The sequence below is a fragment of the Arvicanthis niloticus genome, chromosome 1 (assembly GCF_011762505.2).
Source record: "Arvicanthis niloticus isolate mArvNil1 chromosome 1, mArvNil1.pat.X, whole genome shotgun sequence".
NCBI lineage: Eukaryota > Metazoa > Chordata > Mammalia > Rodentia > Muridae > Arvicanthis > Arvicanthis niloticus.
Genome location: NC_047658.1, coordinates 146543938 through 146661333, shown reverse-complemented (window position 1 = coordinate 146661333; position 117396 = coordinate 146543938). Strand labels below are relative to the sequence as shown.

Genomic DNA, 117396 nt, shown 5'->3' with positions numbered 1-117396 from the left:
AGGGGGAGTAACATGAGTTAAAACTTGAGTTTCCCAGTTTTCAAGGATCCCTTGCCCTTATCTTCCTCAAAAGCTAATTCTCCACACTCTACGAATGATTTCATATAACCTCATATACATAAACTGAAAATGTGCACATGTGGGTTTAAAGTTAACTATGATTTGGAAGTGCTAATTATATTGTAACATATCATAGATTTAAAGAAAAACAACGCAACCATGACTCATAGTATCTTACTGACTGGCTACTCCATAACTTCAGATTAAGGCCATCCTCTGCTACATTTGCAGCTGGAGCCATGGGTCACTCCATGCATACTCTTTGGCTGATGTTTTAGTCCCTGGAAGCTCTGGAGGATCTGGTTGGTTGATATTGTTGTGTTTCCTGTGGGTCTCTTGTTCTGGAGGGTGTCCCACGACGATCTCCCGACTGGGGACAGGGTGAGAGCAGGGAGGGCTCACTACTGTCTCCTTGCTGCCTCTGGCCTGCGTCTCCACTGTCTGCAGGTCTCCAGCCCAGCCTGATGCAGGAGGTCAAGGCCAAAGGACACAGAGTGTGAGCAGGAGGGGAGATTGCCTGCCCCTGATGCTGCCTTTGCCCACTCACCGCTGACCCATCTCTCCCAGGTGCTGCACCTGTCTCTCCACACTGAGCTGGTCCAGGCCCAGGCTGGGCCAATAAGGTGCTGGTCCAGGCCCAGGCTGGGCCAATAAGGAGCCGGCTAGCCGGCTAGCCGGCAAGGAGGCAGCTTGGTGTCCCAGGCAGGTTCCCGGAGAGCAGACCTCTCCCCAAGTGTTACAGCTCTTGTGACAGAAACTCTCGGACACCAGGATGATTCTTGAACACGCTCTACTTCCCCTAAATAGAGCCCTTATATACAGTTTTGTTGTGACCCGTACTCTGCCTCAACGCTTTGGTTGAGCTAAGTGCTCTGGTCAAGAGAGAGTGTGTGGGGCAAGCGACGCGAAAAATCTAGACAAGACAGGGTGTGATTCAGTCTCTCTTCTATTTTCTCAAGTCTCCCCTATATTGTAGGGAATTCTGAGGTATTTATATACACAAGCAGGAGAACACAGGTGAAAACACTTTACCACGTGCACCATATAGCTGAGGTCACTAAACAGCAAAACAAGCTATGTGGGATAAACAATATATTTATCAGAGTGTGCTTCAGCTGTTATAGGCTTTTGACAACCAAGTCTTTCATCAGGGTATATGGTTCCAGATGGCTACAAAGTTGATCTAGCCGCTTTCTACTAAAGTCGGCCCCCAACAGGTCCCCCTTTTTAAATTTGTTCAAAAGGGAAGGCTGGGAAAACTTACAGAAACCATGCCTGTCCTAGGTTGGAACAAAGGACCCCAGCCTCACTTAAGATGGTGAGGCCTCCCTTATTTTAGGGGCAAGGGTCTTGAAGTGTTCCTTTACCCGTCATTGGCTATCCGGCTTAGCGCGTAAGTTAGGGGTTAATCCTCGACAGTCTTGATGACAGAGGTTTCAGAGTCCCCCACTTCCAGCCTGTAATATTGGACCTGTATGGGTTTCATTTGAATAGCATCTATCTGTTGTCGTATAAAAGCCATCAGTCAGTTGAACCACATCAACCCAAGAGATAAGAGACTTAATCTCTAAACCGTTGATATAAAAGCAACACTCTTTAAGGCAACACACAACTTCCCCTGTTGGAGAAGTGAAAGGTCTAAGCCTTGTACCCACAAATTTATACCAATGAAATCCTTGAATTTTGCATCAGCTTAGTAACAATTATACAGATTAAGACAGCCTAATATTAACCACCTCAGTCCCCAAGTCCAGGGAATTGGGGCACCGACTCCTCATTAACTTCTTCAAGCTGAACATGGGCGTTGACTTTTGGAAGAGGAATGAGGGGAAGGGTAAATTGATAAGCATCTGAAGTCTGTCTTAACTGCATCCAGCTGGAAGTCCAGGGCATCAGTGAACATGCAGGTGATAAGAAGATTCATTCACCAAGGCTGTGTATTCTGTAATATACAAATCTCAAAACAAATTTTAGTATCTAGATAATTATTTTGATTCTCTGAAATCTAGTGTTCTGGAGGCCTACCTCTGTCATGTCTGATCCATATAATTCTGGAAGACATAACTACTACCTTAATGACCTCATCAGAAAACTCATAGAAAAACCTTTTTTTCCAAATTAGCCTTTCCTTAAGCCAGTAACCAGAAAAACCTTTACATTGAGTTTTTATCCAGAAAAATATAACTATATAACTCAGAATCACACCCATTTTGAAAGTTAAATCAATTAACATTATCATTCTGCTTAGCTCTCTGTCTAGAGCAGCCTTCTATTTATTCCTCGCGTCTTTAAAACCTTTTTCATCTGTTTTTACTCACTTATTTCTTGCCCCATTCTTGTTACTATAACCTTTATCTGTTTGGCTCTCTTGACTCAGAGCAGCCTGTAATTTACTCCTTGCATCTTTAAAACCTTTTTCATCTGTTTCTGCTTACTTATTTCTTGCCCCGTTTTTGTTACTATAACCTTTATCTATCTGTTTGGCTTGACTCAGAGCAGCCTGCAATTTACTCCTTGCATCTTTAAAACTTTTTTCATCTGTTTCTGCTTACTTATTTCTTGCCCTGTTTTTGTTATTATGCAATCACCTTTGTTTCACTTCCGAATTCAGCCAGCTCAGTCAGTCAACTGGTTCTCCAGCGCAGGGTGTCTTCCACTGTATCCTGCTTACTGGAGCCCGACGTTGGACGCCACAAATGTTGTGGCCTTTACTCTGCCTCAACACTTCTGCCTCAACACTTCTGCCTCAACGCTTTGGGGCTAAGTGCTCTGGTCAAGAGAGAGTGAGAGAGTGGGGCTCTTGGGGCAAGAGACGCAAAGAATGAAGACAAGACAGGGTGTGATCAAGTCTCTCCTCTATTTTCTCAAGTTTCCCCCATATTGAAGGGAATTCTGAAGTATTTATATACACAAGCAGGAGAACACAGGTGAAAACACTTTACCACGTGCACCATACAGCTGAGGTCACTAAACAGCAAAACAAGCTATGTGGGATAAACAATATACTTATCAGAGTGTGCTTCAGCTGTTATAGGCTTTTGACAACCAAGTCTTTCATCAGGGTATATGGTTCCAGATGGCTACAAAGTTGATCTAGCCGCTTTCTACTAAAGTCGGCCCCCAACACAGTTTTGGGGTAGGTTAGGGTCTGGCAGCAGATAATGTCTATTGACTTGACCTGAGATCTTGGAGATACCTCATCTGCATGTGGGAGAACCTGAGGGACTGTTCCTCATGACTGATAGTCAAAAACCTCTCTGTGGGAGGGGTTGTTGCAGGGCTGAAGCTAAGTGAAAAGAACTAGGGCTTGGGAGCAGAGGGAACTCCTGTCGTCCAATAATGGTCTGGGGTTCCAAGCTCGTTCTTGACCAAGCACCCAGCTGCTTCTCACAGCCCACCACCCTACAACTCTTCCTTTTTCTTTTATAAAGGAGAGGTGTCATCAGAATAAGGGTCTCCTATGTTGGGAACAGTTTGATACTGAACCAAGACCTGATTGTTAGTTATCTTTGCAATGCTACTTATCTGCTGCTTTAGAAACTAAATGAGGCAGGGTGCCATGAGAAGCAAGGCTCCAATGGCTAGTACGGGGCCAAGGAAGGGAAGAATCCAAGCCATCAAGGGGTTAGAGTACCACCTAAAGAGCACAGGTAGAGGGCATGACTACAGGCCTCAGGCCTTAGAGAGATTTACATACTAATGAGATGCCTGAAGGCCAGAGGGTGGAGCCAAATAAGCATTCTTCCCCAGCCCCTCCCCTTCTCTCCCTCCTTATTTAACTCAGGTTTGCCCTGACTTTCAGGGGGTGCACATCCAGATTCAACCATCATCCATCATGCCAATAAAGCCATTTGAAAACCCAAGGACTTTCTTGTGTCATTGGTGTTGCGCCGTGAGGAACCGTGGAGAAGGCCTTTAATGAGCCGCTGTAGCCACAGCAGCCATGCCTAAGTTCTGCCTGAAGGAACCCCCTGCGTTTCCAGCCACCCTACCCACAGCCGGCACAACCAATGTGAGGCACAGCTACACAACTACAGAAACCGATACCGTAGGTAAGCGTGGAAAAGGTCTCAACTATCATGCTGCCTTTATAGAGGACCTCTCTGCGTTCCAGTCATGGGAATCACCTCTTCAAGCAAGCTAGCTGGTCCACTGAGTCTGCTAAGTGAGTACAGTAATCAAGTCTCTCCTGTAGGGTGCTGCTGGGGCCTCTTTCTTCTTCCCTCCTCATTTCTCTCAGCTGTGGGCCAGCCAGTCGAGCACCCACATGCCCCCAGTCTTGGTCCTTCCACAGCCTCTCAGCAGTCTGAGAGACCAAGGCCTTGAGACCTGTCAGTGTCAGTCCCTGGCTGCCTCTGGGCCTAAGGATCCCTAATCCAAGAGCTCTGCACCCCTGAGGAACCAGACTGAGTAAAAATTCTCCATGCTCGCCCGGTGCTGCGAGGAATAAACTCAGCCAAGATCCTGCATGTTCCTGCCATGCTGAGCTGCAATCCCAGCTGACCGTGTCAGATACACAGACCCACAATGCAACAGAGACTCATGCTTGTGCATGTGCAGACATGGGCCTACATAGTTCCCTATAGGTGGTAGAGAACATGGGCAGAACCAGCTTCAAGAGTGCCCCCGCTAGTACCCACATAAAAGCCTTTCCACGAAACTCTAGGACAGTGAGTAACCCCCAGCCTAGTTCACAAGATTAGGCAGGCTTCTTTCTGTCTCCCCTCTCTCTTTCTCTCTCCACATGTTCCTTGCTAGGGTCTTCTCTCTAATTCTTAGCTACCACTAGCTCCTTAGTTCAAAAGAACTAGGTCCCTCTCTTTCTCTCTTGTGGGGAGCCAATAGAAGGTGACTATCATCCTTGCAGCCATCTTGAGCCATATACCCTGATAAGAGACTTGATTACATCAGCCAACAACGGCGGAGCACACTCTGATAACATCTTGGTTTAGATAACCAGGATCTTCCCTTGGGTGTGTGAGACTTAAAGCTGTGATTTAGAGCTGAGACTTAAGGGCGTGACTTAGAGATCAGATTTAGAGATAAGACCTAAGGGTGTGACTTAAGGGTGTGGCTTATAAATGAGACATATAAAAGGCAAGAGGCAGACAGAAGAGTTGAGTACAACTTGGAGTAGGAATTAGGCTTTGAGGAAGAAAACACTTGGACTAGAGAACTCGGAAGAAGAGATTATTAGGCATTAGGTATTAGGCACTTGGAGAAGGAACTTGGAACTTGGAGGCACTAGGGACTAGGAACTCAAGACTTGGGACTTGGAGAGAAGAAGGGAGACTGGAGAATAAACGGGATTGAATCACACTCTGTCTGGTCTCCATCCTTCGAGTCTGTCCTCATTCTCTTGCTGGACCCTGTGGACTGGAGCAGCTTGGGGCAGTGCAGGCTCTAACAGTTTAGCCCCCAAGGCTTTTGGCAGTGCAGGTTCAAACATTAATAGAGTGGTCCGAGACATTTTGACCCCCAACGTGGGAGAGCTCAGGCCGCAACATTCTCTTCATGTGTTACTGGTCAGCTTCTCTGTTTTAACTCCTTGCTCTCTTTCTCTGTCTCTCCCTCTCCTCCATGTGCTCTCCAGCCCAAGGGCAAAATGGTGGCAACTCCCTAGCCTCCACTTTGCCCATCCCCCCAGCTCCACAGAGAGAGAGCTCCTTCACAGCTAACAGCTGTCTTTCAGGCCACAGCACCTGCTGCAACCCTTGTTCTAAGGCTCTTTCCCTTGGGTGAGAGATTCCCCTTTCATTTTGAGCTCCCAGGAGCACTGACTTCAGTCTTTGTGCACTGCTTGCTAGCATAAGTTTCTTTTCCTCTTTCTTTCTCCCCACATGTTCTCCAACTGGACATGATGGTGGTGACTCCCTAATCTCCACTATCTGCCCCTCCCCAAGGGGTCAGTCACTGACTCTGAACTCTAGTTTTCAGTGTTTTCTCCAGGGGGTCAGTCTTTCACCTCAGTTTCTTTTTCTCTACTAAAAACACCAGGTTAGGCCTGGTTGCCACCTGCCAGCTTCTCCCAGGAACTACAGGCTCCAATCCAGCTCCCACCTGTCTCTTATGGTTTAGTAATCTCACTGCTTCTGACCCTCTTAACAAGCCCCTATATTTCTTGCTTTGAGCTTTTTTCAGTTGGCCTTTTTTCTCCTTCTCTACATTTAAGATTTCTAAGAAAAACAAAGGGGGAATACAGGACCTCTCTGCCAGAACACCCAGACGCCACATGGCAGAGCAAGCCCCTCCCCCACTGCTTCTAAACCCTCCGTTACTGCTTCTTCTCCCCAACAGGAAGACCTGCAACAATGTTCCTGTTTTTCAACCAAAAAATTTTAAAGGTTTCCTTTTCTCCCTAACAGGAACCCCTAAAGCAACAATGTTTGTGATTTTCAACAGAAAATTTTCTTGTTTATGTTTAAATGTTTCCTTTTCTTTCTAACACTTGTGATATATGTCCAACATTTTTTCAAGTTTTAAATTTTCTTCAAGGTTCAAAAGTCCTCTAATCTACTTCCACAGGCCAAGTCAACTATGCTGATCACCATTTTTCACCTTTTAATTAACAACTAGTTCCCTTTTACAGACAAACTGTTGCTGCCTACCCCAGATACACAATTAACATGTTTTCTTCTTCAGCCATCCAAAACAAACTCAAAGGTGCCTTCTAAGACTAATTTCCTCAAACACCTTTGCTTTTCTAGGATCTCAATGACAGACTATGATGTGCTTGCTCCCAAGTAGCCTAATGCTTCCTACACACCCTTTACAGACATCCCCCTGCCAGAGTGCTGCTTCCCTGTTGTGATTATTTTATAGGTGCTCCCACAAGTCCAGCAGAGACAACACCATCTCCTGGAACCTGCCTGGGACACCAAGTTGCCTTCTTCCAGCCACCTCATCTGACTGAAGACCCCAGACATGCACACTGAGATCCAGAGACACACACTAAAGACTCCAAGACACCCTGAGATCCAGCAGAGACAAAGTCACTTCCTGGAACCTGCCTGTGACACCAAGCTACCTTCTTCCAGCCACCACGTTTGACTGAACACTCCAGAAACACACACTAAAACCCAGAGACATCTGCTGAGTCCTACAGAAGACAGATCCAGACCTTCCAGCTACAGATAAACTCTTTAGCCAAAGTCAAATAGCTAAAACTTACATGTTAGTAAGGAAAACATAATGTCTATCTAGATTAATCAGATGTTATTACCCTCAAACTGTACTGCCTGTATTTAATTGTTTCAATGATCCCTTGCCTTTCTAACCCCCACCCCAGCTCCCCTTACCCTATGGCTTAATTGTGCCACACTCTATGGCCTTCATAGTGTTTTCTTTTGACTTCCTCATCCAAAATTTTTACTACAGGTGACAGTGACCCCCCTTCCTTTAAAAAAAAAAAACAGGGGGAGATGTAAGGCCATGAAAGGGGTCTTGTTTTTGGTTGAAGTGCTGGCTGGAAAGCCCAGAGACCCAACAAGTGTCTATTGCCTGTAAGGTATGGGCATCTGTTCCATTGAATAGCTGATCTGTTCTGCTCCCAGAATCCAAGCTCCTAACACATGGTGTGGAACTCCATTGACCTGCCACCCTACCCACAAGAGATTGATTTGTTTTCTTTAGTTGCAGATCACATTTATTTTTTGTCATGTTTAGTAAGCTTTTATTCTGTGCTAAGAATTTTGAATAGTGTCATGAGGAGAATCTTTTATGCACCATTCATTTGAGGGTGTTAAATTTTATATTGTCAGGGAATAATAATACTGCCATATTTTCCTCTGTTAGGCTCAGACACATGCTTTGGAACTGTGTTGTAACTTCAAATTTTGATTCAGCCTTTTATATAGACCTGAACTTTGATGTGGCTCCTTCATCATTCCTTTAGAATTTGAAGCCTTATCACATAACTGATGTTTCAAGAACATTTTCTCTGTGTCCTTTCTTCATGCCTGGAGTATCTGGGGGTGAGCTGTTGTACTGTGCTGTTTCCTGGCATTTATTCTGTCATGAGTGCCTGTCCACCCATATCCAAAGACTTACAGAGGACATGCTTCTGTACTGTTCTCCTTATAATAAAAATAGATATTTTCTTATATAATACATGTTGATTATAGATTCTTCTCTTGATACTCCTCCAAGTTCCTCAATCCTCCTATTTCCCTCTGTATCCACTCCCTTTCTGTGTCTGATTAGAAAAGAACAGGTAAATGTGGGGTTTTTCACCTGTGCCCTAGTTCTCAAATAATGATGTGGAGGCTTTCTATTTATTAAAAGATACCTAGGCCATAATCTAGGCATGTACCCACTGGCTCATAACTTATTTAACCCATTTATACTTTACCTGTCTTCAGTTTCACATGTCTGACTTCCTCTGAGTCCAGGTGGTGACACCTGGCTCTTTTTCAGAGTTCATCTTTCTGCCAGATGTCCCACCTTCTAATCCTATCTCTGATGGCTTATTGGCCATCAGATTTTAACTTATATGTGATGCTTTCTCATAGTACACAAGAGATTATTCCTATATCTCCCCATAGTCCAGTAAAAGCTCTTCCTCTAGCATCAATAAATTTATACAATAAGAGCAATTATGAAAACTATCAGGTAAGAGTTACACTCACAATGTCCAGTCCATATGTATTTGGCATCTATGGAGAAAGTATTCTACTGTCTATACTATTTTGATTAGTTCAAAGTTCTGTCCTTCAATTATTTTCTATTATAATCAACTTGTACATATCTTTTTAGACCTTAAACCCTTTTCTTAAATCCTAACCAACTTAAGCTTAGTTGTGAGACTATGAGTATCTAGTCTTCAACTCCATCAGAGACCTTAGAAGGATAAATATTACCTGAGTAAACATGAAGTGCAGAGTAAGCAGCTTCCAATACTATAAAAAATGACAGAGGTTGATAGCTACCTGTATAGTTACCCACATTTTTGTCTGAGTCATTGGAGTATCATCTTTGGCCTTCTAGCTCAGAAAAGCTACAGAAAAGTCATAATGTAGACTTTTCTGTAAAACAGGAATTATGAAGCACTGTTTTTCTTGTTTTATCAAAGCTCAGTAGTCAGCTTTCCTATGTCTGGAGTTTGGATGGCAGGTTGTCTGCAGTTGAGGCAAGGACAATCTTTTGGGGCGGGGGGGGGGAGCTGGTTGCAGTCTTGCCACATTTGAAGCAAACTCCATAAGGAAGTTTTTTGATGTTCATTATTTTCTTTGGAGTAGAATAAGGGTACTGGCAGAAGCATACGTCTTTCTGTCATGAAAAATCTTTGTTAACAAAATATCTTTAAATGGCATATTCTGTAGATCCTTGATGGTTTAAGAACCATATATTTATAGTCTATCTGAGTAAACAAACATAACTTGTTTCTAGCTATTCACTATCTTTTCAACTTTGAAAACACCACAGGAAGCTAAATAAAGCTTATTTATGTAATTAACTGAACTAGTATCCATTATGACCCTAAGTTTGATTGACTAACTACTAGCTTGCATTCCTTATTTATCCTGAATATTGTAATAGCAGCTTTTAAAACAAGTAGAATGTCACATTGCATTTAAAAATTAGTTGTATATATACAGTCCCTTAAATAAGAGTTGGAACATATACGTAGCATGTTGTAGCAAAGTATAATTTGTATCAATATACAAAGTCTATACCAAAAGAAGAATATTTTGGCTTGTTGATAATTTTTAGTTTAAAAGTAGATTCAATAATATATACCTCTATTAGGTCATTCCTATAATTCCTTTATTCTTTTTATTCTTTTCCCCCTTCTTCACCTAACATTTGAGAGAGAAGAATGAGGGAGAGAAAAAAAGGAGAAAAAAAAAATCCCTGAATCTACCCCTGGTGAGAGGCGTGTAGAAAAGGCTATGGCAACCTAGTGAGTTACCTGGAGATGGCCCATCCTTTTGTATGGCTGTGGGTTTACTCTGGGAAGTTTGGACCCCAGAGACTTCATTCCACTGTTGCTTCCACTGTTGATATTCCTTTTGTTGTACTCCTCATTTTTCTGACAAAGTATGATTGGACAAAGAAAGACTCTTTATGACTATAGTCTTTTATGATTGATTCTGGGCATTAGTCCACCCTAATGAACAAATTTCCTGCTGTTCAATATGAATATGTACTTTGTATATTAGTACTATTTAGATGAACTGATGACTTCTCAATTCTTGATAATGATATTTATAGAATTCTTGAACTGATTCAAGTAATTAAAAACTCTCTGTAGAATAAAAAGCAGCAAATAGAATTCTGTGTCAATTAATTTATCTATACAAAAGATCAAAATAATAAGACACAAGGCAGATAATTTGTCTTTTGAAAAAAATTTTGCTAAGTTGTGACATAAAAACTTTTGGTTTAAACTTAAAATGAATTTATGGAGCTAAAAATAGATATGGGACATTTAGTTATGTACTAGTCTTACTGAACATGTATTCATACAATTCTGCTGTAACTCCTTAAATATTCTTGACCAATGCCATGAACTATTGCTTTAAACTTACTATGAACTAATAGAATACAAAAGTGTTCAAAGAGCCTTCCAGTTTCTGTCTGCACCCGTAGCTGACCCTGTGCCACAGCTCTCTATAACCAAATACCACCATGAGATAGCTGGTCTTCCAGGAGTGCAGGCACACCTGTGAGCACAGGTAAGACCACTACTTCTGCTCAAACTCCTGGCCCAAGAGGGACCCTCCCCAAACCATCAGGATACAGGAAGCAAGGAACATCCTGGGAGAGTATCAATTCAGTTTCTGTCTGCTCCCTGTAGGTGATCCTGTGACACAGCTCTACATACCCAAATTCTTCCTGAAGAGAACTGGTCTCCCAGAAGTGCTGACCCATAGACTGGCAGGAGGGACAAGCCACAGTTAGAGACAGCAAGATCAGCTAACAACAAAGATAACCAGATGAAAGAACATAAACAAGAAAAACCAAGGCTACTTAGCATCATCAGAATTTAATTCTCCCACCACAACAAGTCCTGGATACTGCAACACACTGGAAAAGCAAGACTCTGATTTAAAATCACATCTCATGATGATGATAAAGGACTTTAAGAAGGACATAAATAACTCCCCCAAAGAAATACAGGGAAACACAAGCAGACAAGTAGAAGCCCTTCAAAAGGAAAAACAAAAATTTCCTAAAAAATTATAGAAAAACACAACCAAACAGGTGAAGGAATTAAACAAAACCATCCAGGATCTAAAAATGGAGATAGAAATAATAAAGAAATCACAAAGGGAGACAATGCAGGATATAGAAAGCCTAGAAAAAAATCAGGAGTCATAGATGTAAGCATTACAAACAGAATACAAGAGATAGAAGAGAGAATCTCAGGTTCGGTAAACACCATAGAAAATATTGACACAACTGTCAAAAAAAAAATACAAAATGCATAAAACTCCTAACTCTAAACATCCAGAAAATTTAGGATACAATGAGAAGACCAAACCTAAGAAAATTAGGTATAGAAGAAAGTGAAGATTACCAACTTAAAGGACCAGTAAATATCTTCAACAAAATTATAAAAGAAAACTTCTTTAACCTAAAGAAAGAGATGCCTATGAACATACAAGAAACCTACAGAACTCCAAATAGACTAGATCACAAAAGAAATTTGCCCTGTCACATAATAAGCAAAACGCCAAATGCACAAAACAAAGAAAGAATATTAAAAGCAGTAAGAGAAAAAGGTCAAGTAACTTAAAAAGGCAGACCTACCAGAACTATACCAGACTTCTCACTGGAGACTATAAAAGCCGGAAGATCCTGAACAGATGTCATACAGACCCTAAGAGAACACAAATGCCAGCTGAGGTTACTACATCCAGCAAAACTCTGAATTACCATAAATGGAGAATCCAAGACATTCCATGACAAAATCAAGTCTATACAATAGCTTTTCACAAATCGAGCCCTATAAAGGAAAATAGAGGGAAACCACCAACACAAGGATGGAAATTATACCCTAGAAAAAGCAAGAAAGTAATCTTCTTCCAAAAAACCTAAAAGAAGAAAGCCACACAAACATAGCTTCACCTCTAAAAACAAAAATAACAGAAAGCAACAATCACTTCTCCTTAAGATCTCTTAACATCAATGGACTCAATTCCACAATAAAAAGACATAGACTAACAGACTGGATAAGTAAACAGGACCCAACATTTTACTGCATACAAGAAACATACCTTAGTGACGAAGGCAGACACTACCTCAGAATATTTGGCTGAAAAACAATTATCCAAGCAAATTGTCTCAAGAAACAAGCTGAAGTAGCCATTCTAATATTTAATAAAATTGACTTTCAACCAGAAGTCATCAAGAATAAATAAGAATGGACACTTCATACTCATCAAAGAAAAAATCAATCAGGATGAAATTTCAATTATTAATATCTATGCAACAAATTCAAGGGCACTCACATTCATAAAAGAAACTTTACTAAAACTCAAAGTGCATATTGCACTTTGTATAGTAATATTGGGAGACTTCAGTACCACACTTTATCATCAATGGACAGATCATGGAAACAGAAAATAAACAGAGCCACAGTAAAACTAAGAGAAGTTATAAACCAAATGGGTTTAGCAGACATTTATAGAACATTTCATCCAATAATAAAAGCATATATGTTCTTCTCACCTAATGGTGAGAAAGCACCTAATGGTACTTTCTCCAAAATTGACCATACAATTCGTCACAAAACAGGCCTCAACAAATATAAGAACAGTGAAATAATTTTATGCATCCTATCAGATTACCTCAGACTAAGGCTGGTCTTCAATAATGATAAAATCAATGGAAAGCACACATACATGTGGGAACTGAACAATGCTCTACTCAATGATAACTTGGTCAAGGAGGAAATAAAGAAATTAAAGACTTGACTTCACCCCTGTGGAAAACCACTCCCCTTCCACCCCTCTCCTGGATCCCAGTGACTGGAACAGTCACCCAGCTGATCTGCTCCCCTGTGGAAACTGTCCAGAGGCATCCTAGAGAGGTCATGGTGTGCAGAGCTGCAAGTAGGAGCATCCGCACACCACCCTAGGCCTAAGAAGCGCAACTGGCAGTAGGGAGCCCCCAGAGCGCACCTGGCATCCAGACCCCGCCTCTGCAGAAAACCACTCCACTTCTGCCCCTTGCCCAGATCCTGGTGGCTGGAGCAGTCACCCAGCTGATCTGCTCCCTTGTGGAAACTGTGTCCAGAGGCATCCTAGAGAGGTCACAGTCCACAGAGCTGCAGAGCAGGGGACACCATATCAGGAGGCATCCTAGAGGAGCAGCAAACACCTAGCTGGTCTACTACTGTGGAGACACCATATCCTGAGATATCCTAGAAGAGCCACTGCACCCAGAACAGCTGAAGCTCAGGATCACAGAGATATCCGGACCCCAAGGAGTTCTGACACAACCAAGATAACTGGAAAGGCAGACTCCAGTCAGAACCAGTGAGTGCAGGTAGCACTAGAGCTAACCAAATGGCTAAAGGCAAACGTAAGGATGTAAACAACAGAACACAAAGTTATGTGGCATCACCAGAACCCAGTTCTCTCACTGTAGGAAATCCTGAACACCACATCACACCAGAAAAGCAGGACTCAGAATTAAAATCACTTCTCATGATGATGATAGAGGACTTTAAAAAGGACACAAACAACACTCTCAAAGATTTTGAGAAGAACACAGGTAAACAGGTAGAAGCCTTTAAAGAAATGCAAGAAAACACAACCAAACAGGTGAAGGAATTACACAAAACCATCCAGGATCTAAAAATGGAAGTAGAAACAATAAAGAAATCTCAAAGGGAGACGACCCTGGAGGTAGAAAACCTAAGAAAAAGATCAGGAGTCATAGATGCAAGCATCACCAACAGAATACAAGAGATAGAAGAGAGAATCTCATGCACAGAAGATACCATGGAAAACAGAGACACAACTGTCAAAGAAAATGTGAAATACAAAAAGCATCTAACACAAAACATCCAGGAAATCCAGGACACAACGATAAGACCAAACCTAAGGATAATAGGTATAGATGAGGGTGAAGACTCCCAACTTAAAGGGCTAGTAAATATCTTCAACAAAATTATAGAGGAAAACTTCTCTAACCTAAAGAAAGAGATGTCCTTAAATATACAAGAAGCCTACAGAATCCCAAATAGACCAGACCAAAAAGAAATACCTCCCATCACATAATAATCAAAACATCAAATATACAAAACAAAGAGAAGATACTAAAAGCAGTAAAGGAAAAAGGCAAAGGAACATATAAAGGCAGACCTATAAGAATTACACCAGACTTCTCACCAGAGACTATAAAAGCCAGAAGATCCTGGACTGATATTATACTGATCTTAAGAGATCACAAATGCCAGCCCAGACTACTATACCCAGGAAAACTCTCAATCACTATTGATGGAGAAACCAAGATATTCCATGACAAAACCAAATTTACACAATATCTTCCCACAAATCCAGCACTTCAAAGAATAATGGATGGAGAACTCCAACACAAGGAGGGAAACTACAACCAAGAAAGAGCAAGAAAGTAGTCTTCCAACAACCCCAAAAGAAGATAGTTACACAAACATAATTCCACCTGTAATAACAAAAATAACAAGAAGCAACAATCATTTTTCCTTAATATCTCTTAATATCAATCGACTCAATTCTTCAATAAAAAGACACAGACTATCTGACTGGATACATAAACAGGACCCAGAATTTTGCTGCATACAGGAAACACACCTCTGTGATAAAGACAGACACTACCTCAGAGTAAAAGGATGGAAAACAATCTTCCAAGCAAGTGGCCCCAAGAAACAAGCTGGAGTAGCCATTCTAATATTAAATAAAATTGATTTTCAACCAGAAGTAATCAAAAAAGATAAGAAAGGACACTACATAATCATCAAAGGAAAAATGTACCAAGAAGACCTCTCAATTCTGAACATCTATGCTCCAAATGCAAGGGCACAAACATACATAAAAGAAACTTTACTAAAGCTCAAATCATACATTGTATCTCAAACAATGATAGTGGTGGATTTCAACACCCCACTCTCAGCAATGGACAGATCATGCAAACAAACAAAAACTGAACCTAGACACAATGAAACTAACAAAATTTATGAACCAAATGGATTTAACTGATATCTACAGAACATTTCATCCTAAAACAAAAGAATATACCTTTTTCTCAGCACCTCATGGTACCTTCTCCAAAATAGACCATATAATTGGTTACAAAACAGGCTTCAACAGATACAAAAAGATTGAAATAATCCTGTGTACCTTATCAGACCACCATGGACTAAGGCTGGTCTTTAATAACAACAAAAACAACAGAAAGCCTACATACATGTGGAAACTGAACACTCTACTCAGTGATGACTTGGTCAAGGAAGAAGTAAAGAAAGAAATTAAAGACTTTTTAGAATTTAATAAAAAGAAGGACACATCATATGAAAACTTGTGGGACTCCATGAAAGCAGTACTAAGAGGAAAACTCATAGCTCTAAGTGCTTACAAAATAAGTGGAGAGAACACACACTAACAACTTGACAGCACACCTGAAAGCTTTAAAACAAAAAGAAGCTAATATTCCCCAGAGGAGTAGATGGCTGGAAATAATACAACTCAGAACTGAAATCAACCAATTAGAAACAGAAAGAACTATACAAAATATCAACCAAACCAAGAGCTGGTTCTTTGAGAAAATCAACAAGAAAGATAAACCCTTAGCCAGACTAATCAAAAGGCACAGAGACAGTATTCAAATTAATAAAATCAGAACTGAAAAGGGAGACATAACAACAGAAACTGAAGAAATTAAAAAAATCATCAGATCCTACTACAAAGGCCTATATTCAACAAAATTGGAAAATCTGGATGAAATGGACAATTTTTCTAGACAGATACCAGTACCAAAGTTAAACAAGGAGCAGATAAGCCATCTAAACAGTCGTATAACCCCTAACGAAATAGAAGCAGTCATTAAAAATCTCCCCACCAAAAAAAGTCCAGGACCAGATGGTTTTAGTGCAGAATTCTATCAGACCTTCAAGGAAGACCTAATACCAATTCTCTTCAAACTATTCCACAGAATAGAAAGAGAAGGAACAACTACCCAATTCGTTCTATGAAGCTACAATTTAGCTCATACCTAAACCTCACAATGACCCAACAAAGAAAGAGAACTACAGACCAATCTCTCTTATGAATACTGATGCAAAAATACTCAATGAAATTCTCTCAAACTGAATCCAAGAACATATCAAAACAATCATCCATCATGATGAAGTAGGCTTTATCCCAGGAATGCAGGGATGGTTCAATATTCGGAAATCCATCAACGTAATCCACTACATAAATAAACTCAAAATGAAATTTTGGGAAGCACTAAACATAGCTTCTAAAACATAGCCAATTAATACAGACCACTGAACACCTGAAAAGCCCCTATACTACCGAATGTTGAAGCATCAAATCTTCAGCCTTCTGGCCCAGAGTCATCTGACAGACCTTAGTGATGCAGGATTATTAAGGGCTGATTACTCTGTCTAGGCAGATATAATCAGTCGACTATTCTGCAAGTGTGTCCTTTTCTGGACAGTAATTTGTCTGTAGATGGAAAGAGGTAATTCTTGCCTAGTGGCTGTCACCACACAACTGGAGTAACTCCAAGGATGCTCAATTTCTTCTTAGAATCCATGACAGGAAGCTGTCAGGAGCAGACAGGTCTCTAATCAGAATGGACATTAATATATAAATATTTGTAGCGTCAATTCTATGGACTTCTGATGTTTTGAAAACCAACTATCCATGTAAGGTAACTTGGACTGTTGTCTGTTCACTCCTCTCAGCTATTTCTAAATAAAATATGGGAAACCTCCTAACAATAAACTCAAAGCCATGAAATTGCTATAGTCCCTTAACTCATAGGTTAATCGTCCCAAATCATTTAAAAAAGTTAAAGAAGGACTGTGTCTAGGCCTTGTATTCCTAAATGTGTTATACAGGCACAGTGCCCATGAGAGTATCAATATTCATCTCACTTTTATATTAATAAGAAGCTCATACCAATGAAAACCTTAAATTTGAAATCAAAGTAAATTTTGTACCATTTAAGAAATTATAACTTCATCTTGATAATAATTATACAGATTTCTACCAATAGGTTATGGCTATGCAATAAGTCCTAGCTAATCCTCCCTGTTCCAACAAAACCACTACTTTCCCCTAGAAAGACAGACCATTATTAACCACATTAGTCCCCAAGCCCAAGGAATAGGGGCGCTGACTCTTCTTTAACTTCTTCAAGCTGATTATGGGTGTTGAGATATTAGAAGAGGGGGGTCATTCTGGATTTCTGATGGGGTTGAAGACCTATAGTCTCATAGCCAATCCTGCCTATTTACTTTGAGAGAAAAGATCTGAGTAGATGGTTTTCAGCTGACATTCATTCTAAAGCCAAAAAAAAAAAAAAAAAAAAAAAAAAAAGCCAGGATCAAAAGGAAGTGTTTTAGTTAGAAGAGATGAAAGAGGTTCTGGTTAGTCAACAAAATGTTGGACTGGGTGTTAGGACTATCTTGTACCTCACTGGTACAATTAGGAATAAGTATGCTCTAATTTTATTTTGAGAGAAAAATTTTACTTTAACAGGAAGAGTGATATGTGGGAGGAGCTAAGTGGGAAGGAGTATTGAGAGGAAGAGATGGAGTAAGGAGAGAAGATGAAGGAGAGGAGAAGCTAGGTGATGAGAGAGAGAGAGAGGGGGCATTGAGGTAGATGTTCACAGGTCTCCACCAGTCAAAGATGGTTTTTATGTCTAGGTTGGTTATTGGGTTATGATTCTGATTGAGCATTACCAAACTTATAAATCCTTTGCTTAACATTAAAAAAAATTGTATAAAAGCAAAAAGGAAAGGGGGGGCATGGGACAGGGGTTTTCTAGGGAGGGGAAATGGGGAAAGGGGATGGCATCTGAAATGTAAATAAAATATTAAATAAAATAAAAAAATTTAAAAAGAAAATAAATAAATAAATAAACTCAAAAAACCCACATGATCATATCACGAGATGCTGAGAAAGCATTTGACAAAATTCAACATCCCTTCATGTTAAAAGTCTTGGAAAGATCAGGAATTCAAGGCACATACCTAAACATAGTAAAAGCAGTATACAGCAAGCCAGTAGCCAAATCAAACTAAATGGAGAGAACCTTGAAGCAATCCCACTAAGATCAGGGACTAAACAAGGCTGCCCACTCTCATCCTATCTATTCAATGTAGTACTGGAAGTCCTAGCTAGAGCATTTAGACAACAAAAGGAATTCAAAGGGATACAAATAGGAAAGAAAGAAGTCAAAATTTCACTACTTGCAGATGATATGATAGTATACTTAAGTGACCCTAAAACTTCTACCAGAGAACTCCTAAACCTGATAAACAACTTCAGTAAAGTGGCTGGATATAAAATCAACTCAAACAAATCAGTAGCCTTCCTCCATTCAAAAGATAAACAGGCTAAAAAAGAAATTAGGGAAATGACACCCTTCACAATAGTCACAAATAATATAAAATACCTTGGAGTGAATCTAACCAAGCAAGTCAAAGATCTGTATGACAAGAACTTCAAGTCTCTGAAGAAAGATATTGAAGAAGATCTCAGAAGATGAAAAGATCTCCCACACACCTGGATTTGCAGGATTAATTTAGTAAAAATTGTCATCTTGCCAAAAGCAATCTACAGATTCAATACAATCCTCATCAAAATTCCAAATCAATTCTTTATGAAGATAGAAAGAGCAATTTGCAAATTCATTTGGAATAACAAAAAACCCAGGATAGTGAGAACCATTCTCAACAATAAAAGAACTTCCAGGGGAATCACTATCCCTGACCTCAAACTGTACTACAGAGCAGTAGGGATAAAAACTACATGGTATTGGTACAGAGACAGGCAGGAAGATCAATAAAATAGAATTGAAGATCCAGAAATGATCCCACACACCTATGGTCACTTGATCTTTGACAAAGGAGCTAAAACCATCCAGTGGAAAAAAGACAGCATTTTCAACAAATGGTGCTGGATCAACTGGAGGTCAGCATGTAGAAGAATGCAAATTAATCCATTCTTAATCCCTTGTACAAAGCTCAAGTCCAAGTGGATAAAGGACCTTCACATAAAACCAGATACACTGAAAGTAATAGAAGAGAAGTTGGGGAAGACCCTTGAATATATAGGCACAGGGGAAAACTTCCTGAACAGTACACCAATGGCTTATGCTCTAAGATCAAGAATTGGCAAATGGGACCTCATAAAATTACAAAGGTTCTGTAAGGCAAAGGACAGTGTCAATAGGACAAAATGGCAACCAACAGATTGGTAAAAGATCTTTGCCAATCCTACATCTGATAGAGGGCTAATATCCAATATATAAAAAAACTCAAGAATTTAGACTCCAGACAACCAAATAACCCTATTAAAATGGGGTACAGAGCTAAACAAAGAATTCTCTGAGGAAACTTGAATGGCTGAGAAGCACCTTAAGAAATGTTCAACATCTTTATTCATCAGGAAATGCAAATAAAACAACCCTGAGATACCACCTCACACCAGTCAGAATGGCTAAGATAAAAAATTCAAGTGATGGTAGATCCTGGCAAGGATGTGGAGAAAGAGGAACACTCCTCCATTTTTGGTGTGAATGAAAGCTGGTACAACCACTCTGGAAATCAGTCTGGCGGTTCCTCAGAAAATTGGACATAGCACTACCTGAGCACCCAGCTATACCACTCCTGCGCATATACCCAGAAGATGCTCCAACATATAGCAAGGACATATGCTCCACTATGTTCATAGCAGCCTTATTTATAATAGCCAGAAGCTGGAAAGAATCCAGATGTCCTTCAACAGAGGAATGGATACAAAAAAATGTGGTACATTTACACAATGGAGTACTACTCAGCTATTAAAACTAATGAATTAGAGAAATTCTTAGGTAAATGGATGGAACTATAAAATATCATCCTGAGTGAGGTAACCCAATCACAAAAGAACACACATGGTATTTACTTACTGATAAGTGGATGTTAGCCCAAAATCTTGAAATAGCCAAGATTCAACTAACAGACCACATGAAGCTCATGAAGAAGGAAGACCAAATGTGGATGCCTTGGTCCTTCTTGGAAGGAGTGACAGAATGCTCAAGAGAGCAAATATGGTGACAAAATGTGGGACAGAAAGTCAAGGAGGGGCCATCGGGTGACCACTCTACCTTGATATCTGTCCCATGTGCAGTCACCAAAGATAGATGCCTATATGGATGTCAGGAAATGCATGCTGACAAGAGCCTGATGCAGCTGCCTCCTGGAAGGTCTGCCAGAGTCTGACATATCCAGAGGAGGATGCTCATAGCTACCCATTGATCTGATCAGGGGTTCCCAATGAAGAAGTTAGAGGACTTAAGGAGCTGAAAGGGTTGGTGGCCCCAAGAGGAGAGCAACAGAGCCAGGCAACCAGAGCTCCCCAGGGTCTAAACCACCAGCCCCGGAGCACAACGGGAGGCACCCATGACTTCAGCTGTATATTTAGGGGAGGATGGCCCTGTCCGGCCTGGGAAGAAGAGGAGATCCCTGGTCCCATGAAGGCTGAACACCGAGGGGGGGGGGGAGAATTGGAGGATGGGGAGGGGGAGTGTGGGGTAGTTTGGGGCACACTCTTGTAGAGGCAGGAGGGGGGACGGGATAGGGGGTTCCGGGGTGGTGGGGGGAATGGGGTGAGGGGATAAAATCTGAAATGTATTTTAAAGAAATAAAAAAAGAAAAAAAGAAATTAAAGATTTTTAGAACTTAATGAAAATGAGGACACATCATATGAAAACTTGTGGGATTCCATGAAAGCAGTCCTATGAGGAACTCATAGCTCTAAGTGCCTACAAAAAGAAACTGGAGAGTGCACACACTAACATCTTGACAGCATACCTGAAAACTCTAGAACAAAAAGAAGCAAATGCACCCTAGAGGAGTAGACAGCAGGAAATAATCCAGCTCAGGGCAGAAATCAACCAAGAGGAAACAAAAAGAACTATATAAAGAATCAACATAACCAGGAGCTGGTTCTTTGAGAAAAATCAACAAGATAGACAAAACCTTAGCCAGACTAATCAGAGTATACAGAGACAGTATCCAAATTAATAAAATCAAAACTGAAAAGGGAGACAAAACAACAGAAACTGAGGAAATTAAAAAAAAAATCATCAGATCCTACTACAACAGCCTATGCTCAACAAAATTTGAAAATCTGAATGAAATGGACAATTTCCTAGACTGACACCAGACACCAAAGTTAAACCAAGATCAGATAAGTCATCTAAATAGTCCTATATCCATTAAAAAATATCAGCAATCATTAAAAGATTCCCTATCAAACAAAAGTCCAGGACCAGATGGTTTTAGTGCAGAATTATATCAGACATTCGAAGAAGACCTAATAGCAATTTTCTATAAATTATTCTACAAAATAGAAACAGAAGGAACACTATCCAATTCACTCTATGAAGCCACAATTATGGTCATACCTAAACCACACATACTCCCAACAATGAAAGAGAACTTCAGACCAATCTTCGTTATGAATTTCAGTGCAAAAATATTCAATAAAATTCTTACAAACTGAATCCAAGAACACATAAAACCATCATGCACCATGATAAAGTAGGCTTTATTCCAGGAATGCAGGGATGGTTCAATATATGGAAATCCATCAATGTAATCCATTATATGAGCAAACTAAAAGAAAAAAAACCCACATGATCATCTCACTAGATGCTGAGAAAGCATTTGACAAAATTCCACACCCCTTCGTTGTAAAGGTCTTGGAAAGAACAGGAATCCAAGGCTCATATTAATCATAGTAAAAGCAATAGAGCAAGCCAGTAGCCAACATCATACTTAATCGAGAAAAAAGTTGCAGCAATCCTATTAAATCAGGGACTAGACAAAGCTGTCCACTCTCCCCCGCTAGCTATTCAATATAGTACTTGATGCCAGAGCAACTAGTCAACAAAAGGAGATCAAATGGACCTAAATTTTAAAGGAGGAAATCAAAATATCACTATTTGCAGATTGTATACTTAAGTGACCCCAAAATTTCCACCAATGAACTCCTAAACCTGATAAGCAACTTCAGCAAAGTGGCTGGATATAAAATTAACTTAAAGAAAGCAGTAGCCTTCCTCTACTTAAAGGATAAGCAGACTGAGAAAGAAATTAGGGAAATGACACCCTTCACAATAGTCACAAATAATATAACATACTGAAGGGTGAATCTAACCAAGCAAGTGACAGATCTGTATGATAAAAATTTCATGTCCCTGAAGGAAAAAAATTGAAGATCTCAGAAGATGGAAAGGTCTCCCACGCTCATAGATTGGCAGTATTAATATAATAAGAATGTCCATCTTTCCAAGAGAAGTTTATAAATTTAATGCAATTCCCATTAAAATTCCAACTCAATTATTCACAGAGATAAAAAGAGCAATCTTTTTTTCATTTTTATAATCCATTTATTCAACTCAAAAAGGTTCTAGAAGTACTTTAAACACAGAGGTGAAAAACAAAAGCAAGCTATAGTTAGTATCAGTATACTTGTATTTTTAATATTTGTTGATAATGTTAACTAATAATTTGAAAGCATGCAGTGTTTAACATTTCAACATATCAAACAGATATGTTTGAAATGATTTTAAGCATCATATCACTTTAAAAAATATTCTTAAGGTTATATGAAATAGAAAATGTTTGAAAGGGTAAAAGTTCTTTTTTTTTCTTTTTTTATTAGATATTTTATTTACACTTCAGATGGCATCCCCTTTCCCCATTCTCCCACCCCCCTTGGGAAACCCCTATCTCATGCCCCCTTTTCCTTTTTGCATTTATACATTTTTTAAAAATAATGTTAATCATAGGCTTTATAAGTTTGGAATTGTTCAATCAGAGGTGTAACCCACTGACCAACCTAGATATAACATCTATCTTTGACTGGTGGAGATACTTGAACCTCTGCCTCCCTGTCTCCCCCCTCTTTCTCTCTTTCTTCACCTAGCTTCTCCTCTCTTTCTTCTTCTCCTCTTCTTACTCCTTTTCTTCCTCTCAGTACTCCTCCTACCTTAGCTCCTCCTACACATCACCCTTCCTGTTAAAATAAAACTTTTCTCTCAAAATACAATTAGAACATAATTATGCCAATTTGTACCGGTGAGGTACAGGATAGTCCTAATACCCAGTCCATCCTTTTGTTGACTAACCAGCTCCTCTGTCATCTATTCTAACTAAAACATGTAGTTCTGAACCTGGCTTTAGGATGAATGTCAGCTGACGACCATCCACTCAAGTCTTTTCTCTTAAGGTCAATAGCTATATGTTTTCAACCCCATCAGAAATCCAGAATGACTGAGTTAACTATAATTGTGGGAAGCACAAATCATAGTTTCTAAAACTTAGCCAATTTATAGAGACCTCTGAACACCTGGACACTCGCTCTACTTCAAAACGTTGGAGCATCTGTTCTTCTGCCTTCTGGCCCAGGATCATCTGACAGACCTTAGTGCTGCAGAATTATTAAGGGCTGATTACTCTGTCTAGGCAGATATAATCAGTCGACTATTCTGCAAGTGTGTCCTTTTCTGGACAGTAATTTGTCTGTAGAACGAAAGTGGCAATTCTTGCCTAGTGGTTGTCTCACCACAACTGGAGTAACTCCAAGGATGCTCAATTTTTTCTTAGAATTCAATATAGGAAGCTGTCCGGAGCAGACAGGTCTCTAATGAAAATGAACATTAATACTGAAATGTTTGTCATGTCAATTCTAAGGATTTCTGATGTTTTGAAAACCAGCTATCCATGTAAGGTAATCTGGACTGTTGCCTGTTAACTCCACTCAGCTATTTCTAAATAAAACATAGAGAACACCCTTATAATAAACTCCAAGTCATGAATTTGCTATAGTCCCTTAACTCACAGGCTGACCATCTCAAATCAGTTAAAAAAGTTAAAGAAGGACTGGGTCTTAGCTTTGTATTCCTAAATGTGTTATACTGGTACAATGCCTATGGGAGTAACAATATTCATCTCACTCTTATATTACTAAGAAGCTCATGCCAATGAAAATCTTAAAATTTGTAAACAAAGTAAATTGGTGCCATTTAAGAATTTATATCTTTATCTTGATATTAATTATACAGATTTCTACTAATAGGTTATGGCTATGCAATAAACCCTAGCTAATCCTCTCTATTCCGACAAAACCACTACTTTTCCCTAGAGAGACAGCCCAACATTTACCACCTTAGTCCCCAAGCCCAGGGAATAGGGGTGCTGACTCATCATTAGCTTCTTCAAGCTGATTATGGGCGTTGAGATATTAGAAGAGGAGTGGGGGGTGGGGTGGGGAGAGCAAGTTGACAATCCTCTGATGCTGTGTCTTCGCTGCCTCCAGATGGAATTCCCGGACCTCAGAGGTTTGAGCAGGTCTGCCCAGCTTGCTTGTTGAGTAGATACACCAAGGCTGATCATTCTGCAATATACAATTCTCAAAACAACTTTTAGTATCAAGATAGTTTTTTTTTTTTTTTTTTTTTTTTTTTTTTTTTTAAAGAGGGCTGACATACTACCTGAGGACCCATCTATACCACTCCTGGGCATATACCCAGAAAATGCCCCAACAAATAACAAAGACATATGCTCCACTATGTTCATAGCAGCCTTATTTATAATAGCCAGAAGCTGGAAAGAACCCAGATGCCCTTCAACGGAGGAATGGATACAAAAAAATGTGGTACATTTACACAATGGAATATTACTCAGCTATTAAAAATAATGAATTTGGGAAATTCTTAGGCAAATGGATGGAACTAGAAAATATCATCCTGAGTGAGGTAACCCAATCACAAAAGAACACACATGGTATTTATTTACTCACTGATAAGTGGAGATTAGCCCAAAAAGCTGAAACAACAAAGATTCAACTACCAGACGACATAAAGCTCATGAAGAAGAAAGAGCAAGTAAGGATGCCTAGGTCTTTCTTAGAAGGAGTAACTAAATACCCAAGGGAGCAAATATAGAGACAAAGTGTGGGACAGAATCTGAAGGGGGGCTTGTAGGGAGACCATTCCATCTGGGTATTCATTCCATGGGCAGTCACCAAAAATAGACGCTGATAGGGATGTCAGGATGGGAAAGCTGACAGCAGCCAGATAAGGCTATCGCCTTAGAGGTCCCCTAGAGTCGGACATACCCAGAGACAGATACCCACAGCTATCCATTAATCTGATCAAAGGTTCCCAATGGAGGAGTTAGAGAGTAAATAGAAGGAACCTTAAGGGCTGGTGGCCCCGTGAGGAGAGCAACAATACCAACCAGCCAGAGCTCCCCAGGGTCTAAACCACCAGCCTAGGAGCACATATGGAGAGACACATGACTCCAGCTGTATATGTAGGGGAGGATGGCCTTGTTGGGCATAGGTGGGAGACAAGATCATTGGTACCCTGAAGGCTGAGCACAGAGGGGGGGGAATCTGAGGGTGGGGAGGGGGGCTGGGAGTAGGTGGGTAAACACCTTCATAGAGGCAGGAGGAGGGGGGATGGGATAAGGGGTTCCTGGGTGGTGGGGGAAATATGGTACGGGGATAAAATTTGAAATGTAAGTATTATATCCAATAAAAGAGGGGAAAAAATAGAAAAGCGGTTAGAACCAACATTCTTAATAAAATGTCAGCCCTCTTTAAAAAGGGTAAAAGTTCTATTTAGATCCTTTTTTTTTTTTAAACAAAATAAAAAACACTTTATTTATCAATATTTGTATAAACATATATACTTATACACTTATACATATATAAACAACAATTAAATAATAAGATGTATTTAAAAATATGGGCTGTTGGGAAAAGTGGGAGGAATGAGAGAAAGGGGAAAATTATGCAAATACAGTGTTCATATATGAAATTCTCAAAAAAGCATTCAGTTTTTTAAAATGTTCAACAGATCAACTAGCATATTATAATACGAAAATAAGTGTAACCTATAATTATGTTAAAGGACATTTTAACTCACTACAAACTTTGAAGTTTAAAATGAGATCAATAAAAATTATTTTACCCAGTGTACTAACAAAAACCACAATAACGTTTTATAATCAAAGTATTTCTTTTTTTTTTTTCTTTTTTCGAGACAGGGTTTCTCTGTGTAGTCCTGGTTATCCTGGAACTCACTCTGTAGACCAGGCTGGCCTCGAACTCAGAAATCCGCCTGTCTCTGCCTCCCAAGTGCTGGGATTAAAGGCATGCACCACCACCACCCGGCAATTCAAAGTATTTCTAAGAACAGGAAAATAGATTGTCAGGAGCTAAGTCAGCAGAACCAGGGGTACACTGTGTGTGTGTGTGTGTGTTTTAATCAAATCATAATTTTTACTTTTTAATGTGGGGGTTATAAACACAAAAATGCAAGATGTGGGGAAGGGGATAACACAGGAGCATAGGTGTTCGGGGGAGTACAGATATCTTTCAGAACAGGGTATCAGCTGGGTGAAGGTTCAGGGGTCAGGTCACTATGACACTGCCTATGATTCACTTGTTCTTATCTAATTTGGTACTATCTGCCAAAGGCTGCCTATTTACAAGGTCCATGACTACTCAGGCTGGTAGATTTCAACAAAAGCTGCCTGTTTACAATAGTTTATAGCCCTCTGTTTCAGTGTTTTTTCCATAGAGACCCAAGACTTTGTGTTAGCAGGCATGTAAGTCAGGCCTATTGCTGATTTTAGGCTTATGGCTGATTTTAGGCCTTCAGTGTATAAGCAGGGCTGCCCCTGACATCTCTCTTCTCCAAGTATAGAAGGGTTGTGGTGATTCTAATCTTGCCAAGGCAGGGATAGAGGCCTGACCTCCAGTAATTAAAGGGGACCTTGTAATGGCTCCAGTCCTCCTGTCGTTGTTCAGTGAGGCACGAGGGCCATACCTGTTCCAATGTCTTTTTCCTGGAGAGGAGATACTTTTGACATCAACCCCTATACAGTCAGGCTTATCCCTCAGGGAACCCAGAAACATATTTTTAACTTTTATTTATATTTTCTTGCAGTGCTTAGCCTCACAGCCTACACAAGAATTCAGATCGCCAGACAGAGGGGGTTCTGGGTGGCCCCTCTCTGCTTGGTCTAGGGGCAGAAGTCCCCTCTTTTAGGTTGGGTAGAGATGGGACTTGGCAACACCCTGGATAGAGTAACAACCTCACCTTGAGTCTCGTGGTCCTCCATAGTTAACATATGATAATGTATCTGAATAGATTTTGCTATCAGATTATCTATCTGTTGTTTCACAAAGTTAGCCTATATAAGGCCCAGGGACCAAAGGAAATAAGCAAAAATAACCCAATTAACGATCCCAAGATGGAAGGAAATAGGGTTAACAATCATGGAGATGTTGAAGACCAATTCTTGTACAAGCTCTCCTTTTTCTCTTTCTGTCTCTGTCTTTTCTCAAGATCTTCTCTGACCTTTTCATGCTCTCTTTAACCATCCCTGTTTTGTCTATGTAAAAGCAGCATTCTTCTTTAAGGGCTGTACACAGTCTAGAGCTGTACACAGTCTTTTCTATTGTAAAAGAGAAAAACAGGTCCAATAAAGTCCTTTACAATTTTGGGGGATCACATCAGACAGCGAAATGAGGGATTTCTTCAGATTAGTGATGTCAGTCTATAGCTGTTTGATATCCTTGTCAAATACCCATTGGATGTCTGAGTAGTATAAGTTCAGAGGCCAGCATCAGGATTAGAACTCCTAATAGCAGACATCATGGGTGATTAATTTTTACCTGGAAGAGAAAGCAATTCTTAAATTCATTTGGTATAACTAAAAACCCAGGAAAGCAAAAACTATTCTCAACAGTAAAAGTACATCTGGGCAAACCACCATCCCTAACCTCAAGCTGTATTATAGAGTAGTAGTGATAAAAAAAGTGCATAGTATTAGTACAGAGATAGTCAAAAAGATCAATGGATGCTTATAGCTAATCATCAAATTGATCACAGGGTCTCCAATGGAGGAGTTAGAGAGAAGACTGAAGGAGTTGAAAAGGCTTGTGTCCTCATGGGGAGAGTGACAATACCAACCAACTAGAGCTCTTAGGGTCTAAAAGCTAGCCTGGAAACATACATGGAGAGACCCATGTCTCTAGCTGTATATGGAGAGGAGGATGGACTTGTCTGGCATCAGTGGGAGAGGAGGGCCTTGATCCCTTGAATGCTGGATGCCCCAGAGAGGGGGAATTCGAGAGCAGGGTGGTGGGAGGAGGTGGATGGATGGGGGCACACCCTCATAGAAATAGGAGAAGAGAGGATTGCTTAAGGGTTTTTTGGGGGGGGAGATGGGGAAAGGGGATAACATCTGAAATGTAGATAAACAAAGTACCTAATAATTAAAAAACAAAACAAAAAGAAAACCAACCAACAACAACAACAACAACAACAACAACAACAACAACAAAAAAACAAGTAATGGAACTGGCTATTGCAGTTGAACATTTGAGACTTTTTGGCAGTAATTTTACACTACCCATATTACAGGGATTTTTTATAATTGTCAAAGACATGAGATTGTGGAATGGGCCCATGGAATTTTAAAACAATATCTTCATAAAATAAAAAAGGGGGACATGTATCCCAGTATGCCACAAATTTATTTAAATCATATTCTTTTTATTTTTTACATGTTTTAAAAAATTTTGGATGCCAAGGAACTTTCTGCTGAGTGTCTATGGCACTCTACAACTCGGCATACTTATGCATAGGTGGTGAAGACCTCAGAATATAAAAAGATCTTTTATTCTAGTGGATTGGCAGGGGTTCATATAGGAGAAGAAGGAAGCTACAGTTGATACTTTCTATACACACTGCATATATTTACATCTAAACCAAGTAACTTTTGGTGTTGGAAAATTGCAAAGCCTGTTTCAAATTCTTCCAGAATCCAGCTCCAGTGGGCTTTTGGAACCTGACGTCAGACATATGGTGTCTGTGAAAATGAAGACAGTGACCACTTGTTGACTTTCAGTCAAGTGGCCCCAAATAGCTTAAGTCATTTTTATTTATACAATCACAACTCTGCTCAACTGAGCAGTGACATCATTTGTTATTTTATTAAAAGAAATTATAGTATCAGCATTACAAAAGCTCTATCATTCATAAAAAAATCTCCCAGTAGTTTCTTTTCTTTCTTCCTTCCTCCTTCTGGGTCAATCACTTCCTAACCTTATTTTGCACTACAAAGCACAATTTTAGCAAGACAAAAATAAATGCCTAGCCAGGCATGTCCTGTAGACATAAGCATATATCCAATTGGTACCAAATGAAGTTATATAATTATGTAAGGTGAGCTACAGATTAAACATTTGTGGGTATAATTCCAGTATCAAATACTACCAGTCTCTCATATTGCTTTCATTAATTGCATGCAGAGATATGTTCATTGTACTAAGCAAGCTTTCCTGATATGTACCTATTAATTCCTGATACCATCTTTTTATAAACTATTTAAAATCTCTATTGATCAGACATAGCTTCCCCATTTTAAGTCTCTGTTGACCAGACATATCTTTCTCAGAATAGTTATGTAAGTGGGACACATTGCTCTCTCTTTACAAGTGCCACAAGATTACTCAATGTGACTGCAGCTGCTTCTCTGGGAACATGATTACATGTCCTAAAATACCAAGGATCAGTGGCCATGTCTGGAGGATCAATAAAGTCCGAGAGAGGAGAGGAGGGATTTACCCCTCAAAAGAATGTTGAGAAAAACATGGTAGCATCTATAGGGCTTTCAGTCTTCATGATTCCAGCTTTGCCTGTGACCTACAAAATAAAACTAAATATTACTATGGGTATGAACAGCATTGCAAAAAGCAAGGCGAGCTTGTAGCACATGTGATCTAGGTAATAAGCATAGAGACTACCAAGTTTACCACAGGTCTTTGCCAAGTGGGAAGGGATTTCCATGGGTCTTGTCACAGCAGAATTCCATCAGGAAAGAACTCATATGTTTTTCCCTGAAGATGTTGCACAGGCATTGACAAAATACTTAAAAGACTCATTTTTATATGTCTGCTGCTCTAGAACTACTTCTGGCATTAAAATCTATACTAGTCAGTCTTCTCTAGAGTAACAGAACTTATAGAATGAATCTATCTATCTATCTATCTATCTATCTATCTATCTATCTATCCATCTATCATCTATCATCTCTCTATCAATCATCTAAATAGGAGATTAATTAGAATAACTTACAGGCTGTGGTTCAGCTAATCCAACAGTGGCTGACTGTGAATGGAAAGTCCAACAATCCAGGAGTTGTCCAGTCTATGAGGCTGGATGTCTCAGCTGGTCTTCAGAATATGCTTGAAGAAGTAGGTTCTAATGCCAGTGAAGGAGAGATAGAACTTGTTAGCAAGGTGAGGACAGATAGGCAAAGAGCATAAGGTTCCTTCTTCTATGTCCTTATATAGGCTTTCAGCAGAAGGTATGGCCAAAATTGAAGGTGTATGTCTTTCTGACTCAGGATCTGGAATAGAAGTGGATCTTCCTACTTTAAATTAAGCAAAAATATCTCACTTGTGTGTCCTTATTTTTGGATTTTAGTTTATTCCAGATTTAGTCAAATTGACAACCAAAAAATAGTCATCATCTATAGTATTTAACTTTACTGGTAAAATATTGTCACTCATATTTTACAGTTGTGTTGAAATGGCAAAAACATGAAAACAATGTTAGGAAATGGGCAGTTTTGTTTATACAGATCAAAGTGTACTGAAGATAAAAAAGCTTTGCCCAAAGGCCACAAACTATTTCTTTGGAGTTGCATTCATAGACTCTTGGACTGTAAGCTTGTTAGTGCACTTGCTCAGTGTGCCAATGGCTAGTCTCATCATCCTGTGGATTTGCCTTTTTTGTTTGAGTCTTTTTTTCCTATGGAATCAGCACCATAACAAAGGGAAGCTTCCACCTGGTCCCAGTCCTTTACCAATTGTTGGAAATATCTTGCAAGTATTAAAAATATCATTAAAATTAAAAATATCAATTAAATTGCAATATTAAAAATATCATCAAGTCTCTGAACATGGTAAGTGTGATTAGCTTCCTTTCTGTGTTTTTTAGTGCATCAATGATAAATACTGAGTGGTATGGGGTTAGGGATTAGGGACACCTAGAAGAAGACCATAGACTCAATCCAATTATTATTAAAAATGTTGATTAACAGCTTAAAGCTGAATCCTGGGCATGCCATGAAGTAGGGGTATGGCCAAATGTTTATTAAAGTCAAAAGCCACAAAAGACTGCCAATATCTATGGAAACAAGCAAAACCTTGTCTGCCCTGCCAAGATGAGGGGCATGCTGACAGGAGCCTGATATATCTTTCTCCCGAGAGACTCTGCAAGAGCCTGACATATACAGAAGCAGATGCTCACAACTAACTATTGAACTGATCATGGGGTTCCCAGTGGCGGAGTTAGAGAGAAGACTGAAGGAGCTGAAGGTGTTTGTGGTCTCATGGGGAGAGCAACAATACCAACAAACTGCCAGTCTGGGAGCACACAGGGAGGGGCCCATGGCTCCAGCTGTATATGTAGGGGAAAATGGCCTTGTCAGGTATTAGTGGGAGAGGAGGTCCTTGGTCCTGTGAAGGCTGGATGGCCCAGTGTGGGGCAGGGAGGTGGGAGTGGGTGGGTGGGTGGGGGTAGAAGGAAAGAATGGGATAGGGGCTTTCTGGGGAGTTATGGAAAGGGGATAACATCTGAAATGCAATTAAATAAAATATCCAATAAAATTAATAATTACTATAGAAGCCATATACTTTTGTTTCATTTTTATATCTGTTTATAAATAAAAGAAGACTCAAAACAATCTTTGTGTATCTGTGAAAGAAATTTAGAGAAGTAAAAAAGCAGTTAATCATAACAAGTACCAGTTTGTAATCCTACCAACAATAGAGGAGTGTTCCTCTTTCTCCATATCCTCGCCAGCATCTACCATCTCCTGAGTTTTTCACCTTAGCCATTCTGACTGGTATGAAGTGGAATCTCAGGGTTGTTTTGATTTGCATTTCCCTGATGACTCAGGATGTTGAACATTTCTTAAGGTACTTCTCAGCCATTCAAGTTTCCTCAGAGAATTCTTTGTTTAGCTCTGTACCCCATTTTAATAGGGTTATTTGGTTGTCTGGAGTCTAATTTCTTGAGTTTTTTTGTATATCTTGGATATTAGTCCTCTATCAGATGTAGGATTGGTAAAGATCTTTTCCCAATCTATTGGTTGCCGTTTTGGCCTATTGACACTGTCCTTTGCCTTACAGAACCTTCGTAATTTTATGAGGTTCCATTTGTCAATTCTTGACCTTAGAGCATAAGCCATTGGTGTTCTGTTCAGAAACCTGTGCCTAGGTATTTGAGGGTCTTCCCCAATTTCTCTTCTATTAGTTTCAGTGTATCTGGTTTTATGTGAAGGTCCTTTATCCACTTGGACTTGAGCTTTGTACATAGAGATAAGAATGGATTTATTTGCATTCTTCTACATGCTGACCTCCAGTTGATCTAGCACCACTTGTTGAAAATGCTGTCCTTTTTCCACTGGACAGTTTAGCTCCTTTGTCAAAGATCAAGTGACTATAGGTGTGGACATATTCAGAGGTGGATGTTCACAGCTAACCATTGATCTGATCAAGGAGTTCCCAATGGAGGAGTTAGAAAGAAGACTGAAGGAGCTGAGAGGGTTTGTGGCCCCATGAGGAGAGCAACAATGCCAACCAACCAGAGTTCTCCAGGGGTAAACCACCAGCCTGGAAGCACATAGGGAGGGACCCATGAATCCGTCTGTATATGTAGGGGAGGATGGCCTTGTTGGGCATAGGTGGAAGAGGAGATCCTTGGTCCCATGAAGGCTGGACACCGAGTGTGGGGAAATTTGAGGGTGTGGAGGTAGAGTGGGGTGGGTATATGGGGGCACATTCTCATAGAAGCAGGAGGAGGGGAGATGGGATGGGGGTTTCTGGGCAGTTAGAGGAATGGGGTAAGGGGATAACATCTGAAATGTAAATATAATATCCAATAAAAAAAGAAAAACAGGAATACAAATTATAACAAGTAGAAATGACATAACAGTATATTTCTGAGTGGAGGTCACACAGGCAGGTACCTGTTTTCAGCAAGTATCTGAGTTCATTGATCCAAAGAATCACCTGAGATTGGTGTGTTTGGAGCAATTTAATAATCCTTACTTGACTGGAAATCTATTGGGACAGATGCAGACTAGGGCTATAGACTTTATCTTTGGTACAGATTTGAAAGTTCCAGTCTTGCAGTCCTTGTTGTTGGGGTTATGGAAGAAGTCACAAGACTAGCGGGGAGATAGGTTACCCTCAGGAATAAGCAATAGATAGGGGAGCGTTGGTTGCTTGGCTGATACAGACAGGAGTACTTATCTAGAATCTGTTTGACCTGGAACAGGTGGATCCAAGTTGTGATTCCTTGAGATTTACATGAGTATTTAATCTTACAAAAAGATGGAAATTTTAGACAAAACAGCATTGCCATTGTTTTTAATCCGCATTGAAATTCGCACTGTAAAAAATAACAATATAAAAGGAGTTAACAAGTACCTGTAAAAAGCTGGAGTAGACTCATGCTTGTGAGTCTTATTAAATGTTTGGGGACTCAAATATTTTTGGAGGTTAAAATGATGAACACCTGTTTCTCTGTACAGACTGTTGAATATATACAGACTGGAGAGAAATGTTTCCAAAATAATGAGAAATACTTTTGAGTCTATATTTAGTCTTTACCAAACAACCAAAGGGAATTTTAATTTTTGAGTTTGGACTATGATAATAGCAGTCAGTGCTTTACCAGGATTAGCTTAATAACATCAGAATCCCATTGATTAATGTTAAAATAATCATACTTACCTGGCAGGGGAGATACCATGATCACAAAGGTGATTTTCCCAGGGCGAGGCTCACCCATTGCACTCGGGGTGTGCTGACCCCTGCGATTTCCCCAAATGCTGAAGACGGAGACGGGGCAGCTTGGAGCCACCCAACTGTTGATAGACACAGGGTCTCCCTCCAGGCCAATGGGCCAAAATGTATTCATGGACTACCCGAAAATGGTGGACTAAGAGATGGGCTAGATATCCCATTCATTTATGGTCACCCTAGACTGCTCCTATCCCCTGTCGGTTGAGACTTACTCCCTAGGATGGATATCCAGATACAACACTTCCTACCCGGGCTACAACTAGCTGACAAGAATTCAACGGGTAGAGGACTGACTCCAGCCAGGAGCCGAGGTAACCTGCTTTACAGACAGGAGCAGTTTTCTCCATGCTGGTCAGAGACAAGCCAACGCTACTGTGGTGGACATATGTCATCTGGACTGACTCCGACCCCTGAGATTATTGGTGCAGAGAGCAACCTTGGAACCTGGGGTCGACAAGCAGGTATGCTTTTGCCACAGCCCATGCCCGCAAGGCTATATGCCAAGAGGCAAAAACCCTGATGAAACCGGAAGCTGTAAATATTTGTTTCCCAGGATACCAAAAAGGGAGGGGACTCCAGCCTGAGACAATAACCAGACAGATCAAGTGGCTTGATACAGGAGCCCTTCCCGGTTTGGGGCCTAAAAGAGACAAGAAGGGAGAACTATACGCCCCAGAAAGCAAAAGACTTACCAAGCTAAATGCACAGATGGACTCTTAAGATATGAGTGCAACCAAGCAGCCAAGAGATTTAAAGTGTATAAGGGACCTCAGGTTTTGAGCCAGAGAAATAATAAGACTTAGAGTAAATAAGAAATACCTAGGAGAAAACAGCCTAGAATAGGGACCTTCCCGAGGTTTCAAGTGTCCTAGGTAATTAGATCAGATAGCAGTTTTAAGGTAAGTCAGGAATTGTCAGAGATATTAGAAGCTCCACTGTTTATACTGTCTCCAAAGCTCAGGACAGGTAGAGAGAATATACAGAACCCTAAGATTAAACTACCCTTGGAAACTGGCGCTGGGTAGAGTGTCCCTTGTCCTTGTTCCACACCCAGAATGTCTCTTTTGTGTGAGAAATGATTTTTCAGGCTACTAAGAGACTTCCTGGTGCTGCTGACCATCCGACCTCCTTGAAATCCACCAACACGTGTGCCTGAACACCCAGATGTCAGAACAACCTCCTGCTGTTTAGCTCAAGGTCGCCTGCTATTCTACAAGGCTAAAGAACTGCAGGCCTTGACTCCTGAGACATCCCACCCTAGCTAGAGGCACGGGGGTAATGCTGCCTTAGAGGGTAGGGCTTAGGGTGTATACACCCAAGGTTAAATGACAGCTTGTGATTCCAAGATTGAAGTTGAAATGTAAATCTAGAGTTATACAGATTTGTTCCTTTTTACAATTTCTCTTTATATATGTGATTTTATGTGTATGTAGACAGCTATGTGCCACAAAATGTGTAAAAGTCAGAAGACAACTTTGAAAGTATGTTTCAAAGAAAAAGAAATGTTTTGAAACCCCTAGTCAATAGAATAGGGCCCAAGAAGCCCTGCTAACAGATACTTAGTTCCTAAGATTGATAAATGGTGAGCTTGCAGTCAAAGATTATTGTGTACTTGTCCAGCTAGATTCCGCAGGTACTCTTGAACTGAGTTTGAGATACACCTATACACTTCTGCAGAGAGCCTATTTTCCTTGACTCTAGCTGTTACATTGTGACTAGGAGTGGCCATAGGTATAGAGACAGGTGTGGCTACATTGATACAGACACCTAATTATTTTCATCAGCTGAGAGCTGCCACTGATATAGATTTGAGAGCCCTAGACCAGTCGGTAACAAAGTTAAGTTGTTACTAGACTTGTTGTTTCTTAAAAGAAAGAAGTCTGTGTGCTGCTCTAAGAGACTTTTATGTAGACCATTCAGGAGTGACTAGAGAGTAAATTCAGAGAAAGGTTAGACCAGAGACAAGATAGAGAGACACAACAAAGTTGGTTCAATAAGTCCCCTTGGTTGATGACCCTACTCTCTGCAGTGGCCGGTCCTGTGCTAATAATTTTTCTGCTGTTGGTCTTAGGCCCATGTGTGATAAATAAATTGCTAACTTTTGTTGAGACTACTCTAGATGTCGTTCATCTAATAATATTAAGACATGAATATGAAGATATTGATCCCTAATTCTAAGATTAGAATTATTTCAAACAAAAAGACTAGGGAATGTGAAAATAAAATTTGAAAGCAGCGTTGAAACAATAACAAAAAATTCATGGTCAGCAAAGACCACCAACAATTTTAAAATTAGTCATAATAAAATATTAAGTCCCTGCAGGGGCAGGGTGACCAAAAATAAAGGCATGCAAGGGTGTGCCCAGACAAGTCCAAACAAGCCCAAGTGAGTAATGGGCTATCTGGTGTTTACTTCTCTCTCCCTCCTTTTCTGGGAGGTCCGAGGTTCTGCAAGTTCTGCCAGTTCTGCAAGTTGCTGATGTTTGAAATATCCAATCATGTGTAACTGCTCCAAATTTTCCCGCTCTCCCCAACCCCTACCCATAAATATCCCAAGTTTCCTGGGTTTCATTAAACCTCCTCTGCAATTGCCAAAAAAAAAAAAAAAAGTTAAAATAATCAGTTTTTGAAGTCTTACCAAAAAAATAGCATAGTGAGAGGGAAAGAAATTTGAAAACTTTTAAAAACTTTTTAAAAATATATTATGCACTTGCAATAACATAGTTTAAATTATTTTTTAGACCCTTATAACTTATTTCAATTTTCATATCTTTAGATGTTTTGTAACGTTTATACTTTAAATAGCTCCACATAACTTATTTTTAGACCTTTACGACTTGCTTTCTAACTCATTTTCCTAGACCCTCATAGTTTTTATAAATTTTAATTTTTATTCAATCATTTGTTATTAGACATTGGTTGATTACTGAGAACAGTCATTAAAAGCAAGTATGTTTCTTCTCTGTGTGTTCATGTGCATGTTTAAATGAGGGAATGGTGAAAGTTACATTGAAACCTGCTTTATGAGCAGGTTTATCCTTTCTAGTATGAAGCCTGTTAGCAAAGTAAACAGTGAATCTGTTTTTTTCTTTTCTAAAAGCAGGAGACCTGCTAGTTTTAAAAAAGAAAGACTTGAATTTATGTATGCAGTAGCCTGACCAGGAAGCTGAAGCCATAGAAGCTGGGGAAGCTGGGTGCTTTTTGTTATTAAACTGATAAAGCTACAGTTAGCCATTAATATCATTACATATCTGAGAAGAACAAATATGAGCAGGAAGTATAATACAAATGACCTTTGTATCAAAATAACAGAGACTTATTTAGATGGTTATTCTAGGCTCCTTCATGGTGATTTTCAAGATAGATGTCATCAGTCCATGGCAGTTACACAGGACAGCATTAAGTTTTTCATTACCACATGGGGCAGCATTGGTTTTCAGTTGTCAGATCCAGAAGATCTTTTTTAAAAAAAATTGGATATTTTATTTATTTACATTTCATATGTCATCCCCTTTCCCCATTTTCCCTCCCTAGAAGCCCCCTATCTCATCCCCCCTCCTCCTTTTTGCTTTTATACCATTGTAATTACATGCTAGTATTAAGGTCAGTTCTAGGTTGAGGAACTAGCAATACAATAGATGCAAATAGTCAAGGAACAAGCAAGACAATAAACACAAATAGTCAAAGAACAAGCAAGGCAATAAACAAAGTTTTGTGAACACTCCTGTGATCACTGTTATTAAGTAATTATCAGGATGACCAAAATATCTGAGCCTACTTCCCTGTCCTAGCCTAAGATTTAGATTCCTGCCTGAAATTACTTCTTTGTTCTAGCCTAATGTCAGAATTCTGCCTGAAGCCCACTTCCTTGTCCTTGGACAATATCATATTCCTGTCAAGCAGCCTATCTCCTTGTCCTTGGCCCATGTCAGATTCTTGCCAAGCAGCCCCAAAAGCTCTCCACATTTCCCCCTTTTTAATTTCATAAACAAGACTTCGTCTGTCTTAGGTTGTTCCGATAGGAATGCCTTCCTTACCTGTCATGGAATATGCATTATCAAAGCAATACATTTATGTCTTAGGTTGGTAAGGCTCTGTGCAGAATCTTACCCATCCTTGGCTTGCCAGCCTGTTAATTTAATAACTGTCTGGCAGCCCATTTTCAGTTTCAAGCTATGTAGATCTAAGAGACTTTCTGTGGATGAGGTACTCTTGAGAATTTCCTACCTTGGCATGGCAAAGAAGGGGAATCAATTCTTAAGTGTGCTGCTTCTTCAGAGTTAGAGCAGGGTCCTGGTAGTGGGTGAGGCATGGCACAGTTCTTTGCCTAGTAGTTAGTGTTAAACCAATTTAGGTGGAATCATTTGTGTCCCATTGTCTTCTTTGGAGGAGACTTTAGGGCTACCATTAGGATCTGTCAGTTTTGTCTATCATAGGAAGAGTTTTTTTTTTAAAAAAAATTAATTACTTTTTTGAATTTGAGTTTTAAAATTATTTACATTTTATTAATTAATTCATTACATCTCAATCATTCTCCTCTGTTGGGCCTTGGACGAGGTAACTCCATTTAACCTGCCACCATCAATCACGTAGGACACAGGTAGAGGTCTCCACCTCCAGAGATTTAAATAGTTATCTCAAGGCCGCGGGGCATAGCTAATTAAGTTATTCCCTCCCCCTTTTCCCCTGCTCCCTATAAAAAGCATGCCCCCCTGACTTTTGGTGGGGAAACGCATGCACCATCTACATCCATTCACCACGCCACGAACAATAAAAAGTTTGGAAAACTGGACTCCACGTGTTGCCTTATCTGCCGCAGCCAGGTTCCCAGCCTTTGGAACCTTGAACCGCAGCCACCAGCCAGCCACGGTGGCTATGTGAATGTGGGACCCCTTTACCGGAGGTGTGGGAAGTCCGCCTGAGACCCTGCTGCTGGACCACTGTGGGACTCCACCACCAGACTCTCCCCCTCCCCCGCCCATTTATTTTTTTCCCACACTCTCCCTCATTCCCCACAGTTTCTCATCCCATCTCTCCTCTCTCTTGATTCCGAGTAGATGCTCCTCCCTACCAGACCCCCCATTGTCTGGGGCCTCAAGTCTCTCAAGGATTAAGCATATCTTCTTTCATTGAGGCCTGACCAGGCACACCTCTGGTATATTTTGGCCAAGGGCCTCTGACTGGCTATGTATGCTACTGGTTGGTAGCTCAGTCTCTGGGAACTCTCTGAGGTCTGGGTTAGTTGAAACTGCTGGTCTTTCTATGGTGTCTACTCCCCTTTAGCTTCTTCAATCCTTCCCCTAATTTAACCCTAGGGGTCCCCAACTTCAGTCTAATGGTTGGGTGTAAATATCTGCTTCTGTCTCAGTCAGTTGCTGGTAGGGTCTCTCAGAGGATAGCCATGCCAGGCTGCTGTCTGTAAGCACATTACAGCATCAGTAACAGTGTCAGGCTTTGGTGCTTCTCCATGAGCTGGATCCCAAATTGTGCCAGTCACTGAACCACCTATCCTTCATTCTCTTTTCTATTTTTGTCCCTGAAGTTCTTTTAGACAGGAACAATTCTGGGTCAGAGATTTTGACTCTGGGCTAGTAGCCTTGTTCCTCTGTTTGAGGCCCTGTCTATCTATTGGAGGTGGACTCTTCAAGTTCTCACTCGTTGGGCATTTCATCTAAGGTCACTTCATTGGAGCCTTGAAAATCTCTTACCTATCAGGTCTCTGGTACATTCTAGAGGGTTCCCCCCTCCCACCCCAAGGCTGCTTATTTCCATTTATTCTCTTAGCCCTTCTGTCCCCACCCCCATACCTGATCCTGTTCCCCTAGTCCCTTACCCCTTTGCTCTCCCACCTGGATCTCTCTCTGCCGCCCATGATTATTTCCTTTCCCCTTTCATGTGGGATTGAAGCATCCTCACTTGGACCTTTCTGCATGTTACACTTCTTATGGTCTGTGGGTTTTATCCAAGGTATTCAGTGCTTTTTGGCTAATATCCAATTATCAGTGAGTACATACCATGTATGTCCTTTTGGGACCAAGTTACCTCACTCAGGAAGATATTTTCTAGTTCCATCTAGTTGCCTGCAAAATTCATGTTGTTTTTATTTTAAATAGCTGAATAGTATTCTATTGTGTAAATGAGCCACATTTTCTGTTATCCATTCTTCATTTGAGGGACATCTGGGTGGTTTGTAGCTTCTGACTATTACAAATAAGGCTGCTCTGAACATGGTGGAGCATGTGTCCTTGTGGTATGGTGGGACATCTTTTGGGAATATCCCCAAGACTTGTATAGCTGTGTATTCAGGTAGATGTATTTCAAATTTTCTGAGGAAATGCCAGATTGATTTCCAGAGTGATTGTTCCAGTTTGAAATTACACCAGCAATAGAGGAGTGTTCCTCTTTCTCCACACCCTTGCCAACATGTACTGTCACTTGAGGTTTTGATCTTAGCCATTCTGATTGTTGTGAGGTGGAATCCCAAGTTCATTTTGATTTGCATTTCTCCGATGACTATAGACTTTGAGCATTTCGTTAAGTGCTTTTCAGCCATTCAAGATTCTTCTGTTGTGAATTCTCTGTTTAGATATGTACTTTGTTTTTAAATTGAGTTATTTGGTTTTCTGGAGGTCACCTTCTAGAGTTCTTTATATATCTTTGATATTGCCCTTTGTCAGATGTAGGACTAGTCAAGATCTTTTACCAATCTGTAGGTAGCCACTTTGTCCTAATGATGGTGTCTTTTGTCTTACAGAAGCTTTTCAGTTTAATGAGGACCATTTACCAATTGCTGGTCTTAGACCCAGACCCATTGGTGTTCTGTTCAGAAAATTTCCCCTGTGCCATTGAGTTCAAGTCTCATTTCCACTTTCTCTTCTATTATATTCAGTGTCTCTAGTTTTCTGTTGAGATTCTTGATCCATTTGGACTTGTGCTTTGTGCAAGGTGATAAATATTGATCTATTTTTCATTCTCCTATATACAGACTACCAGATGAACCACCACCATTTATTGAAGATGCTTTCTTTTTTCCACTGTATGTTTTTGGCATCTTTGTTAAAGATCAAGTGTCCATAGGTATATGGGTACACTTCTGAGTCTTCACTTCTATTCCACTTGTTGACCAGTCTGTCTTCTTAACAATATCATATAGTTTTAATCACTATTAATTTGTAGTGTAGCTTGAGGTCAGGAATACTGATTCCCCTGGAAGTTCTTTTATTATTGAGAATTGTTTTGGCTATCTTGTGTGTTTTGTTTTTCCTTATGAAGTTGAGAATAGTTGTTTCCATTCTGTGAAGAGTTGAGTTGAAATTTTGATGAAGATGTATTGAATTTGGAAGATTGCTTTTGGTAAGATGGCTATTTTTACTGTGTTAATTCTACCAATTCATGATCATGGGAGATCTTTCTATCTTCTGAGGTTTTCCTTCATTTTTAAAAAAAGACTTGAAGTTGTTGTACTCTTTGCTAAGCTGGGAAGTGCCGGCTAGGTAGCAGGGAAAGAGAGTAGATCTCTTGCCCAGTGTTAACAGCTCTGGAGCCAGCTAGCTGGTGAAGAGAGGAGGGTCCATGACAGAGGCTCTCAGACAACAGGATGATTCTTGCGTGGGCTTTACTTCTCAATTAAGCTCAATATATACGGTTTGGGGTGGATGAAGGTTTTAGCAGCAGGTAATCCCATTGGCTTAGTCTGAGGTTTTGGAGATGCCTCATATGCATGTGAGGAGAGCCTGGGGCACTATTCCTATGTGACCCGATGGTCATAGACCTCTCAACCTCTCTCTGTGGGAGGGGCTGTGAAGGGTGGAAGCTGAGAGAGCCAGGGGACCAGGAACAGAGCTGAAGGACTGCTGTCCCAAAGGGTCTCCTGGGTTCAGAAGCTCATTTGACCAGGCGCCTGGTTGTCTCTCATAGCTCAGCGCCCCACAATCTTTCACTTGCTTGATAAGAGTTACACCAAGGTATATTATACTATTTGTGGCTATTGTGAAGGGTACAGTTTTTCCTAATTCTTTTCAGCCTGTTTATCATTTGTATAATGGAAAACTACTGATTTGTTTGAGTTAATTTTATATCTTGCCACTGCTGAATTTATCAGCTATAGGAGTTCTCTGGTGGATTTTTGGGGGTTGCTTATATATACTATTATATCATCTAAAATAGTGATACTTTGACTTCTTCTTTTTCAATTTGTATCCCCTTTTCTTCTTAATTTCTCTATCTAGAACTTTGTAATATATTGAATAAGTAGTGAAAGAGCCTTGTCTTGTTCTGGATTTTACTGGGATTGCTTCTAGTTTTTTTCCATTTAATTTGATATTGGCTGTTCTTTTACGTTTATTATACTTAGGCATGTTTCATGAATTTTTGATCTCTCTGAGACTTTTAACATGAAGGAGTTTTGTATTTTTTTCAAAGGCTTATTCAGCATCTAATAAGATGATCATGTGTTTTTCCCTCTGTGTTTGTTTATACAGTTTCTTATGTTAATGAGTTTCTATGTATTGAATCATCTTTCCATCCTTGAGATGAAGTCTACTTGATTGTGGTGAACAATTGTTTTGACGTGTTCTTGAATTTAGTTTGTGAGAATTTTATTGAGTATTTTTGCATCGATATTCATAAGCAAGATTGCTCTGAATTTCTCTTCATAGAATGAATTAGTGTTTCTTCTGTTTCTATTTTGTAGAATACTTTGAGGTACATGAGTATTAGCTTTTCTTTGAAGGTCTGGTAGAGTTCTGCACTGAAACCATCTGTCCCTGGGCTTTTGTTGGTTGGAAGCTTTTAAATTACTATTTCTATTTCCTTAGGGGTTATGGGACTGTTTAGATAGTTTGCTCAATCTTGATTTAACTTTGGTACATCGTATCTGTCTAGAAAATCACCCATTTCATCCAGATTTTCCAGTTTTGTAGAGTAGATGTTTTTGTAGTAGGTTCTGATGCTTTTAAATTTCTTTAGTTTCTGTTGTTATTTCTTCCCTTTCATTTCTTATTTTGTTCATTTGGATACTATCTCTGTGCCCTTTAGTTAGTTTGGCTAAAGGTTTATCTATCTTGTTGATTTTCTCAATGAATCAGCTCTTGGTTTTATTGATTTTTTGTATAATTATGCGTGTTTCTAACTGGTTGATTTTCAGCCCTGAGTTTGACTATTTTCTGCTGTCTCCTCCTCTTGAATGTGTTTGCTTCTTTCTGGTATAGAGCTTTCAGGTGTCCACTTAATTTGCTTGTATGGGATTTCTCCAATTTCTTTATGAAGGCACTTAGTGCTCTGAATTTTTCTCTTAACACTGCTTTCATTGTGTCCCATAAGTTTGGGTTGATTAGTCTTCATTTTCATTGAATTCTAAAAAGTCTAATTTCTTTCCTTATTTCTTCCCTGACCAAGTTATCATTGTGCAGAGTTGTTCAGTCTCTACGAGTATGTGGGCTTTCTGTTGTTTTTGTTGTTATTGAAGACCAGCCTTAGTTTGTGGTGTTCTAATAGAATGCATGCCATTACTTAAATCTTAAAGGCTTGTTTTATATCTGATTATATGGTCAGTTTTGGAGAAGGTTCCATGAAGCTCTGAGAAGAAGGTATATTTTCTTGTTTCTTTTGGGTCTTGGACCAGTTTGTTCAATTCCTTCACCTGCTTGATTGCATTTTCCTGTTTCTTTACATGACTTATTGGTTTCTTCTTTAAGGTCATCTATTTGTTTGCCTGTGTTTTCCTGTATTTATTTAAAGGAGTTATTTATATCATCCTTAAAGGCCTCTACCATCTCCATGAGAATGGAGTTTAATGTTATTATCTTGCTTTTCAGGCATGTTGTGTTATTCAGGGCATGATGTGCTGGGACAACTGGGTTCTGGTCATGAGCAATTGCATTGAATTCTGTTGCTTATAATACTGTGCTTGCCTCTGGCCATCTGGTTATCTCTGGTGTTAACTAGCCTGGGTGTCTCTGACTGGAGCCAGCCTCCTTGGCAGCAGGTAAAGCCAGTCTCCTTGGAGGGAGACATAGATGTCTCTCATTAAGGTGGACCTCTTGTATTTCTGGTTAGAACAGGATTTCCATGTCCCTGATTACTGCAGACCTTCTGGGAGGCAGGCACACTGTGTCCATGGTTACTGTGGACCTCTTGGGAGGCAGACAGGCTGTAGGGTTTAGGAGGACATTGGGTTCACTGATCTGTCTTGGATGGAGAGGTAGACCAGAAGGAAGGTGGAGCTCAGCAAGGCTATTGTGCTCTGTGTCTTTGGTTTATGTGGACCTCTTGGGTAGCATGAAGACTGTAGTATGTGGGCAGATATAAGGCTGCTCATCTGGCATAGATGGGGAAGTGGACCAGAAGGAAAGTGGAGCTGTCTTTGGTTGTTGCTGACCTTCTGGGAGCTTGTATTGTGTGGGCAGGTTTCAGGCCACTGATATAAGAAGCAGAACAAAAGAAAGATGGAGATGGGAGGTGGTAGTGGTGGAGTGGGTCACATGTCACCTGGGACCTATGGTAGTTCCAGCTGGCATGAGTATTTGCTAGAATTAATTTACTTTAAATCCCACCCCCATTCTAGTTGTTTCTTCTAGTACTCTCTCATTTCATCCTCCCACCACCTAGTAACTTGTGTTCCTTTTCCCACTCCTTTTCTATCCACCCACAATACCTATTTTGTTTTTCATTCTTAGTGATATTCAAGTGTTCCCCACGCCCCTCTTGAGCCCTTCTTGTTATTTAGCTTCTTTGGGTCTGTGGGTTGTAGCATGGTTATCCTTTACAGCTAATATCCACTTATAAGTGAGTATATACAATATTTTTCTTTCTGGGTCTATGTTACATCGCTCAGGATGAGCTTTTCCAGTTCTATCCATTTGCCTACAAATTTTATGATGTCATTATTTTTAATAGCTTAGTAATACTTTATTGTGTAAATGTACCACATTTTAAAATCCATTCTGCATTTGATGGACATCTGGGTTGTTTCCAATTTCTAGGTATTATGAATAAAGTGGTTATGAACATAGCTGAAAAAGTGTTTTTGTGATATGGTTTGGGTATATGCACAGTAGTGGTATAGCTGAATCTTGAGGTAGGTCTATTTCCATTTTTTGAGGAACAAAATAATTATTTTCAAAGTGGCTGTACAAGTTTGCACTTCAATCAGCAATGAAGGAATTTCCCCCTTGCTTCAATTCTTACCAACATGAGTTTTCACTTGAATTTTTGATTTTAGCCATTATGATGGGTATAATGTAGAAACTCAAGAGTCATTTTGATTTGTATTTCACTGATGGCTAAGAATGTGAAACATTTCTTTAAATGCTTCTTGGCCACTAGAGATTGCATTGTTGATAAATTTCTGTTTAGATATGTACTCTCTTTTCTGGCTGGGTTATTTAGTTTTTGATATCTAGTTTCTTGAGTTATTTATGTATTTTACATATTTGGATATCAACTTTCTTTCAGATGTGAGGTTAGATATGACATGTTTACAATATTCTGCTATACTTGCAGACAGAATAGCATAACCATCATAAGAGGCTTCAACCAGTAACTGATGGAAACAGATGTGGAACCATAGACAACATTAGGTAGAACTTGGAGAATCCTATAAAAAAGAATTCTTCAAGAAATGAAAGAGGCAGGGAAGGATTGTAGGAGCCAGCATGGGTCAAGATACCATTTTATAAGCTTGGCCTCTGTCTTTTTGACAGTGTCCTTTGCCTTACAGAAGATTCTCATTTTCATAGGTACAATTTATTGTTGACTTTTAGTGACTGAACTGTTGGTGTTCTGCTCAGGAAGTTGTTTCTGTGCCAATACATTTAATATTGTTCCTCACTTTTTCTTCTGTCAGGTTTGTGTATCTAGTTTTGTGTTGAATTCTTTGACCCAGTTGGACTTGAGTTTTGAGCAGGATGATACATATGGATCTACTTGAATTCTTTTTTGTGTAGATCTAGTTAGTTTGTCAAGATTAACCCTTTCTTCCAAAATGTGCTGTTTTATCAAATTGTCCTCCTGGATTCTCAGCTGTTCTATGACCTAACTGCCAACTGGCACAGTTTATTTCCTTCTTTCCTCCTTCAGAAAACCCAAATTCTCTTGCTTATTACTGGAACTTAGTTCTCTCTTTTCAAGTGCTCCTTGCTTCCCAAGTACTTCCATCTCTACCCTCAACCTCTCCAGTTGCCCTGCCAATTTGTTAAAGCATGATTTTTGTCCATTTTCTCAAAAATTAAGCACTTTTAAAATTACTATTGCTCTGTAGTACAGCACAAAATCAGGGATGCTTTTATTGGGTAGGATTGTTTTAGCTATCTCAGGTGTTTTGTTTTTCCATATGAAGTTGAGAATTGCTTTTTTGATGTCTGTAAAGATTTTTTTTTGGAATTTTGATAGGTATTGCATTAAATATGATGCTACCACCAACCAAAGAACATGCAGGGGCTGGAGCTAGGCTCCTTACACATTTGCAGTAGGTGTGTACCTTGGTCTCTATGTGGTTCCCCTAACAATTGGAGAAGTTCTTGTCATACAGATTTTTTACTTTCTTGGTTAGAGTACACCAAGATATTATATTATTTGTGGCTATCATGAAGGATATTGTTTTCCCTATTTCTTTTTTAGCCAGTTTATCATTTGTATAAAAATGTGTTACTGATTCTTAAAATTAATTTTGTGTTCATCAACTTTGCCAAAGGTCTTTATCACCTGTAGGAATTCTCTGGTGGAATTTTGGAGGTCACTTTTATGTTCTATCACATCATCTGCAAACAGCAGTACTCAAAGTACTTCTTCCTTTTTAATTTGTATCCCCATGATTTTTTTTTGTTGTCTTACTACTCTAGCTAAAACTTCAAGTACTATTTTGAATAGACACAGCCTTCTTTTATCCCTGATTTTAGTGGAATTCCTTAAGTTTCTCCACATTGAATTTGATGTTGGCTATTGACTTGCTGTATATTGCCTTTATTGTGTTTTGGAATGTACTTTATATCCTTTATCTCTCAAAGGCTTTTTATCATGAAGGGAAGTTGGATTTTGTCAAATATATTTTTAGTATTTAATGAGATGATCTCATGTTTTTCTTTCATTTTTTTTATATGGTGGATTACATTGATAGATTTTTTCATATGTTGAATCATTCCTGCATCTTTGGGATGAAGCCTACTTGATCATAATGGATAATGCCTTTGATGTCCTCTTTAATTTGGTTTCTAATTATTTTATTGAGTATATTTGCATCATTGTTTATAAGAGAAATTGGACTGAAACTAACTTTCATTGGCAAGTCTTTGTATGTTTAGGTATCAGGGTAACTGGGGGCTCATAAAATAAATTTTACTGTTTCTTCAGTTTCTATTTTGTGGAGTAATATGAAGAGTATTGGTACTATCTCCTTGAAATTCTGGTACAACTCTGCATCGAAACCATCTTGCCCTGGGCTTTTTGATTTTTTTCTATTTTTTTCCTTTTAATGACTGCTTTTATTCCATTTGAGGATTTATGTCTATTTAAATTGTTCAACTGGTCTTGATTTAAATTTTACAAGTAGTGTCTATTAAAAAAATTCAATTTCTTTTAGATTTTCCAGAATACAGGTTTTGAAGTAAGATCTTATAATTCTTTGGATTTTCTCTGTGTCTGTTGTTATGCCCCCAATTTATTTCTGATTAAAAAAATTGATGTGCTCTCCCTGCCTTTTAATTACTTTGGATAAGGATTTTTCTCTTTTGTTGATTTTTCTCAAAGAACCAACTCTTTGTGTTGTTTATTCTTTGTATTTTTCTATTTGTTTCTATTTTATTGATTTCAGTGTTGAGTTGAATTATTTTCTGACATCTATTTTGGCTGAGTGTGTTTGCTTTTTTTGCTGTTAGAGATTTTAGGTATGCTGATAAGTCACTGATATGAGAATATTTCTTTATGGAGGTACTTAATGCTATGAATGTTTCTCTTAGCACCACTTTCATCATGTCCCACAAGTTTGGGTATGTTGTTTAAGTATTTTCATTGAAGTCTAGGATGTCTTTTAAGTTTTATTCTTTATTTCTTCCTTGACCTAGTGATCATTGAGTAAAGAATTTTTCAGTTTCCACAATATTGTAGGCTTTCTGTTGTCTCTGTGGTTGTTGAAGTCATTTTAATCCATGGTGTTTTGATAAGATACAGGGGTTATTTCAGTTTTCTTGTATCTATTGAGGCTTGTTGGAGAAGGTTTTATGACATTTGGAGAAGAAGGTATATTCTTTTGTGTTTGGGTGAAATGTTCTGTAGGTATCTGTTTGGTCCATTTGAGTAATAATAGCCATTAGTTTAGTCACTTATTTGTTTAGATTCTGTCTGGATAATATGTCCATTAGTAATAGTGGGGTGTTGAACACTTTTGCTATTATTGTGTGGGGTTTAATGTGTGATTTAAGCTCTAGTAATGCTTGTTTTACAAATATGGCTGCCCTTGCATTTGGTGCATGGATATTCAGGATTGAGACACCACACCATTGGTGGATTTTTCCTTTGATGAGTTTAAAGAGCCCTTTTCCATCTCTTTTGATTAATTTTGGGTCAAAGTCTATTTTTTTTAGGTATTAGAATGTCTACACCAACTTGCTTCTTGGGTCCTTTTGCTTGGAAAACCCTTTTATAGCCTTTTACTCTGAGGAAATGTCTATCTTTGATGTTGTGGAATGTGTGTCTTGTATGCAGCAGAATGATGAATCCTGTTTCTACATTCATTCTGTTAGCCTGTGTCATTTTTCTACTAATTTACTTATTCATTTTATATTTTGATCACTGCCACCTCCCAGTTTCTCCTCCCAGAGTCCCTCCCTCTATACCCACTCCACTTTCCCTATGAGAGGGTAGGGGTACCCTGGTATCTCCCCATCCTAGTGTATCAAGTCATGCAGGGTTAAGCACATCCTTTCCCACAAAGGTCAGACAAGAGAGCCCAGTAGGTTTAGTGGAAAAATCTATCAGACCTTTGAAGAGACCTAATACCAATACTCTTCAAACAATTTGACAAAATAGAAACAGAAGGAACACTACACAATTAGTTCATTGAAGCAACAATTACACTTACACCTAAAACCACACAAAGACCCAACAAAGAAAGAAAATTCAGACCAATTTCCATTATGATGTAGGATTGGTTAAGATCTTTTTCCAATCTGTTGGTTGTTGTTTTGTCCTATTGACAGTGTCATTTTCCTTATAGAAGCTTTGCAATTTTATGAGGTCCTATTTGGCTATTATTAATCTTAGAGCATAAGCCATTGTTTTTCTGTTCAGGAAAAATTTCCCTGTATTCATGTGTTCAAGGCTATTCCAAACTTTCTCTTCTATTAGTTTCAGTGTATCTGGTTTCATGTAGAGGTCCTTGATCCACTTGAATTTGATCTTTGTAAAGGGAGATAAGAATGAATAGATGTGCATTCTTCTACATGCTGACGGCCAGTTGAACCAGCACCATTTATTGAAAATGCTGTCTTTTTCCCCCCCAGTGGATGGTTTTATCTCTTTTGTCAAAGAAAAAGTGACCATAGGTGTGTGGGTTCATTTCTGGGTCTTCAGTTCTATTCCATTGATCTTCCTGCATGTATCCTGCAGTTTTTAATCTTATTGTTCTGTAATACAGTTTGAGGTCAAGGATGGTGACTACCCCAGAAGTTCTTTTATTGTTAAGAATAGTTTTCGCTACCCTGAGTTTTTTTTCCCAAATGAATTTGAGAATATCCCTTTCTAACTCTGTAAAGAATTGAGTTTGAATTTTGATGGAGATTACATTGAATCTGTAGATTGCTTCAGACAAGATGGCTGTTTTTACTATATTAATCCTGCCAATCTATGAGCATGGGAGATCTTTTCAGCTTCTGAGATCTTCTTTGATTTGTTTCTTCAGAGACTTGAAGTTCTTGTCATACAGATATTTCACTTGCTTGGTTAGATCCACACCAAGGTATTTTATATTATTTATGACTATTGTGAAGGGTGTCATTTCCCTAATTTCTTCCTCAGCCTGTTTATCTTTTGAGTAGAGGAAGGTTACTGATTTGTTTGAGTTAATTTTATATCCACCCACTTTGCTGAAGTTGCTTATCAGGTTTAGGAGTTCTCTGGTGGAAGTTTTGCAGTCAGATGTGTATACTATCTTATCATCTGCAAATAGTGATATTTTGACTTCTTCCTTTCCTGTTTGTATCCCTTTGTCTTTTTTTGTTGTCTAATTGTTCTGACTAGGACTTAGAGTACTATATTGAATAGGTAGGGAGAGAGTGGGCAGCCTTATCTAGTCTCTGATCTTATTGGGATTGCTTCAAGTTTCTCTGCATTAATTTGATGTTGTGTACTGGTTTTCTGTATATTGCTTTTATTATGGTTACATATGGGCCTTGAATTCCTGATCTTTCCAAGACTTTTACCATGAAGGGATTTTAAATTTTGTCAAATGCTTTCTCAGCATCTAGTGAGATGATCATGTGTTTTTTCTTTGAGTTTGTTTATATAGTGGATTACACTGATGGATTTCCAAATATTGAACCATCCCTACCTACATTCCTGGAATAAAGCCTACTTGATCATGATGGATGATTGTTTTGATGTGTTCCTGGATTCAGTTTGCAAGAATTTTATTGAGTATTTTTGCATCAATATTCATAAAGAAGATTGGTCTGAAATTCTCATTCTTTGTTGGGTCTTTGTGTGGTGTAAATATAAGTGTAATTGTGGTTTCATAGAATGAATTGGGTAGTGTTTCTGTTTCTATTTTGTGGAATAGTTTGAAAAGAATTGGTATTACGCCTTCCTTGAAGGTCTGATAAAATTCTGCATTAAAACCATCTGGTGTTGGGCTTATTTTTTTTGGTGGGAAGACTTTTAATGACTGCTGCTATTTCTTTAGGGGTTATGGGACTGTTTAGATGGTTTATCTGCTCCTGATTTAACTTTGTTACCTGGTATCTGTCTAGAAAATTGCCCATTTCATCCAGATTTTCCAGTTTTGTTGAGTATAGGCTTTTGTAGTAGGATCTGATGATTTTTAAAAAATTTTCTCAGTTTCTGTTGTTATGTCTCCCTTTTCAGTTCTAACTTTTTAAATTTGGATACTGTCTCTGTGTTCTCTGGTTAGTCTGGCTAAAGGGTTTATCTATCCTGTTGATTTTCTCAAAGAACCAGCTCTTGGTTCTGTTGATTTTTTGTATAGTTCTTTCTTTTTTTATTTGGTTGATTTCAGCCCTGAGTTGGATTATTTCCTGTGTCTACTCCTCTTGGGTGCCTTTTCTTCTTCTTCTTCTTCTTCTTCTTCTTCTTCTTCTTTTTTTTTAAAGCTTTCAGGTGTGTTATCAAGTTCCTAGTGTATGTTATCTCCAGTTTCTTTTTGTAGACACATAGAGCTATGAGTTTTCCTCTTAGCACTGCTTTCATTGTGTCCCATAAGTTTTGGTATGACGAGTCTTCATTTCCATTAAATTCTAAAAAGTCTTTAATTTCTTTCTGTCTTTCTTTCTGTCTTCCTTCCTTTCTGTCTGTCTTTCTGTCTTTCTTTTCCTTTCTTTCTTTCTTTTCCTTTCTTTCTTTCTTTCTTTCTTTCTTTCTTTCTTTCTTTCTTTCTTTCTTTCTTTCTTTCTTTCTTCGACCATGTCATCATTGAGTAGAATGTTGTTCAATTTCCCCGTGCATGTGGACTTTCCATTGTTTTTGTTATTATTAAAGACCAGCCTTATCCATGGTGATCTGATAGGATGCATGGGATTATTTCATTATTTTTGTATCTGTCTAGGCCTGCTTTGTGACCAATTATATGGTCCATTTTAGAGAAAATACCATGAGGTACTGAGAAAAAGTTAAATTCTTTTTTTTAGGGTGAAATGTTCTATAGATATCCTTAAATCCATTTGGTTCATAACTTCTCTTAATTTTACTGTTTCTCTGTTTAGTTTGTTTCTATGATCTTTTCATTGCTGAGAGTGGTGTGTTGAAATCCCCCACTATTATTGTGTGAGATGCAAAGTGTGCTTTGAACTTTAGTAAAATTTCTTTTATGAATGTGGGTTGTGGGAACAAACTCAGCAGCGGCAGAGTCCTGGGGCAAGGTGTTCCATGCCTGTGGGTCCCACATACAGGAGAAGGTCCAAGGTTCCAAAGGCTACATCCTGCTTTTCCCATGTGATGGGGTTTCCAGGACTTGCTATGATGGGAGAGAACAGGGTTCTGATGTTGCCAGGTAACATTGGTTTCTGTTGCCTATGTTTTTGTGCTTGCCTTTTGCCATCTGGTTATCTCTAGTGCTACCTGCATTCACTGTCCCTGACTGGAGCCTGTCCTTCCAGTTATCTTGCTTGTGTCAGAACTCCTCAGAGTTCAGTTGTTTCTGTAATCCTGTGATCCTGAGCTCCTGGGTGATTGAGCTCCTGAAACTCGGGCTGCCTCTTGGATCCTGAAATCCTGCTGCTCTTTTTTCCACCACTGGTCAGCTGCTCTAGGAAGGTTCAGGATATGGTTTCTTCACAGGAGCAGACCAGCTATGTGTCTTCTCCAGCCAAAAGGCTATTTCTTCTTTTCTAATTAAGTATCTCTTTGACTTTCTTTTGTTGTCTAATTGCTCAAGCTAGAATTTTAAGTACTCTATTGAATAGGTAGAGGGAGTGGGCAGCCTTGTCTAGTCCATAATTTTAGTGTGATTGCTTCAAGTTTCTCTCCATTTAGTTTGATGTTGGCTACTGGTTTGCTGTATATTGCTTTTACTATGTCTAGGTATTGGCCTGAAATTCTTGATCTTTTCAAGACTTTTAGCATAAAAGGGTGTTGAGTTTTGTCAAATGCTTTCTTAGCATCTAATGTGATGATCATATGATTTTTTTCTTTGAGTTTGTTTATATAGTGAATGACATTGATGGATTCATGTATGTTGAACCATCTCTGCATCCTTGGGATGAAGCCTACTTGGTCACGATGGATGATTGTTTTGATATGCTTTTGGATTCGGTTTGCAGAAATTTTACTGAGTATTTTTGCATCAATATTCATAAGTGAAATTGGTCTGGAGTTCTCTTTTTTTGTTGGGTCTTTGTGTGGTTTATGTATAAGCCAAACAAAAACAAACAAACAAACAAACAAACAACAACAACAGGAGCAGATGGTTTTATTTTGTGGGATAATTTGAAGAGTATTGGTATTAGGTCTTTTTTGAAGGTCTGGTGGAATTGTGCACTAAAACCATCTGGTCCTGGGTGCTTTTTTTTTTTTTTTTTTTGGTTGGGAGGCTTTTAATGACTGCTGCTATTTCTTTAGGTGTTATGAGATTGTTTATACGGTTTATCTGATCCTGATTTAACTTTGGTACCTGGTATCTGTCTAGAAAATTGTCCATTTCATTCAGGTTTTTCCAATTTTGTTGAGGATCTGGTGAGTTTTAAATTTCCTCGGTTTTTGTTGTTATATCTCTCTTTTTATTTCTGATTTTGTTAGTTTGGATACTATCTTTGTGCCCTCTGGTTAGTCTGGCTTAGAGTTTATCTATCTTGTTGATTTTCTCAAAGAACTAGTTCCTGGTTTTGTTGATTCTTTGTACAGTGCTTTTTGTTTCTACTTGGTTGATTTCAGCTCTGATTTTGATTATTTCACACCTCTTGTGTGTTTTTGCTTCTTTTTGTTCTAGAGCTCAGGTGTGCTGTCAAGCTGCTAGTGCATGCTCTCTCCAGTTTCATTTTGGAGGCACTCAGAGCTATGAGTTTTCCTCTTAGCACTGCTTTTATTGTGTCCCACAAATTTGGGTATGTTGTGCCTTCATTTTCATTAAATTCTAAATGTCTTTAATTTCTTTCTTTAGTTCTTCCTTGACCAAGTTATTGAATAGAGCATTATTCAGCTTCAATGTGTGTGTGGTTTTCTGTTGCTTTGTTGTTTCTCTAGATCAGCCTTTGTCTATGGTGGTCTGATAGGATGAATGGGAATATTTCAATCTTCTTATATCTGTTGAGGCCTGTTTTGTTCAAGGATGTGTGGGTAGATAACAGCCCTGGGTTTGCTCTGGGCAGAGGTGTAAACTGGAAGAAACCTGTGTGTCTGGCTGAGCATCATTTCCTGCATCCCTGGATCCTGGGAGACACAGTTACCCTGGGTGTTGGGGAAGATGTTGTGGCTTTTCTTATGATCATGGGCTTGTGAGAGCACCTGGGATTTAAGCTTCCTCTATAAGATTGGATTTAATGTCATTTTTTTCTAACTAACTGCTGTTGAAATGTCCAGGGCTTGTTGTATTAAAAGAGCTGGTCTCTGGTGGTGCCTTGTTGCTTGGGTTTTTGTTGATTGTATTCTTATGCTGGCTTTTTGTCATCTGGGTTTTTGGGTTATTCTAGGTTTAGGTGCTGTTTTCTAATTCTATCTTTGTTAGATGTGCATTTTTTGGATGTTTTCCCTTGGTTTTTGTTTCTTCTCAGTTTTCTGGTCTAAATGGCCTGGAGTCTGATGACCAGTGAGTTTTCAGGTTCAGTTAGATGTCTCCACTGGGGTTTTTGTCACATGTGTTACCTCTGGAGTTTTAGGTTGCCTCTGGGGCTTCTAGTACCACCCTGACCTAGGTATTCTGGTGCCTGTGTAGCCTAGTGATATAAAGTTATTTTTTAATTAAACATTTTACATGGAATATACAACAGATATTTGAGAAATCTGAGGGGTATTGTTTAACTTATTAAGTAGACTTTACTTTTAAATATTTTGTTTGTTTTTAGTTACTTGCTTTAGGATTAATTTTGATTAATACAGAAAGTTAAGTAAAGCTCATTCATGAAAATGAATTATATTTCTACTTACCATGCACTATGAAAAGAATTTTGAGAACATGAAAGAATTTGATCATTTATATGGTGATTGAATATTAACTTGTGTGTTTTAGATATTTTTACCAGTTTCCAGTAAGTTAGTAGCTTTTATAGAATTAGGAGTTGGTAGTTTTTTCCCAGTCAAGTTTTAGTCTTAAAAATGTAAGTTGAAAATCTTCTGGCAGTAAAATAAACATTTAATCCATGAATATGATCCAGTGAGAGAAAGGAAATCTCATTTTTCTGATTTTTTATAGCATATAATTACAGTATATTATAGTTTCCTGTATGACTCAGTTTATGCAAATAAGTAAATATTAACAAAGACAAAGAAGCTAGACTTATATTTTAAATCAGTTATTGTTAACCTGAGTAGAACTTAGAAATTTGTAAACTTTATTTATCAAATATATATATTATTTATTAAACATATGTTGTGTTTTATTTAAAATTTTTATTTTTAAAACAAAATTTATGATATAGAAATTCAATATAGAAATCTAAAATATTTTGTAGACCTATTGTTGCCTTCTTAGTCTAAAATACAGATTATAATAATTGAATTCAAGATACAGTTAAGCATGCAATAGCAAATTAAGGTTACCCATGTTTAGACTTTTAACCATTAAACTTTTTGTTATACTTTTTTTTGTTTGTTTTTTGAGACAGGGTTGTTCTGTGTAGCCCTGGCTGTCCTGGACTCACTCTGTAGACCAGGCTGGCCTCGAACTCAGAAATCTGCCTGCCTCTGCTTCCCAAGTGCTGGAATTAAAGGCATGTGCCACCACTGCCTGGCAAGTTATATGTTTTAAATTAAGGTTTTTTGCTTACAATTTTACAGGTTTTTCCCTCCTTCTTCTTCCCCATGAAATTATAGTACAGATCCTGAGAGAAAGGAAGTCTAAATTTCACCATGAGTTTTGAATTTTCATGATATTTAATACAGGAGCATTGTTTTGTTTGTTAGTTTTTGTTTTTTTAAAAGTAAGAACCAAGAAACTGGGAAGAAGTCAAAGAGCTAGACATTTGTGATTACATTTAGCCATCCTAAATTCTATAAAAAATCCTTTTTGACTAACATTTTAAATAACATGAAACAATAGTAACAAATAAATTCATTTGTTGTATCAAAAATTTTAAGGGAGTAGTAGATAAAAGAGATAGATTTTGTCTTACACTCATTAGTAAATAACATGTGGTCTTAGATTCTATGTGGATGTTATCAAAGGAGAAGAAAACTTAACACTTGAAGTCCCAACTGACTAGTTTTATCCACTTGTCTTAAAAGAAGTACAGGTATTGAAGTTAATAGTACAGCAAGACAAGGCAGTTTAATATCAATGTGGCCACTTTGATATAGAGAAACCCATAGACATTCTTTGGTGTGACAGTCTTGAGGTTTTATACAGATTAAAAAACAAAGGTAAATCTTAAGAGATTTGTACAGTGCAGCTATATCAGTGTTGAGGAACCTAGTGGCATTTGAGAACAGAGGACAATGCTCACTTGTCAAGGGCTTTCTCTTGTGATTCTGGATGTGGTATTTTGTTTCTTATGAGATGAGTTCCCTTGGTTAGGGCATATTTTCTTTATTCAGTGAGCTGCCTGCAGAGCTCTGCTGTTCCTACTAGTATAGGACAACAACTGAAGGCTTCTAGAATCTCTGTATTAGAATATGTAAGCCTATAATAACTTTGGTTGCAAACACAAGTTAGACCTAGGCTCCTGGCACATATGTAGTCGATGTTTCCAATGTGAATTCCCAAACAATAAGAGTGGGGGGCTGTCCCTAAAGCCTAACCTTGTACACACTTGATACACCAGGGTGGAGGGGATGAAGATGGGGAAAGGGACTCTGAAGGGGGACTGGGAAGGAGGGCAGCAATCAGGATGTAACATGAATAAATAAATGGAAAAAAGGACCAGAGTCAGGTTGATGGCTTGAACCTTGAAGCATGAGGATTAGCCTCATCGGATAAACATTTGAATGTTTACCTAGCCTGAACTCAGATTCTAGTAAGAACTGAACTACAACTTAAGTTGAAGGAGGCAGCTACATTCTGATGGCAAAGTGATAAATTTTGTCCTACATTTATAACAGACAGCTGAAGGTCCAAGTGAAGAGTGAATGTGCCTGTGTATAATGTACATGCATGCATATGCATGTGCATATCTATTATTGAGTGTGAGGACACATATGCTATAGTGAGCATGGGCAGTCAGAAGACAGACTTGGTTTTGTCCTGTTTGCTACCTTATTTGAGACAGTGTCTTTGTCAATTACTGCTGTGTATCCCAGGATAGCTGGCTGTGAGTTTCCGAGGATTCTCCTGTCTGTCTTCTCATCGTGGGAGCACTAGGATTGCTTGTACACAAGACTGTGCCTGGTTTTATGTGAACATAGCAAGTGCTTTATATATGGAACCATCTCTCAAGTTCAAGACTTAAACAAAAAATTTAATACAAACCCAAGACAACTTATACACCTGTGTCACTGCCAGAAGCAGAAAAGTCAATGTTCACATCCTGTGTTAGGTCCCCTTCAGTAATTATTCTCTGATGAACTTCAGTGCAGGTAGAATTATGTTTAATCATGAAATCTATTAATTTATAAGTTCTCAATTCTACCCTTTTCTAGAAGATACAATGATTTGAAGTCAAGGACATAAGCAAGGATTCAGTAATTCTGAAAGTTCTCATATTTTCTGGATAATTAGCTGATGACTTCTCTGTCATTGATTCACGTGGTAGCAAGTTTCTGAAGACTGAAGGAATAGCCAGAAATCTATGTATCTTTTCCATGAAATAGTCATCAGAGCAGCCAGTGTACCCACAGTTTCTTCTTCCTGGCCTACAAGCTCTGAGTTAACTTATAACTTGGGACACGTTTTAAAATCTCTCTGAACTCTACTATTTCTTTAATCTGTCATGATTCCTCCCTTACAAGTTAGTTGACTATGATTGCATTAAGCTGTCATAAATGGCTACTTGGCATTAGGCATCATGATCTGTATATGCAGCTGATTTTAAAAGTGAGTGGAATATATAAAGCCTTATAGACGGTAGAGCCTGGAGAGGAGGCATCCATCCTGCTGTGTTCTCAGTACTCATTAAAACTCAGAGACCTCAGCATAAAGATTACATGGGGAATGGATGGCAGGAGATGATAACTCATTTACAGTGAAGTGACTGTATGTAAAATGCCAACCAGAGCCCCCAAAGCTCCCAGGGACTAAACCACCAACCAAAGAGTACACATGGAGGGACCTATGGCTCCAGCTGCATATGTAGCAGAGGATTGCCTTGTCTGGCATCAATAGGAGGGAAGCCCATTGGGCCTATAGAGGCTAGGGTTCTGAGGCAGGAGTGGGTGGGTGGGGGACTTCCTTTTAGAGGTAGGGGGAGGGGGACAGGTTAGGGAGTTTGTGGAGGGGAAGCCTGGAAGGGGATAACATTTGAAATATAAATAAAATAATACCCCCCCCCTCCCAAAGAATGGGCTGGAAGCAAAATCTGATGCAAATGTCGGTTTGACAGGAAAAGGGAAAAGTAAAATTTGAGCAATTTATGTATCATATTCTCTGTCACATTCTCTGTTGCATAGAAAAGCAGTAACAGCAATGTTAGCAAGAGCATAATGATAATGGCCATTTAAATGTCATTTATTATTAGACTACGGCATCTAATGTTAATGGGTTGGAAAATATTAACATGTCTGTTTGGTATGAATGAGAATATCACCTTCACTGTTCACTCTGCTCTGTTTTCAGCTAGCCGAAAAGTATGGTCCTGTGTTCACTGTGTATCTGGGCATGAAGCCTACTCTGGTGCTGCATGGATATGAAGCATTGAAAGAAGCTCTGATTGGCCAGGGAGACAAGTTTTCTGGCAAAATGCAATCACCATTACTCAGTAAAGAAAGCCAAGGGTTAGGTATGGCTCTTTGTAGGGACACATCCAGGACTGCACAAGAGACAACTAAGCTAAATAGGAAAGAAAACTGAAAAAAAAAAACTAGAAGTATTTATGAATCCATGAATAGTTTTGTAAAATTTGAAAATAACTCAACAATCACATAGAAAAAACATTTCATTATGTCATGTTAGTGCAACCATTGCTCAAATTTTAATATCTTCACTGAGCTCTCACTTTCCAGTCTTTCTCACTAATTCCCTTTCTCTCTCAGTAACCCCATCTCTTCTTAAATACATGTTATTCCCTTTCTTTAACTTCTCCTTCTTACTCTCTTCTTCCTCTTCAGTGGCCTTTCTCCCCTCTTATTCCACAAAGTGATTTCATTCTTCTTTACATTTGGTTAAATTTTGATTAATGTATATTAGATTTTAATGTCATTTTCTATTCTATTTTAGTACCCAGACACTACTCATCAGCCACTAAATAATTCAGGCTCCTTTCTGTTCCTTTTGTCACTCCCTTGTCTCTAGTGATCACTAATAAAATGTATTGCTTACATGGGATCAATAACACACTTTATAAACTGATTAACAATACAACATTACATCCAAATATTAAGTTTGATTTTTTAAAAATATGAATGATGTGTTTATTGCTACAGTGTGCAAAATGTGGGCTTCCTTTTTTCATACATGTCACATGTGCTTACTTTGATAAAACATTGCAATGCTTCTTTTTTTTCTTTTTCGTTTTTTAGTTTGATTTCCACTTTATTTTGAGGACCCTCCATCCTGATTTCCACAGTGACAACAAAAATTACATTCCCACCAGCAGTGAGTAAGGGTTCCTTACTCTGTATATCTGCACCAGTGTTTGCTGTTATTTGATTTCTTGATGACAGCCATTCTGTCTAGCCTGTGATAATTTTTTTAAATCAAATCATAATTTTTACTTTTTCATACAGGGGTTATAAACACAATAAGGCAAGATGTGGGGGGAAGGGGATAATGCAGGAGCATAGGTGTTCAGGGGGAATACAGATATCTTTCAGAACAGGGTATAGGCTGGATGAAGGTTCAGGGGACAGGTCAATATGACTCTGCCTATGTTTCACTTGTCCTTATCTAAGCTGGTACTATCCACCAAGGCTACCTATATACAAGGTCTGTGACTACTCAGGATGGTAAATTTCCACAAAAGCTACCTGTTGACAATAGCTTTTAGGCATCTGTTTCAGTGTTTTTCTACAGAGACCCAAGACTTTGTGTTAACAGGCATGTATGTCAGGCCTATTGCTGATTTTAGGCCTATGGCTGATTTTAGGCCTTCAGTGTATAAGCAGGACTGCCTCTGACATCTCCTTTCTTCTTCAAGTATAGAAGGGCCATGGCAATTCTAATCTTGTGAAGGTGGGGATAGAGCCCTGACCTCCAGTAATAAAAGGGGATCTTGTAATGGCTCTAGTCTTCCTGTCATTGTCCACTGAGGCATGAGGGCTATACCCACCCCGATGTCTTTTTCCTGGAGAGGGGATACTTTTGACATCAACCACTATGCAGTCAGGCTTGTCTCTCAGGGAACCCAGAAACATATTTTTAACTTTTATTCATATTCCCTTGCAGTGCTTAGCCTTGCAGCCTAAGGAAGATTTCAGATCCCCAGTCAGAGGGGGTTCTGGGTGGCCCCTCTCTGCTTGGTCTAGGGGCAGAAGTCCCCTCTTTTAGGTAGGGTGGAGATGTGTTTTGGGAACACCCTGGATAGAGTAACAACCTCACCTTGAGTCTCGTGGTCCTCCATAAATAACTTATGATAATGTATCTGAATAGGTTTTGCTACCAAATTATCTATCTGTTGTTTCACAAAGTTAGTCAGCCTATTTAAGGCCCAGGGACCAAAAGAAATGAGCAAAAATAATCCAATTAATAATCTCAAGATGGAACAAAGTAGGGTTGGCAACTGTGAAGAGGTTGAAAACCAATTCTTATACCAGCTCTCAACTTTCTCTTTCTGTCTCTGTCCTTTCTCAAGGCCTTCTCTGACCTTTTTCTTTTTTTTATTGGATATTTTATTTACACTTCATATGCCATCCCCTTTTCCCATCCCCCCTTAGAAAACCCCTATCCCATGCCCCCTTTTCCTTTTTGCACTTATACATTTTAAAAAAAATGTTAATCAAAGGCTTTATAACTTTGGTATTGCTCAATCAGAGGTGTAACCCACTACCCAACCTAGATATATCAACTATCTTTAACTGATGGAGATACATGAACATATGCCTCCCTGTCTCCCCCCTCTTTCTCTCTCTCATCACTTAGCTTCTTCTCTCCTTCTCCTCCTCCTCTTCTTACTCCTTCTCTTCCTCTCAGTACTCCTCCCACCTTAGTTCCTCCTACATATAACCCTTCCTGTTAAAATGAAACTTTTCTCTCAAAATACAATTAGAGCATAATTATGCCAATTTGTACCAGTGAGGTACAAGATAGTCCTAATACCCAGTCCATCATTTTGTTGACTAACAAGAACCTCTGTCATCTATCCTAACTAAAACACTTAGTTCTGAACCTGGCTTTTTTTTTTTTTTGGCTTTAGGATGAATGTCTCTGACCTTTTTCATGCTCTCTTTAACCATCCCTGTCTTGTCTATGTAAAATCAGCATTTTTCTTTAAGGGCTGTACAGAGTCTAGGGCTGTACAAGGTCTTTTCTATTGTAAAAGAGTAAATCAAGTTTAATAAAGTCCTTTGCAATTTTTGGAGATAACTTCAGACATCGAAATGAGGGATTTCTTCAGATTAGTGATGTCAATCTCTAGTGGTTTGATATCCTTGTCAATGGCCCATCAAAGGTCTGAGTAGTACAAGTCTGGAGGCCAGCATCAGGATTAGAACTAACAGCAGACATCATGGGTGATTCATTTTTTACCTGGAAAGGAAAAAGAAGGGAATGATCAGGGAGATTTCTCTTCTCTGGATATCAATTGTTATTCATCTTATTTATAATTGAGCCTGGCTTTGTGGGGGTATGTATTTATTTCTTTAATCTTTTTTGGCAGCCATTTAGCTGTGCCTTCTGTGGTATCAAACAGTCATATCAATCCTCAGCCCCATATGAGAAGTGGGTTTGGGCCATTCCATTTAAGCGTAAAACGCTCTTTCCACATAGCTGTGGCATAATTTTTATTGGTCTCAGTGATGCCAGAGTCAGTAGCAGATTTGCCATGAGCTTTCAGATTTAGAAAGTTAAAAGTGAACAAGGCATGATGGAGAGTATTTCTGGGAGACTCCTTCTGGGGTGGTCTAGTTCCACCTCTTTTGTGTTTTTTCCACTGGATGGTTTCTAGCTCCTTTGTCAAAGATTAAGTGACGACAGGTATAGGGGTTCATTTCTGGGTCTTCAGTTCTATTCCAATGATCCTCCTGTCTGTCTCTGTTCTAATTCCATGCACTTTTAATCTCTATTGCTTTGTAGTACAGCTTGAAGTCAGGGATGGTGATTCCTCCAGAAGTTCTTTTATTGTTGAGAGTAGTTTTCGCTATCTTGGGTTTTTTGTTATTCCAAATGAATTTTAAGATTGCTCTTTATATCTCTGTGAAGAATTGAGTGGAAATCTTGATGAGGATTGCATTAAATCTGTAGATTGCTTTTGGCAAGATAGCCATTTTTACTATATTTATCCTTACAATCCATGAGCATGAGAGATCTTTCCATCTTCTGAGATCTACTTCGATTTCTTTCTTCAGGGGCTTGAAGTTCTTGTCATACAGGTCTTTTACTTGCTTGGTTACATTCACACCAATGTATTTTATATTATTTTGACTATTGTGAAGGGTGTCATTTCCATAATTTCTTCCTCAGCCAGGTTATCTTTTGAGTAGAGGAAGGCTACTGATTTGTTTGAGTTAATTTTATACCCAGACATTTTGCTAAAGTTGTTTATCAGGTTTAGGATTTCTCTGGTGGAAGTTTTAGGGTCACTTAAATATACTATCACATCATCTGCAAAGAGTGAAATTTTGACTTCTTCCTTTCCAATTTGTATCCCTTTGACCTCCTTTTGTTGCCTAATTGCTCTGGCTAGGACTTCCTGTATTATATTGAATTGGTAGGGTGAGAGTGGGCAGCCTTGTCTAGTCCCTGATCTTAGTGGGATTGCTTCAAATTTCTCTGCATTTAGTTTGATGTTGGCTACTGGCTTGCTGTATATTGCTTTTACTATGTTTAGGTATGTGCCTTGAATTCCTGATCTTTCCAAGACTTTTAACATGAAGGGATGTTGTATTTTGTCAAGTGCTTTCTCAGCATCTTGTGATATGATCATGTGTTTTTTCCTTTGAGTTTGTTTATATAGTGGATTACATTTATGGATATCTGTATATCGAACCAACCCTGCATTCCTGGGATAACGCTTACTTGATCATGATGGATAATTGTGTTGATGTGTTCTTGGATTCAGTTTGTGAAAATTTTATTGAGTATTTTTGCATCGGTATTCATTAGAGAGATTCATCTGAAGTTCTCTTTCTTTGTTGAGTTTTTGTGTGGTTTAAGTATGAACGTAATTGTGGCTTCATAGAACAAATTGAGTAGTGTTCATTCTGTTTCTATTTTGTGGAATAGTTTGAAGAGAATGGGTATTAGGTCTTCCTTGAAGGTCTGATAGAATTCTGCACTAAAACTGTCTGGTCCCGGACTCTTTTTGGTGGAGAGACTTTTAGTGACTGCTTCTATTTCTTTCGGGGTTATGGGACTGTTTATATGGTTTATCTGCTCCTGATTGAACTTTGGTACCTTGTATTTGTCTAGAAAATTGTCCATTTCATCCAGATTTTTCAATTTTGTTGAGTGTAGGCTTTTGTAGTAGGATCTGGTGATTTTTGAATTTCCTCAGCTTCTGTTGTTATGTCACCTTTTTCAGTTCTGATTTTATTAATTTGCATACTGTCTCTGCCCTCTGATTAGTCTGGCTAAGGTTTATCTATGGTGTTGATTTTCTCAAAGAACCAGCTCCTGGTTTTATTGATTCTTTGTATAGTTCTTTTTGTTTCTATTTGGTTGATTTTAGCCCTGAGTTTGAAATTTCCTGCCATCTACTCCTCTTGGGTGTATTTGCTTCTTTTTGTTCTAGAGCTTTCAGGTGTGTTGTTAAGCTGCTAGTATATGCTATCTTCAGGTTGTTTTTGTAAGCACTTAGAGCTATGAGTTTTCCTCTTAGCACTGCTTTCATTGTGTCCCTTAGGTTTTGGTATGATGTTTCTTCATTTTCATTAAATTCTAAAAAGGCTTTATTTTCTTTTGTTATTTCTTCCCTGAACATATTATTATTGAGTAGAGTGCTGTTCAGTTTCCATGTGAATGTGGGCTTTCCTTTGTCTTTATTGTTATTGAAGACCAGCCTTAGTGTATGGTGATCTGATAGGATGCATGGGATTATTTCAATTTTTTGTATCTGTTGAGGCCTGTTTTGTGACCAATTTTATGGTCTATTTTGGAGAAGGTACCATGAGATGCTGAGGAAAAGGTATATTCTTTTTTATGGTGAAATGTTCTATAGATATCTGTTAAGTCCATTTGGTTCATAACTTCTGTTAGTTTCATTATATCTCTGTTTAGTTTCTGTTTACATGATCTGTTTATTGCTGAGAATGCGGTGTTGAAGTCTCCCACTATTATTGTAAGGTGCACTGTGTGCTTTGAGCTATAGTAAGGTTTCTTTTATGAAAGTGGGTGCTCTTGCATTTGGTGCATAGGTGTTTAGAATTGAGAGTTCATGTTGGTTGACATTTCCTTTAATGAGTATGAAATGTCCTTCCTTATCCTTTTTGATAGCTTTTAGTTGAAAGTCAATTTTATTTGATATTAGAATAGCTACTTCAGCTTGTTTCTTAGGACCATTTGCTTGAAATATTATTTTCCAGCCTTATAATCTAAGGTAGTATCTGTTTTTGTTAGTGAGGTGTGTTTCCTGTATGCAGCAAGATTCTGGGTCCTTTTTATGTATCCAGTCTATTAGCCTATGTCTTTTTATTAGGAAATTGAGTCCATTGATATTAAGAGATATTAAGGAGAGGAGATTGTTGTTTCTTGTTATTTTTGTTAATAGTGGAGGCATTGTTTTTGTGGCTATCTTCTTTTGGATTTGTTGGAAGAGGATTACTTTCTTGTTTTTTCTAGTGTATAATTTTCCTCCTTGTATTGGAGCTTTCCTGCAATTATTCTTTGTAGTGCTGGGTTTGTGGAAAGATATTGTGTAAATTTTGTTTTGTCGTGGAATATCTTGGTTTTTTCCATCTATGGTAATTGAGAGTTTTGCTGGGTATAGTAGCCTGGGCTGGCATTTATGTTCTCTTAGGGTCTATATGACATCTGTCCAGGATATTCTGGTTTTATAGTATCTTGTGAGAAGTCTCATGTATTTCTGATAGGTCTGCCATTATATGTTACTTGGCCTTTTCCCTTACTGCTTTTAAAATTCTTTCTTTGTTTCGTGCATTTTGTGGTTTGATTATTATGTGACAGGAGGTATTTCTTTTCTGGTCTAGTCTATTTGGTATTCTGTAGGATTCTTGTATGATTATGAGCATCTCTTTTTTTTAAAATAAGGAAGTTTTCTTCTATAATTTTGTTGAAGATATTTATTGGTCCTTTAAGTTGGGAATCTTCACTCTCTTCTATACCTATTATCTTTAGGGTTGGTCTTCTCATTGTGTCCTGGATTTCCTGGATGTTTTGGGTCAGGAACTTTTTGCATTTTGTGTTTTCTTTGACAGTTGTATCAATATTTTCTATGGTATTTTCTGCACCTGAGATTCTTCTATCTCTTGTATTCTGTTGGTGATGCTTGCATCTATGACTCCTGATTTCTTTCCTAGGTTTTTTATCTCCAGGCTAGTCTCCCTCTGTGATTTTTTTATTGTTTCTACTTCTATTTTTATGTCCAGGATGGTTTTGATCAATTCTTTCACCTGTTTGGTTGTGTTCTCTTGTAATTCTTTAAGGGATTTTTGTGTTTCTTTTTTAATGGCTTCTACCTGTTTACCTGTGTTATCCTCAATTTCTTTTTTTCTTTTTTTCTTGGATATTTTATTACATTTCAGATGCCATCCTCTTTCTTCATTCCCCCCCAGAAAACCCCTATCCCATGCCCCCTTTTCCTTTTTGCTTTTATACACTTTTATAAATGTTAATGAAAGGCTTTATAAGTTTGGTAATGCTCAATCAGAAGTGTAACCTAATACCCAGCCTAGATATATCAACTATCTTTGACTGGTGGAGACATGTGAACAACTGCCTCCATATCCCCCTCTCTTTCTCTCTCTTTCTCTCTCTCATCACCTAGCTTCTCCTCTCCTTCTTCTCCTCCTCTTCTTAATCCTTCTCTTCCTCTCGGTACCCCTCCCACCTTAGCTCCTTCTACATATCACCCTTCCTGTTAAAAAAAAACCCTTTTCTCTCAAAATGCAATTAGAGCGTAGTTATGCCAATTTGTACCAGTGAGGTACAAGATAGTCCTAATACCCAGTCCATTATTTTGTTGACTAACCAGAACCTCTGTCATCTCTTCTAACTAAAACAGTTCTGAACCTGGCTTTTTTCTTGGCTTTAGAATGAATGTCAGCTGAAAACCATCCACTCAAATCTTTTCTCTCAAGGTAAATAGCCAGGATTGGCTATGAGACTATAATTTTTCAACCCCATCAGCAATCCAGAATGACTGAGTTAACTAAAATTATGGGAAGCACAAAGCATAGCTTCTAAAACTTAGCCAATTTATAGAGACCGCTGAACACCTGGACACTACCTATACTACAAAACATTGGAGCATCTGATCTTCTGGCCCAGGATCATCTGACAGACCTTAGTGATGCAGAATTATTATTATTATTTTGGTTTGTTTTCGAGACAGGGTTTCTCTGTGTAGCCCTGGCTGTCCTGGAACTCACTTTTTAGACCAGGCTGTCCTCGAACTCAGAAATCCACCTACCTCTGCCTCCCAAGTGCTGAGATTAAAGGCGTGCACCAGCACCGCCTGGCCTGATGTAGAATTATTAAGGGCTGATTACTCTGTCTAGGCAGATATAATCAGTTGACTATTCTGCAAGTGTGTTCTTTTCTGGACAATAATTTGTCTGTAGATGGAAAGAGGCAATTCTTGCCTGGTAGCTGTTTCACCACAACTGGAGTAACTCCAAAGATGCTCAATTTCTTCTTAGAATCCAATACAGAAATCTGTCAGAAGCAGACAGGTCTCTAATCAAAATGAACATTACTACAGAAATGTTTGTAACGTCAATTCTGTGGACTTCTGATGTTTTGAAAAGCAACTATCCATGTAAGGTAATCTGGACTGTTGTTCGTTAACTCCACTCAGCTATTTCTAAATAAAATATAGAAAACACCCTAACAATAAACTCCAAGCTATGAATTTGCTATAGTCCCATAACTCACAGGCTAACCATCTCAAATCGGTTGAAGAAAGTTAAAGAAGGACTGGGTCTAGGCCTTGAGAGTGTTATTTATGTCCTTCTTAAATTTCTCTATTATCATCAGTAGAAGTCATGGCTCAATGTCAGATCCCTGGCTGAAGCCCATTTCAATGTCAGATTCCTGCCAAGAAGCCCCCAAAGCTCTCCACATCTCCCCACTTTTTATTTTATATACAAACTGAGCCTGTCTTAGGTTGTTCTGCCAAGAATGCCTTCCTCACCCATTGTGAAATATGCATTATCAAAAGCAATGCACTTATGTCTTAGGTTGGTAAGGCTCTGTGCAGAATCTTACCCATCCTTGGCTTGCCAGTCTGTTCATTAATACCTCTGTCTGGGGGGGGGTCTATATTTAGTTTCAAGCCATGTACTTTGGCGACCAACATGTTGATATTGTTAGAGAAGGTTTAACATGATGGGCAGTAATAAAATTATTCCCAGGACAAAAAGGGCTAGCATGATCAAGCTATATATATAATTCCTAAGGTTTGACCAAAATGGAAATACTGACCTCAGGCCATGGATAATTTTATCAGCAGTATCTGCAGGATCAAAGTTCAGTGGAGCAGCATTCTTTAAATTCATAATTTCAGTGTGTAAAACTAAAACATGTAGAAAGGTGTTCGAATTATACTAAATACCCTGCAAGTGTCTTTGAACTTTTTCCCAATTATAGTGATTGTCATTGTAAATTTCAGAAGTAATATAAATCCATTGGTATTTGGCATGGCAGTTGAGATGGCTCCTTACATTTAGACTCTGAACCTCCTCTCCAATAATTTGAATAGTATCATAAAGTGCATAAATTCATTGTTCCAAATGCATACCTAAATCCTCTTGAATACTCAGAACATTAATAACATTTTTTGCTGAATGATTAACAAATGTAGCTGTCTTAACTTCTTGTGTCAAAGCAATTGTGGAAGCAGTGTTGCTATCTATTAATGTAATTAAAGCTGCTATACCAGTAATAATCAAGCCCACTACCCTCTTGCTTCTGCTTACAACCTGACTCACTTCTTCCAATACTTGCAAGTTTTTCAGAATATCAAGGTCCTGTAATACTTACAGGCAATAAGACAAAAGCTAGTTGATAGACCACCATAACAGACATGCCAGGTTTCAACACACTGACACAATTAGAAAGTGTACAATTAATACAACTCACATTAAATACTGTAGAAGAAACAAAAGTATTTTTAACATGACCAATTAATAAAACATTAGGTGCTTTAACACATGCACTAACACTTGTTCAAAATCCAGATACTATCCCAATTTTATCTATTGCTGACATATCTTGCAAAGGAACTACAGCTAACTTTCAACTATGTCTCTGGAAATGTTCAGAGCCAGTCTTCCAAATGAAGACTATCATTTTCAATATTGGATTAATTTCTATACCAGTCCATGATTGAGTCAGAATAACTGGTTACATTAAAGGAAAATAGAAGAGTCATTGTAACTTCCCATTTGATTCTCTGTCCCACAGGTCTAAAAGCTTGAGGCAAGGCAGCTTGTCCAATTGGGAATATAGGCAGGCAAAGGTGGCTCAGGAACATATGTCAAATACAGCTTCCCAGTCACCATTGTCAAAGCACTCAGCCAGCTCATGGTCAGAATCATTCTCTGTCTCATCATTATCATGTCTAACCAATCACTCTGGCAGCTAGCATGCTCCCACAGCATCCTGCAGAAGAAACACAAACATGCCCTCTTCCCCATATTAAATATCTGATCAGGATCATGCCATGCCAGTAAGTGTATCCTTCCATTTCACCTGGGCATAAGTATGCCTAGCCAAATTTCTTTTTTAAAAAATTAATAAAAAGAATATGATTTAAATACATTATGGTGTACACAGACTTAATTTTCCCTTTTTTTTATTTTATGAAGATAGTGTTTTAAAGTTCCATGGGCTTGTTTCACAATACCATGTTCGTAAGGATTATAAGGAATCCCAGTAATATGAGTAATATTAAAGTATCAACAGCAAATCTCAAATTCTTAACTACAATAGTCAGTTCCATTACTGCTTTAATCTGATTTGGAAAACCCAGTATAGAAAAACAATGTAGGCAATGACTAATTACATTTTTAGTTTGGTTGCTTTTCCTGTTAAAGAAGTTGCAACTAGAAAGCCTGAAAAAGTGTCAATAGTTACAAGTACATATTTTAATTGTTCAAAATTAGAAATATGAGTAACATCCATTTGCCATAATTGATTAGGTACAAGTCCTTGTGCTAGACTCCTAACTACAGGTGCAGGGGTCCAAAGGCCAATTGAAACTGCCTTTTCTTTTTCTTCCTTTCTTTTTTAAAGTAGTTAAAACTTAATCAAGGAGGTGAACAACCAGCAGAAAAAGTATTAACCATTTTTTTCTTTTGAACATCAAAGAGAACATTCAAGCAATGAAACAAAGACACAGACATAAACTGACAGACACAGACAGATTGGTGCACCAAGCACAAACGACAGACAGAGGGAAGAGAACTAGATGTCCTGAAGGTACCCAGATATCTTACCTAAGGGATCCCAAACCAAGACGAAGAATTTCTCCAGTAGGACCAGAGAGGAGGCAGGACATCTCCTGACCTCTGCCTGTTCCTAGGAGAGCTCTGAGACAGTTTATGTTTATTTGCCTTCTCTTTTGTGAAAACATCCCGAGATAGTAGGCGAGGACTGCTTTTCTCAAACTCATTCTCTCTCATGTCTAGGGAGTAAACTATCTTTAGTCAGGGTCCAAAGACTAAACACATCTATGAGAATTATCTTCACTTCTTTAGATTTTAGCATAACTCTAAACACATACACAAAATACATTTTACCATCACCTTGCCCCATTCTACAAGGTTTATCACCACTGTCCCAAATCTTCTTTACTTTCCTTTGGGCACACTTCCAATTCCTTCACTATACCCCTCTTACTGGAGCTCCAATGTTGAGGCACCATCTGGCAAGGTCAGCTCAGTCAGTCTACAGGTTCTCCAGTGCAGGAGTGAGGATTAAAAAGAAAACAGACAATTAGACAATATTGTAGCATGACCCCAGCCAGTTCTGAGGCTGAAGGCCAGTTTATTTTTTCCCAATCTGCTTTTATACCATTTTAATTACATGCAAGTATCAAGGTCAGTTCTAGGTTGAGGAACTAATAAGACAATAAATGCAAATAGTCAAGGAACAAGCAAGACAATAAAAGCAAGGCAATAAACAAAGTCCCATGATCACTCCCTTGATCACTGTTTTTAAGGGATTATCAGGATGATCAAAACATCTGAGCCTACTTACCTGTCCTAGCCCAAAGTTATTTTCATGCCTGAAGCCTACTTCTTTGTTCTAGCCTAAGATTTAGATTCCTGCCTGAAATTACTTCCTTGTATGGCCCAAATGTCTGATTCCTGGCTGAAGCACATTTCCTTGTCCTTGGCTAATGTCAGATTCCTCACAAGCAGCTCCAAAAGCACTTCACATAGTATGAGGGTTGACAAAACACAGAGGCACTGTGTAGGTGACACACATTTGAAAACACGTGGATGGGTTCATTAGTCACATAATGATACTTTCTGGAGATCAGGGTAATGTTCTGACAGTTGTGTGAAAATTCAGGACAGGACTAGTGCTTTGATAATTTTATATTGATTAAGATGGTGGTCTAGGGAGGGTTCAAATGAGAATGCTTCAATCCCACTTGGGAGGGAGAAGAAAGCAATCATGCAGAGCAGAGGGAGAGAGGAAGCTGGGTAGGAGAGAGGAGAGGGATGGAAAAAGGGGAACATGATCAGGTATTGGTCAGGGCAGACCAGGAGTGAAGCCCTGAGGGCCAGCAGAATGAGTGGAAACAGACAACCTCAAGAAATAGAAGGTGAGGGGGCCCTCTTGAATGCATCAGAGACATGGGAGGTGAAAGAATCCTTAGATGAAATGCCTAACAGTGGGGAGAGAGAACTTGTAGAGTCCACCTCCAGTAGGAAGACACAGTATCACGTGGAGGGATGGGGTTGCCATCCCACAGTCAAAAATTCTAACCCAGAATTGTTCCTATCTAAAAGAACTGCAGGGACAAAAATGGAGAAGACACTGAGGGAAAGGAGGTTCAGTGAGAGGCCCAAGTTGGGATTCTTCTCAAAGGGAGACACCAAGGCCTAACACTATTACTGATGCTATGGTGTTCTTACAGACATGAGCTGCTTACCATAGCTGTCCTCTGAGAGACCCAACAAGCAGCCGACTGAGACAGAGGCAGATACTTATACCCAACCATTGGACTGAAGTTGGGGACCCCTTTGGTTGAATTAGGGAAAGTCTGGAAGAAGCTGAGGAGGAGGGTGACCCCATAGGAAGACCAGTAGTCTCAACTAACCTGGACCCCTGAATTGTTAAGATTTGATAAGACACTATAAGGAACAGTCTACCTTTAGATTTAAATTGCACACATTTATACAACTTTACCTGATTTAAATTCATATTTTTCTTCTTTTGAATGAGGACTTATGGAGCTTTTGTGAAAAAAGAGAGTATCTGTAGATCACAAATTAGGTGGAGAACATTAGATAGTTTATTTTGGGAGCACAGAATAAAGTGTCTTTTAGGCTTGTGGAGCACACAGTGATGATTCCTTATAGGTAGCTAATACTCCTAGGTGCTTTAATTTGAAAATTTAATCTGTACATGGGCTGTATATCAACTTCTAACTACTTTGTTCTAGGGACTCCCTGTGACCCTAGCTTCCTTCTGGCCTGTGTGCCCTGCAATGTGATCTCTGCTGTCATTTTTCAGCATTGGTTTGACTACAATGATGAGACATTCATAGGTTTCATGAAGAATTTTCAAAGAATTATTGAAATTTTAACATCTCCTTGGATCCAGGTGAGGTCCAGTTCTATTTATATGTGAAATGTTATGCGACTCATGTCTGTGCTCTCACTGTGAAGCTAATACTCAGGCTATGAGCTTTGTGGATCTTAAGTCATATCTACAGAAGTTCTGGCATTTTGAGAAGATATGGGTAGCTTTCAAGTTCAAAAAAGAGTAAACTTTGGAATATGATAGATTTTTACAGGGCGTCAAGGGCTGTCAAAATCTGTGAGCTGACTTGTACATTCTGTCCTATATTAGAGAATTCTTTTTTTCCCTAATATTCCCCCCCCCCATTTTCCTTTCTTTCTTTCCATCCCTTCCCTATTTCAGTATTTTTTTTTTCTGTTAGAATATTGTAGGACCGTGAAAGGTAGTCTGGTTCCTGGTAGAGTACAGGCTAGAAATCCCGGTGACCCTGAAGGCATGGAAGGTGTTTTGCTCCACACTTGGGCACTTGGCTTCTGTCACATAGCTATAGCCCCCAACAGCCCTCCATAGATTTGTAGCCATCAATCAAGTAAGGGCAATGCCCCAAGCCCCTCCACAGGTAAAGGACATAACCACAGTTCATAGCCTTGTAGTCTCAGGACTGATCTCCATTTTAATGAGGTACCTAAAGACCTGGAGGACTTAGCCAATAAAATCTCCTTCCCAGACACTCCTCCTTGCAAAAGGTATTCAACCTCAGGCCTGCCTTGGGAAGTAGGGTGTTGTTTTACCCATCTACTTTACACCATGACAATAAACACCTTAAAACCACGGACTGTCTGTTTTCACTGGGATCCTCTGTGGGAAGCCATAGAGAAGGCCTTCACCTATAGAGCCGCCATCTACTCTCCTGTACAAGGCCACTCTGTGTTTCCAACCATGACCACCAAGCCAAGTCAGGCACCTGCTGACCAAGCTGGAGAGCCCCTCTTTTCCCCCTTGGCCCTGGGCTAGATCCAACTGGCAGACCCCCACTCCATTTTCAGCTCTTCCAAGGCTCCTAGCAGCACCTGGGTGCCCAAGAGCCTGAGAACCAGAAGGTTCCTGCCTGCTTGAAGGGCCTGCGAACCCCAGGCCAGCTCTGGCGGTCCCCAGGACCTCAGACTGCTCTCCCCCACCCCCAGAGCTCTGTCCTGAGGCTTCCCCATAGCCCAACACCCACCCAGTGACGGCATGGGGTAAGCACAGTGAAAACTTTCGTGTCCCCTCTCCCTGAGTAGCCTGGTCCCTGTGGCAGAGTGAACGTGGGACCCTACTAACCCTACAGAATATACTTGAACAAAACTAGGTTTTAATCTGATAGGTAATTTAGCTACACATATTTAGTTCTACACTGGCTCCCGTAACACAGTCAGTGGGAGATTAATGACATATTGGTATGCTGTGTAACCTTCAAAAGTTGTTTATATTACCATTTTCTATAAGTTTTACTATATAGCCCAGCCTAGTCTTGAATTCAGGATATTTGTGATTCAGCCTCCTGAGTAGCTGAAATTACAGATGTGATCCCATTTAATATTAACGTTTTATTTAGGATTGCCAAGATTTCCCTTTATGTTTAATTATGGGTAAGTTTGTGTTTGTCTGTGAGTTTGTGCATATATGAATGCAGGTGGCCACTGAGTTCACAAGAAGGTGGATTGCTGTAAGTAGTCACTAGTAGTTATGAACCGTGTGACATGAGTTTTGTGAGCTGAATTTGGGACTTCCACAAGAGCAACACAAGTTCTGAACCCCTGAATCATCTCTCTAGGTCCAATACTAGTTTCCATTTTTTTCAGAGGCAAATGCATTGATGGGTTTAATAGTATATCCTTGGCTACACAGTAAGATTGAGTCTCACCTGGGCTATATAGTGATACCCTGTAACAAACAACGTTTTCAAACAAGCAAACAACAAAACAAGAAAGAAAATCTCAACTAAAAGTTTATTAAGATGGTTTGAATGGCCTGACCACCTAGTTCTCCCAGAGACTAGACCGCCAATCAAGGAGTGTACCTGGAAGGATTCATGGCTTCAGATATATATGTTGCAAAGGATGGCCTGCCTGATAGCAATGAGAGGGGAGGTCATTGGTCCTGGGGAGGTTTGATGCCACAGCATAGGGGGATGCTGGAGGGATAGGGTGGGAGACGGTGGGTGGGGGAACACCCTCATAAAGGCAAAGGGGAGCAGGGAAGGAGGATGTGGAACTGGGGGTTAGTGGAGGGGTAATAGGAAAGTAGGATATCATTCAAGATGTAAACAAATGGAATATTTAATAAAAGAATAAAATAATAATAAAAGAAAAGTAGCAAAAAAAAAAAACCTAGAAATTTTGTAAGCAAGAGGTACCTAACTATCTTCAAACTATCTCATGGTCAGAAAATGTTTCTAACACATGCTATATTATCCTGAACAATACGTGGTTCTATAGGTTGTAAGGGCAAAATGTGTTCCACAAAACAAGGACAATGGAGACCAAATAGTTTATTCCCTTTAGTATTGGAGCAAGAAGCTGTAACCCAGCCATATGAAGCATATATCCCAAAGCAGCTCAGGCCTGCTTTCTTGTTTGAGCAAATGGCTGTAATTAACATTTTATTGTTGTTAATAATAAGATATTATTGAGTATTCCTACTTCATTCTAATTTCAAATAAAAATTGACAGATTTAGGCATGTCTATCAGTATTGCCATTTTTCAGGAGACTGGTGAAATATGCACAGGGTGAACTGGGATACAGACTGCTACCTTTGCTATCACTAATGTGTTATCCTAGAATTTTTGACTAGTCATTCTGCATCTCAGTGTTCTTAGTAGGACAAATGGGACAGTGAGATCAGCACGCACATTCCTTTGGAGATCCAATGTCAGGAACTGAATTCACATTCACTGCACAAGCTGTACATGTGACAGTTCTGGTCTTTTGTTCCATGCTATGCCTGCTCTACCAAATGCCAGACATATAGGAGCACAGGAGTTGTATGTAATTCACCTATTATGAAGTGGTGTATGAAGCTAGACAGGCGATCTATGGTCTGGAAGGTTTGCTGTTTACATTGATTTAAGTTTTCTCTTCTAGCTGTGCAGTGCCTATCCTGTCTTCTACTGTCTCCCAGGAAGCCATAATGAATACTTTAAAATTTTGACTGAAATCAAAGTGTTCATTTTGAAGGAAATAAAAAGGCTTCAAAAATCTCTGAACCTCAGTAACCCTCAGGACTTTATTGACTATTTCCTGATTAAAATAGAAAAGGTACAAGTGACCCTGACTTGCTACTTCATATTTGTGGGTTTTCTGACTCAGCTTTCATTTTTTGGTGAAAGTGGGATATTCAAACTCATGTTCCTTCTAGTGACATATTCATTGCTTTGGAACCAATTTTGTAGACAAATTATATAGGGATCATTAAGATTCTCAGTTTTTTAGAATTAGAAAGACTATGCTTACCATGTTCTAGGTTAGTTCTATAATTTGAGCCAAATAAATACACATACACATCCATTTAAGAGTGATGAGAAGATGTCACTATAGGTAAAAGAACCTTTAAGAATATCAGGTGTAGCAATTTATAGAACACAGGACTTTTCTTTAAAGAGACTCTAGGAAGTCTTTATAGTTGAGCTAGGCTTTGAGGAAACTCCAGTTTAGATTAACAGGAGGATAAGCTAGAGGATGATAATTGTAGTTTTCAAAAGAGCTAACTTTGAGAAGGTGACATTAATTTTAATTATGGTGGTGGTTGTAAAGAATAAAGACTTTGAAAATACCAGTGAAATTTGTATGTGTTTAGAGACTTTAAATGTCATAAAGATTCAACAGGTGGTAGAACTGATAGTATTTGTGTCTTGATATAAATTGCATTTGAAATAGATCACAGAACTTATTTTCTCCAGTGAGTTAGAAGTGAGGAACAACAACATACACACACTCACACAAACTTGAAATGTTGGAACTTTGATTATGTTTTAGCTATGTGCAGGAATCTTAAGAGTTCCATAAATCCACCTTTGTCTTCAGCTAGAACACTTTCTGATAACTAGTTTATTTACAAAATGTTTCTGTCATATTGAATGATTTTGTTATTTTAAAGCCCTTAAAGCAAAGCAAAGCAAGAAAATTAATTCCTCTCACTTATAATTTTTAGGAAAAACACAATAAAAAGCTTGAATATAGCATGGATAACATGATCGCCACCACATCTGATCTTTTTCATGCGGAAACAGAGACGACAAGCTCCACAATGAAATATGGGCTTTTTCTTCTGCTGAAGCACCCAGAGGTCACAGGTATGATCAGAGATAGGCAGATGGAGGTCTAGGTAGAAATGGACTGACAGCACTAGAAACTGCTTTCTTTAATTAGGTGTGGTACTAGCAACATTTGCAGGATTAGTATACTTAACTCTAATTGTATAAAAACAATTAAATCTAGATCACAATAAAGGATGAAGTATTTAATCCACAGCAGGCAATGAAAGGGCAGTGGTCATTATAAAGGGCAGTGGCCATTATTTTTTCTGTAGAATCTTTGATTTGAGTTGTGACAAACACAGCAGATTGGTTAGGGTCCTAATAGAATAACCCCTCCTCTCATATTTTTCTATATTTTAATAAATACTTATTTCTTATCCAGAAAGTATTTATCATGTAAACTTTTGTTAGCATATGTTAGTTATAGACAGTGATGTTTCATTATAATATATATATATTTGGTTTTTCGAGACAGGGTTTCTCTGTGTAGTTCTGGCTGTCCTGGAACTCACTCGGTAGACCAGGCTGGCCTCGAACTCAGAAATCCGCCTGCCTCTTATAACATTTTTATACACAATTATTTCGATTATACCCCATAATTTTCTCTTTCTTCCATTTTCTCCCCATAATTCTCTTCCTCTTTCCAATCATCCCATATTTACATTTATGTCTATTTTCCTTTTTCAATAAACCAATAGTTTAATTAGGTTTATTTATCTGATCTTTGGTGAGGGGTTATTTACTGGATCATCAGCAATTTACCAGTGACTATATTACTTAACAAAATCTTTTTCTACATCATGGCAACTATCAATTCTCTACAGATATTCAGAAAAGTTTTGGGTTTCATGAGCCCCTCCCTGTTCAATGAGGAAAGGTTAATGGAAACAGTCTACTACACATGTCTTGTGACTAATAGTAGCTTCTGAAAGTTCAAGAGTGCAATGGCTATGTCATGATTGGTAGACAGCTTTCCACACCACTATAACCTTTTCTCCTGTGAAATATTCATTCTGTACCATTCTCTCAGATGCTGTCTGAGCCTTAGAAGGGCTGATAAAGATGTCTCATTTATAGTTTACTATTTAAACATCACTTATTTTCTCTGAGTCCTCTCTTAAATAACTATATTCCACTATAAAAAGAATTCTTTCTGACCAAATTTGAAGTCACACCAACCTATAGATATAATAAAAATATTTAGAAAGCAATTGGATGAGCATGCCATATTACTTTGGCAAAACAAATGAGTAACTTTCTCTAGAGGGCCTGTAATATTCTCAACCCTAAGCATTTTACCAGCTCTGCAGTGCCAGACATGAATGCTTTCCTAAAAAGGGTGACTTAAATCTAATCATTTTATGTTATGAGAAAACATATGGCATTTGCCTTTCTAGGCCCATATTCTCCTATTCAGTATAAGATTTCCTAGTTTCACCTACTTACCTTCAAATTATATAATTTCATTTTATCCACAGCCAGAAATTACCATTGTATAAACTGTACAATATTTTAATTATCTATTCATTAATTAGTGGGCATCTAGGCCTATTAAATTTCCTAAATATTTGAATAAAATAACAAAGAATAGGGAGAAGCAAGTATCTTTGAAAGTAATTTCAGGCAGGAATCTAAATCTTAGGCTAGAACAGAGAAGCAGGTTTCAGGCATGAAAATAACTTTGGGCTAGGACAGGGAAATAGGTTCAGATATTTTGGTCATCCTGGTAAGCCTTTAGAAGCAGTGATCACAGGACTTTGCTTATTGCCTTGTTTATTCTTTGACTATTTGTGTTTATTGTCTTGCTTGTTCCTTGACTATTTGCATCTATTGTATTGTTAGTTCCTCAACCTAGAACTGACCTTAATACTTGAATGCAATTAAAATGATATAAAAGCAGATTGGGAAAAAAATACACTCTTTTGACAAAGCACCAAAAAGTGGTATATTTGAGTCATTAGTAATCTCATTTTTAGCTTTTTGAGAATCTCCACACTGATTTTCACAACGGCTGGAACAGTAGTTTTAACTTACATTTTTATGATGTCTAGGGATGTTGAACACTATAAAAGTACTTCTTATCTAGTTGTTTCTTCTCCTGAGAACTTTATATTCATTTCATTTGTCCACTTGCAGACTGGCAGAATTTTGTGCGTGTTTTTAGTTTTTGTATTTTTATAAGTTCTGATTACAAGTCTGTTTTGTTAAAGATATCTGGCAAAGATTATACCTCAACTTTTCACTCTGTTGTTAGTTTCTTTTGCTATGTAGACACTTTTTATTTCATTTGGTCCCATCTGTGGATTCCTGGGTCCACATTCTTGCCCTATTATAGAGTTTTTGTTTGAAAAGTTCCTCCCTCCGTCTACTTCTTGTAGTGTACCCTTGAACACTACAAGTTGTACACCTTGAAACCCTAGGTTTTCCCTAGAAGCACCGGCATTTTAGACTGTAATTATTTAATAGCTTTGAATTGATTATTGCATAGAGTGAAAGACATGGATGCAATTTCATTCTTCTGCCTGTGGATATATGCAGATTTGTCAATATCATTTAGTGAATAGGTGTTCTCCCCCCCACCCCATTGCATGTTTTATTTTACTGTGTGATGCTGCTACAGATGTGTTTAGTTTAGCAATTTATTTCTCAGTGTGATTGTTATTGGTATATGGGAAAGGTATTGATTCTATATGTTAACATTATATCTTACCACTTTGCTGAAAGTATTTGTAATCTCTAGGAGTTTTAAATATTGGCTTCCATTGAGTCTCATATATAGAATCATATCCCCTGTGATTAGTTTTTTCCTCTTATGAAAATTAAGGAATTTGTTTTTTCTAACTCTTTATACTACAATATAAAATGATCAATAATCATATAAAAGATAATCCTATCTAAAACTATGATATCTGACCTGGAAGCTAAAATTCAAGAAGAAAATTGCACGTGTGATTGGCAGCCACCGGAGCCCCGGCATGCAGGACAAGAGCCACATGCCCTACACAGATGCTGTGTGGCATGAGATCCAGAGATACATTGATCTTATTCCTATTCCCTGGCCTCGTAAAACAACACAGGATGTGCAGTTCAGAGGATACCATATTCCCAAGGTGAGATGTGTTTCATTTGTTTCTTCACTAGGCATTTTTGCCTGTCAACAATCAAGTAATATGATTGCAGATGACCTGGTTTTTCACAGGGATGCTAGAATTATATCTTAATTCTAGCATCTTAATTCTCATTTTATATTTCTTTGTCCTTTGTCACATGATTGGGTTCTTACTAACTTTTCAGTACATTGAAATGCCTGTGCCCTTCTTGTCTGTTAATGCAATCTGCTGTCCACATCCTTACTTTTCAGTGGGCTTTTCTACTCTGGTCAATTAACCACCCTTCTGTATTTCCATTTACCTCCATATTTTCTTTTTTTCTCTTTTTCTTATCTTTAATCTGTTTTCACAGTCCAGTTATTATCCTCCTCCTGTTCTGCCCTCCAACAGTTCCTCATCTCATTTCTCTTCACCGTCTCCAAGAGGATGTCCCCACACTCCCATATCCCCAACCCCAGACCCTGCTAGGCCTCCCTATCTCCTAGGTCCTCAAGTTTCTCAAGGGTTAGGTGCATCTTCTTTCATTGAGGCCAGACCAGGCAGTCCTCTGCTGTGTTTGTTTCAGTTAGTGTCTGCTGCCTGGTTGGTAACTCGGTGTCTGAGAGATCTTGGGGGTCCAGGTTTTTGAGACTTCTGGTCTTCCTATGGATTTGCCCTCCTCCTTAGCTTCTTCCAGCCTTTCCCCAATTCAACCACAGGAGGCCATGGCTTCTGTCCATTGGTTGGGTATAAGTATCTGCTTCTGTCTCAGTCTGTTGCTTGTTGGGCCTCTCTGAGGTCAGCAATGCTTGGATCCTGTTTGTAAGTACACCATAGCCTCAGTAATAGTGTCAAGCTTTGGAACCTCCCCTTGAGATGGATCCCAATTTGGGCCTGTCACTGAACCTCTTTTCTCTAAGTCTCTTCCCCACTTTTGTCCCTGCAGTTCCTTTAGACAGGGACAACTCTGAGTCAGAGTTTTTGACTGTGGAATGGCAACTCCATCCCTCCATTAATACCGTGTATTTCTACTGGAGGTGGATTCTACAAGTTCCCTCTACCCACTCTTGTACATTTCATCTAGGGTTCCTCTCTTTGAGTCTTAAGATTCTCTCACCTCCTGGGTCTCTGGTACATTCTGGAGGCCCCCCATCTACCGCCACCACCTGAGGTTTCCTGTTTTCATTCTTTCTGCTGGTGCTCAGGGCTTCACTCCTGACTCCTTCCCCCAGTACCTGATCTTGTTCCCCTCTTCCCCTCCATGTGCTGTCTTCCACCCAGCTCCCTCCTTCCCTTCCTCCTCCTGTGATTGCTTTCTTCTCGGTCCCAAGTGGGATTGAGGCATCCTCATTTGGGCCCTTCTGCTTGTTAACCTTCTTAAGTTTTGTGGATTGTATCCTAAGTGTTCTATGCTTTTTGTTTGTTTGTTTTTTGCTAATATCTACTTATTAGTGAGGTTTTTACACTCCTACATACAATGCATGTAGGTTTTTTAAAATTCTATTTTATTGTATATTTTATTTATTTAAAATACAGATGTCAGCCCCTTTCACCATCCCCCCCCCCAAAGCTTCCTATCCCATCACTCATCCTCTTTTATGCTTTTATACCATTTTGATTACATGCATGTCTTAAGGTCAGTTCTAGGTTGAGGGTCTAGCAATGCAATAGATGCAAATAGTCAAAGAAAAAGTGAGGCACTAAACCCAATTACATGAACATTCCCATGATCACTGTTTCTAAGGGCTTATCAAGATGACCAAAGTATCTGAGCTTACTTCCCTGTCCAAGCCCAAGGTCATTTTCATGTCTGAAGTCTACTTCCTTGTTCTAGCCTAAAATTTAGATTCCTGTCTGAAATTACTTCTTGGATCTAGACTAATATTTAGGTTCCTGCCTGAGATAACTTCTTTGTTCTAGCCTAAGACTTAGATTCATACCTGAAATTACCTACTTTGTTCTAGCCCAATGTCCGATTCCTGCCTGAGACCTACCTATTTCCTTGTCCTTGGCCAATGTCATATTCCTGCCAAGCAGCCCATTTTCTTATCATTGGCCCATGTCAGATTCTTGCCAAGCAGCCCCAAAGGCTTCCTGCCTCTCCCCCTTTTTTATTTCACTAACAAGACAGAGCCTGTCTTAGGTCATTCTGGCAAGAATGCCTTCCTGACCCATCATGGAATATGCATTATCAAAAACAAAGCACTTTTGTCTTAGGTTGGTAAGGCTCTGTGCATAATCTTACCTGCCCTTGGCTTGCCAGCCTGTTAATTTAATAACTCTGTCTGGGGGCTCATTTTCAGGTTCAAGCCATGTATTTGGCTGCCAACACATTGATGTTGTTGAAGAAAAGCTTTAACACAATGGGCAGGAATAAAAGTGTTCCCAGGACAAAAGGGGCTAGCATCATCAAGCTATATATGCCAGTTTTGAAGATTGACCAAAATAGAAATACTGACCTGAGGCCATGGGTAATTTTATCTGCAGTATCTACCACATCAACACTCAAGAAAGCATCATTCTTGAAATTCATAAACTCCCTTATGTATTGTTAAAACATCCAGAGAGGTGTTAGAATTATGCCAAATAGAATGCACATGCCACTAAACTTCTTCCTAATTATAATGAGTACCACTATAAATTTTAGAACTAACATGAATCCAATGGTATTTTTGCCATGACACTCAAGATGGCTTCTTACCCTTAAATTCTGAACCTCCTTCCAGTAATTTGAATAGGATAAAAAGCATCAATCTGTTCTTCAAAATGCCTATCTAAATCCTCCAGTATATTCAACATATTAGAAACATTTTTTTTTTTGCTAAATGATTGACAAAAGTAGCTGCCTTAACTTCTTCTGTCACAGCAATTGCAGAAGCAATGGGGCTAGCAATAAATGTAATTAAAGCTGTTATACCAGCAATAATCAAGCCCACTACCCTCTTGCTTCTGCTTAAAGCCTGACTTATTTTGTCCAGTACTTGCAAGCTCTTTTTAGAATACAAAGTTCTCTGATACTCAGGGCACTAAAACAAAAGCTGGTTGGTAGACCTCCATAACTGACATGGCAGATTTCCAAACACAAACACAGTGACAAGGTGTACAATCAATGCAACTTACATTAAATACTGTAGAAGAAACAAAAATATTTTTAACTTGACAATTAAAATAGCCTTAACACATGTGCTAACACCTGCTTGAAATCCAGATCTTACCTCAATTTTATCTCTGACACATATAACATCATAGAGAACTGCAGGTAATTTCTATATATGTCTTTGAAAATGTCCAGAACCAGACTTCCAAATGAAGACTGTTATTTCTAATATTGGATTGATTTATAGACCAGTCCATGATTAAGTCAGAATAACTGGTAACATTTAAGAACAATCCAAGAGTCATTATTACTTCTCTTTTTGATTCTCTGCTTCACAAGGTCTAAGAACTTTAGGCAAGGCAGCTTGTCCCATCAGGGGTATAGGTAAGCAATGGTGGGTTGGGAACTTATGTCAAATACAGCTTCCCAGTCACATTGTCAGGGCACTCAGCAAACTCACAGGTGAGTATCATTTTTTGTCCTGGCATCAGCATGTCTCACCAGTCTCTCTGGCGGGCACCATGCTCCTTCAGCATCCTGCAGATAAAACACAAACATGTCCTCTTCCCTATATTTAATACCTGATTAGGATCATGGCTTATGCAAGTAAGTGGATTCTTCCTTTTCACCTATGCATAAATATGCCTAGTTGTAGAGCACCATAGACACTCAGCAGAAAGTTTCTTGGCATCCATTTTTTTTTTAGAAACGTAAAAAATGAAAAAGAACATGATTTAAATAAATATGTGGCATACTGGGACATATGTCCCCCTTTTTTATTTTGTGAAGCTATTGTTTTAAAGTTCCATGCATCTGTTACAGTCTCTTGTCCTTGAAAATTATAAGGGATTCCCGTAATATGGGTAATGTTAAATTGCTGCTAAAAAGTTTGAAATGTTCAACTGCGATAGCCAATTCTATTTTCTGTTTTTTGTTTGTTTGTTCCCTTTTCTTTTTGTTTGTTTTTTTTTATTATTAGGCAGTTTATCTACATTTCAGATGTTATCCCTTTTCCCCATTCCCCATGCCAAAAAACCCCTTAACCCATCCTCCCTCCTCCTATTTCTATGAGGGTGTGCCCCAACCTAACCACCCACTCCTGTCTCCTCTCCCTCAAATTTCCCTTCAGTGGGGCATCCAGCCTTCAAGGGACCAAGGCTTTTCTCCCACTGATGCCCAACAAGTCCATCCTCCTCTACAACTACAGCTAGAGACATGGGTCCCTCCATGTGTGTTTCCAGGTTAGCTCTTTAGACCCAGTGAGCCCTGGTTGGTTGGTATTGTCACTCTCCCCATGGGGCCACAAGCCCCTTCAACTCCTTCAGTCTTCTCTCTAATTCTTCCACTGGAGACCCTGTGGTCAGTTTGATGGTTAACTGTGAGCATCTACCTCTGTATAAGTCAGGCTCTGGCAGTGCCTCTCTCTCAGGAGACAGGTATATTAGGCTCCTGTCAGCATGCACTTCTGAACATCCACAACAGTGTTTACATATGGTGATTGCATCTGGGACAAATGTCCAGGTGGGGAAGTTTCCTGATGGTCTCTTCCCCACACATTGTTTCATATTTGTTCCTGTGAGTATTTTGTTACTTTTTCTAAGAACGACCAAAGCACCTACACTTTGGTCTTTCTTTTTCTTGGGCTTCATGTGGTCTCTGAGTTATGTCTGTGTTTTGTGATATTTTGGGCTAATATCCACTTATCAGTGAGTACATACCATGTGTGTTCTTATTTGATTGTATTACCTCACTCAGGATGATATTTTCTAGTTCCATCCATTTGCCTTAGAATTTCATGAATTTATTATGTCTAATAGTTGAGTAATACTTGATTATGTAAATGTACCACATTTTTTTGCATCCATTTCTCTGTTGAAGGACATCTGGTTTCTTTCCAGCTTCTGATTAATATAAGCAAGGCTGCTATGAACATAGTGGAGCATGTGTACTCTTTTATATGTTGAAGCATGTATTTTGGGTATATGCCCAAGAGTGGTATCACTGGATCCACAGGTAATATTGTGTCCAGTTTTTTGAGCAACTGCCAGACTGATTTCCAGAGGGGTTGTACCTCCACCAACTGTGGAGGAGTGTTCCTCTTTCTCTACATCCTCTCCAGCATCTGTGTCATCTGAGTTTTTAATCTTAGCCATTCTGACTGGTATGAGGTTAAATCTCAGGGTTGTTTTGATTTGAATTTCCCTGCTGACTAAAGATGTTCAACATTTCTTTAGGTGCTTCATGGCCATTCAGTATTCCTCAGTTAAATTTTTTTGTTGAGCTCTGTAGCCCATTTTTAATAGGGTTATTTGATTGTCTGGAGTCTACTTTCTTGAGTTCTTTGTAAATTTTAGATCTTAGCCCTCTATCAGATATAGGATTGCTAAAGATGTTTTCCCAATCTGTGGGTGGCCATTTTGTCCTATTGATAGTGTTCCTTGTCTTACAGAACCTTTGCAACGTTATGAGGTCCCATTTGTCAATTCTTGTTCTTAGAGCATAAGCCATTGGTGTCCTGTTCAGGAACTTTTTGCCTGTGCCTATGTGTTCTAAGCTCTTCCCCACATCCTTTTCTATTAGTTTCAGTGTGTCCTGTTTTATTTTGATGTCCTTGATCCACTTGGACTTGAGTTTTGTATAAGGAGATAAGAATGGATCGATTTGCATTTTCCTACATGCTAACCTCCAGTTCAACAAGCACCACCTGTTGAAAATGCTGTCTTTTCACAGTAATCAGCCTTTAATAATTCTGCAGCACTAACATCTGTCAGATGACCCTGGGCCAGAAAGCAGAAGAACAGATGCTCCAATGTCTTATAGTAGAGGGAGTGTCCAGGTGTTCAGAGGTCTCTATAAATTGGCTAAGGTTTAGAAGCTATGCTTTGTGCTTCCCACAATTATAGTTAACTCAGTCATTCTGGATTTCTGACAGGGTTAAAAACTTATAGTCTCATAGCCAATCCTGGCTATTTACCTTAAGAGAAAAGATTTGAATGGATGGTTTTCAGCTGACATTCATTCTAAAGCCAAGGAAAAAGCCAGGTTCAGAACTAAGTGTTTTAGTTAGGATAGATGACAGAGGTTCTGGTTAATCAACAAAATGATGGACTGAGTATTAGAACTATCTTGTACCTCACTGGTACAAATAGGAATAATTATGCTCTAAATGTATTTTGAGAGAAAGTTTTATTTTAACAGGAATGGTGCTATGTAGGAGGAGCTAAGGTGGGAGGAGTACTGAGAGGAAGAGAAGGAGTAAGGAGAGGAGGAGAAGAAGGAGAGGAGAAGCTAGGTGATGAGAGAGAGAAAGAGGGGGAAGACAGGGAGGCAGATGTTCACTTATCTCCACCAGTCAAAGATAGTTGATATATCTAGGTTGGGTAGTGGGTTACACCTCTGACAGAGCATTACCAAACTTATAAAGCCTTTGATTAACATTTTAAAAAAGTGTATAAATGCAAAAAAGAAAAGGGGGCATGGGATAGGGGTTTTCTAAGGGGGGGATGGGGAAAGGGGATGGCATCTGAAGTGTAAATAAAATATTCAATAAAAAAAGAAAATGCTGTCTTTTTTTCACTATATGGATTTAGCTCCTTTGTCAAAGATCAAGTGACTATAGGTATGTGAGTTCACTTCTGGGTCTTCTATTCTATTCCATTGATCTTCTTGCTTATCTCTGTACCAATACCATGCAGTTTTTATCATTACTGCTCTGTAGTACAGCTGGAGGTCAGAGATGGTGATTCCCCCAGAGGTCTTTTGTTGAGAATAGGTTTCGCTATCCTGGGTTGTTTGTCATTCCAAATTGTCCAGGTTAGCTGGACAATCAAGTGGTACCCTTAGACCCTGTGGAGAGGACTGAGATGAGTGAGAAAATAAGGAGGCACAGCAAGTCAAGAAGTCTGATCAAGCTGGCAAAATTTTTATTGTTCCCACAGGTTATGTACTATAAAAACAGGATAAGGGGAGGGGTAGGAAAGAGGGCTTTACAGGTGGAGGAAGCTAGCTGCAGCTTCAGGGTCTAACTAAGTTATTCCTACAAAGCCTTTCCGTTACCAGGGGTTCTACAAACATCTATCTAGCAGGGTGTTGGCTAAATCTAGAGATCAGGAGGAAGGGTTACTAAGGTGGGTTGCTATGAGGCCTTGTTTGAAGTTCTGAGAACTGACAAGTGAATCATGGAAGGTAAGCAAAAAGAAGAATAGTAGATAGGAAAGCCAAGGGTGAGTGTTTGCTAAGAGTAAGGCCTGGCCATGGCTTCCCACACCAAATCAATTTGTGAATTGCTCTTTCTATCTCTGTGAAGAATTGAATTTTGATGGGGATTGCATTAAATTTGTAGGTTGTTCTTGGCAAGATGGCCATTTTTACTATGTTAATAATGCCAATACATGAGCATTGGAGATCTTTCCATTTTCTGAGATCTTCTTCAACTTCTTTTTTCAGGGACTTGAAGTTCTTGTCATACAGATCTGTCACTTGCTTGGCTAGATTCACACCAAGGTATTTTATATTACTTGTGACTATTGTGAAGGATGTCATTTCCCTAATTTCTTTCTCAGCCTGTTTATCTTTTAAATAGAGGAAGGCTACTGGTTTGTTTGAGTTGATTTTAGATCCAGCCACTTCGCTGAACTTGATTATCAGGTTTAGGAGTTCTCTGGTGGAAGTTTTGGAGTAAGTTAAGTATACTATCATATCATCTGCAAATAGTGATATTTTTGCTTCTTCCTTTCCAATTTGTATCCCTTTGACCTCCTTTTGTTGTCTTACTCTGTCTTGTTGTAATTACTCTGGCTAGGACTTCCAGTACTATATTGAATAGGTAGGGAGAGAGTGGGCAGCCTTGTTTAGTGCCTGATTTTAGTGGGATTGCTTCAAGTTTCTCTCCATTTAGTTTGATGTTGGCTATTGGTTTGCTGTACATTGCTTTTATTATGTTCATGTATGGGCCTTGAATTCCTGATCTTTCCAAGACTTTTACCATGAAGGGGTGTTAAATTTTGTCAAATACTTTCTGAGTGAGATGATTATGTGTTTTTTCTTTGAGTTTGTTTTTATAGTGGATTACGTCGATGGATTTCTGTATATTGAACCATCCTTGCATTCCTGGGATAAAGCCTACTTGATCATGGTGGAAGATTGTTTTGATGTGTTCTTGGATTTGATTTGTGAGAATTTTATTGAGTATTTTTGCATCTATATTCATAAGGGAGACTGGTTTGAAGTTCTCTTTCATTGTTGTATCTTTGTGTGTTTTACATATGAGCATAATTGTGGCTTCATAAAACAAATTTGTTAGTGTTCCTTCTGTTTCTATTTTGTGGAATAGTTTACAGAGAATTGGTATTATGTTTTCTTTGAAGATCTGATAGAACTCTGCACTAAAATAATCTGGTCCTTTTTTTTTGTTTTTTTTTTTTTGTTTTGTTTTTTTTTTTTGTAGGGAGACTTTTAATGACCACTAATATTTTTTCGGGGTTATAGGACTATTTAGATGGTTTATCTGATCCTGATTTAACTTTAACTTTGGTGTCCGGTATCTGTCTAGAAAATTGTCCATTTCATCCAGATTTTCCAGTTTTCTTAAGTATAGGGTTTTGTAGAAGGATCTGATGATTTTTTTTTTAAAATTTCCTTCATTTCTGTTGTTAGGTCTCCCTTTTCAGTTCTGTTTTTCTTAATTTGGATACTGTCTCTGTGTCCTCTGATTAGTCTGGCTAAGGGTTTATCTATCTTGTTTATTTTCTCAAAGAACCAGCTCTAGTTTTTTTTTTTCTTTGATTCTTTGTATAGTTCTCTTTGTTTCTGGTTGATTTCAGCCTTGAGTTGGATTATTTCCTGTGTCTGCTCCTCTTGGGTGCATTTGCTTCTTTTTGTTCTAGAGCTTTCAGTTGTGCTGTCAGTCTGCTAGTGTATGTTCTCTTCGGTTTCTTTTTGTAGGCACTTAGACCTATGAGTTTTCCTCTTAGCACTGCTTTCATTGTGTACCACAAGTTTTGGTATTATATGTCCTCATTAAATTCATTAAATTCTAAAAAGTCTTTTATTTCTTTCTTTATTTCTTCCCTGTCCAAGTATCATTAGTAGCGTGTTGTTCAGTTTTCCTGTGTACGCCGGCTTTTCATTGATTTTATAATTATTGAAGGCCATCCTTAGCCTGTAGTGATCTGATAGGATGCATGGGATCATTTCAAGTTTCTTGTGTCTGTTGAGGCCTGTTTTGTGACCAATTATATGGTCAATTTTGGAGAAGGTACCATGAAGTGCTGTGAAGAAAAAAAAAAAAATATATATATATATATATATATATATATATATATATATATATATATGAAATGTTCTTTAAATATCTGCTAAATCTATTTGGTTTATAATTTTACTTAGTTTTACCATGTCTCTGTTTAGTTTCTGTTTCCATGATCTGTCCATTGATGAGAGTGGGGTGTTGAAATCTCCCACTATTTTTGTGTGAGGTGCAATGTGTGCTTAGAGCTTTAGAAGTTTCTTTTATGAATGTTGGTGCCCTTGCATTTGGTGCATAGATGTTCAACATTGAGAATTTATCTTGGTTGATTCTTCCTTTGATGAGTATGAAGTGTCCATTCTTATCATTCTTGATAACTTCTCGTTGAAAGTCATTTTTTTTTTCTATATTAGGATGGCTACTCCAGTTTGTTTCTTGGGACCATTTGCTTGAAAATTGTTTTCCAGCCTTTTATTCTGAGGTAGTGTTTGTCTTTCTTACTGAGGTATATTTCCTGCATGCAGCAAAATGTTGGGTCCTGTTTACGTATCCCATCTGTTAGTCTATCTTTTTATTGGGGAATTCAGTCCATTGATGTTAAGAGATATTAAGGAGAAGTGATTGTTGCTTCCTGTTATTTTTGTTATTAGAGGTGGAGTTATGTTTGTGTAGCTATCTTCTTTTGGAGTTGTTGGAAAAAGATTACTTTCTTGCTTTTTCTAGGGTATAGTTTTCTTCCATGTGTTTGCAGTTTCCCTCAATTATCTTTTGTAGGGCTTGATTTGTGTAAATATATGGTGTAAATTTGGTTTTGTCATGGAATATCTTGGTTTCTCCATCTGTGTTAATTGAGAGTTTTGCTGGGTATAGTAGTCTGGGCTGGCATTTGTGTTCTCTTAGGGTCTGTATGGCATCTGACCAGGATCGTCTGGCTTTTATAGTCTCCAGTGAGAAGTCTGGTATAATTCTGGTAGGTCTGCCTTTATAAGCTACTTGACCTTTTTTTTCTTACTGCTTTTAATATTCTTTTATTGTTTTGTGCATTTGATGTTTTGATTATTATGTGACAGGGCAAATTTCTTTTCTGATCTAGTCTATTTGGAGTTCTGTAGGCTTCTTGTATGTTCATAGTCATCTCTTTCTTTAGTTTAGGGAAGTTTTCTTCTATAATTTTGTTGAGGATATTTACTGGCCCTTTAAGTTGGGAGTCTTTGTTTTCTTCTATACATATTATCCTTAGTCTTGGTGTTCTCATTGTGTCCTGGATTTCCTGGATATTTTGGGTTAGGATTTCTTTGCATTTTGTATTTTCTTTGACAGGTGTGTCAGTGTTTTCTATTGTATCTTCTGCACCTCAGATTCTCTCTTCTATCTCTTGTATTCTGCTGGTGATGCGTGCACCCATGACTCCTGATCTCTTTTCTAGTTTTTCTATCTCCTGGGTAGTCTCACTTTGTGATCTCTCTATTGTTTCTACTTTTGTTTTTATGTCCTGAATTGTTTTGTTCAATTCCTTCACCTGTTTGTTTGTGTTTTCTTGTAATTCTTTAAGGCATTTTTGTGTTTCCTCTTTAAGGGCCTCTACCTGTATACATGTGTTCTCTTGTATTTCTTTGAGGGAATTATTTATGTCCATCTTAATGTCTTCTATCATCATCATCATCATGAGAAGTGACTTTAAATCTGAATTTTGCTTTTCTGGTGTCATTGGGTATTCAGGACTTTCTATGGTGGGAGAATTGGGTTCTGATGATGCCAAGTAACCTTGGTTTCTGTTGCTTATGTTCTTGCACTTGTCTTTCACCATCTTTTTATTTCTAGTGCTACCTTCACTCACTATCTCTGACTGCAACCTGTCTGTCCTGTTATCTTGGCTGTGTCACAACTCTTCAGAGTCCAGCTGTCTCTGTTATCCTATGATCCTGATACCCTGTTTGTGATAGCCCCTGGGAGTCAGGCTGCTTCTGGGCTCCTGAAATCCTGGTGTACCCACACTCCTAAGATCCTGTGATCCTATTATCCTATGTTCCTATGTGTTAGAGCTCCTGGGAGTCCATCCTTCTTTGGGTTTTGGTGGGTTGGTTGCAGAGCTGAAGCTTTAGGGCTGCTCCAGGTGCAGGTGCAGACAGGAAGAGTCCTGTGTCCCTGGCCTTGAGAAAGTTTGTGGTTCCCAGTGGGTCCCAAATTACTCCCTGTTTTTGGGGAGGGGTTGTGGCTTACTCACCTACATTCCTGGGTGTGTTAGAATTACTGGGAGTCCAGCCTCCTTTATACATAAATCCTCAGGATGATAGTTTCTAGTTCTATCCGTTTGCTTGCAAAACTCATGATGTCCTACTTTTTAATAGCTGAGTAGTATTCCATTGTGTAAATGAACCATATTTTCTGTATCCATTCTTCCACTGTAGGACATCTGGGCTTTTTCCTGCTTCTGGCTATTATAAATAAGGCTGCTATGAACATACTGGACCATATGCCCCTGTAGCATGGTGGGGCATCTTCTGGGAATATGCCTAAGAGTGGTGTAGCTGTGTCTTTAAGTAGATCTATTTCCAATTTCTGATGAACCTTCAGATTGATTTCCAGAGTGGTTTTACCAGTTTGCAAGACCACCAGCAATAGAGGAGACTTTCTCTTTCTCTACATCTTTGCCAGCATCTGCTATCACCTGAGTTTATGATCTTATCTATTCTGATTGTTGTAATATGGAATCTCCTCTTCCTCTTGTTACTCCTCCTCTTCCTCTCCTTACTCCTCCCACCTGTGCTCCTCCCAACTTGTGGGGAAAATATGCTGCTACATTACCCCAAGGGTCATTTTAATTTGCTTTTCCCTGCTGAGTAAGGACTTTGAACATTTCTTTAAATGCTTCACAGACATTCAAGATTCCTCTGTTGTGAATTCTGTTTATATTCCATTCATGGGATATTCAAATATTCCATTTGATTGGGTTGTTTGGACTTTTGGAGGTTACCTTCTTGAGTTCTTTATATATTTTGGATATTAGCCCTCTATCTGATTTGACATGAGTGAAGAATTTTTTTCCCAATTTGTATGCTGCAGATTTGTACCATTGATTACGTCCTTTGCCTTACAGAAGCTTTTCAGTTTCATGAGGCTCCATTTATCAATTCTTGATTTTAGAGCATGAACCATTGGAGTTAGGTTTAAATAATTTTCCCCTTTGTCAATGTGTTTGAGGGCCTTTCCCACTTTCTCTTCTATTAGATTCAATGCATCTCTTTTTATGTGGAGGTCCTTGATCCACTTAGACTTGAGTTTTGTGCAAGATGACAAATGTATATCTATTTTTATCTTCAACATGCAGACTGCCAGTTAGACCAGCGCCATTTATTGAAGATGCTTTCTTTTATACATTGTATATTTCTTGCTTCTTTGTCAGAGATCAAGCATCCTTAAGTGTGTGGTTTTATTTCAGGGTCTTTAATTGTGTTCTGTTGATCAACGTGTCTGCCTCTGTACCAATACCATACAGTTTTTTTTTTTTTTTATCACTATTTCTCTGTAGTATAGCTTTAGTACAGGTATGGTGAGTCCCTCAGAAACCTTTAATTGTTAAGAACTGTTTTTTTTTTTTTTTTGATATCTTTGGCCTTTTGTTTTTCCATATGAAATGGAGAATTCTATTTTTTTATGTCTTCGAAGAATTGTGTCAATTTTTTTTGTTTTGTTTTTTTCGAGACAGGGTTTCTCTGTGCAGTCCTGGCTGTCCAGGAACTCACTCTGTAGACCAGGCTGGCCTCAAACTCAGAAATCCGCCTGCCTCTGCCTCCCAAGTGCTGGGATTAAAGGCGTGCGCCACCACCGCCTGGCTTGTGTCAAAATTTTGATGGGGATTGCATTGAATCTGTAGATCACTTTTAGGGGCCAGCTTTACTATGTTAATTCTACTAATCCATGAGCATGGGAGATCTCTCTATTTTTTGAGGTCTTTGATTTCTTTCTTGAGAGACTTGAAGTTTTTGTCATACAAATCTTTCACTTGTTTACAATTACCCTGCTGTGGATATTTAAAAACGACAGCACCCAATTTTGTTTGCACTTAATCAGCCACAATCTTCCTGCCACCCACGAGATACCAGCATGGGAGATGGCTCTGATGTCTCCACAAGGTTGGGCTGTGCCCAGACCATCCCTTTATCCATGTGGTACCCGGTAAAAATGAGACTCTAATGGTTAAAGGTCATCCAATAGCTTTATATATTTGGTAATGCTCAAATAACAAGATACCCACACAAGTAGAGGTGTAACTCAATACCCAACCTAGATATATCAACTACCTTTGACTGCTAGAGACACGCACATGTCCACTGCCATGTTTCCCTCTCTGTCTGGTCTTCTCTCTCCGGTCTTCTTTCCCTCCCTTACTCCTCCTCTTCCTCTCCTTACTACTCCTCTTCCTCTCCTTACTCCTCCCACCTGAGCTTCTCCCAACTTGTGGTGAAAATATGCTGCTCAGTAATGTGATTGGCATGCTGCATGAACTCACCATGACTGAGCAGCATGAACAGAATCTTCAAAGGTCTAAGGCAAAGAGCTTTTGTCCCAACCCTGAGAAGAGAAGTGGGGACACACTTCAATCCTTAACCAAAAAGCTATCTCAGATAAATAATCACTCCATGGAAAAGTCATGCCAATCATACTGTGTTTACAAGGCCTTGCTTCTTTGGTGTCTTTCATCTCCACTGGCTCTTATACTCATTCTACCTCCACTTCCAACAAGTTGAAATGAATTTTCAGTGACATTGCCCTGGGAGATGACACTACTGAATGTATATCAAGATTGATGCACTGTATAGTACTTCTTTAATTTGGTAAGCTGCTGGCATCAGACCACAAACTATTGATGATGACTGTGTGGTCAATTTAAAAAAAAACTTGGAGTAAGAATTATAGTATTTAAGGCTTGTTACACCAGGGGTTGATGTTTTCTTTAACATGGAACATATGACTTTTCATTTCCTTTACTTTCTTTATAAATAATGTTGGTTCTCTTTCTTTCAGGGAACAAGTATAATGACATGTCTGATGTCTGTCCTGAATGATAACAAAGAGTTTCCCCACCCTGAAAAGTTTGATCCTAGCCACTTTCTGGGTGAACGAGGAAACTTTAAGAAGAGTGACTACTTCATGGCTTTCTCAGCAGGCAAGCAAGCTTTGTATCTGTGTGGGTTATGGCCCAGTTAATGTGAGTAGAGCTATGCACAGGGACATCTGTGGATGACATGAATAGCCATCTCTATGAAGCCAGAGGGACAAACCCCAATGTGAAACTGCTTCTCACTTCTCATTGATTTAGAGGCTCCACCTACTGATTCTGCTGCACTTTTCAAAATCTTTTTCTGGAAGAAATCTTATTCTACTGAGTCCTTTCTCTCTACCCAGGGGTGCCAAGTCACTGTAAAACTAAGGAACACGTTACATGTAGTGTCTGATCCATTGCTTCCCTATGTCAAGAGACACCATGAGCATGTCAAATTTTAAAAAGGAAAAAATTTAATTGGATCTGGCTTACAGTTTCAGAGGTTTAGTCAATTATTCTCATGGGGGGAAGCATGGCAGCATGCAGGTAGACATATGGTGGAGTGGTAGCAGGGAGTTCTGAGTCTGCGTTGGCAGGCAGCATGAAGAGAGAGAAAGTGGTATTGGTTTGAGTATTTAAAAGCCACCCTACCCCCAGTGACATACTTCTTCAAACAATGACACACATCTCAAGCAAGGCCACATCTTCTAATACTTATCAAATATTGCCATGGTCTAATGAACAAATATCTATCTATCTATCTATCTATCTATCTATCTATCTATCTATATATCTATATATATATATGCCTATGAGAATCATTTCATTTCTATTCAAACAACCACATTCTACTTTCTAGGCCCCATAGGCTTGTATTCATATCATAATGCAAAAGTACATTCAGTTTAACTTCAAAAGTCCCCTTAGTCCAAAGCTCAAAGTCTCTTTGGAGACTCATGGCAACCTCTTAACTGGAATCTCCTGTAAAATCAAAATACAAAAGCACATCACATACTCCAACAGATAGTGGCACAGGATATCAATTATTATTAAGAAAGTGAGGAAAAAGAGTATAGTGAGAAAATACTGTGTCAAAGCAGGAGAGAAAAAATAAACCAGCTAGTTAAAATCCAACCTCTGTATCTCCATGCCTGATGTCAAAGTGCTCTTCAGATCTCCAAATCCTTACAGCTTTGTTGCTCACAATATACTTCTCTCTCTTGGGCTGTTTCCACACCCTGTTATCAGCTTTCCTGGGCAGATAACCCATGATGCTCACATCTCCAACATCTTGAGGCCTCCAATGAAATCCAGGATTCACTGTTACAGCTTCACAATGTCCTTCTTGGGTCTCCATGCAGGGACATCCTTGACAAACAAGTGGCCTCAGCACCTTTCCTTAGCTGCAGAGAAAAATTCTATAACTCATTTTTATATCCTTGACTCTAAAGTCAGAACCACATAGTATAAGTTGCAAAGTTCTTCTGCTTGCTGGGATTGGAACATGGCCCTTCCCCCAGTCAAATAAATTTTTACCAGTTTCCTGTTTGATTTCCATGATTTTTTTCACTGCTTAAGCTTGGCTGTTCTATAATTATTTCTGTACAACAGGTTGTTCTTGAAATAAAAAATTTGCCTGCCTTTGCCTCCCAAGTGCTGATATTAAAGGCATGACAATACATATCTCACTACAAGATATTTTTCAATAAAATATTTTTAAAATTTGGGTGGCGTACACCTTGGGCAGCCGCCTCCAGAGGGCAGCTGTGCCCTTCTTCCCGAGTTCAAATCCTGCCGTCTCTCCCTCTTCCCGTGTGACTCTCCCGCCTTGTCTCATGGGAAAAAAAAATTGGAGCTAGAAGGGTGAGATCTTTTCCTGAGGAATTTAAGAAGTGTATGTGGAAGAATAAGTATGAGAAGGATTTATTATATGCATGTATGAAATTTTTAATTAATAAATTAATAATGTGTTTGGGACAAAACACATCAACATATGAACAACACTAAATGCACTCAGTAGGTTCTCACTCTGTATTCATAATGTACTTATATAAATATTTTAGCAAGAATAATCAAAAAGGCATGATGGCACATAACTTTATCCAGAACTCTAGAATCAGAGGCAGGTGGATCTCTGTGTGATAAAAGCCAGTATGGTCTACACAGCAGTTGCAGGCCAGCCAGGGCTGTTACATAGAGAAATTCTGACTTGCAAAAAACTAAAAGAATAATTAAACTAGTCATGAATTTTAGAATGAGTGAACAGAAGTTTTAGGAGTCATGGAAGGAAGGGGTAAAAATGATGTAACTACATTACTCATTTATGAAATAAAATAATAGTAAAAAACAACAACAAAAGACCATAAGTCTCAACCTGCATCCCTGAGATTTCTCAGACTCTGAGTCACCTACCAGGCTGCATACAAAAGCTGGTTTGAGACCCCCTGATACACCCAAGGATATGGCCTCAGTGAGATAAGATGTGCTTAATCCTCAAGAGACTTGAGGCTCCAGGGAGTAGGGACGCCTGGTGTGTATGTGTTTGTGAATATCCTCTTGGAGACAGTGGGGAGGATGAATGAGATGAGGATCTGTGGGAGGGTGAACCAGGAGCTGGGTAATGACTGGACTGTAAAAAAAATAAAAGTAATAAAATAAAGAAGGAAAGAATTTTATCTAGAGGAATGGAAAGAAAGGAATCAGGATAATGAGAAAATACAGCTGGTTGTTGGGTAATTAGTTTAGGTTAATAAGTCATCCATTAACACATATTCTAAGTTTGTTAATGCAGAATCAGAATTAAATGACTAAACAGTTGCCATGTCCTTTTTAGGAAGAAGAACTTGTATTAGAGAAGGTCTGGCCCGCATGGAGATGTTTTTAATCCTGACCAACATTTTACAGCATTTTACTTTAAAACCTCTGGTCAATCCAGAGGACATTGACACCACCCCAGTTCAAACTGGTTTATTGTCTTTGCCTCCATCGTATGAGCTCTGTTTCATTCCAAGATAAAGCTAAATAGTCTTTCACATAGGTGACTGAGACCCTGCTTTTACTTGTGAGCAAATGGGCCTTACTGTCCTATGTACCTGCATCCTGGAGTCCTTACAGAGTGGCAGTGATGCTACTTCTGAAGTATCCTAATTTATTCTCAATCCTTTATTAATCAGTTCTTATTTTCACATATGAAAATTAAATTTATTGTTTCCACATAAAATTTTTGTTGCTGTGTGTATCAAATCATTAGATATGTTTTCATTTTCATTTCAGTGCATTCCAAATGTAAAGTATATTACCAATCTCATGTCTTATTTTAGTAAAAGTTATCACTCATTTTGAAGAAAACTAATTAAATATGGAACTCAATCATTACTCATTCCTGTGTCATTTTCTGGGAGAATAATCTCTCAGTGATGTGTCATGTACACATTTTGTCTTTTCTCCATAACTTAATGAAATATGATTATATATAGATTTCTTCATATGCACTATTATTTATGTAAATACATGGGCAGATGCATACATATGTACACAGGAAGGTAACAAGGAAAGATCTTGCATGTTAAGGGAAATAACATGAGATAAATCTTGAATTTTCCAGTTTTTCAAGAATACCATTCTCTTATCTTCCCCTAGAGCTAACTCTCTACCTTCCATGTGTTGGGGTCCACACTAGCCCCACGTTGGGGCGGCCAAAATAAATGTTGCAGCCCAGGCAAAATGTTGAGGCCCGGGCCGACCCACGTTTGGGCGGCCACTGTATCCCGGCCCAAGCTGCTGCTCTGGTCTGCAGGTCGGGGTTCAGCAAGAGCGAGGGTGAGGGCAGACTCAAAGAATGGAGACCAGACAGGGTGTGATTCAATCCCGTTTATTCTTCAGTCTCTCTTCCTCTAAGTGTCTCCTGTCTGATTCTCCCTCTATAGTCTCCCTAATGTCTGATTCTCTGATCTCAGTCTGATGTCTGGTTCTGTCCTCTATAGTCTGATTCTAAGCCACGCCTCTAAGTTACACCTTTAATCATGCCCTTAGGTCTTGTCTCTAACTCTGATCTCTATACTTCTAAGTCATACTCTTAAATCACACACCTTTAATCTCACACACCTTTAATCTCATGCACCTTTAATCTCAAGGTATCTAAACCAAGATTATCGGAGTGTGCTCAGCTGTTGTAGGCTATTGTAATCCAAGTCTCATGTCAGGGTATATGGCTCAAGATGGCTGCAAAGCTGATAGCCGCTTTCTGCTAAAAGTCGGCCCCCAACATCCATGTATGATTTCATATAGCATCTATACACAAACAATACTATGTTCAAATATGGGTTTAATGTTACATATGATGTGCTATTTATAGAATATATTATACACGATCATGTGAGACTCCCACTCTAATTCTCTGCCTGCCAGTTCACTCAATACAAACCTAGTATTGGCAAGGTCTGCTTTGTCCTCTTTGCACTCCATCTTCTGGGCCACAGTTCTGCCTGCATCCCTGGAGGTCTGTTGTCACATGGTACAACCAGCTCTATGTGCAATACTAGAGGCCTGCTGCCATCAAGATCTATCAGCTCTTCCTATAGTCCCATAAGACTGATACCATCAGGAACTATCAGGCTGCCCAAACTATAGACAACCAGATGAGGGCCAGTGTAAGAACATAATCAATAAAAGCCAGGGTACCACCAGAACACTATTATCTTACTACCGAAATCCCTAGATATCCTAACATACCTGAAGCACAAGAAAATGACCTGAAATCTAATCCTATCAAAATGATAAGCATCTATAAAGAGGAAACAAATAATTTCCTTAAAGAAATACAGTAAACTATCATCAAACAGATAGAGGACATATAGAAGAAATGAATAGATATAAAGAAATATAAAAATACACCATACAAAATGAATAAAACTGTTCAAGACCTGAAAATGGAAAGAGTAGCAATAAAGAAAACAAAAAACTGAGGCAATACTAGAGATAGAAATCCTAACAAAGAGAACAAGACTACAGATGCAAGCATGAATGCAAGGGATGGAAGAATCTCAGGCATAGAAACTATGGTAGAAGTAATTGATATGTTGTTCAAGTAAAATGCAAAAATCTAAAAGGTTTCTAACACTAAAAATCTAGTAAATTTGAGGCAGTATAAAAAGACCCAACCTAAGAATAGTAGGGATAGCTCTAAGGCTAAGAAAATGTCTTCAACAAAATCATAGAAGAAAATTTTCTTAACCTAAAGAAAGGGATATCTATAAATGTACAAAAAGCTTACAGAATGTAATAATAAAGATTAGACAAGAAAAGAGAATATTTTTGTCATATAGTAAACAAAACAATAAATGTGTAGACTAAATAAGTAACACTAAAAGGAGAAAAAAGACAAGTAATATATAAAGGCAAACCTATTAGAATTACACCTGACTTCTCAATAAAGACTCTAAAGTCCAGAGGGTTTTGGACTGATGTCTTGCAGACCCTCCGAGATGACAGATGACAGCTAAGACTACTATAACCAACAAAACTTTCAATCACTATAGATGGAGAAAACAATATATTTCATGACAAAATCAAATTTAAACTATCTTTCCACTAATCCAGACTTACAATGGATATTAGAAGGAAAGCTCCAACCAAATAAGGCTAACCATATTTAAGAAAACACAAGAAATAAGTAATTTCATACTAGAAAAATGAATTGAAAATAAATACACACACACACACACACACACACACACACACACACACACACAAATAGCAGCCCCACCAATACAAAAATAAATGAAATTAGTAGCTGGCCGATAGTATCTCTTAACATCAATGGACTCAATCCTCAAATAAAAAGACACAGGCTAACAGACTGGATATATAAACATTCCTAGCAAATGGCTGGAGTAGTCATTTTAATATCTAACAAAATAGACTTTATGTAGGCTTAGATTTTTCAAAATCTACTTTATTAAGGGTTCTCAAATGCTTCAACTTCCCTCTTTCTAGCCTACTGTCCAAAAGTAGGGGACAAAAGATGGTATATAGTACAAGGGAATATAGACCTGTTTAGAAGTAGGTCTTCATTGTGAAGATACCAGCAGTCTAGTTCAAAAGTGTCAGCACAAAGCAAATCAGCAGCAGAGGCACAATCCAGGATTAACAGCAAGGCCTCAGCTGAAATGAGGCAGCAGGGATGACCAGGGCCAGCCAGGATGTGTTGAGATGTTCTCTGCAGTGCCTATCTCAATGAAAGTGAAGATCAGGGAAGATGTGACACCAATGAAGCATTGCCCAGCTAGTGATGCAATTGTAAGTGCCCTGTTACTGTTTGTTTGGTCCCACTTATACTCTCTCCAAACATCATGTGTTCTCTCATGGGTCTTGCTTCAGCAAAACCTCACATGAGTCAGCTATAGCAAAAGCTTACAGGAGTCTGCATCAAATGACACAACCAGAAATTTCCATTTCAACTTTCAATCAAAGGTAATCAAAAGAGATAGAAGGACATTTCATACTCATCAAAGGAAAAATCCACTATGATTATGTCTCAATTCTGAACATCTATGCCATAAATGCAAGGGTACTCATGTTTTTTAAGAGAAACAATACTAAAGCTTAAATCATATATTGAAACCCACACATTAATAATGGGAGACTTGAACACTCCATTCTCACCAATATGCAAGCAATAGAGACAGGAACAATAATGAAGCAATAATGAAGTCAACAATTATTATGAACCAAATCAATATATCAGATAGCTACAGAACATTTCACCCAAAACACAAAAGAATATTCTTTATCCTCAACATCTCATGAAACTTTCTGTAAAATTGACCATATACTCCATCACAGTGCAATCCTGAGCAGATACAAGAAGATTGAAATAACCCCTTGTCAAATCACTAAATTGATTTCCAGAAGGAGTGTAGCTGTTTGCAATCCCACCAGCAATGTAGGAATGTTTCTCTTAGTATCCTAGCTAGCATGAGCTGTCACTTGAGTTTTTAATCTTAGCCATTCTGATTGGTGTAATATGGAATCTCAGGGTCATTTTGATTTGTATTTCCCTGATGATTAAGGATGTTGAACATTCCTTTAAGTGCTTCTTAGCCATTTGAAATTTCTCTGTTGAGAATTCTCTGTTTAGCTTTGTACCCTATTTTTAATTGTGTTACTTGGTTTTTTAGAGTCTAACTTTTTGAGGCTTTTTTAAATATATATTTTGGATATTAGCCCTCTATTGCTCCATCCAGCAGGGTAGTGGACTAGGACTGGGGGACCACTTTAAAGAGAAAATGGGGAACAGGGGTATGCAAAAAACTATGGCTTGTCTAGAGTCTGATCAAACCCCAATTTTAATTTTTTTCACACAGGGGTTATATACACATAGAGGCAGGATATGGGGATGGAGATGACGCAGGGTCTTCTTTGATCTTGGGGAGTGCAGGTGTTCTCAGGTGCAGTACAGATGTCTTCCAGAACAGGGTATTGGCTATGTGAAAAGTTCACAGAAGAAGCAGGGTGAAACAGGTCACTATGTTCCTGTCCATAAGATCTATGATTATTTTGTTTTTATCTAGGCTGGTATTTTCCACCAGGGCTACCTATCTACAAGATTTTTGATTACTTGTTCTTATCTAGGTTGGTAGTTTTCCACCAGGGCTATCTCTCTACAAGACCTATAGCTATCTATTTTATGGTTAGTGCTTTTCCACAGAGACCAACTTTGTATTAGTAAGCATGTATGGCTGACTTAGGCCTATGGCTGACTTAGGCCTTTAATGTATAAGCAAGGTTGCTCCCAGTACTCTATCAGATGTAGACAGTGTCCTTTGCCTTACGGAAGCTTTTCACTTTCATGAGGTACCATTTATCAATTGTCGATCTTAGAGTCTGTGCCATTGGCATTCAGTTCATTGTTTTCCCTGTGCCAATGAATTCCAGACTCTTTCCTACTTTCTCTTCTATTAAATTCAGTGAATTTGGTTTTATGATGTCTTAATTGGAAATAGTTCTACCAGAAGACCCAAATATACTGCTTCTGTGCATATACCCAAAAGATGCTCTGCCATACCACAAGGACACATGTTATACTCAATGATTACTGTGTCAAAGAAGAAATAAAGAAATCAAAGAATTTCTAGAATTCAATGAAAATGAAGGCACAACATATTCAAAGTTATAGCACACAATGAAAGCATAGCTAAGAGAAAAGTTCATAGCACTGAATGCCTTCATAAAGAAATTGGAGAGATCTCATGCTAGCAAGTTAAAGTATTCCTGAAAGTTCTAGAAAAAAGAAGCAAACATGAAAGATGAGTAGATGGCAGTAAATAATCAAACTAAGGGCTGAAATCAATCAATGAAAACAAAGTGAACAATACAAACCATTAACTAAACCAAGAGCTGGTTCTTTGAGCAAATAAATAGGATAAATAAACTCTCAGCCAAACTAACTGAAAGGCAGAGAGACAGTATCCAAAATCAATCAAATAAGAAATGAAAAGGGAGACATAACAACAGACACTGATGAAATACAAAAGTCATTAGGTCTACTTCAAAGCCTATACGTCATAAAATTGGAATATCTAAACAAATTGATGGTTTTATATATAGATACAACTTACCAAAGCTAAATCAAGATCACAAAACCAATCAATGTACTCTTCTAACCACTAAAAATTAGAAACTTTCATTAAAAGTCTCGTAACCAAAAAAGGGCCAGATGTTTTAATGCAAAATTCTACCAGACTTTTGAAGAAGAGTTAATACTGACACTACTTAAACTATTCCAAAAAATAAAAACAGAAGGGACATACCAAACTCATTCTATGAGACCTCAGTAATGATGATACCTAACCACACAAAATCTCAGGAAATAAAGAGAATTTCAGACCAATTTCCCTTATGAACATTGATAAAAACTATTCAACAAAATGCTTTTAAACAAAATCTGTGAACACATCAAACATTTCATCCACCATGATCAGGTAGGCCTCATCCCAGGGCTGCAGACATGGTTAAATATACAAAAATCCATCAATGTAATTAACCTTATAAAAAACCAATTGAATATCAAAAACCACATGATGATCTCAATTAGATTTTGAATAAGCCTTTGACAAAATCTAACACCCATTTATGTTGAAAGTCTTGGACAGATCAGGGATACAATATGCATACCTAAACATAATAAGTGCAATATACAGCAAGCCAATAGCCAATATCAAATTAAATGGAGAGAAACTCAACCCAATTTTACTAAAGTCAGGGACAAGACAAGGCTGTCCATTCTCTTCATATCTCTTTACTATAGTACTTGAAGTTTCAGTTAGCGGAATAAGAAAACTAAAGGAGATCAATTAGATACAAATTGGAAAAGAAGTCAAAGTGTGACTACTTGCAGATGTTATGACAGTATACAAAATTGACCCCAAAAATTCAAACAGAGAACTCCTACAGTTGATAAACACTTTCAGCAAAGTGACTGGATAAAAAATTAATTTAAAAAATCAATAGCCTTCTTTTATACTAATAATAAATGGGCTAAGAAAATCAGGAAATAACAACTTTCACAATAGTCACAAATAGTATAAAATATCCTATGTAACTCCAACCAAGTGTGTGAAAGACCTGTATGACAAGAACTTAGAGTCTGTGAAAAAAGAATTGAAGAAGATATCAGAAAATACAAAGACCTCCCTTGCTCATGGATCAATAGGATTAACAGTAAAGATGCTCACCTTACCCAAAGAAATCTACAGATTCAATATAATTCCTATCAAAACTACAACACAATTCTTTACACACCTTGAAAGATTAATTCTTACCTTCCTGTGGGAGGAAACATAAGCAAACAATACTAGTAAACTGTATTAAGATTGAAGGAATGGTCGATTGAAGGAATTGTCAGCCCCTGCTGTATCATGTTTATGTACAGCATGGACAGTGTGTAACTGCCTTTGACAATGTTCCTTAACTAATTTAATTTTTATATTAGGAACCTGACCAGTTTTGTGTCATGTAAGTTGGCCACTTCAAGAAGTAAACTTCCAGTTTCAAGGAGTTGGAACTTTATCCCAGATAAATCAAAGCTTCAGATGGCTTAAATGTATAGGACCTGAAGGTCAGGAAGGAAAATTAAGGCCATATTTGGCTGATGTAGCCATTAACTTACGGGGAACAGATCAGTTATAACAGTGGAAAAACACAAATTAATATCTCCTCCATTTCAGAGGCTGACCACAAAACTAGTCAGGCTCCTAATTAAAAAAAATTAAATTAGTTAAGGAACATTGTCAAAGGCAATTACACACCGTTCATGCTGTACATAAACACGATACAGCAGGGGCTGACAATTTAGCTCTACCCCAAAGAGCCATTGCTCCTTGCCAAGACTCTAACCCTTGGAATTCTCTAGTATTTGCCATTTAAAAAAAAGTCTGGCAAATGGAGGATATTGACAGATCTCAGAGCAATTAATAAGATTATTCAGCCAATGAGTTTCTTGAAGCCTGGAATCCCAGTGCTTTCCATGTTGCTTAAGGAATGGCCTTAGTGATTGATCTAAAAGATTGTTTTTTTTTCACAGTTTCTGTACATGAACATTATAAGGAAAGTTTGCTTTATCAGTACGTACTTTCAATAGAAGTTATCCAATAAAAAGATATCATTGGAACGTCCTGCCACAAGGAATGTTAAGTATTCCTACTTTGTGTCAATATTTTGTACAAAAGCCATTGGAGATGATTCGCAAACAATTTCCCCAGTCTGTTATTTACCATTATATGGACGATATCCTATTGGCTGATTCGGATATAAATATCTGAGAAAAGATGTTTGATGAACTGAAAAAACCAAACCAAACCAAACCAAACCAAACCAAACCAAACCAAACCAAACCAAACCAAACCAAACCAAACCAAACCCTTACATTGCTGGGGATTTCAAATTGTCTCTGAAAAAATACAGAGGATTCTATTAATTATCTAGGATATAGAATAAGTCTGCAAATGGTTAGGTCACAAAAGGTACAAATCAGAAGAAACCAATTAAAAACTCATAATGATTTTCAGAAGTTACACGGAGATATTAACTGGCTGCAGCCCGAGATTGGCTTGGCTACTCAAGAGCTAAGCACTTTATTTCAGACGTTACAAGGTGACAAAGATTTAAATAGCCCAAGGAAATTATTAGCTAAGGCTGAGAAGGAGTTAGCTCTAGTAGAAATGAAATTGCAGGATCCACATCTAGATTGCCTTGATCCAAAGATGGCATGCATCTTACCTTCTACTCATTCCCCTACAGGAATTTTCATACAGAGGGAAGAAAATATGTTAGAATTGACATTTTAGCACATAAACAGAGCAAGAAATTAAAACCATTACTAAAAGTAAAAGTGAGACTTTGACAATTAGCTGGAATGGATCCAAACTGAGATTGTAGTATCTTTTACTAACACAGAGATTGCGTTGTTATGGACACAAGATGAATATTGGCAAAGAGCATGCAGTAATTTCTTAGGAGAGATTAACAACAGATACCCTAAAAGCAAGTTATTTCATTTCATAAAAACAACTAATGGGATTCTCCCTCATATAATAACAAGAAATCCAATTTCTAAAGCCCCTATATTTTACATTGATGCTAATAAATCAGGAAAAACAGGATATAAACCAGATGTAAGTAAGGTAGCTGAGAGTCCCTATAAGTCAGTTCAAAAATTTGAATTATATTCAGTACTTATTGTGTTGTCAGATTTTCAAGAATCTCTTAATATAGTAATGGACTCTTAATATGCAGAAAGTTTTGTTTTACACATAGAGACTGCCAGACTTATTCAAGATGATTTTGAATTGATTACTCAGCTACAATAAATGATCAGAGATAGGAGTCATCCACTATAATATATATACATACATACATATATATACGTATATATATATATATGTGTGTGTGTACACACACACACACACACACACACACACACACACACACACACACACACACATATATATATATCTCACATAAGATCCCATACAGTTCTGCCAGGTCCTCTGGAACAAGGTAATAATAAAATTGGCCAGCTATTGGTAGGGAATGCACTAGAGGCTGCAGAATTTCACAAAAACTCCATGTTAACAGTAAAGGTTTAAACAAAGAATTTTCTATCACTTGGCAACAAGCCAAGGAAATTGTGAGACAGTGTCCTATTTGCTCATTATATAACCTCCATTACTTACAGAAAATAATCTTAAAGGTACCCAAAGAAATGATATTTGGCAAATGGATGCCTTTCATTTTACAGAGTTTGGTAAACTGAAAAATATGCATCATACTGTAGACACATGTTCAGGATTTCAAAGACAACTTAGCTTCAGGGAAGGATGATTCTGTAATTACACATTTGTTAAAAGTTATGGTAATTATGGAAATACCCATATAAAATAAAATGGACAATAATCCAGCATACATCTCTAATAAGATGAAGCAGTTTTTTTAACATATTATAATATAAAACATGTTATAAGGCATATTACATAATCTTACAGGATAAGTGATTATGAAGAGATCTAATTAAACTCTAAAGGAAGTGCTTAACAGGCAAAAGGGGGGCAACAATGATCCCCCAGAGATAGATTACATACTGCTTTATTAATCTTAAATATTTTAAATGCTAACAAACAAAAAACTACAGCTGCTGAAAAACATTGGATTGTGGGAAAAAATGCTGAACTAAACCAACCTATTTATGTTGAGGATGTTCTGACATCAGAATGGAAATGGAAAACATGTTAGGCTAGGGAAGGTTTTATGCCTATATTTCCATAGGAAGAAAAACCTATGGGTTCTTTCCAAATTGTTAAAAATCAGACATGACAAAGGGAGACCCCTTGAAGACCTTGGCTACAGACAAGAAGAAGGAGTCTAATAAGATCAACAAGTTGGTGATATATATGTATCTGTACACAGAGACAGCTCTAGGGCCAGCTGAGACTTAAATATCTATATGCAGCCAATAACACTAATGGGTACATAATTATTATGACTTATTACTACATACCATCCTTTAAGATGGCAGAAAAGGAAATTTATATTGTAGTTTGATTATGTGATCAAACTAACCTCTAAAGAAAGGCAGTTGTCTTTTTTTATTGGTTATTTTATTTGTTTACATTTTAAATGGTCCCCTTCATGCCTTCACTTCTGCAAGTCCCTTATCACCTCCTCCTCTCCTGCCTCTATGAGGGTGCTCCCCCATTCACCCACTCACTTCTACCTCACCACCCTAGCATCCCGCTATACTGGGGCATCGAACCTCTACAGGACCAAAGGCCTCCCATCCTATTGATGGCAGATAAGGTAGTCCTCTGCTACATCTGTGGCCTGGGCCATGGGGTCCCTCCATGTGTATTCTTTGGTTGGTGGTTTACTCCCTGGGAGCTCTGGGGAGTCTGGTTAGTTGATATTGTTGTTCTTCCTATGGCATTGCAATCCCCTCCAGCTCCTTTGGTCCTTACCCCAACTCTTCCCTTGTGATCTCTTGATCAGTCTGATGGTTGGCTGTAAGCATCCACATCTGTATTGGTCAGGCTCTGGCAGAGCCTTTTGGGGAAACCATTAAATCAGTCTTCTGTCAGCAAGTGTTGTTTGACATCAGCAATGGTGTCTGAGTTTGGTGTCTGCTGATGGGATAGATCCCTAGGTGGGGCAGTCTCTGAATGGCCTTTCCTTCAATCTCTGTTCCACTCTTAGTCCCTGTATTTTCTTTAGACAGGAATAATTCTGGGTTAAAATTTTTGAGATGGGTGGGTTGTTCAATCCCTCAACTTGGGGCTGTGTTTATCCACTGGATATAGTCTCTACAGGTTCTATCTCCCCTGGGTTGGGTATTTTGGCTAATGTCAGCCTCTCTGGGTCCTGGGAACCTCTTGCTTCACTGGCATCTGGGACGTTCTAGTGGCTACCCTAAGTTTCCCATTGCCCACTGCCATATACCTCAGTTCACTATACTGACCCTCTGAACTCCTGTGTCTCCCATACCTGATCCTGCCCACCTTTAATCTTCCCCCTTCACTCACCCTCTCAGATCCTGCCCTCCCTCTATCTCCCTTTTGTTCCCCCTTCTAAGTAGGACTGAAGCATTCACATTTTGGTCTTCCTTCTTCTTGAGCTTCATATAGTCTCTGGATTGTATCATGGGTATTCTGAGCTTTTAGGCTTATATCCACTTATCAGTAAGTACATACCATGTGTGTTCTTTTGTGACTGGATTGCCTCATTCAGGTGATATTTTCTAGTTCCATCCATTGGCCTGTGAATTTCATGAAGTCATTGTTTTTAATAGCTTAGTAGTACTACCTTGTGTAAATGTGCCACATTTTCTGTATCCATTCCTCAGCTGAGGAACATCTGGGTTGTTTCCAGCTTTTAGCTATTATAAATAAGGCTGCTATAAACATAGTGGAACATGTGTCCTTGTATGTTGGAGCATCTTTTGGTTATATGCCCAGGAATGGTATAGATGGGTCCTCAGGTAGAACTATTTCCAATTTTTTGAGGAACAAACAGACTGTTTTCCGGAGTGGTTGTACCAGCTTGCATTCTCTCCAGCAATAGAGGAATGTATCTGTTTCTTCACATGCTCGCCAGCATTTACCGTCATCTGAGTTTTTGATCTTAGTTATTCTGGCTGGTGTGAGGTGGAATCTCAGGGTCATTTTGATTTGCATTTCCCTGATGACTAAGTATGTTGAACATTTCTTTAGAGGCTTCTCAGCCATCCGAGATTCCTCAGTTGAGAATTTTTAGTTTAGGTCGGTACCTCTTTTTAGTTTTTTTTTTTTTTTTGTTGTTGTTGTTTTGTTATTTGGTGAGTTCTTTGTATATATTAAATATTAGCCCTCTATTGAATGGAGGGTTGATAAAGATCTTTTCCCAATTTGTAGGTTGCCGTTTTGTCCTATTGACAGTGTCTTTTGCCTTACAGAAAGTTTTGAATTTTATGAGGTCCTATTTGTCAATAGTTGATCTTAGAGCTTGAGCCATTGGTGTTCTGTTCATGAAATTTTTCCCTGTGTTGATATGTTCAAGGCTCTTTCCCACTTCTTCTTCTTCTATTAGATTAAGGGTATCTGTTTTTATGTGGAGGTCCTTGATCCACTTGGAATTGAGCTTTGTACAAGGAGATAAGAATGGATCAATTTGCATTCTTTTACATATGGACCACCAGTTGAACTAGCACCATTTGTTGAATATGCTGTCATATTTCCACTGGATGGTTTTGGCTGCTTTGTCAAAGATCAAGTGTCCAAGGTGTGTTGATTTATTTCTGGATCTTCAATTCTATTCCATTGATCTATGGGACTGTCTCTGTACCAATACTATATGGTTTTTATTTTGAGTGCTTTTTGATACAGCTTGAAGTCAGGGATGGTGATTCCCCCAGAAGTTCTCTTATTGTTTGGAATAATTTTTGCTATCCTGAGTTTTTATTATTCCAGATGAATTTGAGAATTTCTCTTTCTATCTCTGTGAAGAATTGAGTTGGAATCTTGATAGGGATTGCATTGAATCTGTACATTGCTTTTGGTAAGATGGACATTTTTACTATGTTAATACTATCAATCCATGATCATGAGAGATTTTTTTCATGTTCTGAGGTCTTTCTCAATTTCTTTCATCAAAGACTTGAAGTTCTTGTTGTATAGATCTTTAACTTGCTTAGTTAGAGTCACTCCAAGATATTTTATATTATTTGTGGCTATTGTGAAAGGTGTCATTTTCTTAATTACTATCTCAACGCATTTATCCTTTGAGTAGAGGAAGGCTACTGATTTGTTTGAGTTAATTTTGTATCCAGCCACTTTGCTGAAGTTGTTTATCAGCTGAAGGGGCTCTTTGGTGGAATTTTTGGGATCATTTAAGTGTACTATCATATCATCCACAAATAGTGATATTTTGACTTCTTCCTTTCCAATTTGTGTTCCTTTGACCTCCTTTTGTTGTCTAATTGCTCTGGCTAGAACTTCAAATACTAAACTGAGTAGATAGGGAGAGAGTGGCAGCCTTGTCTAGTCCCTGGTTTTAATGAGATTGTTTCAAGTTTTTCTCCATTTAGTTTGATGTTGGGTATTGTTGGGGACCGCACTAGCCCCAAGTTGGGGCAGCCAAAATAAATGTTGCAGCCCAGGCAAAATGTTGAGGCCCAGGCTGACCCACGATTGGGCGGCCACTGTATCCCGGCCCAAGCTGCTGCTCCGGTCTGCAGGTCGGGGTTCAGCAAGAGCAAGGGTGAGGGCAGCTTCTACCTAATGTCTGATGTGTATATATCTCTCTCTCTGGTCTGACATCTGGTTCTGTCTTCTATAGTCTCATTCTAAGCCATGCCTCTAAGTTACACCTTTAATCATGCCCTTAGGTCTTGTCTCTAACTCTGATCTCTATACTTCTAAATCATACTCTTAAGTCACACACCTTTAATCTCACGCACCTTTAATCTCAAGGTATCTAAACCAAGATTATTGGAGTGTTCTCAGCTGTTGTAGGCTATTGTAATCCAAGTCTCATGTCAGGGTATATGGCTCAAGATGGCTGCAAAGCTGATAGCCGCTTTCTGCTAAAAGTCAGCCCCCAACAGATCCCCCTTTTTAAATTTTTTTTTTCAAAAGGGAAGGCTGGGAAAACTTACGGAAACCGTGCCTGTCCTAGGTTGGAGCAAAGGACCCCAGCCTCCCTTTCCTGTCCTTGGATACTCAACAGCCATTGGTTGAGCTCCTGTCTTAGGATGGTGAGGCCTCCCTTCTTTTAGGGGCAAGGGTCTCGGTATGCTCTCTTACCCGTCACTGACTATCCGGCTTAGCGCATAAGTTAGGGGATGCACCTCATTAGTCTTGATGACAGAGGTTTTGTAATCCCTTACTTCCAGCCTGTAATAATGGACCTGTGTGGGTTTCATTTGAATAGCATCTCATACAAAAGCCATCAGTTTGTTGAACCACATAGACCCAAAAGACAAGAGACTTAACAACGCCTGAATAGTTAGTATGACAGCAACACTCTTTTTAAAGGGCAACATATAACTCCCTCTATCAGAGGAGTAAAAAGTGTAAGCTTCTTCTATTCTGTTTATAAATGTCTTATATCAGAATCTAAATCTATATAAACACAAAACTGATCATAGCTTTGATCTAAAGAAAACTAAGGAAATCCCTGTTCCTGCTCTAGTCAATCTAAAACCCAAAAAACAACTATAGTAACTGTGGTAGTGCGTTTCTCCTGGGTCTAAACAATCTAAATTCCCACTAAATCTAAAACAATCTAGTTCCCCACTAAATCATAAGTCAGGGAATCAAGAGTCCAATAGAGCCACCCTGGAGATATGGGTGGTGATGTCTCCTTCAGCACTGATAACTTTCCACGTCAGGTTTACTCGTTGATCTGTTCCAGTTTGAAGGCAATTGTGAAGCGTCTTCATGTTTCCTGTGAAGAAAAAATACGCTTCTCAGGGGGTTTCTCCTCCCTGGATTTGTTATTGTTATCTATTTGTTTAATCAGTCTCTCTGGCAGCCAACGTGCAGCATCTGCAGTTTGGGAACATATGCAAACAGAACCTCTTCCCCAGATAAGCACTGGATCTGGCCCATTCCAGGTTCCAGTTAATGGGTCTTTCCAGAGGACTGTTACAAAATTCTTTTTGGTATCAGGATGCCAGAATCTATCTGCAGCAGATTTTCCTTCAGAATCCAAATTTCAAAAATTTAAAATGAAGAGTGCATGATGAAGGATATTTCTGGGGGATCCCTTGGTAGGGTACCATTCCCCCTTTTTAATTTTTTCAAATTGACATTTAATGGTTTGGTGTGCCCTTTCTACCATACCTTGGCCCTGTGGATTATATGGAATATCTGTTTTATGTAGTATTCCCAATCTTTCACAAAATTGGTGGAAACTGGAGCTTGTATAACCTGGGCCATTGTCAGTTTTTATCTGTTTAGGCACACCCAATACAGTGATTGTAGCAAGCATATGAGAGATCACATGCTTGCTTGCTTCTCCAGTTTGTAATGTTGCATAAATGAAACCACTGTATGTGTCTAAACATACCTTTTAAAGTTTTAGAATTAAGGTGATGTAACTCATGAGCCTTTATGGCCTGATCCAAATTAGATTGCTGATCTGATAAAGTCACTGCAGCTATACGAGTAGCTAGTTCTGCCTTGGTATTTCCTTCAGAGAGAGGACCTGGTAGCCCTGGCTAACCTGGAACTCACTCTGTAGACCAGGCTGGCCTTGAACTCAGAGATCTGCCAGCCTCTGCCTCCTGAGTGCTGGGATTAAAGGCATGTGCCACCACCGCCTGGCAGATCCAAGTTAGATAATCTCTTCTTCACTTTTTACTAATCCTTTCCCTGGGGGAAAATCCAGGGTTTATCATTTGAGCTGTGATTTCCTCATTAGGGCTGCACATAATCAATCCCAACTGGGATAACAGACCTCTGCACCAGAGATTAATGGGGAGGCCTGAGATCCCATTTCTGGGGTTAATACTGTGTGGGTGGCAGAACTGGGGTCTAGTCCTGTGCTTCCTGATGTTGCTCCACTAAGTCTGAAAGGGATTGGTGTTCGCTGGTAGGACACTGACTGCTCCATAAGCCTGTTTTGGCTTGCATCGGTTCCGGGCCTGGAGCTGGCCCCTGTTCCCGTTTCCCTGATTATGGGAAAGGGTATTACGTTGTGCGTCTTGTTTAGACCTACAATCAATAGCCCAATGCCTTCCACGTTTGCAAATTGGGCAGAGCCTAGGCTGTTTTCTGGGCTGTCTCTGGCTTAACTCATTTTCTACTTTGCAATCTCTTGCAAAGTGGCCAGGCTTACCACATTTAAAACATGCCTTTCTGTCTTTACTTGCCAAAAAATCTCTTACTGATTGTCCTTGCATGGCAGCCGCCATAGCTAAGCCCTGTTGGTAAGAGGGACCTATGTCAGAACAAAGTCTGATATACCCCGTAAGGTCTGTCTTTTTCCTAAAGGTCTAATGGCCGCTTGGCAGGCAGGATTAGCATTTTCATATGCAAGTTATTTCACATAGTCTACACCTGCCTCTGCATTACCAAAAATCCTTCCTGCTGTTGTCATTAATCGATGAACAAAGTCAGAAAATTGCTCATCAGGCCCTTGCCTGACTGTTGTTAAAGATGCACCAGGGTCTCCCTTTACCAGAAGTTTACGCCAAGCCTTCATGGCTGCATTTTGAATTTGAGCAAATAAACCTGGGTCATATTGCATCTGGTTATCACTAGAAGCAAATTGCCCTTCTCCTACTAAGGCATCAAAGGACCAACCATTGTCTGCCTGAATGTTTCTACTAGCTGTCTCTTTGCAATTCTCATGATACTCTGATTTCCAAATTAAATAGTCTCCACCAGTAAGAACTGCTCTCACTAACGTATTCCAATCACTAGGAGTTAGCCACTCCTCTGTGGCAGAGTCTAAAATTGCAAGAGTAAAAGGAGCAGTGGCACCATATTGAGATACTGCATTTTTTAATTCCTTAATAATTTGAAAATTAAAACCTGTGTGATGTCTCCAAGCAACTCCTTGATTGCCTCTAGTCTCGGATACAGGGAAAGCCTCAGCCTTTCCCTCCTCTGGCTGATCTGTGGCTAATCTTAAGCTAGGTGATAGGGACTGCCTTTGGATTCCTGGTTGAGGAATGCAAGGAGCCAGGGGATTTTCAAAGTTTACCTCTTGAGACATCTTTCCTGTCTTTAATTTTTGTAGCTGATTAATTAAATCCTGATATTCTTTTTCTAACTCTATTTGTTTGAGAGCAGATATTTTTTCCTGTAACTCCCTAATGAGATCTATAACCACCATCTCCATTGGGGGAACACTTGGAGGTGGAGACACATAGGGCATTTCAGCGTCATAAAATTTGACTTCCTCTTTCTCTTGGTCAGCACAATCTGGCTCTGACAAATTGTCATTAACCTTTGGTTGTATTTTGGATTCTAACTTACGCTTCCTTTTATTTTGAACAAAAAAGACAGCATTCAAGAACAAAAGCAGAAAATTAACACATGTGAGCAGCAAATAACAAAACCAAAACAGAGAGTTGAATTCAGGCTGACTAATTTCTTGTCCCATTTTCATTACCTTTCTTGAAGCAAACCAAAACAGTGAGTTGGATTCAGGTTGACTAAGTTCTTGTCCCATTTCCTTACCTTTCTCAACGTGGCAGATTCCTGCGACAATCAACAGATCCTTCTTCCAGTAAAGTCCGTCACTGGGTCTCTCGTTCTTGCTGCCCCACTTTGGGCGCCAAAATGTTGAGGCCCAAGCTCGAGTCCCTTTTCGGGCAACAAAATAATGTTGGGGACCGCACTAGTCCCATGTTGGGGTGGCCAAAAAATGTCTTGGCCTGAGCAAAATGTTGAGGCCCGGGCTGACCCACGATTGGGCAGCCACTGTATCCCGGCCCAAGCTGCTGCTCCGGTCTGCAGGTCGGGGTTCAGCAAGAGCAAGGGTGAGGGCAGCTTTTACCTAATGTCTGATGTGTATATATCTCTCTCTCTGGTCTGATGTCTGGTTCTGTCTTCTATAGTCTCATTCTAAGCCACGCCTCTAAGTTACACCTTTAATCATGCCCTTAGGTCTTGTCTCTAACTCTGATCTTTATACTTCTAAATCATACTCTTAAGTCACACATCTTTAATCTCACACACCTTTAATCTCACGCACCTTTAATCCCAAGGTATCTAAACCAAGATTATTGGAGTGTTCTCAGCTGTTGTAGGCTATTGTAATCCAAGTCTCATGTCAGGGTATATGGCTCAAGATGGCTGCAAAGCTGATAGCTGCTTTCTGCTAAAAGTCGGCCCCCAACAGGGTATTAGTTCGCTGTATAGTGGTTTATTACATTGATATATGGGCCTTGAATTCCTGATCTTTTTAATACTTTTAACATGAAAGGTTGTTGTATTTTTACAATGGCTTTTTCTGCATCTAATGAGCTGTAATTATCTGATTTTTTTTTGAGTTTGTTTATATAGTGGATTACATTGGGGGTTGCTTTATATTCAACCATCCCTGCATCCTTGGAATAAAGCCTACTTGATGCAGGTGAATGATCATTTTGATTTGTTCTTGAATTCGGTTTGTGATAATTTTATTATATTTGCATTGTTATTCATAAAGGAAATTGATCTGTAGTTCTCTTTCTTTCTTGGGTCTTTGTATAGTTTAGGTATCAGCATAACTGTGGCTTCATATAAATAATTAGGTAGTGGTTTTTTTTTGTTTCTATTTTGTGGAAAAATTTGAGAAATATTGGTATGAAATCGTATTTAAAAATCGTACAAAATTCTCCACTAAAACCATCTGGCCCTGGGAGTTTTTTGGTTGAGAGGCTTTTAATGACTGCTTCTATTTCCTTAGGGGTTATGGCACTGTTTATATGGTTTATCTGATCCTGATTTATCTTTGTTACTTGGTATCTGTTTAGAAAATCATCAATTTCATCTAGATTTTCCACTTTGGTGAGTATAGGCTTTTGTAGTAGGATCTGGTGATTGGATTTCTTTAGTTTCTGTCATTTACTCTCCCTTTTCATTTCTGATTTTGTTAATTAGGATACTGCCTCTGTACTCTTTGGTTAGTATGGCTAAGGGTTTGTCTATCTTGTTGATTTTCTCAAAGAACTAGCTCCTGGTTTTGTTGATTCTTTGTATAGTTTTCTTTGTTTCTACTTGGTTGATTCCAGCTCTCTGCCATCTACACCTCTTGGGTGTATTTGCTTCTTTTTGTTCTAGAGTTTCAGGTGTGCTGTCAAGCTGCTAGGGTATGCTCTGTCCAATTTATTTATGGCGGCATTCAATGCTATGATTTTTCCTCTTAGTGCTCCTTTCATTGTGTCCCATAAGTTTGGGTATCTTGTGCCTTCATTTTCATTAAATTCTAGAAGGTCTTTAATTTCTTCCCAGACCAAATTATTATTGAGTAGAGAGTTGTTCAGCTTTCATGTGTATGTGGGCTTTCTGTTGTTTGTGTTGTTATTAAAAACCATCCTTAGTCTGTGGTGATCTGATTGGATGCATGGCTTTATTTCAATCTTCTTGTATAGGCTGAGGCTTGTTTTTTTTTTTTTATTAAATATATGTTTAATTTTGGAGAAGATCCCATGATGCTGAAAAGTTATATTCTTTTGTTTTAGGGTATAATATTCTGTATATATCTGTTAAATCCATTCGGTTCATGAGTTCTGTTAGTTTTGATGTGTCTTTGTTTATTTTCTGTTTCCATGATCTGTCCATTGGTGAGAGTATCCCACTTTTTTGTGTGAGCTTCAATGTGTGCTTTGAGTTTTGTAACATCTCTTTTACAAATGTGGATGCCCTTGCATTTGGGACATAAATGTTCAGAATTGAGAGTTAATCCTGGTATATTTTTCCATTGATGAGTATCAAGTGTCCTTTCTTATCATTTTTGATAACTTTTTGTTAAAAGTCAATTTCATTTGATATTAGAATAGCTACTTCAGCTTGACTCTTGGGACCATTTGCCTGGAAAATTTTTTTCTAACCTTGTATTCAAGGTAGTTTGTTATTGAGGTATGTTTCATGTATGCAGGAAAATCCTGGGTCCTGTTTACTTATTCAGTCTATTAGTCTATGTTTTTTTAATTGGAGAATTTTGTTCATTGATGTTAAGAGAGCTTAAGCATCAATGACTGTTGCTTCCTGTTATTTTTGTTATTAGAGGCAGAATTATGTTTTTGTGGCTCTCTTCTTTTGGGTTTGTTTGAAAGAAGATTACTTTCTTGCTTTTTCTAGAGTGTAGTTTTTCTCCTTGTATTGGAATTTTCTAACTATTATCCTTTGTATGGATGAATTTGTGGAAAACTACTGTTTAAATTTGGTTTTGTCTTGAAATATCTTAGTTTCTACATCTGTAGTAATTGATACTTTTGCTGGGTAGAGTAGCCTGGGGTGGCATTTTTATTCTCTTAGGGTCTATATGATATCTGGTCAAGCTCTTCTGACTTTATAGAGTCTCTGTTGAGAAGCCTGGTGTAATTCAGATAGGTCTGCCTTTATATTTTACTTGACCTTTTTCCCTTATCATTTTTAATAGTCTATCTTTGTTCTGTGGGACCATGAAGAATAGCTTGGTTCCTGGTCGAGCACAGGCCTCAAACCCCAGACAGTAATGGGATGATGGTAGGTGTTTGGCCTCACTCCCAAATCCCAGGCTCCTGACACACGACCAAGACCTCCATTGATCAGCTCCTTTCAGTCATGTAGGGCAACGCCCCTACCAACCCCTCCATATAATCGGGTAGAGGGGCATGACTACAGGCCTCAGCCTCCAGAGATTTCCAAATTAATGAGATACCTGAAGGCCAGAGGGCATAGACAATTAAGCATTCCTCCCCAAACCCTCCTCCTTATAAACAGTATTT

General features: G+C 38.7%; 1 protein-coding gene and 1 non-coding gene across 2 annotated transcripts; both read left to right on the top strand.

The window, feature by feature from the left end:
- The first annotated feature begins 30509 nt into the window (after positions 1–30509).
- Positions 30510–96959, top strand: LOC117695924 (cytochrome P450 2C70-like). The gene is given in 12 exon segments (XM_076932073.1): positions 30510–30599; positions 31126–31191; positions 37539–37544; positions 57524–57557; positions 58763–58921; positions 72092–72252; positions 75296–75469; positions 76362–76503; positions 79389–79405; positions 79407–79577; positions 93926–94071; positions 96782–96959. Coding segments are annotated over 12 exon segments (1344 nt in total).
- On the top strand, positions 34099–34268 carry LOC117699966 (U1 spliceosomal RNA). The gene has a single exon (XR_004605330.1). It is a non-coding gene; the product is annotated as a U1 spliceosomal RNA (small nuclear RNA).
- Positions 96960–117396: the final 20437 nt, after the last annotated feature.